This window comes from Lissotriton helveticus, chromosome 2_1 (genome assembly GCF_964261635.1).
Source record: "Lissotriton helveticus chromosome 2_1, aLisHel1.1, whole genome shotgun sequence".
Classification (NCBI taxonomy): Eukaryota; Metazoa; Chordata; class Amphibia; order Caudata; family Salamandridae; genus Lissotriton; species Lissotriton helveticus.
Genome location: NC_136059.1, coordinates 1,156,063,841 through 1,156,208,019, shown reverse-complemented (window position 1 = coordinate 1,156,208,019; position 144,179 = coordinate 1,156,063,841). Strand labels below are relative to the sequence as shown.

Below are 144,179 nucleotides of genomic sequence, written 5' to 3'. Positions count from 1 at the left end.
GAAATAACTAATCTTGATATGGTAAGACATTCATAAAACATGACCCCAGCGGTTATTACCAGGTTGTTGTGAATTGTGTGTATGGTCCTCGGTGAGTATATACTGTTGGATTACATGTTGCTGGTAACCCGCTTGATCAGTTTTCTGATAGCAGAGCTATGGTTATTATTGACTAGTTTGGTGGTTAGTATTGATTATTGATGCGGATTATTGATTTATGTTTAACAAAAAGAGTTTGTATTTTGTTTTATGTTATCCAGAATTCCCGGGAAATTGAATAGCGGGTGGCGAGAGAAACCACATTGCAGTGAGGTTACTCGTCTATTGGAATAGCACTGAAAAGCTAAGCAGGGCTGGCAGTGTTAAATTCATGACTATTTCGTAATAAAAGTGAGAGTGATTGATAGCAGAGAGTTCGCTGGTGAAACTTTGGTCTTATATCACCTAGTAAGGGTAACACCGAAGGAGTAGCAGGTTCTTCCGGGCTTGACTGAAGAGTAAACGGAAAGTTTTACTCGCAGTGTTGTAAAAGTAAACAGAAGGTCTTACTCAGAGAAGAGTGAGCAGAAGATTTCACTTGCAGTTGAAAGAATGAATCAATCCATTGAATTTAGTGGAACAGACAGAGTGGCGTATGTTTCTATGTTGTTACTAAAGGATTTTATTTTAAAGAAAATAGAAAAAGACGTTAATCGTATTACCTTGTAAAGGGAGGGTCAGTTGCCGGAATAGCATTGCAGTCACAGTGAGCGGCGCTGGGATAGGTGGAAACCATGGGTGTGTGTCTGACGCAAATTTGTAAAGGAGGGGTCAGTAGTAAGGAGCAAGACTGATGACATCTGAAAGGCCGCGCTACCATTGGGCAAACCACAAGTGTGACCTGAAGCTTGATTGGAAACTTGAGTGAAAAACTGAATTTGGATTGGCTAGAGGAAATTTGTGTACCGGATTCTTATTCGTCCCTTGGTACAAATTGCTGAAAACAGAAAGCTTTAAGTTTCGCTGATTTGAACTACCTATTGAGTGTCCAAAATGTACGTAGAAAGGAAGGAAATGTCATTTATAAAGAAAATAAAAAGTTTCTTTAGGAAAGATGAACCTGTTTTGACTAGAGAGGGAATTCCTATTCCACCACCAACAACGCCTGCTTCATTTATGATGATGGAGAGAGGTTATCATACATGTGTATGGATGGAAAATTGGATGGATTATACAAAGGATGATGGTGTTTTAGCTTTTCCAGAGCATGGTACCTTTAATGGAAGAATTTGATAGAATTTGAGAATATGGATGTATGAATTAGAACCAAGACCTCAGTATGAAGCATTAGAAGAATGGGAAACTGAGTCATTTGAGAGAGAGAAGGGTAGAAGAGGAACATTTCCAGGATTTTATACCAGAGGTATGAATGGGACATGTGAAGAACAGATTAAACAGTGGTGAAGAGCAATGGTATCAGAAGGATTGTATCCCATAATAATGACTGATGAACAAACAGGGAGTAAGTGTAAAGAAGAAATTGAAACACTTGAATGTCACAGGGTATGGAGAATCAGATGATGCATTTTTGGAGGATATTTTGACTAAAACCCCTCCATCATATCAAGAAGGACCAAATAAAATTGCCCCAGGTGCACCAGTATTAGGACCACCTTTAATTCCACAGGTATTACATGATCAGCCAGTTAATAGAGTATTATATGATAAAGAAAAAGAAGCATTGAACAAAAATAGAGAAGAACTAATATAGAAATTAACTCAGTGAAATGTAACCCTGAAGCATTGACAATGCCCTTAACTATAGGTCCTGTTGTCCCTTTGTATGAAGACAAGGTAAATTGTCCAAAGCCACAAGTTGCAGTGACTCCTTTGAACAATCACAGAAAATAAATTATAATTGCTGATGACCAAGCCAGTTAGTGTGATCCCGTAATTTCCTTAATGGATCTGCCATTAAGCGACCCAGTGGGTGAAACCCCAAAGAGAGGTATGCCTAGTAGTTCAAAACAAGGAAGGTCAGTGACATCTTCAGGAGTCAGTAGTGCCAGAGCGGTAACTCCAAAAGATTTAGAAAGATGGGCACAAGGGATAGAGAAGCAGAATTCACCAACTAAAATATTAGACATTTATAAATTAAAAGTGGAATTCGAAGAAAATATAGCTGGAAATGTGGGAATAGATAGATTGAACACCTACAATGGAGAAGGATTGTTGTTCATATGCAGAAGTATAATTAGAAATGTGAGATTATTTCATGAAAAGTTCACCGAACGTGCATCCGAGATGGGGATAGATATAGGGAAATCAAAAGTATTACAAAAGCCCCATCAAGTGGATTTTTCATACAAAGATTTAGAAAACATGAATGTGTCTGGAAGGAAGTTACAAGTGAAAGAATTAGAATTGTTGAGTATGTTGCAGAAATGGGGATACGTTTACAAATGGAGAGTAAGATGGTTGAAGAAAAAGGAGGCAGCACAGGCAAAGGAAGCATCCACTGCATATCTAATGAAAGAAAAAGGGAAAGTAGAAAGATTGTGTCTCATGAGAGAGGTGCCTGGAGGAGGATATGTTCATGTTCCATGGAGTCGACAAGATATTTTGTCATTTACAAATGATTTTCCAAAGCTGAGAGAAAAGCCAGTTGAATGGTACAAGCACGTTGAAAGGTTTGTGAAGGTTTCGAAAGTTCTGTTGAACGATTTAAATGGTTTGTTTGACATAGTAGTGCCTGCAGATTTGTGGACAGAACATAAAATCACAGTTGATTGGCCTAGCAATGAATATCCGAGAGATTCGAAAACAGGAGCACCTTCAGAGGAAGTAATGAAGAAATATCACCAAGTAATTACTTTCTTCAAAGAGAAAATTCCACCAAAAGAAACATATTGGGTAAAGATAGATAGAACAACACAAGAGTCAAATGAATCCGTTCATGCTTATTATGAATGATTGTTGCAGGTGTTTAAGCAGTACAGTGGATTTGAGAACATTGGAGACAAGGATATGGGCCATTTTGTGTATCGATTGGTTTATGGTATGAAACCTGACATTAGTCAAATGATTCAGCAATATATGCTTTGCTGGCAAAGCAAACGCATTGATGAAATATTGAAGTACGCCAAATATTGTGGCGATGATATTGAGGCTAGACATAAGAAATGAAGGAGAAGATGATGTGGGCACAAGTAAAATTGGCAGAACAGCAGGAAAATAAGTTAAATGGTCAAATGGAAGGTCAGGGAAAGGAACAGAATCAGAATGATAGTGTGGCAAGTGGTGGTAAACAGAAAGGACGGATGAGTAAAGGAGATGCAAAGAAAATGTTTCCTTGTCATGGATGCGGAAAGCTTGGACATTGGAAAAACGAGTATAAAATTATTCAGAATAATAATGGCCTAACTCAAAATGTAAATCCACAGACGCAGAATGAGGTGTTTGTGAATCAACCGTAGCAGGTAGGTAATCAGAAGTGTCAGTTGCCACCTCCCCCTATGCAAAATTTTGTGAGTCAGACACAGTAAAGTGCGGACGCTGGATTTCAAGGAAGTGGTAAGAAAAATTCTGTAGTTTTACAATATTTTTTGCAGAAAAGTAACCAAGAAAACATTTTTTTTTGCAGAGTTTTATATAGCGCGAACTAGACCCAAACCGAATTGGGTATCAGAGCGCTTTACATAGCACCAGTTACGTTACATGAGGACAGACACACATACATTTTAGGCACGGGGAGATTAAGTGATTTGCCCAGAATCACAGGAGGTTTTGGCATCGTTACCGAGACTCAAACACAGATCCCCAGGTCCGAGGTCGAGCACCCTAGCCGTTAGGCCAACTCATCTCCCCTATTTTAATGCAATGACGGTGCCTGAGGGGGAAGGAAGAGGAATGTGTACTTGGCGCATCCTTGCTGGTAGATCAATTAGGTCCATTTATTGATGGGAAAGTGGAAGGCAATGATATCACTTTACTTTTGAATACTGGTGCTACCTGTTCTACTGTGAGAACAGCAGACATCCCAAACCTACCCCTCTCGGGTTAAGCGATCCAAGTAGTTGGAGTTTCCAACCAGCAGATTAGAACCCCACTTACAAAACCTATGGAGGTACGGATAGGAACATTCAAAGATATGCATCAATTTAAAGTTTGTGATTCTAGCCCCATGAATTTATTAGGTAGAGACCTTTGATGCAAGATGAATTGCACAATTTACTGCACACCAGATGGTGTTGATATTCAGACCCCAGATAAAGATATGTTATACAAAATAATGTTAGCTAAACATGGCCTCGAAGTTAATGAAATGTTTTCTTTAATGACAAAGAATGATTTACCAGAAGAATTAAAAACAACAGTAAACCCAGAAGTGTGGGACTTTATTGGAAAAGTAATAGATCTAATGGCAGATGTAGACCCAGTGAAAGTAACCGCAAAAGAAGGTGCAGTTTACCTTAAAACCCGACAATACAAAATGAGTCCAGGGGTTAAAGCAGGAGTAGCTACTGAAATTGACCGAATGGTCAAACAAAGCATTTTAAAAGAAATAATGAGCAGCCCTTAATAGGACTTAAAAATCCTAGTGGAAAATATCGGATAGTCCAAGATCTAAGAAAGATTAATAAGATTGTAGTTCCATGTTGTCCTGTAGTATCGAATCCAGCAGTAATTCTTTATCAAATTCCTTGGAACGCTGGATGGTTTACTATAATTGATGTATATCAGGCCTTTTTTTCAATTCCTTTACACCCTGAGAGCCAGTATCTCTTTTCGTTTAAATTTGAGAACCATGTTTATGTATGGAATCGAGTCCCTCAAGGGTATACTGAAAGTCCTTCAATTTTCAATCATATTTTGAAAAAATGTCCAGAGAAGCTATTTATGCCCCGAAACTCTGTCCTAGTCCAGTATATAGATGATTTGCTTGTGGCTTCAAAATGTAGAGATGACTGTGTCACTGATTCAATTACATTGCTAAATCATTTGGCTGATGGAGGACACAAAGTATCTCCAGACAAATTTTGCCGAACAGGAGTAAAATATTTAGGTCATCAAATAGAGAGAGCTGTGAGAAGAGTGACCACTGAGAGAATCAGAATAATCCGGCAAATGCCATTGCCCCAAACGCAGAAAGAAATCAGAATGTTTCTTGGAGTTGTGGGATACTGTAGACAGTGGATTATTGGGTTCTCCTTACTGGCGAAGCCATTAATTCAGATGACTCGAAAAAGAGTAAAACATCCAAAAGTTTGGGACGATGAAAGTGTAGAAGCATTTGTAAAATTATGAAACTGTTTATGTGAGGCCCCAGTCTTAGGTATGCCTGACTATACGAAAGAATTTGCTCTATTCTCTTTGAAAGAGAAGGTTGTGCACTCTCAGTCTTAACACAAAGGTATGGACTGAGCCAGCGTCCAGTGGCATATTTTTCTGCAACTTTGGATCCTGGGGCTTTAGCATTACCTGGCTGCTTAAAAGCAGTAGCTGCCACTTGTATGAGCATGGAGCAAAGTAGGTCAATTATAATGGGACATCCAGTAAAAGTGTATGTTCCCCTTTCAGTTGATATTTTATTAACAAGGACTCGAACACAGCATCTTACCCCTAGTGGGATTACTAGGTATGAAATAATAATCCTGGGAGCAGAAAATGTGAATGTAATTTGGTGTACCGTGCTCAACCCAGCTACACTATTGCCAGCCTCAAGATGTGAAGTAGTGAGAGATGAGGTAGAACATGATTGCTTAGATGTGACCAGGATGTGCACTAAGCCCCGACCTGATATACAGGAAGAGCCCCTGAAAGAACCTGACCATGAACTATTTGTTGATGTTCGTGCCTTAGGAGTGAGGAAGGTGAATTAAGTGCAGCTTATGCTGTATGCAAATTGACTGGAGTCGTTGAAGCACCCTATTTACCTGGAGTCAAGTCTGCACAAGTAGCCGAATTGATAGCTTTAATTAAAGCATGCAAAATTGACATAAATTGGAGAGTAACCAAATTCACTGATAGCCAGTAAGGTTATGGGGTTGTGCATGACTATGGCCAACTTTGGCTGTAGAGAGGATTTATGACTTCATCAGGATCCCCTATAAGAAATGGGAAATTTGTAAAAGAACTGTTGGAAGCAATACAACTGCCAAAAGAAATAGCAGTGGTCAAGTGTGCTGCTCACCAGTCAGGAAATGATTATGTGACAGCTAGTAATAAATATGCTGACCAGGTTGCTCAATATTGTGCTAAGAACAGCATGTCAATAAACAGAAAAATGGAAACACGTGGAATCAGCTGCCAACTTATGTCATTTTCAGTTATGGAAACATAGGAAGAGGTGAGACAGTTGCAGGATGAAGTAGACGAGAGTGAAAGGGAACGTTGGATGAAACAAGGTTGTGAAAAGATGGCAGAAGATGAGATGTGGGTATACCATAATGGCAGACCAGTCATGCCAGATTGTTTGCTCTGACAAATGGCGAGAATGTATCATGGAGACACACATGTAAGCAGGGATGCAATGATACGACTTTTCAGACAAGATTGGTACAATCCAAGGTTCAGGGTAGTCGCAGAGAGTCTTTGCCAGCGATGCTTAACTTTACAGCAAATAAATCCAGGCAGAAAGACAGTGGTCAGTTGGGGAAAGATTGGAAAAGAAGAAGAACCTTTCATAAAGTTACAGCTAGACTTCATTGCATTGCCACTATGTAGGGGAATGAGATACATTCTTGCGACAGTATCCTAGGTAAGTATAACTTTATTTAGATATAAAATATCTATAAAAGTACAGGTCAGAAGATACCAGCGACAGTACAAATTATTTAAATAGCACAGCATAAAAACAGTAGGTACATTAAAACATTCGAATTCCATTTGCGGACTTCAGTAACGTTATGTGTTAAAAAAGGCAAAATACGCACAGCAACTGTAACCAGAATGGCGTTTGGGCAAAAAAGAAGTTTGAAGACTTAACAATAGCGGTGTTATTCTGATGGATACAGTCAGAAGACAACTACTAGCAGCTAGTTCTAGGAAAACGCAGTCAAGTATAACCAGTTATAGCAGCATTTAATAAAAGTGTGGTTTAGAGTAGACTGTATACCTTTAAAATAGAAACATTGACCAGCACTGCCCAATATTGAGTAAAATTGCGGTATGCGTAGCGTATAAGAGTTGTGAGGCCTATGTTTAAAACTGTGTTCTCTGGATTCAGGGCTGCAATTACTGCCTGCCTGCAGGTCCTGATTCCCAGCCTAGTCCACTCGACTGGGTGGAAGCATACCCTACCAGGAGAAATGACAATATGACAGATGCAAATTTGTTGTTGAGGGAACTAATTCCATGCTTTGGTTTTCTAGTAACTTTGGAATCAGATAGAGGACCTCATTTTAATAATGAAATAATTCGAATAATCTGTGAAGCATTCAACATTGAACAGAAACTGTATTGTGCATACCGCCCAGAGGCTTCTGGAGTTGTAGAAAAATTGAATGGCACAATCAAATAAATCGAGATTGGCTAAGTTGTGTGCATCCACCTCAATGTGTTGGGCAGATGCATTGCCTCTTTACTGATGGGGCTCAGAAGTGTCCCTGACAGAAACACAGGTCTGAGTCCCCATGAGATTATCATAGGAAGAGCAATGAGACAAGCATATATACCAGGACATAAATTGTTGAATATATCTGATGATCTGGTATTGGACTATTGCAAAAGGTTGGCTGACCTAGTGCGTTCTGTCTCTCACCAGGTTGGAGAAGACGCAGTGACCTGGCAGCTGGATCAAGCTCATGATTTGAATCCAGGAGATTGGATGGTAGTAAAGAATCCCACCCGAGAGTCGTGCCTGGCACCAAGGTGGGACAAACCAAAGCAAGTCATATTAGTCACCACCAGAGAAGTGAAGTGTGTAGGTATACCAAACTGGATTCATGCCAGACATACCAAAAGGGTGCCATCCCCTGATGAAGAAAGACCACAACTAACTCAAACAATTGGGGCAGCTGAAGGTTGTACAGCTGAAGAATCTATTGAACAAGATTCAAGGGAAACTCACAGAGAGCAACCAAGCACAAGTCAGGAGGACCAGTGGTTGACATACCGAAAGTGTTTATCAAAAAAGGAGCAGAACACGATTAGAACAGCAGGAGAATAGAGAGGACCAGTTAGGTATAGAAGAACACGCTCAGGAAAAAGAAGACCAAAAAAGTAACGATCCTGAGCAGGACCAGATAGGGACCAAAGAACAAACTCAGGTACACCAACCAGTTGGAGAACCTGAGCAGGGACAATCAGGCATAGAAGAAACGTTCAGGTGACAGAAGGTCAAATTGTGATAAGACCTGAACAGGACCAGACTGGAAAAGAAGAACAAGTTTGGGAAATAGAAAACCAGATTAAGAAAGTACCCGAACAGGAACAGTTAGGAAAAGGAGAACGAGTTCAAGCAGAAAAGGCCACACAAACAAGTCCTGAACAAGGAAAGGTATAGGGAACTCAGAAAACGAAGAAACCCAAGTTGTGCCACAACGTAACGAGAATAAGAGAGCTCATGAAAGAGACGAAGAAGGTGAAAGTGCAGTACAATTTAAGCCGGTCAGAAAAGGTGATAATTGGCCTGGAGGAGTCAAATGTTTGAAATATCGCCTGAGAAAAACAAATGAAGACCCAGAACAAGTGAATGAGGTTAGTAGTCAAACTCAGACTGAGCAGTCAGTTACTAGAAATTTTCTAAGAAGTCCGAGACTAAAAGTTCTGAATAGCAAATTGCAAAGACCTGAATGGACTCATGCGTTTCTTGAAAAATGTGAGAATCTGGATTTAGATGAAGAATCTGATGAAGAAGAAATAAATGCTGAACAGATTGATGAAAAGGAAGTGAGGCCTCCTTGAAGTACTGAAGGTTTCTAACTCGTAACAAAAGAAAGAATAGGAATCTTCTAGAGTCAAAATAGCTGAGAACAGAGTCAGAAAGACCAAAACTGAGTTGTATAAAGAAATGCTGTAGAGTTTGCATATGTAGTATATTATTAGTGATTTTAGTATGGCCATCCCTAACAACAGCGGTTCCTTATCCAATGATAATGGACATGAAGAATGACACAAACACTAATGAAAAGATTGCTAACCAGAAAGGAGATAGAGTAGAATTAGAAGCATCATATGAGACAGATTTACATGACACCGTAAAAGATAATGACACTTCATTAAATGTATTTACAAAGTTATTGTTTCAGTATGTAGACTCAATGGAGATTAGTGATTGTTATGTTTGTAGGAAATTACCTACTTCAGTAGCTGAGGGAGTGATGTATCACCATATACCTTTAACATATGGTATTTCATGTAGTATATTGTCAAGTTTATTTTATACAACAGGAAAACTGCAATATTAATATTCTAAAAAATGTAGTATTTACAGAAATTCCTATTCGTAAGAGTATGGAACCAGTACGCAGTAGTTTAGATGCACAACATATAGGTGAATTTTTCTTAACTATGAAGTTATTAGATATAGAAAATGCACATAAATACAATCTAACATGCTCATTATGCGAAGAAGAGAAAGTGTTTTTAAACTTAGTTGAAAAAAGGAGGCAGGATTTTCAAAGAAAAGCTGCTGAACAGGAACACCATATTCCACCATGGGCTGAGAGAGAGGGAACTTATACAGCTGGTAAGGCTCATGCTGCGATGTTCCTAGACTCTGTGAGATACAGGAAACGGATGTTGGCTGTAGCTGGGGTCGCTTGCAGATACTATTTTCGTTCGTCCGAAACTTAGGAAATGTTCGAAGCGCGCACCCCGACAACCTGCTGATACGTCCATGAAAGGAGCTGAAGAAGAGAGACAACTCTATGAACTTCAGCGTATGATAACAGACCTTCGGAACAAAAACGATTACCTGCAAAACAAGGTTGCTAATGCATGGGCATTTTAAAGATACATCGCACTTTAGAGATGATTGTGACATTCGCATAGCCAAGGAAAGATATTTAAAAAGGTGGCGTCCCCTTCACACCTTTATGAAGAACAAGTTAAATTTGGAGACTGCATTTGGTCGCCACCTGCCTGATTCTGACTTCTTATACATCTTACAGCACCCAGCTGGCCTTATCACTCTAACAATAAGTAATAGAAATCTGGCTCAATCGCTTTCGGTATAACACCAGATCGTGTGACAGGGCATTACAATCCTGTAGAAGTACCACTACATCCACGTTTGACTCTCAGAAAGATCAGCACTCCAGGTTTAGAGTTCCTATATCGCACTGTATCTGACTGGTCCTGAAGAAGGTGGTCCGTACTCCTGTTCTTTCCACCGAAACGCGTCGACCATCTCCCTTTTTTCAAATCTAATGACTTTGGTCACTAACTGGACATCAGACCCAATGCTATAGGATACATTTTGTGTTGTTTTTGTGATGGAATGGATGCTTAGGAAGAATGTATGTGTTGTGTGTGTGCGGCTCTTTACCTGTTTAGTGCATAATTCATTGATTAAATTTATTTATATGAATTTGAATAACTAAAGATATATTTGCATAGTTTCATTGTGGTGAGAAATATTCTTCCGAAGTCTCTGTGTGGAATGTATATATTTTTATAAGTGTTATATCTGTAAAATGATGACAAAAAGAAAAAAGATTTTTTTACTGAAAAATGAAATAAAATGAGAAAAATATACATTTGGTGTAGATATTGTTGGTGTATGCCCTGTGTTTGAGAGATATTCCTACCACAAAAGTATTTATAGGTCAAGAGGGAGCGTTTTTCATTTGTTTTCCTAGACTCTGTGAAGACAGGAAAAATATGTCATAGATTAAAGACAGATTATAATAACGTATTCATTGGTTCCAGTGAATGTGAATATAACTTCCTAATTTTGGGAGGTTGGGGACTGAGAGGGAGAAATGATCCAGTATTTCCTGGTGTTTACTACGTGTGTGGGAATAAAGCTTATTATAAGCTGCCTGCATGGTGGTACGTCAATTGCTATTTCGTAATAGTATTTCCGAAGATTTGTTACATGAAGAGAATCATTGGAAGCAATGAACACACTAATGAACTAACACGAAGAAAAAGAGCTAGTTTTTCAGAAATAATAGGTGATATATTTAGTGCATTGATACCTTCAGTGAGAGTGGTTCTAAATTCACATAGAATCTGTCAGTTGTCATTAGTAGTTGATTGTCTTTAGACTGATACTGCTGGAGGTTTCTTGATGGTTAATACAGAAATGGCTGCAATTGGATCAATGGTTTTGCAAATCGCCTTGCACTTGACATATTGGAAAAAGAGGGCGGTGTCTGTAAAATGATAAAAGTGCAACATTGTTGTACTTATATACCGGATAAAAGTACAGAAATTAAAGGATATATAAAGAATATTACGAAAATGCACGATGAATTAAAACCACTGGAGGTTGACAGTGTATGGGAAAGACTAACAAAAAGCATTTCTAAAGTAGGAACTTGGTTTACTAATGTAGGGGAAAGTTTCCTTGAACAAGTTGTATTTCCCTTAGTAGGTATAGAAATAATAGTTTTGTCAATAATAATATGGTGTAAGTGTTGCATCAATAAGTTGAGAAGGAGGAGATAAGAAATAAATGGAAAGGAAACCAAGAGAAAGTATGACAAGATACAATTGGAAGAAATGAAGGGAAAACTATATGACAGGATGAGAGAAATAAAGAATAAAAACAAAAATGAAAAAGGAATAGATAGTGACAATTGCTAAATTATCATCTGATTATGGATGGGTACTTTTGTGATGGCTTTAAAATGCCATCAGAGAGGGGATTGATGGAGCAAGGACTTGTAGAAAAGAGACTTGCTTGGACGCAATCTTCTCAACTAACCTTTAACCCGTATTAATCTCGTATTGTGAAAATTAATATGCACAACATTATATATACACAAGAAAGATAAACTTGCCTATGTGTTTTATTAACCAGCAACTCGAGTGTGATTCTAAAATGGCCGCTAACTGAAATTCTTTAGTGCCCATCCATCAACAGCATCTACGTAGTATGACGTACTTTTGCTTGGAGGGAAATTCTAGCACTTGCGCAGTTTCTTACAAGATGGCTGTTATGAAACTCACATGCTTGGCAGCTGCTTTGCTGAAAACTAAAACAAGTTATTTACTAATGCTAATGCGGGAAAAAGCATAAATAAGTAAACACACAACACAACAGCTTCAGCACTCAACCGACGCACGCCACGACCGAAGCACCGCCCCCCACCGCCACCCTCCGCGCCTGGACTCCAATCAGCACCGAAGACACCGTCCGCACAATGAACTCCATCCACTCCGGATCTCCAACCGACCCCTGCCCTCACCACGTCTTCAACAAGGCCGACGCTATCATCGCACCCCACCTACGGGACATTATCAACACCTCCTTCGACACCGCCACCTTCCCTGAGAGCTGGAAGCACGCCGAACTCAGCGCTCTACTCAAGAAACCTACAGCGGACCCCACCGAACTCAAGAACTACCGTCCCATCTCGCTCCTCCCGTTCCCGGCCAAAGTCATCGAAAAGACCGTCAACAAACAGCTGGCCGCCTTCCTCGAGACGAATGGATCCCTCGACCCCTCACAGTCTGGCTTCCGAGCTAACCACAGCACCGAGACCGCCCTCATCGCTGCCACCGATGACATCCGAGCCCTGATGGACAACGGAGACACAGCGGCCCTCATCCTCCTGGACCTCTCCGCGGCATTCGACACCGTCTGCCACCGCACCCTAGTGCAGCGCCTCGGCAACATCGGAATCCAGGAGAAGGCACTGGAATGGATCACATCCTTCCTCGACGGAAGAACACAGAGAGTCCGCCTACCACCGTACAAGTCAGAGGCCACCGAAGTCATCTGCGGCGTCCCTCAAGGATCCTCGCTGAGCCCCACCCTCTTCAACGTCTACATGAGCCCCCTCGCGGCCATCGCACGCCAACACAACCTCAACATAATCTCCTACGCCGACGACACCCAGCTGATCCTCTCCCTGACCAACGACCCCGCCGCCGCCAGAGCCAACCTGCACGAAGGGATGAGAGATGTAGCCGAGTGGATGACGACCAGCCGCCTGAAACTGAACTCAGACAAGACGGAGGTCCTCATCCTGGGCTCCTCGCCCTCCGCCTGGGACGACTCCTGGTGGCCCCCCGCCCTAGGCACCGCACCCAAACCGACGGACCACGCACGCAACCTGGGCTTCATCCTGGACTCCTCCCTCTCCATGACCAGACAAGTCAACGCCGTCTCCTCGTCGTGCTTCTACATCCTACGCATGCTACGGAAGATCTTCCGGTGGATCCCCACCGAGACCAGGAAGACTGTCACCCAGGCCCTCGTCACCAGCCGACTGGACTACGGCAACGCCCTCTACGCCGGAACCACCGCCAAGCTCCAGAAGAGACTCCAGCGGATCCAGAACGCCTCAGCCAGACTCATCCTCGACATCCCACGAAACAGCCACATCTCCGGACACCTGAGAAATCTGCACTGGCTCCCCGTCAACAAAAGAATCACCTTCCGTCTCCTCACCCACGCACACAAAGCCCTACACGACCAAGGCCCGAGCTACCTCAACAACCGAATCAACTTCTACGCTCCCAAACGCCACCTCAGATCGACCAACCACGCCCTCGCCGCCGTCCCCCGCATCCGAAGAGCGACAACAGGAGGAAGGTCCTTCTCCTACCTGGCCGCCAAGACCTGGAACTCCCTCCCGACCGACCTGCGCCTGACCCAAGACCACCTCTCCTTCAGGAAGAAGCTCAAGACCTGGCTGTTCGGGCAGTAACGGCACCCCCCCCCCCCTAGCGCCTTGAGACCCCACGGGTGAGTAGTGCGCTCTATAAATGTCTTGATTGATTGATTGATTGATTGGTTAGAACAGAGATAGGTGGTATACAGTGAAACCATTTATTCTTTAAAATATTTTTTTTTCTGACTTTATTATTAGTACATCTTTGGGCCTCCCAAGCTTGACAGAAGTAAGCAGAATCACATGTTTGAAAGACTTTTCTGCGCATGCCAGTTGAGAGTGAATCCGGAACGATGACTACAAACTTGAATACAAGCCAAGGCCACTGAGTCCTGGCCTGGGAACCAAGTGGTGAAGAGTTCAGCAGGATGGAAGAAACTGTGGAAGCTACTATGAAATGTTGCAAATGTAATGTGAATACGGGTGGGAAATAAAGTTTGAATAAAGAATTAAGGGCATGGGTTTATTAACAAAGGGCTAACTGAAAAAGAGTAATCTCGATGTACGGTGTGATGATCCCCTCACCTGGCCTGTCCAATCAGAGTTAGGAGTTTCACGATATTGAAACAATTTTGGGAGGTATGAGAACAATGTGGGGTATAATTGAGGTAATTCTTAGTTAGTTTATCTTTTTTTTATTTTATTTTATAATGTTTTATATAACGTAAACTTAGTTAGCATGAGACCGGGATTCTGTCTGAGAGACGTCGATGCTGAATGCTGCAGAGACCGAAATGCTGTCTGAGTGACAAGAGATGCTGAAGAAGAATCGAATTGCATAGCTATATATCTTAAGCTGATTCATTTAGAAGAAGATCACGGAAAAATCTCAAGGAGGAAGAGAGTGTCAGAGAGGGGTGCTGCGCAAGTGTCGGTGATAGAGAGGTCATCTGTCCAGTCCTGATTCCTTACCTGAAGCCTTTGGTCGCCAGATATTTCCTTGGGGACCCTTCCCAGCCCCTTGGCCAGGGGGTTGGTGTTTACACCATACTTGGTAACTATGAATATACGTTTGTTTATGTGCCTATGTCCTTTCTCTCTATCCTCTCCTTTCCATTCATTGCCATTGCATAGAATAATGAATGCACTTGATAATTGATTTATTGAACCTTCCTTCCATGAATAGACGGAGACTTTTCTATACTTTGTAAGTGACTCACATGAAAATAATCTCTTAGATAAAGATTTTAAAACACTTCCTGACTCTGTGATCATTTAGTATTTACAGATAAATTGATCTTTGTCATTTCACCATCAACTAGTTCAACTAATTTGGCCCATTGACCAGAGGAAAGAACTTTTTGATCATTGAAAGATTAGTTAGGAGCCAGAAATAACTAATCTTGATATGGTAAGACACTCATAAAACATGACCCCAGCGGTTATTAACAGGTTGTTGTGAATTGTGTGTATGGGCCCAGGTGAGTATACAGTGTTGGATTACCTGTTGCTGGTAACCTGCTGGATCAATGTAAGGTCGACTCCTCAATAACTAGAGCTACATTATGTGTATGAGACCCCATTGCCCACAGGAATGGCCTCACTACATTTCCATCACCCCTCATGCTGATAGTCCGCAACCCCAACTTCACACCGGGGATGGAGACGTGCGAGATCCAGATTTGGCAGAGGAAACACTTTAGACTCCAGGATTTGTACTTTTTTATATTGGGCGAACATCATCAATGCACAAATTCATAGCAGAAAGTGATGAAACTCACCAAAGTACAGTAAAAATATAATGATATTATAGATAATAATTGCAAAGTGCAATTTGTGTTATAAAGTGCATATAAGTTTCAAAGAAGAGTCAACATCCTATCCTCCTGAAAAGATGCCCCATGCACCTTTTTTTTATGCCTTTGGTGAGTTTTCTGTCCTCCTGGCCCGCTTACTCCACTTTTATCCCCCATTTTCTCCCAACATGTTTTTGTCCCCTGTGAGTCATGCGAATTCAACACACAAACAACCCACCACACAACCAATTCTCCCCCATCTTCTATGCCCGATCTTTGGGCCAGGACTTCAGCTAGGGAAAAGAGCTAGTGGTCATGTAGTTTGGAGATTTATGTTTCAATGTTTAGTTTTCAAGAATCCCCAGTTTCATATCAAAGTACAGACCGTTGGTCACACAGAGATATTGCTCAGGTATATCCATTCACAATTACAATCACCCTGACATTCATAATGAACGGTTACTGAGATATCTTTTTTCAGCTGCTGCCCGTGCAGGTAAGAGCGGTGGGGCGGTGGGGCCGGGTAGGGAGGGATTTCGACGGACGATGACGAGGGAAAATGTGTTATTAATTTAATTTTCCCTCGTCATCGTCCGTTGAAATCCCTCCCACCCGGCCCCACCACCCCACCACTCTTACCTGCATGGGCCGTGGCTGCTCTTTTCTTGTACAAATCCAATGCAGAATTCCTTGATCAACAGAAGTGATGAGGCAGAATAGTGGAGTCCTGTGGCCCTCTCTTCTGTCATTCCAGTTCACCGCTTCTACCACTGGATCTTATATTTCTGTGCATGTAATGGTGGGGCAGTGAGAGAAGGAAAAGAGCATCGCTCCCGTTTAATCCTGAGCCCAAATTTAGTGCAACCTCCAAGTCTGCACAGAATTAAGAATTCTACATAGTTATGCCTACCCGGTATGGTGTCACAGTGGACTAATGCGTCTACTGCAGGGGGCGGTGTTCGACCTCATGGTCACAGGTTCAAATACCGGCTGGTCCACTCAGCCTTTCATCCATCTGAGGTCGCTAAAACCATTATCATTGAGTTGGGTAACAACAAACATCTGTTATTCAGCGCCAAGATACCCTTAGTGGTGAATGTGCACTTTACAAATACACATGTTATGTTGTGATACTTGTGAAAGTATGTAGAAAGCCATACAAGCTTAAAATGTCTATGACAAGCTGTGGAATACACCAGTGTCACAGGTGTGTACTGGAAGGAATTAAGAAGCATGTACAATTAAATGTGTGCACAAACATGGAGGACACATAGAAGTAAATTATGAGATCCTCACATGGGTTATATAGTGTGCAACGTTCAATGGTGTGTAGTGCTCAATTTGCACTGCTATCAAAGTCCAATGGAAATTTCTTGTAATTTGCTGGACAATTTCCTGTGAAGGCAGAAATAATTTGAAGTTTAAGCGTGGTTGTGTTAGTTAAAGGTCATCACAAGGCCTTTAATTAACTAGCTGTCACTCTTCCTCTAGATCCTGTACAGACAAGATAATTATTTTCAAATTCATAATAAAGTAAATGAGCCCGGTTTCTTGATCGAAGTGCATTATTTGTGTTGTTAGTGTGGTGCTGTCGTGCAGCTTAGTAATGAGATGTTTCCTCTATTTTTACACGGCGAAGCCCTTGGAAGCAAGCCTCTGAGCCTCATTAGTCTGCCTTAGAGATTGATCCATTTTGTAGAGTTTGCCTGCGCCACTGTCTCTGACAAAGGATGTGAAGAGACGGGCTTTGCTTGTAACCTCTGTTTATGTGATGAACTCACACTAGAGTTCGGTAGACAGCGGGAGCAGAAAGGGCAGTGCAAGGATTGAGGTCCGGGCTACCTGAAACTGAAAGCAATCATATCTGTGAGCTGGGTGACTCTCCTGAGATGTGGCTCACTGTGAACGCACTAGCTTTGCCACTAACGGATTCAATATGAGTAGCTTCTTAATTCCGATGGGGCCATAAACCTCATTTACCAGCTCCATCAGAATTATGAAATCCGCAGAAACCCGCTTCTATGTGTATTTTCATGCCAACATTTCTGTGTGAATATCCAGGGAGCATTATCCTGGTAATTCCCCATTTCTAAGGGACCCCGCAGGGTCCATTTGTAATATATTTGTATTTCGAGCCCTCTGGAATTGCCCTGGTGTGGGAAGATCTGGGGGACTGTGGCTTTTTGAAGGTTTATTGATCACTAACAGGGATAGGGTGGATTTGGTCTTGAATCCCTCTAGGCCTCAAATGGTAACATCTAGAGGCTGGAAATTTTGGCTAGGCAGGGGTGGCCTGGTTGATAAAAACTGAAAATACCAAATGTTCCAACTAGAGATGCTTGGATGGGGGTAGAGTGCTGGAGGAGTGTGGAGTGATCATTGCTGGCTTGGACAGACCCATGAATGGTTATTTGATACCGGAGAACTTGTGCCTGCGCAGAATAGTGCTGCCTGCTCCTGAAAGGTACGCTTTATTCCCAAGTGCCTAGCCAAAACGTACAGTATGGCGGATTAATAGATGAGAAATTAGGAAACAGTGGGCATGGGTCTGACCCACCTGACAGGGAGCTGAAAAGGTTTATACTAGAAAGAGATGATTGACTTACTCTTTTACAATTACATCTATTAAAGGTAATGTAAGAAAACAATTAATTTTTGTTAGAATTTATTTTAGAATTTTCCGTACTGGTTTCCAGAACAGTAACACTACATGGCTATGAAACACATACATTTTGTTATCCATAAACCATACATACATATATATCTATATCTATCTATCAATCTCTATATATAGATATACATATATATGTGTATATATATACACTAAAAAAATTAAAAGGCTAAAATGACGTTAAATTTAGGTGGGATAAAAATTTCTGTTTTTTAAAAAAAACATTAGAAATTCACTGAAAACAACAAAGGTTAAAGTAACATTATAGTTAGGCGAAAATGTCACAAACAACATTGACGTTTTGAACAAAAAAATAAAAGAAATTTACCAGTTAACGTTAGCAAAGCTAACCATAACTTTCCCCCCCGCCATGCACTGCTTACGGCCTCACATATTACGTTGCTCATGAAATTTTCTATGACATTATTTATGACATCACTGATGACTATCAAATGACATCATTGATGACATCACTGATCACATCATCCCATGAGTGTGCTAATTAGCTTTATAGTTTACATAGTGGCTAGCAGCTACCATAGTACTTTACTACCTAATGTTTTACAGCCTGGGTCCAGGTAATTGGTGTAAGTGTTCACAAAACACGTGATTCTAATGCATCATAGGTATGTAGAGGTATTGAACATGTTATAAATCTTTGTATTGAAGAGTAACTCTGTATGTAGGTGACAGTTGATGATTTGTGTTTACTATGTTCCACACAAGTTTTTGTGGTACTACAGAAAAAGTTTCCAGCAGGGCAAAGATTCTACGTACTACATACTAAGTATTGTAAGCAGCCTTGAGTTATTAGACAGAATCATCTCAGCATGACAATATCTACTTAACATAGAAGACTGTGTCCAACAGGCATAAAGCTATGTACGTGTGCTTGTTTTGCTTCCAAAGATGGGCTGTCTGTAACGTTTTTACCACAGTATGAATGCAGCAGGTAGTATAATCTTTAGCACCTTCAGTTGTTGCTTATCTTAAGCGCCAAGTGTCTTTTTTGCCAAGTGTTGCATAGAGTGTACACTGTTCTTAGTAGATCCTTTTAATACTCTGCACTGTATTTTTCTTGAGAGTTTCGCTGTCTGCAAACAGTCTGGTACCAGATAAACTCTCTCCATTCAGTCAATACTATTTACAGTACCCACATCTAAACTCGTATCACCTTCATTTCTCAATGTAGGTTCGGTGACTGTGAGGGGATTGACACAGATAAAAGCTGTCCATAGTAGGGCATTCTTTTTTGAACAGGCGCTCAGTATTTTTAGGATCTTGGCTTTTTCTGAACAGTTGAACATCATATGCAATGAGGGTTTCCCATATATCTGTGGTTGATTGCTACTGTGAACTATGCTACCCGTGACGTGTATGAAATAGGGTGTCAATGTGGCACATAACCCATGCTTTCTACACCTAAGGGAGTTGTTTCAGTGATGGCATCAATGATGCCTCATATTCTTCTGAGCTATTTTGTATCATATTTAGAGCTCTAATGATATACCTGTTTATAAAGCAATGTGTACAAAAGAAGCTTAAATTACATCATCAGTGATGTCATCAATGATGTAATTTGGGATGTCACTAGAGGTATAAATAACAAACCATGAAGAGAGGGTCCGAGAAATGTTTAAAGACCAGCCCAGGTTAGATTCCTCCTAACTCATATGTATATAACTGAAAAACCTGGGTGTCTAGAAAAGGAAGTATTATTAACAACCGTTATGTTTTTATCTGGAAGTCTAGAATAGTACAACCAGATACAGCCAAGACTAATTAGTTCCGGCTCAGGATAAGGAATATCAGGCAGGTGGGCCACCAATGATTGTAAAGGAAACACATTTATTTAGGATTCCCATCAAACAATTGTATGATCAATATTATCACTTGGTAATCTTATTAGGGTTGTAAGTCTCTAGATCATTGAGACTGGGATCGTACCTTTTCTCCGAAAATGGGATTCCAACCCACAATCATTTTAGAACCATGTGACTCTGATCTTGAGGGAATCAAGTGCAGTGCAAAAAAATTATGAAAGTGGTGAGATTAAAATAGGATAGGGAACCGCAAGAGAAATTATTTTTTATTTAAGAAAGAAGCGGCCTCTTCCTGTGAAAAAACAAGAACAGTGCAGTAATAAATATTTTTTGCAGTTTTAACCAAATAGCTGCAAGGGGGCCAGCATGTTTCAGCCTAATGGGAAAGATGCCCTAGGCTTTCTTCAAGGCCTCTGTTCTAACTTATAAATGCTACTGCAAGTGAAAACTAATGTGCTAAATTAGTTCAATAAAGTGTTAAAAAAAAGGATATTATTTTCCATCATCTGTTTTACTTCGCCGTGTCACCTGGTGTCAACAGACATCCAGTGTGTCAGGGGAACAGACCTCACCTCTCCTGGACCTGGCTCGGGAATAGTGAGACCCCGCTCTGTCCGTCGTTGCCTCGGACTGATCCTGAGTCTGACACGGCAAATCCTAAATAAATGTGTTTCCTTTACAATCATTGGTGGCCCACCTGCCTGATATTCCTTATCCTGAGCCGGAACTAATGAGTCTTGGCTGTATCTGGTTGTACTATTCTAGACTTCCAGGTAAAAACATAAAGGTTGTTAATAATACTTCCTTTTCTAGACCCCCAGGTTTTTCAGTTATATACATGTCACTAGAGATGTCATAAATTATGTCAATAGAGCATGCCATGAATGATGTAATCGGTGAGGTCAAAAGCAGTGCATGCGGGTGCACAAGTTATGGTTGGATCTGCTAATTACAAATGGTGAATTTCTGTGTTTTTTTAGTTCAAAATATTAATGATGTTACTTACATATTCACCTAACTATTACGTCACTTTAACTTTTGCTGTTTTTCAGTGAATTTCTATGGCTGATAAAAATGAAAATATAAATCTTTTTACCACACCTAACTATAAAGTTGCTTTAACTTTTTTTTTCAGTGAATTTTTAGTTTTTTTTAACATAAGATAGCGGTGTTCCTTGCCCCAGCGGTGTTCCTTGTTGGATTACTAACCCCAGCGGTGTTCCTTGTTGGATATCTAAACTTTTGTAAGCCAGCTATCAAAGGCCATAGAGGACGTGCAAAGGGTGGTCTGACCACCTGGGTTCGACAGTATCAGGGTATAAGAGCTGAGGAGATACAAATTTATAGCCCCGATATACTGATAGTTAGAATAAGATCCACTAAAGGTATTGATATCCTGCTGATTAACATTTATGCCAGGAGCATCCAGGGCGGAAGGGTTGCCCCAAGCCTCCATAATCTGGATACTTTTCTTTCTGGCTCAAATGTAAAAGGTTTTATGGTTGTAATGGGGGACCTTAATTCCTGTTTTGAACCCCTGAGTGTAGGCGATGACTTACTCACTGAGGCTGAGAATATGACCTGGGGGATTCCCCAGCTTGAGCTAGCCCCGATTAGGAAATGGACGCAATCTGCGATATTTATTAAAGGGTTTTGTCTGGATAAAGGTCTGCGAGCACTCAATGGTAGGGTGCGATCCGATAGGATAGGTAGACACACCTTTTTTAATGGCAGATTTAGTAGTAGGATTGACTATATTTTGGTTTTTGTTAAGATGTGGGCTATAGTGGAAGATATGGCGGTCATAACTCGTCCTGAAAGGGACCACGACCCATTGGTGATGGACTTAAGGGAATATAGCTTTCAGGGGAAACAGAGTAACAACAGCCTGAATGTCGTACAGAATGAAGTTGTGGTTAGTAACGACATGAGAAGGGTTCGGTGGCCAAAAGTCTCCGTAAACGTAGATGCACGTGAGGTGATTAGAAGCTTGGTTTCAAGCTCATTGGAAGAAATTTTGGGTTGTAAGTCCAAAGATGATATTACTGTAAAAAGCACTGATATCCACAACAATTTATTTATAGAGCTTAAAAAACTCTTTGTTAAAACCATATCCAATCAGGGTAGGAGAGGAGAACAGAAAACCATATCCTGGTTTGACGAAGATTGTCGTCGAACTCACGGGGATTTGTTTAACTCAATAAAGCAAAAAAATCTTAGCTTAATAAGGGACTGTAGGAAAGCATACAAAAAAGCAAGGGATAAAGCTAAGTCCAACTGGGATGATGAACGATGGGCAATGCTAACCGAAGCATGTAGCCTCCGTAATATGTGTCAATTCTGGCACCTGTTAAAATGGGGCAAATCGCAGGAAGATCGCCCAAGTTCTGCTTCGGTTGGCCAAAACCAGTGGGTATGTTACTTTGAAGATCAATTTAAGAATCGTAGCAACACACAGGTTGATATTCCGTGCTCTATTGCCAGTCCACCCCTTAAATTCACAAGCATCGAAGTTAAACATATTCTGCAGTCTATCCCAAGTGGCAAGGCACCAGGCCCGGACTGTATTCCCGCCGACCTATTCCAACAGGACCAGGACCTTTGGGTCCCCTATCTAGTCCATTTGGTTAACGCTTTAGCCTCAGGTGCTAAAGTCCCCGACTCTTGGTTTGGGGCAGAAATCCTGCCAATCTACAAAAAGGTGATCGGTCGGTTCCCTCCAACTACCGGCCATTCAGCCTAATTGATGCGGTGCAAAAAATCATTGCCCGCCTTGTTCTTGGCAGGATTCAAGAATGGATTGAAGAGTCTAATACTCTTACTCCCCTCCAGGCCGGTTTTCGGGCACACGTGAGCACCCTAGATCAGGCTCTTCGGTTTACTCTTCTCGATTGGAAGACTGTCACTCTAGGCAAAGGTAATCTCTATGCAGCCTTTGTGGACGTAAGGTATGCTTTTGACCTTGTCCCAAGGGCTAAGCTGTGGGATTGTCTAGCGAAGCTGGGTATGCCATCTCCGCTTCTACGCCTATTGGTTAATCTCCACGCCCATACATATGCACAAGTACGCTGGGGTAAACCTGGTGAGGTAACTGATAAATTTCCAGTTGCCAAAGGTGTAAGGCAAGGGTGCGTTTTAGCACCCACCCTGTTTTCTCTATATATAAATGGGGTAATGCAGTATTTTATAAACCAGCCCACCGATGCCCCGTCCCTGGTCGGAATGAAAATCCCTCTGCTCATGTTCGCAGACAATACTCTTTTAATATCCAAGACCAGACAGGGCCTTCAACTAGCCCTGTCAAGGTTTGAACTATTCTGCTGCGAACATGGGCTAGAGGTAAATGTGTCCAAGACTAAATTTATGGTCTTAAGAGGACATTCCTCGACCACAGCCAGGGTTAACATGGGAGGTATACCTCTGGAACAAACTAAGTTGTTTACCTACCTTGGAGTTACGTTTAGTGAGACCCTTGGTTGGTCCCAACAGGTCGACCTTCTGGCACTGAAGCATTCGCAGATAGGAGGAGCACTGCTTAAAGAACATAAAAGCTCCTTTTCAAGGCCTATGCTGCCCTTAATTAAAATCTATGGCTTGAAAGTTTTACCATCTGTCCTATATGGAGCTGAGCTTTGGGGCTATAGCAACCTTGAACCTCTGAAGGCTGCCCAAAATAAATGTTTAAGGTTAGCCACAGGCCTCCCACAGTCCACTCCGCGGCTTCCGCTCCTGTATGATCTTGGGTGTCAGCCGGTGAAGGATATGGCCAGATTGCGTCCACTGGCGTTTTGGCGGCGCCTTTGGACTACGCCGGAGCTTCAGTTGTACGCAAGAGCATGTTTAGAGGTTAGAAATCTCCCTGGCTCTTCTAACATTGGCGGGTTTAAGGCCTTAGGAACCACCCTGTGTGACATGGGTCACGGGGAACTTTGGTCAAATCCTGCCAATGTAACCTTTCCCTCAAAAAAGGATCTAAAGCTGCAATATTGGGAATGGGTGGCGAGCAAAAGACACACTGGACTAATACACATTAACCTTACTAGCACTTTTCTCGCATTGAAAGATGTCCCCAGATTCGAAAACTACTGGGATGTAATAACAAAGCCCTTAGACCGTAAACTTTTTCATCAATATAGGTGCGGTTCCCTGCCCCTAAGGGATTATACCAAAAAATGGGGTAAGGGTTGTCCGGGACATTGCCCAAGCTGCCAAGGACAGGACGAGAATATTCATCACTTTCTTTTTGTCTGTCCGTTGTATATTGCCCCCAGAGTAAAGTGGCTAAGCCCAGTTTGTAGGAACCTGGGAACACGCTCAGCGACAATTGCTAGCAGGTTACTAAAGTCTGATTTGTCACCCCTAATTGTAATAGGAGTAGCTAAATATATTGGGTGGGCATGGATTCTTAGAGCCAGGTTTATTAAAATGTTATAGACTGTTGTTTTTACTTCTAGAATTGTTACTGGTTATGTGTAATTGTGGATCTGCTAACTGTCCTAGGTTTATTACCGAAGTCATCTGACTAAGGACTTATTGTAAACCTTTTTTTTTTTTAAATTAACTTCAAAGTAGTCTTGTATTAATGATTTAATCTGGTCTTTGACTGTTTTATACTTACTCTCCTATTTTATGGAATGTACATGTATTTTAGAGATTTGTTTTTTGTGTTACATGTCTTTTATGATTTAATTATCGAATAAAGACTTTTTGAAATGATAATATTTAATTACCATACATAAATGCAAACCCCTTCCTTGGCCTTGTGCGGCAGGGGGTTGGCTGCAGGGCCTGGCCACACCTCACATGCATGTTCCCATGTGGCACAGGGTCAGACTGATTTGCATATGGCCATGTCTGAACTGGGGTGGCGGAGTGAGCTAAAGAACGGTGATGGATTAAACCCAGATCAGTTGACTGGGGGTAAGTGTTTGTATTGTCAACGCTCCGTCCATCATCACCTTTTGTTTTTCTTTGTTGGCCCTAAGTTGCCAGGGTATGCTCAGACGTGAGTCCCTTGCTCACTTTGCCACTGGAGTCAAGCAAGCCCGGCTGTAATGCCAGAAACCGGTCCTGGGAAGCTTGATTTCGGTCCAGGGAAGACATGGCTTGGCAGTTCGGGCTGGACTGTTCCCATGTGGCACAGGGTCAGACTGATTTGCATATGGCCATGTCTGAACTGGGGTGGCGGAGTGAGCTAAAGAACGGTGATGGATTAAACCCAGATCAGTTGACTGGGGGTGAGTGTTTGTATTGTCAACGCTCCGTCCATCATCACCTTTGGTTTTTCTTTGTTCGCCCTAAGTTGGCAGGGTGTGCTCAGACGTGAGTCCCTTGCTCACTTTGCCACTGGAGTCAAGCAAGCTTGGCTGAAGACGGCTGTAATGCCAGAAACCGGTCCTGGGAAGCTTGATTCCGGTCCAGGGAAGACATGGCTTGGCAGTTCGGGCTGGACTGTTCCCATGTGGCACAGGGTCATACTGATTTGCATATGGCCATGTCTGAACTGGGGTGGCGGAGTGAGCTAAAGAACGGTGATGGATTAAACCCAGATCAGTTGACTGGGGGTGAGTGTTTGTATTGTCAACGCTCCGTCCATCATCATCTTTGGTTTTTCTTTGTTCGCCGTAAGTTGGCAGGGTATGCTCAGACGTCAGTCCCTTGCTCACTTTGCCACTGGAGTCAAGCAAGCCCGGCTGAAGACGGTTGTAATGCCAGAAACCGGTCCTGGGAAGCTTGATTCCATTCCAGGGAAGACATGGCTTGGCAGTTCGGGCTGGACAGTTCCCATGTGGCACAGGGTCAGACTGATTTGCATATGGCCATGTCTGAACTGGGGTGGCGGAGTGAGCTAAAGAACGGTGATGGATTAAACCCAGATCAGTTGACTGGGGGTGAGTGTTTGTATTGTCAACGCTCCGTCCATCATCACCTTTGGTTTTTCTTTTTTCTTTGTTCGCCCTAAGTTGGCAGGGTGTGCTCAGACGTGAGTCCCTTGCTCACTTTGCCACTGGAGTCAAGCAAGCTTGGCTGAAGACGGCTGTAATGCCAGAAACCGGTCCTGGGAAGCTTGATTCCGGTCCAGGGAAGACATGGCTTGGCAGTTCGGGCTGGACTGTTCCCATGTGGCACAGGGTCATACTGATTTGCATATGGCCATGTCTGAACTGGGGTGGCGGAGTGAGCTAAAGAACGGTGATGGTTTAAACCCAGATCAGTTGACTGGGGGTGAGTGTTTGTATTGTCAACGCTCCGTCCATCATCACCTTTGGTTTTTCTTTGTTCGCCCTAAGTTGGCAGGGTATGCTCAGACGTGAGTCCCTTGCTCACTTTGCCACTGGAGTCAAGCAAGCCCGGCTGAAGACGGCTGTAATGCCAGAAACCGGTCCTGGGAAGCTTGATTTCGGTCCAGGGAAGACATGGCTTGGCAGTTCGGGCTGGACTGTTCCCATGTGGCACAGGGTCAGACTGATTTGCATATGGCCATGTCTGAACTGGGGTGGCGGAGTGAGCTAAAGAACGGTTTACTGGGGGGGAGTGTTTGTATTGTCAACGCTCCGTCCATCATTACCTTTGGTTTTTCTTCACACCTCACATGCAGCCAACCGCACCCTGCGCACAGCATTTGGCCTTGTGCAATGGCGTGTTTGACACCCACTAGCCAACCTCTATATAGGCAACCAACCCCACACTGCACTGGGCCTTCAGTCGTGCACGGCAGGGGGTTGGCCACAAAGCCTAGCCAGCTCCCAGACCCTGCAGACATACTCCTGCATGCAGCAAACCCCATAATACGCACTGTTTTTGGCCATTCCCGGTGGGGTTGTGACCACAAGGCCCGGGCTGCAGCCACGCTCTGAGGCCAATACCTCCAAGGGTAGAGAACCCCAAACGCGCTTTGGCCATGCGCAGGGAAGGGTTGGCCATAGGGCCTGGTCATGGGGACCCCATACCCAGGACCTTTTTATTTATTAAACGGGAAGCCCCCACTACCCAAGCCTCTTTAGACCCTGGGGGCTCCATCCCCCAGGTCCATACATATATGTTATGTTATTCCTTACATTTGAAATTTACATTTACTGCTGTAGTGTGAGAATGCATTTCATGAAAAGGAATATAAAGTTGGGTTGCCAAAACAAAAATGCCAGCCATGTGTTGTTTAAAGACCCTGAAAGACCTCGTCTTGACACTAAATAGGGTTATAAATAAAAATGTATATATTCATTTGTAATGTGCCTTTTCTGTCTTTGTTGCCTTTAATTATTAGAGATAAGTGCTGAAAATATGGCTTTAAGTGATGCTTATTTTTGTCCTGTAGGGGCATCATAATAATGAGCTGGCAACCCTAATCATAAGACTGGACATTTGTTGCACGATTAGCGCATTATTTCCTACACTCTCTATTCCTATTAATGGCAGAATAACAATAGTTTAACTTATACCTGAAACCCTACGCCGCCGTCAATAACATGCTGAGCTACTTCAAGTGTTTGGGAATGCACCCTGCATTCAGACAACTCACTCCTCATTCTCGCCCTTCACTTTTACTCTTACCCTGCACTCACAGCATTCACAATGCACTCACACTGACCACCATGCACTCTCACCATTCACCCGCTCACGCTGCACTCAGTCATCACTCTGCACTCGCAGTGCACTTGTGACTTGCGCTGTTCACCTTGTACCACACTTCACTCACCTGTCCCCCTCACTGCTCAATCTCACTCAAATAAGCCCATCACTAACAATGCATTCTTTTATCCAACTCTGCACTTACATATGGTCACCTCACTCCCCCTGCAGTCGCTCCTCTTACCCTACTCTCACGCGGTTTCATCACTCACTGTGCACTCTTTAATCTATGCCTACTCCGGCTCATTAACTTTAAACAGTAGGCACAGTATTTTCAGAATGGACGACTCTGTGCAGTAATCACCAAGGTGGCCTTTGAACAAAATAAATACCATAAAGGGACCTGCATAGAGATGAAAAACAAAATGGTGTGCATATCTCTCACCTCGTAATCCATTGCTAAGCGCTGCATTCTATTGAACAATAACCTGCATGCACCCCAGTCAGAGGTCCTCATGCACAACATAAAATGGAAACACTTCAACATAGCATCAAAACAAATACAACGCCCTTCCAACCACACACCCTACACATATTGGAGCTTGCTACTCATGTACGCAAGCGCTTGAGTGCTCCACATCGGGGTAATACGCCCTCTACAAATACAAAACAATACAATACATTCAAGACCGCTCCAGCCCCAGTCTTCTTGGCTCTGTCCTTGAGCTCCTGCCTCCTTGCCTAGATTTCTTGGTGGTATGGCACAGTGGTAGGTGGTGATCCGAGCCACGGGGGGCCCTCCATGTGCTTTGCAGGGGGGGCCCTCTCAAGTTTCGTTACGCCACTGGCCACAGGGAGACCCCCAAGCCCCCTATGGCCCCAGACAGCTCCCCACATGCAGCTGGGCCGGCATTGCTTCCACCTGGAAAGAGCAGCTCCTAATGCTGGTCCCTCTGTTCACGAGAAATCTTTGGACCTGTTTCACTACCCGCTTAAGTGTGGACAGGGAAACAGGTCAAAAGTTCACTCCCAGGAGGCAGGAGCATTTTTGGAGCCCCGACCCGCTGATAGTGGAAGTGATGTTTGCTCCTGCTTGACAGGAAATTAAAAAATACTCTCCTCAAGTGAGAGCAAACATATTTTTCCATGCCTGCGCAGGTGGAGGCAGGGAAACTGCTATGTCCTGGGGTGGGCTCCCACGGACATAGCTGCTGAGCTGGCCCTTGGGATGGGGTTCCTAGGGCCATTTTGGCCCAAGGGATGGTTAAAGGGACGTTATAGTTAAGTGAAAATGTCCGTTAAAACATTCTTTTTTAAACAAAGAAAAGCTCTTAAATTCCCCAGTTATAGTTATCTCAAGTAACTATAACTCGCACCCTTGCTTTGCACTGCTTCTCCCATTTTATATTACATTACTCATGGCATGTTCAATAACTGCATTGATAACATCCTAATAACATTTGACTTGACATCATTTATAACAACACTGTGCATGGTGGAGGCCTGAGTTTTATAAGGAATAAAGTAGCCCCTGCAGTACAGTATAAGGATTTTGCAAGTCACCAAGGAGTTTCATTAACCACATGGAGGAAGAAGGCAGAAGGCTGAGTTCCTTCATAACATTATGGAATTCTGAGGTGACCTGTAATATATTAATCATGTACTCCAGTGGGTACTTTATCCCATATAATATATGGTCACACTATCTTCTTTCTCACAAACCACTTGAAACATTTGTGCATAGCTCTTTTCATAGGAAAGAGTGAGCATGTTTGAAACAAGAAAAATACAAATAAAATCTCTAGAGCAAAATTAAATTCATCAAAAACCTGTTAGATATTTGTTGCAAACAGATATTAGAAACAATTCAATACCGTATTAAAAAAAAAAGCTGTAGTAGCTCGGAATGTGTAGAAACAAGCAGAAAGATACTAACTTTTCTCTATCTAAGGAGTGCACAAAAAATTATATATTTTCTCTGCTTGTCATTGTAGTCTATTAAATTAGAGCCGAAGAAAGAAAAGCAATGTTCATTTTCAAGCTGCTTTAATTATGCTCCATGACCTGCCCTGCCCTTCAGCTCGGCTTCTGGCTCTGGCAGCAGGCTTTGTGACGTCAGAATTTGACTATAATAACTTATGATAGTCAAGTTCTGAAGTGTTTTCTTTATAAACGGCTACTGGGTGCATTGATAGTCAATGATTATAAAGAAATTAGAGACTGACGTTTATACAGGGATTACAGAATCCTATGTATTATAGTTACTTTAGGGTACAAGTTATAGTTACTTGAGATAACTATGAATTTCAGAATTTCAGTGGTTTAGTGAGTTTTAAACGGTATGCTTTAACTGACATTTTCACCTAGCTATAACGTCCCTTTAATCTTTGGTGTGCATATATATATCAAGCTCCGCCTGCGGAGCGAAACGCGTCAGGGAGGGCACTTGCTCTTGCACTTGTGCTGAAATAAATATGGATTGCTGGCACTGGAATTAGTGTGATGGCTCATTTGGTGTTTTAAATTTGACAAAACATCGAGTATTGGAGTGGAGGTCTGCGCCTGTTGTAACCGCTACCAGTGGCGGTCAGGACCCTTCGTTTCATATATATATATATATATATATATATATATATATATGAATCATGAATTAAGTAATCATGGTTCTTCACTTTTTTACAGATCGCCTGACTGGAATAAGAGATTGCCTGCACCACGGTTAGAAAATACGAGTACGGAGAAACTGGTGTTTGTTCCTGCAATCACTCTCTCCCTATAAAGTGATACATAGGTAATCTGGCTTCTATTGTTTTTCCTCACCAAAGGGTACTATACCCCTGTGAGGGACACAACATAACTAAGCGGCAAACCATAAGTCATGGCAAACCAATTAATTCACATGGGTACTTTACCCATTATTTCACAGGATCTATAATTAAATGTATACACAAGAGACAGGTGCAACTTAATATTTTAGAACTGTCCAGGTAATCCTAATATAGGAACACCGTATTATCTCTTACTATGCTTTAGAACTGACCACACTATAACACTGCATTATCCCTTAACTGACCCCTAAGTCTGTCACAGCAAACCTATACATGGAACAAACAGATGTTTGTCATACTCTATTTAATTTTGCCCTGATGCATTGTACCTATGACCGTTTGCCAAATAAATGCATATTAATTTGTTTGGTTGATACTGAAGGAACTTTCTTTATCAAAATAATTGTCCTTTTATTTCAAACGTAATTTATACATGCACTAAATGTATTTTGTTTTTGGAATTTTACCCTTCTGGAGATACACTGTGTTGTATATTTATTTTTTCGACATTTTGCATTGATGGTTTAATGCATAGTCTTTTCTTTATGTTAAGCGTTGTGTGGGACGCATAATCTATAAAAAATTTGAACTCCGAACTGTGGTCATGTGACCAAGAGCTTATGTGCTCGAAATGCATCTGTTTTGCCCAGAGAATAAATCGTAAATGAATCGAACTTGGATCTGTGTGGCTCGTGCTTCCTGAATTTGGGTAAGCGTGGTGGTGGATATATATATATATATCAGCGCACTTGCCTATTGATCTCCATTTCAGCTTGAAGAAGGCAAGAGCAGACCCAGATTCTTTCCAAGTGATCTTATTTTGCTATCACCTTGTCGCCATTAATATATATATATATATATATATATATATATATATATATATATATATATATATATATATATATATATATATATATATATATATATATATATATATATATATATATATATATATATATATAACCTATTGGCGGTCGCCAGTAGGTAGTTATAGTTAGGACCTGTGTTTCCATAGGAACAGCATTTTATGTTTTGCTTATAACTTTGGCGTCGTTTGATGAGTCTTCATGACATTTTCCAAATTAATTCTTTGTTCATATCAGCTCCTATGTTGAAAGTTTGGGGGTGATTTGTCAAGGGGGGCCGAGATATATGGGGGTCCCAAAATTTGTTTTCTCCATGTTAATTTCCATAGGAAACTTTAGGCAAGGCTACAGGTCGAACGAGTGAAAGGAATTACCCCAAATTTGGCAGAGAGATGGGTCTTGGTCTAGAAAGCACGCTTTTGTTTATTTGGTGTAAATTCGTTCAGTAGTTTTGGAGGAATATCGAAATTTACAGATATCGCTATTTGGGAATTCTGACATCTGATTGGCTGGGGCGTTACGAGCAAAAACTTGCTGCTTATTGGCTGCTAGCGGTGCGAGCTGTTGCAACTAGGAAGTGCTGGCCACCATTTTGTGATTCCATTAAGCGAGTAAGGGGAAAAAAGGGCGACAAGAGTAGGAAACAGGAGGATAGGAGCACTGTAAGCTCTGAAGGGGAGTGCAAAGCGAAGTAGTCATAGCTACCGATCTGAAGGTGCGGTGTTGCTCAGAGTAACATGGCGCTGAGATGAGATGTTGCTACACTCAGGTATGAAACCGAGAGCCTAAACCGTAAGCTCATTGCTGTAAAGTGATGTGCTCTGGTCTTTGTAGCATACGTGTTCAAGTAGTGTTATTTATTTATTTAAGAAGTTTTGTATAGCGCTAGCCTGACCGGATGGTATCAGAGCGCTTCACAGCAATTGTATGGCAAGACATGCGAGAGCATAACATAATACAATAAGCGAGCGAAGGGAGCAAACAAATAGCAAAACAGTGCGACAGTCCGGGTGTGAGTCGGAGTAAAGAGGATGATGGTGGTCCATTACAAGGACTTGTTATCTCACAGCTGGGGGGTACAGTGTCCTTTTCAGCATTCCGGTGGATCCTATCTGATCGCCGGAGATCGATCGAGGAAAATGATTTTGAGCTATCTTTTGAATTTGGTGAAGGAGGGATTAGTTCTGATGTGGGGGGGTAAAGTTCCATATTTTGGGCATGTTGCCGGCGAAGGATCTGGCTGCGGTTTTCTGTTTTCGAGGTTTTAGCGGGATAAGCAGTAAGGTATTGTAGTTTCTGAGGTTTCTGTTCTGACCTGCTTTTTTGAGTTTGGACCCCAGATAATGGGGTTTGCCTGTGTGGAGGGCTTTGTGGGTGAGGCAGGCCATTCTGAAGTTTGCCCGCATTTCTATGGGTAGCCACTTGAGTTGTTTGAGGGGAGGAGAGATGTGGTCGATTTTCTTCAATCTCGTTACCATTCTAGCCGCCGTATTGAGGGTTGTTTTTAGCGGAGCAAGGTGTGTTTTCGCAATTCCAGAGAGGACTGCGTTTCCATAGTCCAGCCTTGAGAGTACCAATGCTTGAGTGGCTTGTTTGAGGTCGTTAATAGGCATGAAAGGTTTTATTTTGTTTAGTAGCTTTAGATTAAGGAAGGCGCTCTTGGCCGAAATCCTAATGTGTTTGGTCATGTCCAGTTTTTTTTTTTTTTTTTTTAAAGTTTCAAAAACCTTTATTGTGTCATCATCATACATATAGAATCAGTTAGTCATAGCATGAGCAAATGCAATCAAGCAGGTAGGTCATGTCCAGTTTTGAGTCTAGCGTGATGCCTAGTGATTTGACAGAACCGGTGTGAAGACTCGGGGATCAAACTGAGCTGATTGCTGTAAAGTGATGGGCTCTGGGTGCTATAGTATAACTGTGTAAGTGGTGTTAGTATGTGTTTATACTATACAGGGAGTGCGAAGCGAGCTACTCATCCCTACTGGTCTGAAGATTAAGGGATTATACCGTGAGCCCATTACTGTTAAGTGATGTGATCTGGGCGGTGCAGCCTACCTGTGGAAGTAGTGTTGGTTTGCGTTTATACAATACAGGGAGTGGCAAGCGAACTACTCACGCCTACCAGTCTCAAGACTCGTGGATGAAACCATGAGCTCATTGTTGTAAAGTCATGTGTTTTGTGTAGTATTCTAATGCAAGTCATAGTAGAATGTTAGTATGTAATGTTGCTTTGCTGTCTGCTCCTGTAGGTGGCTGTTTTAGCTGTCATGTTTTCTTGCAATACATGTACTTTTCAGATCCACTGCTGGCTGCCTCTTCAGTACATACATTTGGTGACGAGTGGGAGTAGTTAAAAAATAAGGCGGCACTCACCAACATTTTGAGCTTGCTTGCGTTGTGCTGAAGACCCGTTTTCTTCGTGAAGCTGTCTTTACTCATCCCAGGGTTGTTGGCTCATTGAACTTTGTCATGTGACCTCTGGTAGGATTTATATTTTTAGATTTTGGGCTTCCTCTGCCTTTTCAGTACACTCTGGTCGCTGTACTACACGTGAGCAAGTAGTCTTAGTATGCGTTTATACTAATTTTGTCGTTATGCAGTAACCAACGCATCATGGTCCTAGGAAGCGCCACCTCCCAGGCGCAGCTCATACGATGTCCCAGGGTATGCATCCACCGGACAATTATGTTTGCTATCAGAGGGCGGGTGCATGGATCCACCCTGTGATAGCCAATCCTTGTTTGTCTCTTTGAGACGAGAGGAAGAAAACTTTGTATCGCTTTAATAGAGCGGATTCGGATGGTAAACATGGAGAAAAAAAATTAAGTGGGGTCTCACCTGCTCATTTCAATGAGCCCCCTGGTGGGTAATGTTCCGAGGCCAATCCTATTATTATATTGCAGGGTCTCTGCAGGACTGGGGACCTTAATCTCACATGTAAATTAGGCGCGGGAGGGCATAGAGACCTTTTGCAGTCTAGGGGATCGCCACCCTCCCGGGTATTGTTTACTAATTGTTTGGGGGGCTTCGAGGCCAACTGAAGTCCGGTGATCGTCACCCTACGGGTCTTTACTTAAATATGCAGGGTGGGCTTCGCCAGTCCCTGAAGCGTCGGTGGTCCTAGGCAGTGCCTTATTGGTTCTGTAATCACACAGGCAGTACTCTTGGTGTTATTAAGCGATACACTCATAGAACCCTTGCAGTTGTAGAATTACCCAGGCTTCATTTATGTAATAGTCTGTTGGTTTATTTTTGGTAGGTGCACCGCAAAATTACAAATGTTTTCCCTTATAACCTCCTATAAACAGAAGATTTTCACAATAAACTACAGACAAGTGTTGTCAGAAAAAGAAGACGTATACACTCACTTATTTATAGGTAAAAAAAATAACCTTTATTAAAACAACACAAATAAATGGAAACGCAACTTTATTACAACAAACAATACTATAACATGAAATTAGTGGGTGGGACTCCTCCGGAAGCAGCGTACAAAACCTGCAAGACAAAAAAGAAACATAAGTATGTGTGCCATGTCCAAGAGAAAAAGAAAGGTAGTCAGAATGAGAGATAGATAGTGAGAATGGGACAGAGAGGGAGTGGGTGGAAGGGAGAAGGGGAGGGAGAGTCAAAAGAACAGAGGCCTACTGCACCCAGCCCTCACCGTTCACCTCCCATCACCTGGGTGTCTGGGATGCTAGGGTCCACGAGAAAGAGTGCGGTACAGCAAGTCTTTAAAATGAAACAGATATAAAGGAGGCCAGAGATTACATTATTATCTACGGCAACATCCTTGCCTGCACCTGTGCACCCAGGGTGCTGCACCCCATCCCCTTCCCCCACACTGTGCTCAATTGCAGCTCCTGCGCACCGAGTCTTCACTGCTCACCTGCCACCACTGGTGTGTCCAACGACGTCCCGGTGCAAGCTCCAAGTCCGGGGTGCCTCTCAGGGTGGCACAGCAGGTCTCACATTGGGGACGGTGTCTTGATACCACAATGGAAGGCGTCAGAATGCCCAGGGCATCATCACGGGGTGAGCACCCACTCCACCCATTTTGCCACAACCAATTCAGTGTCTGAAAGGGTGAAAAAATATAATGGTGGAAACGTCTGGATGTTAAATGAATGTTTATTTGAAGCTTAATAGAGAACACCAGTTGAGTGCATCCTTCCTTCTTGAAGTACGATCTACCAACTGTTAGTGGTAATCGTGGTTCAAAGAGGAGTTGGAGTGCACGAGAATACACAAGGTTAATTAATAATATGTTATGGCAACATTCACATACAAAGGAACAGATTGCATGTTAGAAGCATAATGTGCGTGTGTAATGCAGTAGTGCAAGCCTGTGTGCATGTACACTTAGTAATCAGCTCACTACAGTGCCCCAAAACCCAACGCCATGTGTCTGTAGGGCAGCGCTGCCCGCTGGCTCAGACCTACAGTACGGTCCAGCAGGTCCTTAAAATGAGACAGAGATGGGACTGAATCAGGTCTGAGATCACAACATTACACAGGCCAACATCGCTTGTTTTTACCTGCGCATCCAGGCTGATGCACCCCACCCCTCCCCGCACACTGCGCTCAACAACACGTGTCTGTAGGGCAGCACTACCCGCTGGCTCAGGCCTACTGTATGGTCCAGCCGGTCCTTAAAATGAGACAGAGATGTGACTAAATGAGGTCAGAAATCACATCATGACACAGGCCAACATCGCTTGTTTGTACCTGCGCACCCAGGCTGATGCACCCCACCCCTTCCGCAGCACTGCGCTCAACAACACGTGTCTGTAGGGCAGCGCTAACCGCCGGCTCAGGCCTACAGTATGGTCCAGCAGGTCCTTAAAATGAGACAGAGATGTGACTGAATGAGGTCAGAGATCACATCATTACACACTGCAACATCGCTTGTTTGTACCTGCGCACCCAGGCTGATGCACCCCACCCCTCCCGCAGCCCTGCGCTGAACACGTTTCTGTAGGGCAGCGCTGCTCGCTGGCTCAGGCCTACAGTACGGTCCAGCAGTTCCTTAAAATGAGACAGAGATGTGACTGAATGAGGTCAGAGATCACATCATTACGCACTTCAGCATCGCTTGTTCGCACCTGCGCAGCCAGGCTGATGCCTCCCACCCGCATGCAGCAACGTGCTCAATTGCAGCTCTTATGCACCCAGGCCCCACTGCTCACCTGCTGTCATTATTGTGTGTCCAAACACGGCGGGCAGCAGTGATCACAATTCAGATGCAGTGTTGATTGCAGGATGGTGTACACCTCAAGGATCCCTTTCAAAACACGACATCCAGTAGGTTTCAAAATTCATATTCAGTGTTGATTGTCAGGATGGTGTACACCTCATGAATCCCTTTTTTTTTTTTAAACATTTTTATTGAGTAAGCATAGAACGTGGAACATACATTGTAGCAGTCATGACAACAAGGGCACAACATCAATCTGGTCAATCAGGTAGTGTGTTGCCGCTACAGCTGAGCAATAAATCATAAATTGTCAGATTAGATATAGAAATGCACAGGTAAGTAAATATAACAGTCATTGGTTCAGGCAATTAGGCCTCGCCTTACACATATAGCTCGATCAAACATTTCTAGTTCTGGTGCGGAGAGTTAAGCACCGTTACCCCATCCCACCCCGACTCATTCCTCGATTTCTTCCTCATCTGAGTCCGATTGAGCGTCTTCCTGCAATGGTTCACAAATCTCCCCCCTGAACACATTCCACAGGGTCCAGATCTTGTTCCACCTACGTGAGCTCGCTCTTGCCTCATAGACCGCCCTCTCTATGATCATTATCATATCCATATTCTTACACCATTGCGCTCACGTGGGAAGATCTGCTGCGCCCCACTTTTGAGCTAAATCTCTTTTTGCTACAAGCATGCCTACTGTAGCCCAAATTCGACCGTATCTGGTGAGATCATTAGGCTCCCATATGTTTAATAGACATTTGCGTGCTTCAGGCAGTACAGATATTTCCAGTGTCTGGGAGATGGTACGCATTACTTGCCGCCAATACTCGACTATATAGGGACATTCCCACATAGTATGCAGAAACGTTCCCTCCTCCCCGCACCCACGGAGGCAGTAGGGGTGTTGAGCCTGGTGTATCTTGCGTAGGGTGGTTCTCTTGTAGTACACCCGGTGCAAAATTTTGAGCTGCACTAGGCGGAACCTAGCCGAGATGCCCACCTCCTTCGGGGAAGCCAGTGCCTCATTCCACTCTGAATCATTCATGTCCCCTATTTCAGCACCCCATTTCTCTCTCAATTGTAAGGTAGGGTCAGGCAGGTTATTTATCAATTTGCGATATGTGAGGGATGTAGTGCGCTGTGTCATGTAGTCTGTAAGAAGGCGGTCCTCAGGGACTTCGGAGTCCTCTGGTATGGCTGCAAGCAGGGCATGCCTAATTTTCACATATCTATATGTTTCTGTCGCCCCTAAGTCATATTGTTGAACTATCGAACAGGTCTTTAGGCTCCTGTTACTATACTGGAAGGTGGTGGTACTGGGCAAAGGCAGTCTTTATTTGGCCTTCATTGACCTGAAGACTGCCTTTGACCTGGTACCTAGGGAGGAACTTTGGAGGGTGCTTCACGGTTTAGGGATGCCCCCGTATATACTAAACCTCCTTATCAACCTGCACACCAACACCTATGCCCAGGTTAGATGGGGGCTGAACGGGGAAAAGACCGATAAGATCAGGGTCGAGAGGGGAGTAAGGCAGGGTTGTGTCCTGGCCCCTACCCTATTCTCCCTCTATATTAACGGGGTGGTAGATCATCTACTCGGCGAACCAGCAGACGCTCCCACCTTGGGAGGAGTAAAAATTCCAACTTTGCTGTTCGCCGACGACACCCTCCTCATCTCTAAAACCCCCCAAGGTCTCCAGACACTTCTGAACCGCTTTCAGGACTTTTGTACCACTAAGGGCCTTGTCATCAACGTGGATAAGACTAAGTACCTAGTTATGCATCCACCACGCAAACTTGGTCGCCCTCCCATTCTGAACTCCATACCCCTAGAAAGAGTGGCGGAATTCGATTACCTGGGAATTCGACTTAACGACGCGATGAGTTGGACCGCCCACATCAATAAAATGACAATGGCCCACAAAAGGGTGGGGGGGGCCCTTCTCAAGGAGTTCAACAACTCATCAAAACATTGTGTTGCCCCTCTACTAGATATATACAAAGCACGTGCGGTCCCTGCGTCACTTTATGGAGCCGAACTGTGGGGCTTGGGCAAAGTGGACTCACTGAGCAAGGCCGAAAATAAATTCATCAAAGATCTCCTTGCCATTCCATCGAGTAGCCCGGCCATCCCAGTGCTCATGGACACTGGCTGCAAAACTATAAGGGACCAGGCTCGGCTTCGACCCCTCTTGCTTTGGGCACGTTTGTGGAGGGTCCCGGAGCTAAAATCTTATGCCAATGGTCTAGCTGAGGTGATGCACTCCGACGGTTGGCATAGCATCAAATGGCTGAAGGACATTAAACATCTTCTAGGGGACTTAGGCCTGGACTCCTGCTGGCATAGCCACTCCGCTCCTCCGAAGGAGACCTTAAAAAAACTTTTTTGGGAGTGGGTTTGTGTGAAGCGCTTGAGAAGCCAGCAGCACTGCAAAACCACCGCAGCTTTTCTGCTGTTAAAAGACGTTGCCATCTACGAGCCGTACATGGACATAATATCAGTTGCCATGGATAGGTCCTTGTACATCAAATTTCGGTTAGGAACCCTACCCTTGGCCGACTTTTGCTCCAGGTGGAATAAATCCCAGCCCACATCATGCTTCTGTGCTCTTTGTCGTGATAAACCAGAGACGGTGCCACACTTTCTTTTTGAATGCCCGGACTATGGTCGCCCCAGATCACGTTGGCTTGGTCCTATCTGCAGAGAACTGGGTACCCGTCAGCACTCCGTTGCACTCCGGATTCTTTTAACCAACACAGCCCCTCCTATCGTTTGTGCTGTTGCTAAGTTTTTAAAATGGGCTTGGTTGATTAGACTTAGAAGACTGTCCATATCAATTTAATTCTTTTTTTAATTAATTTATGCTGATCTAACGTGTTTTATTCTTATACTATTGTACAGTCATACTTTTTTTCGACATGCTGTTTTTATCTTTTGTACTGCTTTTATGATATGTGCATATCGAAATAAAGCATCAATCAATCAATCATATTGTTGCTGCAGCTGGGCAAAGGGAACAACCGTTCCCTTGTCCCATAGGTCTCCTACTGTTGAGATACCGATGTTATCCCATTGTGTGAAACCCTTACTGTGTCTTAATCGCCCCAAGGCTCTAGTGTCCCAAAGTGGGGTGAGTTTCGTGATTTTGCCTTTCCATCCTAATTTGGCCTGTGCCGCATGCCACAATGTTCCCGTGAGTTTAGTGGGTCCCACCAACTTCGTTGCTAATCTTTTCTCATATAGGGCTGCGAGCATACTATTGGTACCCAACTGTGCCCTGTCCGCCCTGTACGCTGGGTCCTCATGGGGTGCATGAATCCATTGGTTAATGGTTTTCAGCTGCGCCGCCCAATAATACAACTGTAAATTCGGCAGTGCAATCCCCCCTTCGTACCAGCTCCTGTTCATTTTTGCGTGTGCAATGTGTGCTGGGCGATTATTCCATAGTAGATTGGACACCAGTGCGGCCACCTGCCTAAAATATCTCTGAGGTATCGGGTAAGGTGCATTGTCGAAAGAGGAAAGAAATCTCGGCAAGGCCATCATTTTATAAAGTGCCGCTCTGCCCAGCAGCGTCAATGGTAACGTCGCTCAATGTTGTACATCGTGTCTCAAGCGGTCTAATGGCGGTTTCAAATTTTTCTCGAAAAATTCAGCCAGGCCCCCTGTGACATGTATGCCAAGGTACTTAAAGGAGGTCCCGGCAAGTCGTAGAGGGCAGTCAGTACCAAGAACGGGAGCCGGTCCCCGCAGGACATATAGCTCCGATTTTAACCAGTTAATGGTATAGCCAGAGGTCTTCCCCTGCCTATCACACAGTGTTAGGAGTTCCGGTATGCTGTGTTCTAGGTCCGTCAAGTATACGAGCATATCGTCTGCATAGAGGGAAAGACGATCCTCCCATCCCTCCGTCCACGTGATCCCTTTCAGTAAGGGGGTAGCACGTATCAGTGTAGCTAGGGGTTCTAGCACTAACGCGAAGAGTAGCGGCGACAAGGGGCATCCCTGACGCGTCCCTCGTGACAATGGGAACGTATGGGATATGTGGCCGTTCGCCACGACCTGGGCAACTGGGTTGGTGTATAACAAATGAACCCATGCTATAAAATTCAGACCAAATCCCATGTGTGCCAAGACTTTGAAGAGATACTGCCATTCCACCATATCGAAGGCCATTTTCGCATTGAGTGCCAAGATGACCGCTGAAGCAGAGTATGACGGTGCTCTGGCAAGCACACCATGCACTCGCCTTAGGATGAGCGCAGTGTTTCTATGGGGCATAAAGCCCGACTGATCTGGATGGATCAGTTGCGGGAGGTGGGAGATCAGCCTGTTGGCTAGGAGTTTTGCCAAAATTTTGGCTTCCGCGTTGAGAAGAGAGATTGGGCGATAGGACGTACAGTCCGTCGGTGGTTTTCCGGGTTTTGGGATCATCACAATCATAGCGGTCCATTGGTCTAGCGGGAGCTCGGCCTTAGTCCGACTTTCAATGTACATTGCCAGTAAGGGTCCACTGAGTTTTTCGGACATAATTTTATACCATTCTATTGGGATGCCGTTGGGACCCAGTGCTTTCCCTGACCGAATCGCGTGTATAGCATGGTGTATCTCCTCCTCAGTAATATCCCACCTCCAGCTCCGCGGCCGCCTCCGGTGTTAATGTTCTCGTTTCGATGTGGCTAAGTGAGGTTCGTGCTGCGTCTGCCGTCACTTCCCTATCTGGGGTGTAAACCTCCTCATAGTGTTCTGCGAGGGTTTGCACTATCTCTTCCGGGCGTGTGTGGGCAGTCCCCTCCTTAGTGTGTAACTGTTGTATTCCCCTGGTGCTACCCCCTCTTTTGTCCAACCAGGCCAGCATCTTACCTGCCTTGTCTCCTACGTCATATATCTTATGTGTGGTTGCTGTAATATTTTCAACTGTCTGCTGTTTTAGATGCTCCCTGTACTGCTGCTGACGCGCATGTAGGGTGTGGGCCGTGTCTGGTGTAGGATCCGCCGTATGGGCCGCAGTTGCTGCCTTCAACGCCAGTTCTAACTCAGTGAGCTCATGTTGTCGCTCGCGCTTGTGTCCCGTAATGGATGTTATGCCCTGTCCCCTGAGTACAGTCTTGTATGCTTCCCAGAGAATAGTGGGGGAGTCCACCGACGTCTTGTTTTTGGCGAAGTAGTGTTTGGTCATGTTTCTGAGTTCCTTTTTAATTTTAGGGACCTGAGGTAGGTTGCGTGGATGGGATAAATCCTTCTACGTGACTTCTCCTGGGTGGAGAGCGTTAGTAGTATTGGGGAGTGATCAGATATCCCCCGGGGGTGGATTTCTACCCTGTCGACCTGTTGTAGGCCATTCCCTAACGTTAGGAAGTAGTCTATCCACGATAGACTGTTGTGCACTGTGGAGTGGTAAGTGTATTGGCGCACGGTGGGGTGCGTGTGTCTCCATATGTCTATTAGCCCCAAAGCCTCCATGAAGCTCTGGAAATGGGAGGGTCCAGGTGCTTGGGCCCGTACCGGGAATCTGTCCACTGAGGCATCCGCCGTTGCGTTGAAGTCACCTCCAATGATGACATCGCCCGGCGGCAGAGTCAGGAGAAATTCCCCCAGTGCTGGCAGCGTTACCGAGTGGAGTGTCGGCAGGATATATACTGATACCATGGATAAAGGCCTCCCTTCCCACTGCCCCTGAATCGCTGCGAAACAACCCTGCTCATCGATTTTAGTATGGAGGATGAGGAACGGGAGGATTTTTTGACCAGGATACCCGTCCCCCTGGATCCCGAAGTGAATTCTGAATGTACCGCCATTTTGTAACCCCTCCTATCTAAAGCCCTGCACGCCCCTCCTGTGAGGTGTGTTTCTTGGAGAAAGACTAATACGGGTCCCTGCCTCTTCACAGCCTGTATTACCAATCCCCTCTTAATCTTGTCCCCTAACCCTCTCACGTTCCAAGTCATCATTCGGAGGGGTGCATCCGGTGCTCTCAGCGGCACACCATCATGTGCAGTAGATTGTGAGGTGGACATTGCTGCGTTCACGAGCGTTGCTGTGCCAGGATTGTCCCCAGTGCATTGTAGGCTGTGCGCCCCAACAGCCCGAACAGTGTGTGCGTCTAGTGTCATGTCCCGCTACTACACGCAAAACCAAAAAAACAAGAACAACCCCTCCTCTCTCCCCCCTCCATGCTTCCCTGCTCAACGGGCTTCGAACCGCCCGCCCCCCCAACTTAGCAGAGTGCTTTACCCATCCCTCATTTTCTTACTTGCTCAGAACAGCCAGACCCCTGACTCATGGCACAAGGCCACTATTGTAGTCTTTAGAAAAAAAGAAAAAACAGAGCTCAGCCCTTCTTCCTATCACCCGATTTCTCTAATCTGTGCTGATAGCAACATTTATGCTAAAATCATTGCACTCAGGCTAGGAAAGGTCATTGTCTCCCTGGTTTCTACCCGCCAGAATGGATTTATACCCGGCCGCGACACATCTGACCATGTTAGGTGGGGAATAGCACTATTCGATTGGGCCCAGGTCTGCAGACAACCTTTGGTAATGATCCTGTTGGACGCCGAAAAGGCGTTCAACAGGGTCTCCTGGGGCTTTCTATGGCTGTTGCTAAAAATGAAGGGATTCCCATGGGAGTTCATTACAGCCATTCAAGCCTTATATATCTCTCCAGAGGCCTCGGTCCGTATCTCCGGTCAAGAGTCATGCTCCTTCTCTATCAGCTATATATATTGAACAATATCCCAACTGGTATGATTAGAGGACAAATAGTAAGGATATGAAAACATTATCCATGGAGACACAAGGAGACTCTATGCATTCATTGTAAGTGCTAAAAGCATCAATTTAATCCAATTTTCTTTTTGGGGGATAGGACAGAGAAAATTATTACAGTTAATATCAGCACTGCAATTGTGGATACAAAATTTTACATTGACCCAAGTATGTACAAGGTGCACGAGTGAAAAGGTGAGTGACACTACGGCGACGCAAGTGACAAAAAAGAGATCAGCGGGGATGGCGCAAAAGTGTTCAGTGCAACAATATTTACAGTGACTTCGGACATAGGGGTTTCTAAACACTTTCAAAAATTGATTTTGTTTGTCATTTTCACAGAAAACCGCTATGCAGGAAGCGCCTAAAATCAGGCTGAAGGGTCGACGGCGTTTCGATCCGTACAGTTTAGGATCATCTTCAGGACTAGATGTAAGGCTGGGGCGTTGGGTCATTAAATTACCAGCAATAAATTTCTATGTGCGTGTGAGGAGTCCCGGTCTCATATGATCCAAGGGCCAAGCCGATAGGGAAATGGTTGGCGGGTACGGGAACCGGTCCAGAAGTGATCGGATCTGTGGTAGGAATAAATCTCAAGTCAAGCAGCAGGTCGAGCGAGTGAATCGCGGAACCCGTCAAGGGTGCCCCTCCTATCAGCTCCTATTCTCAATTTATATTGACCCTTAACTTGGACAACGATTTACGGATTCAGGCTGTGGCGTGGCTTATAAAACACTAGCCTACACAGATGATGTTGCCATCTTCACTAAGGATATCTGCTCTGCTCTCCCAGCAGTCTATGTTTTAGCCAAGCAATTTGGTGCAGTCTCGGGATCTAGGCTTAATGTCGATAAAACCCAAGTTATACATTCAGGCTACTTAAAACCAGAAGGGTTCCCAATAGCCCCAGTAGCAACCTATCTCGGGGTGAAGATCACATCATCTGTAGAGCACATACCAGAAATCAATATGCTACCAATGATTAAAGATGTGAATCAGACCCTGGAGAGACTTGCATCTCTCACTCCACGGACGCTCTAACGTCATACAAATTTCTTTATTTCCTAAATTTGTATACCTATTTAGGACTATCCCCATTGTATTCCCAGTGCACTGTATTTCTAGTGCAGAAAGGGTTTGTACGAGATTCTTGTGGGGTTATCATAAAGCCAGAAGGGCATGTAAATGGCTAATACTACTTGGGGAAGATGCTCGCAACTGTTTAGTTAGGAATGTTGAACCAAGCTACTATAAGAAGAATCTTTGAAACTCCACTTGGGGAAGATGCTCGCAACTGTTTAGTTAGGAATGTTGAACCAAGCTACTATAAGAAGATTACATTTAAAGTCATTCAATCCGCCTATTCAGACTGGAAAAAAATTGACGGCGATTCGGCATATCGAATATTAATGTTCACACCCCCCTGCTGTCATATGGTCTTTTGCCTCCAATTTTTTAAGACTCGATAACTTTCAGCTGGGTTAGTTTAGGAATTAAGGTACTCTGCGATTTCTTTTCTGAGGGCCAAATTTCTTCTTTTTTCTGACCTTCAAGATAAATATGGGCTACCTACCAGGCATTTTTTGAAGTTCTTACAAATCAGGAGCTACTGGGTTAAGCATGTAACACTAGGAGTGGACACGTTTGTGAAAATTCCTTTGGTGGGGATTATTGAGAAAAGATCTCTTATTGGGCTAATATATCAGACACTAATCTCTGGCCTGCCCGATGACTTAACCATCCAAAATGATAGGTGGGACAGGAAATTTAGAAAAGAGGGTACTGATTTGGCAGTTTCATTGGAACTGGCCAATCAGACTTTAATAACTGGTAGTTTGAGGGCCCAACATTACAAGTCAACTTTTGATTTATATTATACCCCTGATAAAATCTGGAGATGGTCTAGTAGCCGAGGTAACTCATGTAGCAGATGTGGTACCTTGGCGGCTGACACAATCCATATGTTTTTCTCTTGCTCCAAACTGGCCAAATACCTACAAGATATTGAATCATTTCTTGTCCAGATTAGTGGTAAAATATTGACGCTAACACCCACCTTAGTGATCTTGGGGGTCGATCAGTCGCAAAATGTGGTAGTTCAGAATAAAGCTGAAGTTGGCTTCTTGTTTATTGCTTATTGCTATGTCCATCCTTAGAGCGGTTATCACTTCTCAATGGATCAGTCCTGACTCCCCCACATTTATAAATTGGAGGGCTTGGCTGCTGGCCATGTACAATATGGAATCAGCCTTGTATAAATTAGAAGGACGTAGAAGATGTGAAATGGGTGTGAAAATCTGGGCCCCAATCACGGATTGGATGAATCTTCTTTCTTCTTTCTTTTTGGTTTGTTTGCTCTTTTTCTTTCTCTCTATTACATTTCGAGACAGCCCTCTCTCTATATTCTTCGCTTCAGTTCCTGCTTCTTTTTTATCTTTTTTTGGGCCATTTTGTCTTAAATGTTTTGTTAGCTTCAACCTGTTTTGCCATAACTTCTGCATGTAAGACGCTTTGAATAATCTTTTTAATAAAAAATGAAAAAAAAGGAAACTTGAGACAAAGCTACAGGTCGAACGGGTGAACGGAATTACCCCAAATTTGGCAGGGAGAAAGGTCTTGGTCTACAAAGCACGCTTTTGTTTATTTGGTGTAAATACGTTCAGTAGTTTTTGAGAAATATCGAAATTTACAAATATCGATATTTGGGAATTCTGCCATCTGATTGGCTGAGGCGTTACGAGCAAAAGCTTGCTGCTGATTGGCTGTGAGCGGTGTGAGCGGTTGCAACTAGGAAGTGTTGGTCACCATTTTGTGATTCCGTTGAAGCGAGTAAGGGGAAAAAAGGGAGAAAAAAGTGGGAAAGCGGAGTGTAGGAGCGCTGTGAGGTTTGTAGGATGGTAGGGTGTGATATAGAGGGAGTGTGAAGAGAAGTATTTACCCCTACTGGTGTGAAAGTGCTGTTTTGCCCACTGTGAGATTGTGCTGAGGTGAGGTGCCAGTACACTCTGGGATGAAACCGTGCGCTTAAATTGTGAGCTGAGTGGCTTGTAGCATACTGGCCGAAGTTAAGTATTTACCCATACCGATGTGAAAGTGCTGTTTTGCCCACTGTGAGATGGTGCGGAGGTGAGGTGCCGGTACACTCGGGGATGAAAGAGTGTGCCTAAGCTGTGAGTTGAGTGCTCAATAGTATACTGGCAGAAGCAAAGTATTTACCCTTACCGGTGTGAACGTGCTGTTTTGTCTAGAGTGAGATGGTGCAGTGGTGAGGTTCCGCTAAACTCGGGGATGAAACCGTGCATCTAAACTGTGAGCTGAGTGCTGTATAGTGATGTGCTCTGGGCGCCTTAGCATAGTGGGCACTGTAGCATATCTGTGCAGGTGGTGTTAGTATTCATATAGCGGTAGTGGGAAGCAAAGTACTTAGTGGTACCGGTATGAAGACTTGGGGATGAAACTGTGAGTGTAAATCATGAGTTTATTGCTGTGAAATGATGTGCTGTGGGCGCTGTAGAATACTGGCCGCTGTAGCATACCTGTGTAAGTAGTGTTAGTGTGCGTTTATTCTATAGAGGAAGTGGGAAACAAACTACTTCCATATTGGTCTGAAGAGTCGAATGTAGTGTTTTAGGAAGCAGGAATAAAGGATTAATCTTGAAGAATATAATGCAGAATGTTGCAATGCCAGAGAAGGAAAATGGTAAAATGAGTTGTGTCTAAGAAAGTGGTTGTGTTTAATAAAGGGATGGAGTTTGAAAATTATGTAGAAAGTGTCTTTATTTAAGTGCCATAACTTGACCCACTGGTGCAAGAGCTAAGGTATCCAGCTGATGCAAAGTTGAACCACTTCTGCTGTATTCAAACGTAAACTCCGGCATCGGTGAATTGTATATTACATGTTACACTTGCATGTGAAATAAACAGTAGCTATTACACTTGAATGACTCTACATTCTATAAGGAAAATAAAGGTAGGATACGATTTCCACATGTATTGTTTAAGAAAAGAAAGAAATAAAAAAGAAATTGCAAAATGTAGTCATCAAACTTTTTAGGTACCTTGGCAGTGCTTTTTTGTAACAGAAAATGATCATCAGTAGAATAGTTAGCAATCAGTTGTACAGAAGAATCAATGTGGTGCGTGTCAGAATTGGTACTAGTTCTACCCACATTGGAACTTTGAGGATGAATACAAACATTTCGCTTCTGAGAAGCACATTCGGTACCTTTGTAATCAAACCATACATTATTGTCTTCAGCTGTTTCAAAAAAACATTCTTGTGTAGAGAGCTAAGGCATCGAGCTGAGACAAACTCCAACTGCTTCTGCTGTAGTCAAATCGAAGCTCCTGCATCAGTGAATTGCACATTATATGTTACAGTTCTATGTGACCTACAGAATAGCTATAAGACATGAATAAGTAAATTGTAGAATGAAACTAAAGGTAGTTTACGATTACCACACTGTGCCAACCAGCTCCTAAACAAAGTCGTCTTTTTATATTTTTATCATGAGGTTCTGAGCAGAGGCTGACTTTGAGTAAAATTGTGTGAAAGGGCTTTGTGAATAACAAGCAGGTAGAGAGCTGTGTGCACAAAGAATAGTCATGGTATCTAAATGGGTGTCGGGTTGTGGTTAATTTTGGAAGTAAATAGCGTATTTGCATAGGCCGTACATCACCGATTCCTGGTTAGAGTGGAGACGTAAGGGGCAATAATGAAGTTAGAGTTCAAATGTCTGAGTATACTTCGAAAGTTATAATATCAAAGTAGTAAGATTGAAGTGTATTATAAAAAATTTAAAGGAAAAAGTCAAAAAAGATGGAAAAAAATCCATTCAAGAATAATGTGAGTTTCTTACAAGTCTTGGAGATTCCAGTCCAGAAGTTCTTCAGAGGCTTGAGATGGGTAATGTTCCAATAGGCTATTGTTGCCATCGTGTGAGAAAAGCGAAGCGATCCAATTCATATCCTCGAAGGGACAGTAATGTTCCTCGAATGTTGGCGCTGTAATTTGGATGAGCAGGCAATCTGCGATGTTGTTAAAGGGTGCACATTGCAGGAGAACTTTCGCGGCTGCGCAGAAATCCCATTCCGCTGCGATTCCTTTTTGCATTGCATTCGCCATTTCTCCACTGCCAGAACAATCACGTTCATGGTTTTCAAGATACTCCATTACCTGTTGGATATCAGGAGCGATTGTTGAGATATTGGCAAGGCATACATCCATTCGCCAGTCTAATGGGCAAGTTTTGCAATCAAACAATGGTTGAATGCATATTGCATAAGTGTAGATAATTGTTATGTTGTAGCTAGTTCCGATAATAGATAGAGGCAGGTAGCCGAAAAGTTTTTCCGTTTTTTTACAGTATTGTTGTAGCTTGGCGTAGAGGCGTATTCTGTCTGACATAGTTGTTACCATAGAGAGCGTAGCCATTTCTTGAAGTAGAATTAGTAGTAGGATGGCCGCAAAGAGGGCGAGAATTATGGGCACTGTTCCTGTTATTCCAGAGATGATCGAATGAATGTCTGAATGTAGTCTGGTATTAAAAGAAGAACAGTTTGAAAGCGTGTTAGAAGGCTGTAGGAGACCGCGTTAAAAAGTGTGCCAGACCTTGAGTGTGACATGTGTTGAAAATTGTGTAACAATTCGCGAAGTGTAATTGGCGGATTTTATTTAAAAGAGAGTGTATTTTATTTGAAGTTCATGGTATCTGCAGTCGATACATTTGTTTTGCAGAAGTGAGGGAGACTTCTGTTCTGAACAAAGGTGCTTTTAGTTTGGTTTGTTTCTTGAAATGTGTTTTCAAACTAGGAATTGAAGGCCAAGTTGAAGTTTGGGAGTTAGTTTGTGTGGGGGGGAATAAATATTGCAACAGGAAGTTACTGTGTTTGAAACAGTAAGGACATGCGGTATGCCATCTCACATTCCATTGGAGTGTATGTTATTGAGAAGCAGATAACTGTCGTTAGAAAGCTGTGTGAATGCTGGTGTGATTGTGGGTGTTGGCGTCCTTTTAAGAAAGGATGCAAAATTGGAGGCTGTAAGCTTAGAAGTGCTGTGTAGTTGGACATTCTTGGATAGTAATGAATGACTGCCATTGTGGTCGCACTATTCACCTGTGAGAAAAACTTCTGCATGCTCTTTAAGACAGCGATATGTAAATGAGATAAACCACTGCTCGTGAATAAACGCGCTACCTTATGTAATGACATTCAACATGACAAACAACATGTGCACGTAGCAGACACAATGACACTACATACTGTGGGAACCGTGGCTGGCCATGTATACAAACTAAACATGGCATGGTACCTCTGCCTCACAATGCTGAATGCGGGGAGAGATGGGAGCAACGTATGTGCGAAGGTGACAAGTAATTCTCGATTATAAAAGTATATAATGCAAAGTCTTGAGGGGATGTGCCAGACAGAATTGAGTATGCAGAGCACAGACATGTACATGTCAACATACACTGATGGTCTATTGAGTGAAGTGGACAGTGGACACAAACATTGTAGTACAGTCAGTAGGGAAGATTATGGAATAGTAGCGCGTACATGCCTCCTCCCTCCCCCTGCAAATTTTTAGGGACGTGGGCTGGCTCGGCGTTCGCAAGGCCAGCGTAGGGGTATGAATAATAGGCATGTTTCTTTGTGTGTGGTTCTGTTCCGGATTGGCGAACGTGTCTGCCAGGTCTGCGCAGCTTACACCGCCACGCGTCTGACCCTGTGAGCAAAGCTGGGTGCGTGTATGATGCTCTCAGCCTGCTGGTACTCAGAAACCGTCATGGCCGCTGTGACGCATATATGCCCCACAGTTCACCTTTTGACACCGCTGTACGTGAAAGAGGGCCTACCACGTGCTGGTGGAAGCTCCTGGGCCAAGGTCTGCGAGCTCGGAAGGCTCCTGAGATTAACGCGGGCTACCGCGACACAGGCACACAGCGCCCAGTCTGAGGCCCAGGAGTGTGGAGTGCTCTGTATACTACTAACATAGTAGTCTGACAGGTACCGACAGTGGAACGGTGTTTTGATACCATAGTGGGCGATGCTAGAACTATATCTGAGGGTGGAGATGAAGGTACTCTTTTCGACCAGGTGCAAACAACTCTGGGTCCCAACAGTGGAACGGTGTCTTGATCCCATAATGGATGATGTCCGATATTACCTGCTGCTGCTTTTCAAAGAACTCCCTCCGTTGAGGTGCATCACACTCTGTGCTTACGTGACTAACTGCTGTACAGGATTATTGGGCTTTGTTGACTGTAGTTTCTGGACTATAATGCAGTACAGCAGGTCTGAACAATGAAACGGGGTCTTGATTCTATAATTGAGGATGTCAGAAGGTAAAGTCTGTGATGATTTCGGTGTACCCCCTCCGATCAGGTGCAACCAACTCTAGGTTCGAACAGTGGAATGATGTATTGATCCACAATGGACTATGTTAGAACTGCATCTGAGAGTGGAGATGGAGATACTCCCTTTGACCAGCTGCAACGAACTCTGGGACCCTACAGTGGAACGGTGTCTTGATCCCATAATGGATGATGTTAGAACTGCATCTGAGAGTGGATATGAAGGTACTCCCTTTTACCAGGTGGAACCAACTCTAGGTTCCAACAGCGGAACGGTGTCTTGATTCCACAATGTAAGATGTCCAATATTACATTCTGCTTGATTTTTACAGAACTCCTTCCGTTGAGGTGGATTAGACTCTGTGCTTCTGTAGTTAACTGCTGCACATGATTATTAGGCATGGTTTATTGCAGTTGCTAGAGTACTCAGTGGTACAGCATGTTCGAACAGTGACACAAGGTCTTAATTCTATGATTAATGATGTCAAAAGTTAAAGTGCTTGATGATTTTTGTGTATAGCTTCTGATGAAGCGCAACCAATTCTAAAGTTACCAACAGTGGAATGGTGTCTTGATCCCTCAATGGACGATGTTAGAAGTGGATCTGAGAGTGGAGATGAAGGTACTCTCTTCGAGTAGGTGTAAGAAACTCTAGGTCCCAACAGAGGCACGGTGTCTTGATCACACAATGGACGATGTCCGATATTACCTGTTGCTGGTTTTTCACAGAACTCCCTCTGTTGAGGTGCATCAGATTCTGTGCTTCTGTATTTAAGTGCTTTACGTGGTTATTGGGCTTAGTTGACTGGCATCGCTGGAATACACCGCGGTAGAGCAGGTCCAAACACTGAAATGGGGTCTTAATTATATGATTGAGGATGTTAGAAGTTACAGGTTGTGATGATTTTTGTGTACCCCCTCCGATGAAGTGCAAGAAACTCTAGGTCCCAACAGTGGAATGGTGTCTTGATCCCACAATGGATAATGTTAGAACTGTATCTGAGAGTGGAGATGGAGGTATTCCCTTCTACCAGCTGCAACCAACTCTAGGTTCCAAAAGTAGAACGGTGTGTTGACTCCAAAATGGACGATGTTAGAACTGCATTGGAGAGTGGAGATTAAGGTACTCTCTTCGATCAGGTGCATCCAACTCTAAGTCCCAACTGTGGAACAGTGTCTTGATCCCACAATGGATGATGTCCGATATTACCTGCTGCTTGCTTTTCTCGGAAGTTCGTGTGTTGAGGTGCATCACAGTCTGTGCTTCTGTAGGTAACTGCTGCACATGATTATTGGGATTGGTTGATACTAGTCGGTGGAGTATACTGTGGTACAGGAGGTGCGAACAGTGAAATGGGGTCTTGATTTTATGATTGAGGATGTCATATGTTAAAGTCTGTGATGATATCTGTGTACCACCTCTGATCAGGTGCAACCAACTCACTGCTTTCGAATCCAACAGTATAAGGCTGTGAGTTGTGAATGACCACTGGATTTGGTCTAGACTGCGGTTGGCAGGGTTCACAATTTAGATTGAGTGGGGATTGTTTAACTACAGAATCCAGTAGTTAAGTAATTAAAACATCTATTGAAACATACACAATAATGTTTTAGTATACTTGCTTCAAGAAGTTTTTTTATATCAGTTATAGGTTTAGTAAAATGACCAAATTCATCTTGCAAGTCCAAAAGAACAGTGAATAGTTTAGACTGTGGAGAGATGAAATCCCAATTCAAATTGTTTTGATTTATTCATTGTAGAGTTCTCTATAATTTATGTTGTTTTATTTTGTAAAGAGGGAGTGAGAAAAAGTATTGATGGTTGTGTGTGTGAGTACTGCCTTTAATTAACAATGCAGACAGTAGTGTTCACAATTCAGATCAAGTTGCTATTGTAGATAATGCAGTCCTGTAAGAGAAGAGATTGCTGTAGTGTGTTCTGTCTGCACCACTTATACGCATCATTGCAGGCTCCCCACACATTTTCTTTGCTTCGCATATTGCAAACTGTAGAGCTCAAGTCAATGTTACGTGACTGTGGGTCCTTGCTGAACTCTCTCTCTGGCCTATACTGCAGACTTCATGTCCACATTTGACATCGAGTCGATATTGTAGATGATGCAGTCCTGTAGGAAAAGACATTGCCCCAGTGCCCTTTGTCTGCACCTCTCATATGCATCATTGCAGGCCCTGCACACGTTTTTTTTGCTTCATGTATTGCAAACTGTAGAGCTCAAGCAAATGCCAGGTGGCTGTGGGCTCTTGCTGACTGCTCTCTCTGTCCTACACTGCAGACAGCAGTGTTCACAATTGAGATCGAGTAGCTATTGTAGATGAAGTAGTCCTATTGGAAAAGACATTCCTCCAGTGCGTACTGTCTGCACCACTCACATGTATCATTGCAGGCTGTGCACACGTTTTGTTTGCTTTGCGTATTGCAAACTGTAGAGCTTAAGTCAATGCCACGTGGCCATGGGCCCTTGCTGAACGTTCTCTCTGGCCTATACTGCAGACTTCAGTGTTCACATTTGACATTGAGTCGGTATTGTGGATGATGCAGTCCTGTCGAAAAGACATTGCTCCAGTGTGCTTTGTTTGCACCACTCATACACATCATTGGAGTCTCTGCACATGTTTTCTTTGCTTTGCGTATTGCAAACTGTAGAGCTCAAGTCAATGCCACGTGGCTGTGGGCTCTTGCTGACCACTCTCTCTGGCCTACACTGCAGACAGCAGTGTTCACAATTGAGATCGAGTCGCTATTGTAGATGAGGTAGTCCTGTAGGAAAACATATTGCTCCAGTGTGTACTGTCTGCACCATGCATATGTATCATTGCAGGCTTTGCACACGCTTTTTTGTTGCTTCGCTGAAGACAAACTGGGTAGGTGAAGTCACCTTATGTACCTGTGGGTCCTTGCTGACCGTTCTCTGTGGCCTCCACTGCAGACAGCAGTGTTCATAACTCAGATTGAGTTGCTATTGAAGATGATGCAGTGTTGATGGCAACAGATATTGCTCCTAGTACGGCCTGTCCACAGCACGCATTATCGGTGGCTGTGCACATGCTGAATGCTTTTGATGTGGTTATGTGAGTGCTCTAGAACTGATGGAGCGTTTATGATATAATCTTTTTGTGTATTATTTCAGATATATTGATTGTGTGTCAGTATACCACAAGTTGTTGTTCTTTTATGATGGAATTATTTCTGTATTATTTCACATCTACTGTCCCTACCTTACTGCAGCATAAAATATTGATTCTTTTAATATTGAATCTCTTTGTGTGATCCAATGATTACTGTTGTAGTTGATGCTAGCAGCAACCATTCCCTGAAGGCTGGTTTACACTTACCGCACACACATCCAGCACAGACGTCACTGGATATGTCACCATGGTAATAAAAAGGAGTCGAGCGTAAGTGCCCGTATCCACTTCCACTATTTATCCCTGTCCGTGAGTTCATTATCTGTGCATGATACTGTCTCTGGGCCGTACTATATTACGTTGTGTTGTGTACAGCGTATGCAACCATGTTACCCGTAATGTAACTGTTAGGTGTATGGCTATCATAGGTGGGTGGCTACTTTACAGAGCATGAATATTGATGAAAATGATGGTTGCATGTTGTGTGTAGTGTAAGATATGTGTATATTGCAAAAAGGTTAGAACAAAGCTCTCTAAGCAGAAGAGGTGTGTCTCATGAAATGCAGAACAGATATTGACTAAAATGGGTGGCGTTTTCGAACTGTTACAATGGGAACTGTTATGAACTAATGAAATGCTTTATTTTATGGTCACATGGCAATCGCACAGCCAGTGCGCAATGAGACCGCACCATGTCATGAGTGATGTAATATGTGACGTCATCAGCAGTGCATTGCAGGCGCACAAGTTATAGTTAGCTCAACTAACTATAACAGGCGAATTTCTCTGGTTTTATATGAGTCAAATGTCCAACTAACTATAACGTCCCTGAAACCTATGTTTTTTTCAGTGTTTATATATATATATATACATATATATATATATATCAATGTAGCTCCTCCTCGATTCTCTAGGTGTCTCGAGCCACAGCCTCGCACACCAGCAAACAAGGGAGACGGACCACAAACGAATCAGCATAGATTGTTTATTCACAGAGATCAGCTACGCGTTTCAGGCAAGTTTTGCCCTTGATCACGCTGCAACATAGAAAAAGACGAAATGCTTTTTATGTGCATATGCAGTGTTAAAGAAACACCCCCTCACAATGACATCATGTATCATGTGATAGATAAACAGTGAAAAGATACTACCACTGAATGTTATAGCATTGTAAACAGCACATATTAATATTACTGGATAAATCCAAATGTTCTTTAAAAAACATAAGAAGGTATTTAAAATATAAACACACATCATAAGGCAAAAAAAGGGGGGGGAAAGGGGAGGGGAGAGAGAGATAAAATAACTGTATAAATACATTAAATCTCTTCTACAAAATGCCCTTGATGTTAAAGATGTGTCATTCAATATAGTCACCTTCTGATACACCTATGTCAATTCATAAGTTAACAATATGTGCAAAACATGCTCGAAGCAGCGATAGATAATAAAGTGCTAAGTGAGAGTGAAATATGTGCAAACAATGCGAGGAAAAAAGTGCAATACCATCTATCATATAAGAGATGAAAACATCACTATATAAGGAACTTCTCAGATCCCTGAGATCAGTAGACTGTATATAATCCATGAGTACAATTCATCTCTTAAAATTAAAATAGTCTAAAATTGTTTTCAAAAACTTCAAAAATCTTTATAAATTTTTTTTAAATCTTTAAAAACCCTTTTATTACAAGCCCAATAAATACACCTATACCGTAATGGAAAAAATGTATATACATACATATACAATCAATTATATACATATATACATCAGGATAATACTAAATAAATAGTCAAGAATTCATCCCATCAGTGAATACACAGTCAATACAAAAATATCCAGGAATAGACAAGAACCATGATCAGATATCTCATTTCATATTAAGATATGTACCTGTATAAAAACATATAATAAATATATATGAATATACATACACATATACACATATTTGTAAATACACCTAGAAATGCACACAAAAAAGATGAAAGATAAAAGATAAAAGATAAAAGATAGAAGCACAGGAAATATTATATGTATAGTATGTACATGAAGTGGGAGGACAAAAATGATGAATACACAGATAAGCCAGACACTAACCCTAACCTCGAAATAGGGAACCTAACTAAGAGGGAGTGAATAAACAATGGAGTGTACTGGTATATTCTGAGGAAAGAATAACAGAGTATGATTGATTCTTATAAGAAGTGATGCATTTCCTCAATGTTATTCAGTCCATTGAGCCAACGACTATCTAATTCAAGAATCATTTTGGTTTCAAGCTGTCTTAATAACAATTCCCGGTCCCCACCTCTTTTGAGATGGGGTATGGCACCAACCACATAATATTTGAGACAAGAGAGATCGTTGTTATGGATTCTCTTGAAATGGCGGGCAACCGGGTAGGCCGGATCATTGTGCAAGATAGCACGTAAATGCTGAAGGATCCTGACGTGCACCTGGAGCTTGGTGCTGGCCACATATCTTAGCCCACAGGTGCACGTCAGGACATAAACAGCATGGTCAGTCTTGCAATTAAAGTTACCATAGATCGGCCTTGGCTCCGCAGCAAAAGGAGTAGAGTAGTGCGAAGTGTTAATGCCGAATTTGCAAGCACGGCAGCTTGAACACTTGAAAAAGCCCCTAGACGGTTTTAACCAAGGAATTTTAGATTTAAATTCAGGGGCGGCTTTGTCCAAAGCAGCACACATATTTCTGGCTCGTCTAAAAGTGATGACAGGGTTGGCCGGTAACCTATTGTTCAGAACATGATCACTTAGAACAATAGGTCAATTCTTTTTTAATATGGCTTTCAGTTTTCTGTCCTCACTACTAAAAGCAGTAATCATACGTGGACAATCATCTTGAAGTCCAGTGCTAATTTTTAGATCTGACTCAGACGGAGTCTTGGGAAAGAGACTCCGTCTGGTTCTAAGTTTGGACTTCTCAACTGCCAGGTTCAAGATGACGTCAGAATAACCCCTGATCTTCAAACGTGCCAATAAGTCCTTCAGGCAAGACTCATAGTCAGAGGGAGAACTGCATATTCTTTTTAGCCTGAGAATCTCCCCATACGGTATCCCTGCAATGGTATGCTTAGGGTGCATACTTGCCGCATGGAGAGTGGCATTCCTGGCTGTAAGTTTCCTGTGCAAAGTAGTATTTAACTTGGAATTAGCAATATATACTTGCACATCCAAGAACTCTATATATTGTTTGTCAATGTGTGCTGTGAAGTTGAGGTTCATAGAGTTATCATTGATACTTTCAATAAATAGTAGGGCCTCTTCTTTGCTACCTTTCCATGCAATAAAGATATCGTCAATATATCTTAGATAACATTTTACATGGTTGTTCATCCAAGTCGCATGTTGATCGGTGAGGACCTGCTCCTCCCACCAGCCAACGTGCAAGCAGGCATAGCTGGGGGAGAAACAGGCCCCCATCGCTACTCCTCTCAATTGTCTATAGATGCCTTTCCCAAAAGTAAAATAGTTATTGTACAAACACCACTCAATGAGTCCCAAAATAACTTTGTTATGCTCATAATAAGCTATAGGTCTCTTGGCTAAATAGTGTTTGATAGCATTCAGGCCTTGGACATGATCAATACTAGTGTATAGTGCTACAACATTCAAAGAAATAAGCCACATATTTTCTTCCCATTCAATGTGTGCAATTTTGGACAAAAAAATCGCTGGTGTCACGCACATAACTATATATATATATATATATATATATATATATATATATATATATATATATATATATATGTATATATATATATATATATATATATATTTATATATATATATATATATATATATATATTTTTTTTTTTTTTTCGAGACACTGACGAAGCCTTGAGCGAAACGCGTCTGTCGGGGGTGCTGGGGGGTTTGGAAATAAATATTGATAAGATCACGACACCTGTGTGCTGGCCGTTCTTTCTGGACACTATGGTTTAGGAGCGTGTGACGATATATATATATATATATATGTATATATATATATATATATATATATATATATATATATATATATATATATATATATATATATATATATGTATATATATATATATATATATATATATATATCTATGCCGACAATCCATGTCAGACAGTTTCAATGAATCATCTTTTATCACTGCTGGGTATATTGTTTACACTTCAGTGAACGTAAGGGCTGCACACTGGCTGGTTTCACAGTTTTCCTGTCACCATGTATTAAGTGTGAATGAGGAAATGCCCACTTGTAAGGTTCTCTATAAAATTGCTTGGTTTTTTTGCGTTACAACAATTGCAAGAATTAGGTCCGAGAAGAATATTTGTAACAGCTCGCAGATAATGTTTCTTATAGTCACAGTTTTCTGTGAACTTAATTGCAATGGAAAACAATTCATTCCAATGGCGACGAGACAGTGGTCAATAGATGAAATATCAACTATATCAATCATCCTGACAGAAGCAATGTGGTCTTTAATAAAATCATAAACAGTGTGTTCAGATAATCTATAAGTGTACTGGGCTCTCTCGTTTCCCTCAAATATCTGTATAGCCTGGCCCCAGAGGTTGAAAAAATAGGCTTATTCCAGTTATTGACAAATCAACTATAAAAGAAGCATGTGATCTAGGGGATGCAGTAGAGTAGTACATCTGAAGGTATACAGCAGTTTGTCACCTGCTACAAACAGGCTCCCGTACCTCTCAGTCAGATACCGATTTGTACAGGTCACTGAGTGGGTCATTGAGTGGGTCATTGAGTCCCTGACGGGATGCCCATTGGTGCACTGGCTCGCCCGTTCAGCAGAAACTATTGCCTCCATTCCCTTGTCAGAAATCCGTCCACAATATTTAAAGATCCCAGTCAGTCAGCTTCACTGGAGGAAGTGAAACATTGCTGAGCCAGCGCCATGTTTAATGTGCCCGCTCTGCAATGTTTTTTGTTTTACAAAAGTAAAATTGCAAAGCAGGAGTTTGTTGCGGAAAAAAAATAATGTCCCCTATGCCCTGGGGGTTTTCATTTTTCTGGTGTCCTTTTGGGACTGCCAGGCATTATTTGATAGTTCAAAACAGGAAAAAAGTACCTCAGAACGACTACCCTAATTAGGACATATGTTTTGCTGTACTTTAATCAACAGCCCTTTGGTTGATAAGCTGTTGGTCAAAGGTGTCTGAGGGCAGAGCCAGCTGAAGCTCTGCATACAAAAACTTGATTGTTATACTTGCCCTTTCTGCAGGGTCACCTCAGTTTTTTTAATTCCTTTGCTGAATCTTATTTTTGTTGGCTTTCAGGACTCGGCACTTTTTCCCAAGCAGTGGTAAACTGCTTGTGCTCTCTCCTTAAAACATGGTAAAATTGGCTTACACCAAACTGGCACATTTGATTTGCTTGTACGTCTCTACTAAATGGTACTACATGTTCCCCGGGCCTGTACATTAAATGCTACCAGTGGGCTGCAGCACTCATTGTGCCACCCAGTGAAGTAAACTTTAAAAAACATGTCTCAGGCCTGCCAGCGCATCCAGTATTTCAGTTTTAAACTACATTTTGACCTGGCAAAATAAACCTTTTGCCAGGACTAAAACTTCCTTTTCAATATTATAAGTCACCCCCTATAGGCGGCCCTAAAGATTTATAGGGCAGGGTGTATGGTATTTGAAAAGTAGGACATGTGTTTTTGAGTTTTACACGTACTGCCAGTGAAAAACTCCTTAAGTGGTTTTTCACTGTTGTAAGGTCTATGTCTCCCATACACTCACACTAAGGTACGGAATTACATTTATTAAGTGCTAACCTCTGATTCAGATCGAAAAATTATGTGTTACATCAAATGCATTGTAATTTAAAATCCTCTTTACTGGTAAAGTTGGAATGAAGTTACTATTCTGAAAATGCCACTTTTACAAAGGGTTCATCTTTGCAGTCTGAATTAGATAACGAGAGGGCCACGTCCATGCAAAGTCATTTAGCACTGTGACCGCAATTTCCTCGAGTATTCTAAGGCCGTCCTGTACTGGATTCAATAGTACTGAAATCAATTATCCAGATGGAAATCACACATGGAGAACAAGTACACCGCTTTAACTGAGTAAGGACCTTACCTGAATAATTACAATCAGGCTCTATCCAAGAGCTGGACGAGTTCATTTCATTAATTGGCTGTCTATATACTTTGCCGCCAGTCCTGATGAAGACCCTCTGTGATGTCTTTACAGTAACACATACATCCTGGGCCGAAACATCGACGTACAGCTACTTCATGTCTTTAGCCACTCCCCCTATCTAAAACAATTGTGAAAGCAGAATAGGGTGGTAGTTGAGCCACACTGGAATCTGAAAAGACGGAACACTGATTTTTGTGAAACTTTTTATGTTGTTGTGAAATGGTATCATTTTGCACATGTCTGTCACTATTTATGTCGCAAATAATTTTCTTTGGTTTGTCTAAAAAGTATTTTTCAATGTTTGTTGTTATGAATTTGATTGTATAGCAGCCATATTTCTGACAAGAAGGTCACATAATATATATATATGTTACTATAAGTATATTGTGTGGTGTACCTTTGATTCATTTTGTTGGATGGAATTGAATACAAATTACGGTTGTAACAAAGTAATTGCGAACCCAATAGAACCAATTGTAGCATGAATCTGCTATACCCAGCTTCTGAGGGACACAGGGTTGCCCAATTGTATGTAATGACTTTTACAAAGTTGGCATTTTCATAGCCAAACCAACTGTGTCTTTCACCAGGGTCCTGAGTGTCATAACTGTGACTGGCTCTGCTTTTAGGGTTTGTTTATTGATTCCAAACAGTGAGACCAAGGAAGCCTCTGTGTGAAAGGAAAGGGTCATCCTGACAGGATGGCGGGGAGAAGTTGTACCCTGCCAGAGTACATTTCAAAATGCCCTGCCTGAAGCACACGTAAAGGAGCCTGACACCTGACCTAATTTTGTCTTTGTTGCCCTTGACAGTCGGTAGCCAGCACCAGTGGAAGGGGAAGTACTGACCAGAAGCAGATTTGGGGGTATGTCAGGGAATTCCACCACAAAAAGGCTGGAGATAGGTATAATAGTGGGACTTTCAGAAGCTCACTTCCTGTGGAAGATTCAAAATAAGTACTGTAAAGTCAAATCCTGGGTACACGTAAAGTGGTATTGCAATAAAGGTATAGTTCAATTCAAGTGGATTCTGAAAGGAATGTCAATGTTCATCTTATGTAAATTAATTATTTGTCTTTATTTTTTCATAAAGTGAGCAAGGGAAAACCAGCCAACACGTGTTTCGTCGGTACAAAAGGGGGTGGTGATGGACGGAGCATCTGAACCAATCAAACACTCACACCCAGTCAAAAGATCTGGGTTTGATCCAACACGTGTTTCGTCGGCAATGGAAATAATCCTGCAACTTGCTCACGGCTGACGATGAAGGTGAGATTTCATATAAATCGCTCAGAATAAGTACTGCCCTGCTGCCAGAAGGAAGAGTTGACCCGCTTTCCTTGATACCAGGCTATCGAGGGTGAGTCTAAGGGTCAGTTGGATGGCCTCCTGTGTGAGCAACAGGGACCGAACAAGCTTTCAGAGGCCTCCCTTTATCTGCGCAGCTGACCAACACCAACTGGACGTGCCTGAGACCTGCTCTTGGCATCTGCAGGAGTGATTCTTGATGCCCAAGATGTGCTCCCCAGATCTTGGGCCCTTGGCTGTATCATTAAGGATTCCTCCTCAAGAAAAGGGAAAGTCCTGAAGTTTGGGGTCCACCTGACCGAAAATTGATCTTTGCGTGTTGAGAATTGACTGCCCACGACAACTGGCAATGAGATTCTCCAGTAGATCCTGCTCTTCGCACCGCCAGTGGTCATCTGTGACGACTGGCAATGTGAAACCAGCACTTCACACCAGCAATGACATCCTCGATGAGCAACTAATGTGAAACTCCTGCAACGACCGGCTCTTCATGCTACAGTAACGACCGTCTGTAACGCTCGGCCTGCTCTTAGCACTGAAAGCTTCCCCCTCCCACCCAAGTGGGACTCTTTGCACCAGACTTAAGAAGATAACTCTTCAGTGGGACTACCCTGGTGCCTGTATCTGACCTGCGCTTCTTCGTGGTCAGCCTGAACTTTTGACTTTTCCCCAGTCTAGCATGAAAAGATAACCGCAAGTGGCACTATCTGCTTCTTGGTCCTATTTTCACCTAAATCTTTAAAAATCAATATCTCCAGTACTGTTGATCGGATTTTTTATGTTCTGGTATCATTTTATTTATTACATCACAATAGGAATTCCCCAAGGTACAAAACAACCCCCCTCTCTCCCATATGGACTGTGCAAAAACCTGTTACACTGCAAACACAAATTTAAACTATATGTCATTTGTTGAATAAAAGGATTAATAACACATATCGAGACACAAAAACATATACATTACATATATCAATTTTTTTACCATACAGATATGATCGTAGGAGAATTGTCTAACAATACAAAATATCAATGTTAATTTATATTCCTAAGAATACATCTTTAGATATCAGATCAATTATAGGAATTGCAATTAAATTAGCATTGATTTTTAAAAAATTGTCATAAAATTCTTCCTCCTATCATATTTGTATGGTGTTTAAATTGATATATGTATGTCTCTGTGTCAGGATATGTGTTGTTAAACTTATATTTATGAAATTACATATATTTTTGTATTTTTGGTGTAACATGGGTGGGGGTTGTATTGTACCTCGAGGAATTCTTATTGTTCATTTGACTCTTTGGCCCTATCCCTGTGGTTTTTGAGTTTTTTCTCTATCTTTGGGGCTTATTATGATGTTGGGCAGACTTTAATCTACTTGGAAACATTATGGAATGGAACCGCCTGACCTTAGGTCAACGGTTTCGACCACAAGATTGCGATGTGACTGCCCCATGGGGCGGTCGAAAACATCCATTTGTCAATGGAAGCTTGTGCGGTGGGCGGAAAAGGCCCGCAGCACAAGCTTACATTGACAAATGGATGTTTGTAGACATCCCTACACTGTGTGCCTGCCCCACGGTGCAGAGATGTTAAGGGGGGCCCTAAGGAGCCCCCCAGGTCCATTAGTGGAGGGCCAGGGGAGGAAGGGGCCCTGCTAGGGGTCCCCCAAAGACACTTTCTGACAGCCTTTCCATGTCAGAAAGGCTGTCATGAAAAGGCTGTTGGAAAGGGCCATCATAGTCCTGATGGTGGAGTCGAGCTTGGCGCCATATGGGGATTATGATGGGTTCCGATGCACCGACGGGCTCCTTGAGCTGTGGACGGTCCCTTGACCCGATGCCTCCACCCGCCGCCTTATACATTGGCGGCCAGACCACAATGTGTGACCCACTGACATCATAATAAGCATGAGCAAATAGCAGATTTGGGTCTTAACAGCACACAGAACTACGGTAAGACACAATTCTGTTTAAAGACTTTGGCAGCAGTTAGAATTCACATACTGAGTGCGCATTAACCAAAACTAACAGCGCTCATTGTTGCCTTAAGTGCCAGATGCCAGGCAACATGCTGCATTAAATTAGAACTGAATAGGATGATCCATTTTTTATTTCTTATATTAGAGTCACAGGTACAAAGACTCGTTGCTCAGAAACATTAATCATTTATGTTGTACTGCAAGTACAAAGACGCTTGTTTCATAGACATTAATCATTCATATTGTTCATGTTTCTGCAGAACTCTAAACCTCAGTACTGCAATGCTATTATGGCTCAAGTTTATGATTACTAAGCTCAGACTTAATCAAGAGACACTAATCGCATGAGAGAATGCATTGTGAAGATTACTTTGATAGAGATGCATCATCTAATCGTGCAGTATAAAACCACTTGTGTTATTGTTTCCATAGATAAGATCCAAGAGATTTACAGTGTGTTAAAGCCTTGTTTGTGATAGCTATGATACAGTGAGATAGCTACGAGCTCTGATGGTCTAATCTGGATTCCCATCTTGTTCCAGGTCTCACTCCCCGCAGTATACTCCTAAAACGCCCCCCCCCCCCTCGTCTGGCTACTCCAAACGTCTGGTGTACAACTGGTGAATGGAATGTGGGCACATCGAGGGTACTGCTCCTGAAGAACTACTGGCCTTTACAAATGGAGACAGAAGGGTCAACATTTCCAAAGACCTATGAGGCAGCCCTGTGCATGCCTAGGGTCCTAGAAGAGTTTTGGGGTGCTAGTCTGTGAAGTCACATGCCATCTTTTGTGAGGGATAAGTTGTTTGTTTTAGAAGTGGCTGGCCAGATGTCCTATGCCTCCCTGGAAAACAGTCCTTATCACAAAGTTTAGCCTACTCCAGAAGAGTACAGCTTAAAGTTTAGGAACCGTCACAAACTGTCTGACCAGTTCCGGGTAGACTTCTTGTGATACTCTGGGAAGGAACTGAATAGTTGTATGATGTTTATGCGTGGTATAAATTGATTTTAAGTGAGCATATGCTCAGTAGCTGCTTTACAGATTTGCACCAACACCTGATAGGCAGCAAGCAGTGTGGAGGTTCTAGAGGGAGGTGGCTCAACTTTGGTGCTTTGTTTGTTCCCAGTTAGAACACAAGAAAGGGGACTCTGTCTGTTCTAGAAACCAGCCACTGGTGGAAACTCAACAGGAGTGACCAGTGTGGCCTTAGGGAAGAGTAGTCTCCAAGAGCAGAGGATCAAACCTGCCCTAGTCTCCCTTAGTTGGGTGATATATTGAGAGAGTAGGCTTGTGATCCCTGAGGGTGGGAGCCGTCACTTCCACCAGATCACATCAAATGGGATCCCTGTCACTGCTCTGAGGGATACCGGTGCCAGCCAGATCATGGTGGTGAAAGATTGTTTCCCCCAGATCAGTACACCAGACAGGTGTGTAGCACAACATAAGCCCAGGGGCCAGACTTTGTCCTCTTATGGCCACTGACTGCATCCTAGGAAATGTGTTACCACCCGTGTTAGGAGAGCTGAGAGCAGAGGGCGACTGGGGTGCCCTGAAAGCTCAGGTTTCTGGGGGTATAACTCCTGCAGGAAGAATATAGAGGCCTAGATGGAAGGGTAGGAGGTGGAGATATTCCACAGTGGGAGGACCAGAGAACAAGGGGTTGCAGCTTTTAAAGAAGAGTACTCCAAGACTAACTGTGGTGAGGCCACTTCTGACCTAGAGGTGCTGCCTGCTCTGTTACAGAGAGAGAGGTCAGGAGACCTGAACAAGGAAGACTCCTGCATGACACAGACAGTGTGTCGCTTATGACGGGGATTGTGGTTTCCCCCGGAAGTCCTTGCTTGCCAGGCACCTGTTCAACCTCAGGGTACAGACCCTGGACTGTTAGGCCAGCTTCAGCATACCATCACTGAGCTGGTCGGAAAGAGAGTGGCAATAGGGTGGGTAGGCTGTTGCCCTGCTCTCTGCCCTAAGGCTAGACGTGAGGCCTGCACATGGCCCCCACTTGGAGCTTCCACCCGATAGTGCATGTTCCGGGCCTGGCTCTTGATATAGACAGCTGTCATTGACCTGTGTTGGGTTTTGCCCTCATACGTATTGTTTGTCTTGGGTCAGGACAGAAGTCTGATCCAAGGGGTGGAATGGGCGGCATCACCTAGTTGACCATGGTGGGATGGTTTGTCTAATAGGTTGCCTCTGCGAGAAATCTAAGGTTAGGGGTAAGGACCTTCTGTGTGAGCTACAGGGACACATGAAGCTTCCAGAGGCCTCCCTGAAAATGTTCAGCTGGCAAGCACCAACTGGCCCTGCCTAGCCCTACATGAGCCCTGCTGCTGGCCTCTGCTTAAGTGAGTCCTGCTCCCCAAGAGGTGCCTCGTAGGCCTGGAACCTTGGCTGTCATCAGTGAGAACTCCTTCTCAAGAAAAGGTGAAACGCCTGACGTTTTGGGCTACTCGCAACAGCAAAGTGACCTCTTTGCACCAAGATTTGACTGCCCACGATGATTGCCAACAGGAAGCTACAGCGTCATCTGGCTCTTCGCACTGCAGAAATTACAGTCTGTGATCTTTAATTTCCTCTTAGTGCTGAAAGCCTACCCATTGTGGATCCCTCCAACTTGAACTGACTCGTCACTCTGTACTTGAGAAGGTAACCCTTCCTCGGGACTTTCCTGGTACCTGTATCTGACTCATGCTCCATTATGGTGTGCCTGAACCTGTGACTTTTCCTAGTTCTAGCATGACCAGATAACCGCAAGTGACACTTTCTGCTACTCTGCACTATTTTGACTTAAAACATGGAAAATCGATATCTCCAGTTCCACTGGTTGGAGTTTTGTCATTCTGGTGTATTTTATTGATTAAAATGTACTCTATTTTTCTAAATTGGTTTGTGATTTTTCTTGCATTGTGTTTTCCCTTCATTACTGTTTGAGTGATGCATAAATAAATACTTTACACATTGCCTCTAAGTTAAGCCTGCCTTCTTTTATGCAAAGCTAACAGGATTGAGCACAGGTTAATTTAGTGACTTTTGTGGTTCACCCTGACAAGGATTGTATTTATTATTTAAGTAAGGCTTCCAACCCTCTGAACGATAACCCACATTTCCCCCAACTGTAAATAGAGTGTGGAAGTTGCAAGGTTGGCAGAGCAGGAGCCCTGCCAATTTATCAGAGGTGTACCTATTCCTCCAAATTTTAAATGAGTCTTCAGGTCAATAATGCGTAAAAGTGCTGTGGCAACCCCGTGCTTGCAACACCATTCTTCTACATTTTTTGGTCAAGGTCAGGGATGCTTTGGGCTGGCGTGGCTTGCACGCCAACATGAGAGGACGGCTTCTCCGTGAGCTCCTCTTCGGACTCGACCCGCGGATGCCGTAAGAGCCCCTTTTGCCGTTCGTTGAACGGCTGTACTTGCTGCAATCATCGTCGGAAGGTGCAGAGACCCCGAGGACACTGTTATGGGAAGTCTTGGTACAGCATGCCTTCATTAATTATCAGCGGTAATTTTCTTCTCTCCTGAGACGCGGGCGGCCGCCATTTTGGCCGCTGAGCCCGCGTTTGTGTTTATACGGTCATTTCTTTTACCGCCTCAGCTGTAATGTTTCTCACACTGCTTGGCATGTTTGCGCTGCTTGCTTCAATGACTCTTCAACTATATCCTTGATGTGCTTTGCAGGGTGCTTCGTGCCTTTGAGTGTGCAACGTTTTCCATATACTTTCTGTGAGGAAAATCGGCTGCCATTTTAGGAATGCCGGTTTTGAAGAGGCTGTTTTATTTCTATCATGCCTTTAATATCACGGTGATCTGCCAAGTGAAATGTGCCTTATAATCTCACAATTTACTGCTGTTGGATCAAGCTGGTGTTTCCTATGAGGTTTTCGGACTTTTCCATGTGCACCTCTACGTCATTTACTTATGGTCTCTCAGCATAGTGCTCAGTCAGTCATTCAAGAGCTTTTTGGTCATCTACTTTAGCTCCTTTTGTCACACTTGTTCCCTTGGCGCAATACTTATTTCTGCTTGAGCACCTTTGAGTTGTGACGTCTCGTCAAGGTTATTGGCAGTCTCTGTGGTGCACGTCTTGCCCTGCTTTTAGCACACCTCTACGTCTCCACTATGGCTAATGACCCACATACTCCAAAACTATCGCACACTGGTACCAAACCTAAGAGACCTAAAAATGACCCGCCTTCGCCCATTCCATCTTTCTCGAACCCTGTCCTGGATTCCATTCTTGAGGAGGTTCGTGGTCTCCAACCATTCATGACCGCTACCAATGAAAAACTTAAGCAAATTGAGGAACGTTGGGTGATAATGGAGGGCAAGGTTTTGAATCTGGAGCAAAGTGTAGGAGTTATTCAAGATGCCTCAGCTAAAATCCCATTACTGGAGCAAGAAATCCACAAACTCAAACTACACACAGAGGATTTGGAAAATCGTAATCGAAGAAATAATCTACGCGTTTATGGTATTCCGGAAAATTTGGAGGGTCCAGACATGGTGTCTTTCATTCGTAAATTCCTACAGGAACTTTTGGATCTTCAACCTGCATCTCACCCTCTTAATATACAGAGAGCTCACCGTCTAGGCCGTATAAACGCCAACTCCTCCAAACCTCGTGGCATCATCTTGCTTTTTTTAGAGTTCACAGAGTTAATGTCTGTTTTGAAAGCCGCCAGACTCAAGCGACGTCTCCAGTGGTCCGGCCATAACATCTTTATCTCACAAGATCTTTCGACTGCCACGAACGCCCGACGCAAGGAATTCCTACTTCGCCCTTTAATGAGGCAGCTGAACATTCAATATGGCATACTACATCCGTGCTTTTGCAAAATCACGCATAATGGCCGCACCAGATCCTTTGATGATCCACAAACGCTTCGCACTTACCTACAGAGTGTCTCTCCTTCCAATATGGACACTGCTGCCTAATGTTTCTCTCTCTCTGGCTCTTCGTTGTGATTCTTCTTGATGTCATTTTGGCCTCCCTTGGTCTTTTTTCTCCTACTCTCTGTTCTTCTTTTCGTGATTCCACTCTTACTTACTTTTCTTTTTTCTTTCTTCCTGTTTATGTCCCTTCTTTGGCAGCTCATGGGGTTGTGTCCCCTCTCTGGTGTATCCTCGCTCCAGATGTCTTGGTTGTTCTTCTCTTCTCCGATCAGGCTCCTTTGCCTTGATCTGTCTACTTTTTCATTTCTTTTCTTTATCTCTTACCCTTTTTTCTCTCCTGTCTTCCTTTCTTCTTTTACCTGGCCTTTTTGCCCTTTCTCTCTCTTTCTCTTCTATTCCATTCCTAAGTGGTCTCTTCTTCTCATTTCTTTCTTCATGTTGTTATTTTTTTTCACTTCAGGTATATTTTACATCCGTAATATGAGTGTGTTGGGAGTTCCCTTCTCATGTAACATATTTGTCTGTTATTTCCCTTTTTGTAGTTATCCCATTGCCATGTGTCCACTCCATGTGTCGTCCATCCTTCCTTCCTGCCATCATGTGTAACTTTGTTTTGTGGAATGTTCAAGGTCTTGGTCACCCTGTCAAGCGTCAAAAGATATTGTCTCATTTGTCTAAACTTAATTCTCAGGTTGTTTTTCTTCAAGAAACGCATTGTTCTGATGCTGAATCTATTAAGCTGAAAAGGCAGTGGGTTGGTCAGGTTGTGTTTTCTCCTGCTGTTCATAAAAAAGGGGGTTTGCTATTTTATTTCATAAAGCTTTAAATGTTTAGATTGTTTCCTCTCAGAATGACGATGAAGGGCGTTGGGCTTTGGCTAAGGTTGTCATCCACAATAAGACAATGGTATTACTAAACGTTTATGGCCCGGTCCGCCCTGATCCAAAATTTTGGGAAGGTATCAAAGTCCTGATTTCGTCCATAGACTGTCCTGACTTTGTCATTGCTGGTGACTTCAACCAATGGTTAGATCCATTTTCAGATAGATTATCCTCCAGTAAATTTCAACCTGATAAATCTCACAAGAGTTTCCAATCTGCCATTGCCTCACGTCCTTTATTCGACTCATGGAAAATGTGTAATCCTGATTTGTTAGAATATACATTTGTCTCGAATGTACATCATACTCGCTCGAGGATTGATTATATTATGGTTAGTAAATCTTTACTCCCTTCCCTTCAAAAATCTGTAATTGGTTCTATTTTTATTTCCGACCATGCCCCTGTTTCCACTGCACTTGACCTATCCCTCTGCCCATCTAAATTTAGTCGTTGGAAATGTAATTCCTTTCTTTTGTCTGACACTGTTTTTATGAAGGAAAGTATGGAGTTTTTTAACGAATTTTTCTCCTTTAATAATCCCTCTGACACCTCCATTCCCAATAACTGGGATGCTTTTAAGGCTGCTTTTTGTGCGTGTACTATATCCTATGTCTCTAAGAAAAAGAAACTCAATAGGAAAAAATATGAAGATCAACTTCAGGAAATTAAACGTTACTATATCCTATGTCTCTAAGAAAAAGAAACTCAATAGGAAAAAATATGAAGATCAACTTCAGGAAATTAAGCGTCTTGAACACTCTTATTTTTCCTCTAAATTCTCTTCTGCCCTACAAGACCTAATTCTAGCCAAAACGAATCTAAACAAAATTGTCACTAATGAAGCCTGCAACACTCTCCTTAAAATAAAATTGAAATACCATGGTGGCCAGAATAAAGCGGGGAAAATGCTGGCAAATTATTTAAAAATCAAATCGGAACGTAAAAATGTAGGTCCTATCTTTAATGACTCTAGTAATAAGCTTGTTTCGTCCGATGAAGATATTGCTGAAGTATTTCATAATTATTATCAGTCCTTATACACTGATGATACGCACCCTTCAGACTTAAACTTAGCGTCCTTTTTTTGATGGTCTTCCTCCTCCCCCTTCCCTTCCAGATGACTTTGCTTCATTAGAAGGAGATATTACCCTTCAGGAAGTTACTCGGGCCATTTCTTCTCTCAAAAAATCAAAGGCCCCCGGCCCGGATGGGCTTCCTGTTGAGTTTTACTCTTCCTTTCATACTTTTTTTGCACCAAAACTCCTACAATTATTTAATTCTTTTATTTCAGTTGCCAAGGCCTCTGGGTCCTTTTTGGATGCTCTAATCATAATAATACCCAAACCCGACAAAGATCATTCACAATGTAAAAATTATCGCCCTATATCTTTAATTAATTATGATTGCAAAATTTTTGCTAAAATCCTGGCCTCACGTCTTGATTCCATTATTCCTCAACTAATCAGAACGGACCAAGTGGGGTTTGTGAAAGGTAGATTTGCTGCTGACAATGCTCGCTTATTTTCCCATGTCATTGCTCATAGTAAAAATCTTAAAGTGCCGTTGGCAGCTCTATCCCTAGATGCTGAAAAAGCTTTTGACCGTATTAACTGGCAGTTCATGTTTCATACCCTAAAATGGTTTGGATTTGGTCCCTCCTTTATCTCCTTGGTTAAACTCCTTTACTCGTCACCCCGTGCCAGTATTTTTGTTAACAATCAATTCTCCAAATCTTTTTCTTTATCCAGAGGCACGCGTCAGGGATGTCCCCTCTCCCCATTATTATTTATTTTATGTCTGGAGCCTTTTTTAGAGAGAATTCGTTCAAACCCTCGAATTACTGGCTTTAAACTCTCTTCTGTTGAGACTAAGTTGTCTGCTTATGCGGATGATGTATTTGTTTATATGTCTAATCCTGAATCTTCCCTTCCACATTTCCTGGATGAGGTTCGGTTGTATTCCTCTATATCGGGATATAAACTCAATCTATCCAAAACGTAAGTTCTGCCCCTAAATTCGATTTGTTATCAATACATGTTCAATAATACTGACTTTGCTTGGTGTCCCTCCAAAATTAAATACCTTGGAATATGGTTTTCATCATCCCTTGTTGATACCCTTAAATTTACTTTTGATTCCCTTTTAAAGAAACTCCAGTCCCTCCTTTAACTTTGGTCCCCCTTATTTCTTTCCTGGTGGGGTAGATTAGACACGATTAAAATGATGTGTAACCCTCACGTTCTTTATACTGTCTCCATGCTCCCCTTTAAAATTCCCAATTCATATTTTTCCAGCATAAATTCTATTTGTACTAAATTCTTGTGGAATAACAAGCATCCCCGAATAGCCTTGCATAAGCTGACTCGTCCCAAAACTGAAGGTGGTGTTCGATTTCTCAATTTTAAAATATACCACTCCGCCTTCCTGATTAAACAATCCTTTTCCCTGGCATATGACTTTACAAATAACCCCATTCCGAAATGGGTTCTCCTTGAACGCTCTCTCTTGAAAGATTTCTCATTTCAACATACTGTTTTTATGTCAAATTGTTCTTTTCTAACTAAGTACCCTATCATAAAATACTCCCAAACAGTATTACATAATGTTTTCTCTTCTACTCTTTCCCCTTTACAATGTTTTTTATCATCTGTTGTGTGGTATAACAAATTTCTTAGATACAAGGGCAAATCGTTTTACTTTAAACATTGGAAAGAAAAGGATATTTTGTTTGTTCACCAGTTTTTTGTTGATGGTTCTATCATTCCGTTTCAAGTAATGCAAAATGTATTTCATTTGCCTTCATCATTTACCAATGAATATACCATTATAATGTCTGCCATTCAATCTTATTTATCTTCTCTCTCATTGCCTGATATTTTTCCCTCTTTCATCCCTACTACTCCACTCTACCCTCTATTTTCCTCTCATCAACCTAAGGCTGCTCTTGTTTATACAATTTTGTTATCAACTGTTAAAGATCGTCCTAAATCAACTATTGAGACTGCTTGGGAAACTGACCTTGATGTTTCCCTCCCCGTTTCGTTGTGGGATCGTTTATGGTCCAAATTGTTTAAAGTATCTATTGCTGCTCATATTACTCAATCTTTATTTTTCATATATCATAGAGTTATTATTACCCCTGTTAGTATTCATAAGTTTTCCCATACTTCCTCTCCACTTTGTTGGTCATGCTCTACAGAAACTGGGACACCTAAACATCAATTATATGAGTGTTCCCCTGTTTTGTCATTTTGGAATGAAGTTTGGAATATATGCATGCCAATGTTTTGTTGCTCAGCTTCATTATCTATACAGAATGTTTTTTTAGGTTCTTTGTCTACTGATATTGATATTGTATCTTCTTCTGCAAGATTATTGGACCTGTTTATTGTTCTTGCATTTAAAGTTATTTTATCGTGTTGGAAAGATAACTCTAAGCTTTCTGTTCATACTTGGTGGAACTATATTTGTGATGAACACAGGATTGCTATCGCTTCATCCTCTTCTATTCCCCTAAAAATCAAATCCGATCTCCTCTGGCTCCCCTTCACCACTTATCTTTCTTCCAACTCTACTATTTGACTTCCATATCTTATTCCCACTTGCTCCTCCTGTTCTCTCTTTCTTTTCCTTCCCTCCTTTTATTTCATCCTTTCTTTTTTCTTCTATCTTTTCTATCCCCCCTCTATCTCCCTTTTTCCTTTCTCTTTTCCTTTCTCAATCTTTATTTATTTCTCGATACAGCTGTTTTTATAATACTTATTAATATGTGCTTTTTCCCAATATTTATGATTTATGTATCGTTTCCTATTTCAAAATGATTAATAAAAATTTCTTAAACAAAAAAAAGGTCAGGGATGCTTTTGCTCTAATCTTCTCGAACCTTTCCTCAGGACCTACTGCAAAAAGTTCTGCATTGTCCCACAGCCTCTCATCATGAATACCAAATAGAGCCTTGTCAACCGTTCACATGAGGCAATGTTCACATTGATTGTAAATAGCTGTATTGGATCACTTTGAAACTGGAGTTCTAGATACTTAATTGGGCGCAGAGCTATCCATTCCCAATTGTCATCTGTGATGACTATATAGAGATCAGTGCATATCCCTGATTTCGTGGTGGACCAGTACATTTTCTTCCAGTAGTACCTTATCTAATGTGAATATGCATTTGCTAACTTCACCCACTCCCTTTATAACACGCAGGGCAATCAATATATTGAGTTCAGTCACTGTTGTTCCCCAGGCAATGGGTCTACTGCATTTTCTGTTTAATCTTCCATGCCGGAGGCTATGATTTCCTCCTTAGTTTCTTATCCCACTTGTATAATGACTATATTCATATCTTCTCCTTCACTTGTTTAACAGACCATATTGACAATTATATTCACCTGCCCCATGACCATCAATTGCTCTCAATTTCCCCTGCAAGTGCGCGCCCACCTTCCTGCAGAGTGAAACAACCTCCCTTTCCGTTTCCTGCCACTACTGTCTGTCAGTCACTCAGCAGAGCCAAAGATATCCCGGAGCTGTCTTCTTTCCTTCTCCTTCCACTGCAAGTACCCAGCCTCTTCCTAGCAGAGTTAAGACTCCCTCCAGGACATTCTCGCCCAGGATTCCACAGCAAAAGGCATATAGACACATCTGTTTGGGCATGATAGGGAATATGGCTGGACCTTCCCTCTACAGCTATAGCAACACCCACCTTCCAACTAAGTCAGCAGCATGTGTCTAACGCCCCATCCAGTAATGCCCATCCCCCAATACAATAACATCCGGATACCACAAACACACAGTCCAAGTATGCACAGCAAACAGCAGAAAGGCAATGGGAGCACAATACTTGTTAGATAATAGCAAAATTAACAAACAAAATATATGTTCTTTCATTATTTTAATGTTTTCAGGTCTAAGTTTTAGTGATTCGGTGACCCCCTTAGCAATAGAAGAGGTAACACGCAGCTGCCTGCCAACAATGTGTTCTTCAGGGCTGAAATTGCACATTGGTAAAATACATATTTCTTTCTAAATGGTATGTGCACAATTTCAGCTGTTTAGGATGACAAAGCTTTGAACACACCGCCCATCTCTACCCACCCCCGCTAACATCAGATACCAGACAGTCCACCTAAGCTCAGCAAACATCTCGAGTCCAACCAAAAAGGGGTGCTTTACAGTGTAGAGGAGTACATTCATTCTCACACAGCACACACCACAAACAAATGTATTTACAAATGTGCACAAACACACACACATCTACATAGACTACAAACCTTCACACAGAAAACACAGACACCATCAACACAGACCACGTCGGGTAAGCCAGGAATATTTTCTTTGGTAAACAACGTGTTATAGCACAAGTATTTGAACTACTTTTACTGACAAGAATATTTGTTGTTGTTTTCAACACAGACAGGAAGATATTAATAGCTGTAAAGAAAAGCCAGGAGTAACTCCAAGTGAAAGCTGCACCCCTTTCCTGGGATTAAAGTTGTCTGTTGAGGTAGGCTGGGCCGGTCTTGTGGAGTGCATTGTGTGCGCGGATGAGGAACTTGAAGGATATCCTCTTGTTAACAGGGAGCCAGTGCAGGTTTCCCAGGTGGCCGTGATGTGGCCGTGGCGTGGTATGTCGAGGATCAGTGGTGCCGAGGCGTTTTGGATGCCTTGTAGCCGTTTGATGAGCTTGGTGGCAGCTCCTGGTACAGGCCGTTTCTGTAGTCGAGGCGGCTGCTGACGAGAGCCTGGGTGACTGTCTTTCTTGTATCTGTCGGGATACATCTGTAGATCTTGCGGAGCATGAGGAGGGTGTTGAAGCAGGAGGAGGAGGCGGTTTTGACTTGCTTGGTCATTGAGAGCATTGAATCGAGGATGATTCCCAGGTTGCGTGCGTGGTCGGTGGGTGTCGGGGCTGCCCCCAGTGCAGTCGGCTACCAGGAGTCGTCCCAGGCTGAAGGGTTGGAGCCGAGGATGAGGACCTCTGTCTTGTCTGAGTTCAGCTTCAGACTGCTGATCTTTATCCAATAGGCAACGGCCTTCATTCCTTCATGGAGGTTGGCTTTGGCGGTGATGGGGTCCTTGGTGAGGGAGAGGATCAGTTGAGTGTCGTCGTGGTAGAAGATTATGTTGAGGTCGTGCTGTCGGGCGACGTCTGCGAGCGGGGCCATGTAAATGTTGAACAGTGTCGAGCTGAGGGAGTCCTGCAGGGTCCTGATGTCGTTGGTGGCGGCAATGAGGGCGGTCTCGGTGCTGTGGTTGCTGCAGAACCCTGACTCGGAAGGGTCCAGGATTCTGTTTTCTTCGAGGTATTGGGTTAGCTGTCTGTTGATGATCTTCTCGATGACCTTGGCCGGGAACTGGAGCAGAGAGATGGGCCGGAAGTTCTTGAGGTCTCTTGGGTCTGCCTTGGTTTTTTTGAGTAGGGCTTTTATCTCGGTGTGTTTCCAGCTCTCTGGGAAGGTCGCGTTCTTGAGGGAGAGGTTGATGACATTGCGCAGGTGGGGTGTGATGGAGCTGCTTGCTTTGTTGAAGATGTGGTGCGGGAGTGGGTTTGACGGAGAGCCGGAGTGGATTGTGCTCCTGGTCTTGATGGTGTCATCGGTGCTCACGCTGGCCGAGGTTAGAAGGGGGTCTGTCTGGGTGTTGAAGCTGTCGTGGCTGTCTGCTATCTTGCGGTGGAAGAAAGTGGCGAGGGAGTCGCACAGGGCTTTCGATAGCGGTATGTCTTTGGTGTTAGAGCTGGGGTTGGAGAGTTCCTTCACGATGTTGAAGAACTCCTTGCTATTGTGTGCGCTGTTGTCAAGTCGGTCTTTGATGGAGTTCCTCTTGGCAGCCCTGATGAGGTGGTGGTGGTTGCGGATGGCGTCCTTGTGTGCTGCGTGGCTGTCCGGGGTCTGTTCACTGTGCCATTTCTTCTCTAGTTTCCAGCAAGCTTGCTTGGAGGCTAGGAGTTCTGGGGTGTACCAGCTGGCCCTCTTGCTGGTGTCTCTGTGGGGGGGGGTTTCTTTAACGGGCGAGGGTGTTGGCGCAGTCCTCGATCCAGCGTCTCGGGCTGTGGGCAGCATCGTCAGTGTTGGAGGGTACGGTGGGTGGGCTGAGATCAAGGTTTGCATGTTGATTTTGCTTCAGCAGCGGCGGGGGATCTGTTGGGTGCGGTGGTGTGTGGTGGGTTTCTGGAAGGTGAAGTGGATGCAACAGTGATCGGTCCAGAGAAGTTCGGTGGTGTGGTTGAAGGAGATGTGCGGGCCAGAGGAGAAGACGGGGTCGAGCGAGTGGCCGGCGGAGTGGGTGGGCGTTGTGATGAGTTGTCTCGGTCCGAGGTTGGCGAGGTTATCGATTAGGGTTGTGGAGTTGCTGTCGTTGTTGTTCTCAAGGTGAAAGTTCAGGTCTCCGTGGAGGATGTAGTCGGTGGAGGTGGAGGTCAGGGCGTGCGTGCTGATGAAGTCGGCGATGGAGTAGCTGAACTGGGGGTGGGGTCCGGGCGGTCGGTAGACAAGGGTGCCTCTGAGGGTGGAGTTGGGGTCTGTGTGGATCTGGAAATGCATGTGTTTGGCAGTGCTGAGAGTGTCGTCGGTGCTAGTCAAGACCCTGATGCTGTTCTTGTGGACGATGGCAATTCCTCCTCTGACTCAGTTGGTGCGGTCTCTGCAGGTGATCCTGTAGCCGTCTGGGATGGCTATGGCGATGTCAGGTGTGGAGGAGTCGTTCATCCACTTCTCTGTCAGGAAGGCGACATCTGGGGCTGTTGTGTCGAGCAGGTCCCAGAGCTTGACGGAATGTTTGCGTGCGGAGCGGGTGTTTAGTAGGATGCATCGGAGGTAGTTGAGGTCTTTCTTGGCGGGTGGTTCGTCGGGTCTGAGGTTGGTGTAGCTGCAGTTCCGGAAGGTGAAGGGGCTGTGTGTGCATTTTGGGGTGGCCTTGAAGCAGGTGTGGGTCCGTCTGGAGTTGAGGGGGCGCAGAGTGCTGGCATTGTAGTGGCGGCGTTCCTTGTGGCGGGTGCAGGGACCAGGGGTTCTGGTGCTGGGCGCGGTCCAGGCAAGGACGGGTGCAGACGGGCTTGCCTTAGGCGCGCCGAAGGCGCACCAGCAGCGCGGTTGCACAGCAGCCGGCATATATGAGGAGGTGGGAGGGAGGAGCAGCTGGGAGGCGGGGTCAGTGAATGGGCAGTCAGGGGGTGGGCCGCAAGGGACGATGCAGCAGGAGTGATGCGGGGCTACTAAGGGAACAGAAGGCAAAATAGCACAAAAATAGAGGGGCAACGAGTGGAACAGAAGGCAAAAGGGCACAGAATTGCAGGGGCAACAAATGGAACAGAAGGCAAAAATGGGCACAGCATTACAGGGGCAGCTTAAGGATCAAAAGGCAAAGACGGGCAGAGAGACAAAGAGACAGCGAGGGGTACAGAAGGAAAAACCGGGCAGAGAGACACGGGGACAGTGAGGGGAACAGAGGGAAAAAAACAGCACAGATCAAGTACCGGCAGCGAGGGAACACAGAGAACAGCAGTCACGGGCACAACAATGACAATAACGGCAATACAGGCAATACAATGAATACAATACACTACAAACCAATAAATAGCGGAAAAATAGCGGAGATGAACAAACCTAAGGCCTACCACTGGCCACCAGGGATGAGGCGCAGGTGGTAGCCTGCGGGTGGAGGAGGGCCTTGAACTTCCTCAGCAGCTGCGGCTGGGGCAGGGACACACAGGCGGTGCTGTGCGGAGGGGGAGCGACCTACCAGGTAGGGTCAAAGGTCGATCTCCTCACCACGCAGCGGCCGGCATATATGGGGAGGTGGGAGGGAGAAGCAGCGGGGAGGCGGGGGCAGCGAATGGGCAGTCAGGGGTCTGGTACCAGAGTGCAATGTAAAGGGAACTCACAAGCGCCATTATCTGCAAACTTATTAATAGAGACCCATGCTTTCAAAAGGCTTTGAGGGAATATTTGAGATATTAGAAACAATTCACATTTCAAATAGACCGAGCTCACTTGAATCAGTGTGGAATGGAACTAAACAAGACTCCCTCATTCTGTGGCCAGGAAGTGGCTTCCTGTGTTCAGGTAGCAAGCCTGTCCCCCCTCAAGCAGAGCTAACCCACTCTCTGCTTTACAACTCACACTCTGCTTTAAACTACACCCTCTTCTGCTCTAGCCACATCTTCTACTCCTTCTTCATTCAGGCCTCACTTGTTGCAAGGCTGTGGTGGAGTTTTTGTTATCTTTACTCCTGGAAGTGAGGGGGAAATATTGACAGAGACCACATGGCAAAATGCCTTCTTGGTCTTCAGCATTTGCCTGTTTTTCTAGATCAGATAGATCAGTGACTCCGGCAAAGATTCAGAAGTCTCTTCGTATTCTACAGGTGAACAAAACAAATACAATCATGTCCACCTCAGTCAGTCATCCTTCAGGCATTGAGACAATCACTGGCATCAAATTAGGCAACATTAATTCCTGATATGGTGCTATGAAATTGAAACACAGTGGTAGGGAGGTATGGGACATGTGCAAAATTTAGGAATTGCAATTCCTAATTGCTACGCTTACCTAATCGCAATTAGGAAATTACAATTCGTAATACAAGAAAACGTTAATATTTTTAATATCGATTCCTAATGGGGTGCAAATCGACCTACCTCATTAATATTAATGAGATAGGGTGTCATTTGCGACCCATTAGGAATGATAGCCATCACTGGGATGGCAGTCTAATGGGGTCAGCACACCACCATGCCTGTGATTGCTTTTGAATAGAGCAACTTTTTTTTAAAAATGCAACCCGTTTTCCTTAGAGGAAAATGAAATGAGTTTAAAAAGAAAAATTCAACTTTGAAGTTTCATTTTTGTTAAGAGTAGAAGTATTGTGGGACCCCCTTCCCATTTGCGAATGGTTACCATTGCCATATGGTAGTCAGTACGAAATGAATGTTTCACGACTGTAATTCGGTTGCAAAACATTCATACATAGCACTGCAATTTTGGTATTTGGAAAAGACACCTTAAACACACCCCTTCCAAATACCCAATTGCTAAGCCAAATTTGTCATGAATAAATCTGAAAAAGCATTTGTGAGGTCAGAAACGGCCTTAATGTGAAGTTCCCGACCGCAATGCAAAAGTGTTTTGAATATATGGCCATTGGTTTAAAAAATGTGTCTCTATTAAAAATTAAGGACTTTTGATAGCTTTAATGTGCTGCCTTGTTTGCAAGTACACCAGATAGTTATGGCTGTGTTTTATATTGCAACACAACCCCCTTTGTGCATCAAAGTAAGGCAGGCCATCACTTTTCCCAAACTGTATCACGATATGCCGTATGAAATGTCACATTTTGCCAAACGTTACCATGCTGAACTATTGCCAACGCTTATTTTATTTAGGACCCATCAATCATCTTGATTGGATAGATTTATGACGACCAACACGCCATGCAATTCACATTGGAATTCACATAAACATTTCTTACATAATCTTTTCCCATAAGGAATCTTTTAATTGCATTAGAGCCTTTTTCACATAGTATCAGACATCACTATCATATTACCATGTTAGTCCTCATTGTGTATTATGATTCTACAGCTAAAATTAAATGCTATATAAGTCAATATATATTTGATCTTTGTCATACAATGTGAAACATGAGATTTTGGAACATGTTTATCCATGTTATGAAAAGAAATGGAAGATAAAGCTTGTGTGTGAATTTGTATAAGTAGCCCTTAATGTAAATGTCCTGTCTCAGTGGTAATTAGTAGGTGGGTGGGTCTAATAGGTGGATGCCTTGGTTTATTTAGTGCTTTACCAGGCACCAGTATGCTGAGATTTATTTTGTATTTTTTAGCTAATACTAACTACTTCTATAGAATGCCAAAATACTGGAGGCTCTATGACCTTAGCTTATCTCAAGAAAGAACTCAACTGTGGGATTAGAAAATATAGATTTTAAATGCTTTTAAAGCTCTAGAATGTTCTTGCCTTAGGTTCATGGCGGGAGACTATTTTTGCTTTGTCCACTAGGGATGAGAAGAATCTTCCCTCTGGGAGAACAGGCTAAAGTATGGCACAACCAGGAAAGGGCGGGCCAGCCTATCAGAGTATTGGTCTGTGACCCCCTATCCCTTTGCTATGTCAAGAAACAAACCTACCCCCTGGACCACACTGAGGGGCTTATTTATGACCCATTGCAATACTTTTGCGCCGCCATTGCATCTCTTTTTGTAACACAGCGGTGGCATAAATAATGCACCACATCGCGCCATATTTACAAAGTAACGTACCTAGGCAGATGTGTCACGTTGTAAACCTCTGCGCCACATTATACCTGCATCAGGTATAATGTATGCAGGGTGGGCTTTCCCCCGCAAGAAAGCCTCGAAGAAGTGGCGCAGTGAAATCTATCAGATTTCACTGGGCCACCTCCAGGACGCCACTCCATCAAAACCTTATGCCTTCCTCATAGCAGGCATAAGGGTGATGCAGTGCAATATGTATAGGCCTCCCCATGCATTACAGGATTCCTGGCGCATCTGTCAATCCTTGCAACATGGAGCGCCGTACAGTAAATATGGCACACCCATGGTGTCGCAAAGAGGGCGCAGTGAAAAGTGTTGCATCGCTGTTTGAACGCAGCAATGCAACACTTTTCATAAATGAGGCCCTGAGCATCAACCTCTAAAGACAGACTCAAACTGCCGCCCCCCTCCCCCCCCCCCCTTCTGAAGCAGCAACACGACACAGTGAGGAGAGAGGCAGCAGGGAAGAATCCTGTCCCTAGATTGTTGTGGGAAACACTGAGATTCCTTCTAAAGGAAACAAAACCTTAAACAACGCCCCATTATAAAACATGCATTTGCAATGCAATGGCTCTCGCATTCACGCAAGTTTGAGCTATTGGCATTGTAAATGACAATACCTTTCATTTATGTTTTGGGTTTTAAAACATAAATAAAAGGCATTGTCATTTACAATACTAATAGCTTAAACTCTCGCAAATGCGAGACCTATTTCATTGCTTTAAAGGGCCTTCTCAACCGCTTGTTAGATTGTAAATATCAGAGGAAGAGACTGGCCTGCGACGTCTTCAAAGTAGTGATAAATAGTGCAGTGAAGAAGATGTGTAAGTGTAAATTACACAGACACAAAATGTGAAGTAAGAGTTATATACGAATCGAGCTATAAACACTAAGAAGGCGCTCCAACACCTTTTGCTCAGTAATTATACTGTCGCGGCTCAGGAGGAAGAGCGGGAGGGGAGGCTATTTCCTGCCCTCTCCATGATTTGAATGTGAAGTGTGGCATTGCGTAATGTCATTGCTACCGTTGGCCTAATAAAAAATACTCAAGCTGTAATAGGGCACTGGCTTCACCTTCTGGTACAGTGCGGGCTGTGCTTTATGGCAGGCTTGGAGGCAGGGATGTTCTTGGCTGCAGCTCCGGCCTCGTACAGTGCCCCTGCTATTACTAGTGAGTGAGAGATGCACTGAGGTGGTGGTATTTGTGGTATTGGTAGCGGTGGTATTGGTGGTGATGGTATTGGTGGTGGTGATATTGGTGGTGCTGGTATTGGTGGTATTGATGGTGGTGGTATTGGTATTGGTGGTGGTGGTATTGGTATTGGTGGTGGTGGTACTGGTATTGGTGGTGGTGGTGGTGCTATTGGTAATGGTGGTGCTATTGGTATTGGTGGTGGTTGTACTGGTATTGGTGGTGGTATTGGTATTGGTGGTGGTGGTATTGTTGGTGGTGGTGGTATTGGTATTGGTGGTGGTAATGGTATTGGAATTGGTGGTATTGGTGATATTAGTGGTGGTGGTATTGGTGGTTGTGGTATTGGTGGTGGTGGTATTGGTGGTGGTTGTGGTATTGGGGTATTGGTGGTGGTGGTATTGGTGGTGGTGGCAGTGGTATTGGTGGTGGCGGTATTGGTGGTGGTGATATTGGTGATGGTGGTATTGGTGGTGCTGGCATTGGTGGTGGTGGTATTAGTGGTGGTATTGGTGGTGGTGGTATTGGTGGTGGTATTGTTGGTATTGGTGGTGGTATTGGGGTTGGTGGTTTTGGTGGTGGTATTGGAGGTGGTACTGGTGGTGGTGGTATTGGTGTTGGTGGTATTGATGGTGGTACTGGTGGTGGTGCTGGTGGTGGTGGTATTGATGGTGGTGGTATTGGTGGTGGTGGTGGTATTGGTGATGGCAGTGGTATTGGTGGTGGTGGTATTGGTGGTGGTGGTGGGGTTGGTGGTGTTGGTGTTGGTGGTGCTGGTGGTGGTGGTATTGGTGATGGTGGTATTGGTGATGGTGGTATTGGTAGTGGTGGTAGTATTGGTGGTGGTGGTATTGGTGCTGGTGGTGGTGATATTGGTGGTGGTGGTATTGGTGGTGGTATTAGTGGTGGTATTGGTGGTGGTATTGGTGGTGGTAGTAGTATTGGTGGTGGTAGTATTGGTGGTGATGGTAAGGGTGGTGGTGTTGGTATTGGTGGCGGTGGTCTTAGTGGTGGTGGTATTAGTGGTGGTGGTGGTATTGGTGGTGGTGGTATTGTTATTGGTGGTCTTGGCATTGGTGGTGGTATAGGTAGTGGTATTGGTGGTGGTGGTATTGGTGGTGTTGGTAATGACGGTGTTGGTATTGGTGGTGGTATTTGGTGGTATTGTTGGTGGTGTTGGTGTTGGTTGTTGTTGTATTGGTGGTGGTGGAGGTGGTGGTATTGATGGTGGTGGTGGTAATGGTGGTGGTGGTATCGGTGGTTGTGGTACTCGTGGTGGTATTGGTGGTGGTGGTTGTAGTGGTATTGGTGGTGGTATTGGTGGTGTTGATGGTGGTGGTATTGGTGGTGGTGGTATTGGTGGTGGTATTGGGGGTTGTATTTGTAGTGGTTTTAGTGGAGGTGGTATTGGTGGTGGCGGTATTGGTGGTGGTGGAGGTGGTATTGCTGGTGGTGGTATTGGTGGTGATATTGGTGGTTATGGTATTGGTGAGGGTGGTATTGGTGGTGGGGTATTGGCGGTGGCGTTGGTGGTGTTGGTGGTATTGGTGGTAGTATTGTTGATGTTGGTGGTGGTGGTATTGGTGGTGATGGAATTGGCGGTGGTGGTGGTATTGGTGGTGTATTGGAGGTGGTATTGGTGATGGTATTGGTGTGGTGGTTGTGGTGGTGTTGATGGTGGTGTTGGAGTTGTTGTTAATAAAACAGGCTTTTGAAAACACCCCATCAGGTGGCTTTAGTATAGATTACATGTAACACAGATGTGCTGTTGTCAGCTTCAGCCCATTACCACAAGATTATGTGCTACCTAGAATTCACACAACTTAATTCGCTAATCATTTCTAAATCCATTTTACTTGGGGGGGGGGGGGGTTTGAAACAACGCAAGATAATGCTCGGTTAAAGTGATTGAAAGCAGGCGCCTGTGTTACAGGGCGGCCGTGCTGTTTAAAAAAACACAAGCGGTTTCAGCTGAAGCAGCGCATGTCCGGCCTGCAGTAAGAGAAACTCAATAAAGTAAATAGTGCTTACAGACTAAATAACAGGTCCCGTATAACAACTGAAGTAAAAGGGCCAGTCGCCATGGGAGAGAACAAATGAAGACAAGGCCCTACTAAGGAGGGACTAATAAGCCTATTAACAAATCTGAAGGCAGCATATACGAAAGACAATGACACAAGTCAATGAAAAATATAGGAGGAGAATGGGCACAGCTTTTCTCCCATACTCTACTACAGCAATCTCACAGAGCGAGCAGTGCATGCGCGCTGCCGCTAGGCTCGATCTAAAAAAAGATAAAAGTGTGGTTGCTATGATCCTAAGTAATTGTTTGGAACATAATGTAATATGTATCATAAAGATACCAGGCAGAAAGTAATGCAAAAGCGATTCATGATTCGAAATTAAGGGAGATCATGTGTAAAAATGATATTAGCATATGGGAAACATTGAGCTTCATCACTGTTGAAGTATGTGTGCTACATCACACTGACAAGCATCAAACAGGGTGAAACCGAGCTGTGGTTGTTGAACATCTCAGACTGATGTCTGCATATGGTTGACAGTCGTGTTTAAAGTGGAGCTGCCTTTAGATTGTGATAATATTTTGAAGTTTTAATGGTGATCGTTAAAGGCAGATAAAATATATTTTGCACTTAGCGTATGTTTTCTGTTTTTTTAAACTTTTCAATGAGATCGATTTCTTTCAATCACAAATATATAAATAACTCCATTTCTAAAAGCCGTTGAGACGCTTACATTACATTTTTGATTAGACATATACACCTTGTGCTGTGCATCAACATATTGAATCCCTTTCTGATCAAAACATACCTAAATACATGGACTATGGTTTAGAACTTTTTTCAACACTACACTGTTAATTTCTCCTGTACTGCTTCCACCCCCCGCACCCCTCCCCCCCCCCCCCACCCGAAAACCCACTGTGCACTGCTGCACGAATGTCGCCATCAGCATTTCCTGCTTTGTGGTCTGTTGTTCCTGAAACAAACATTGTTGTTCTATTGTGCACCTCACAACTGCTCTGTTTATAGAGATGTGCTCTTGCGTGGAAAGTTTGTTATTTTGAAATCAATTTATTAAAACGTTCCAGTTTCGTTTAAGAACGTTAGAACTTTATAAAAAATATTTCACAAATTTTGCAATGAGGAAAAAACACAGGACAAATTAATGTACACTATTTTTGCTCTATTGTGTGAGGCGTGGTAGCTGAAAAAAATGTTGCTTTAGTTCAGAGTGCAAAATGTTTTGTGCCGGCCTGAAAATGAAGGAAACAGATTGTGCAAATCACATGTAACATATGTATCGTTTAAAATCTATAAAGTAAGAAGTTTAGCAAAAACAACGTGGTCAATGAATAACCTTTTTCGTGAAAAAAGTGAATAAACCCATTTGGCGCTATTTACACTACTTGGTCAATGAAAACACACAAAAAATCACTTAGCCACAAACACAGACCATGTTTCATATTTCAAAAGTGAAGAACTTGTAGAACTGGTTTATTAATCAATGAATCCTAAAATACCGTGAAATGTGACTGTGCTACATCAGTTCTGGTTCCTTTCAAACAAGCAGCAAAAATGTAGCAAGTACACCTTAGGGTTTCTTTTTTTCCCAAGTCTGTTTATTGTGTTTTTTTTTACAACAATTGACAAGGAACAACACGAAGTAGAAACTTATGGCGGTTGAACGAGCATACAGGCATAACATAACACCTAAGGGTTTTCTTAAATTTCAAGCCAGCAAATCTACAGATCAATTTGGAGATCGATGAATTTTTAACAGCGTGTGGAATTTTGTGAAGTTACTCTCAAAAGGTAAACCTTTTACACCTATGCCAGGTTTGGGAAGGGTGGCTCAGGGAGAGGGGGGGGGGGGTGGCAGAAAAGACAACGATCTTCCCCAAAGCCTGTAATGATGAAAATGAAGATTCATCAGCATATTTGTCAGAGAAACTAGAGGATCGATGTAAATATCAATTTCCTACTCTGGAACTCCAGACAAACTACACAAGTACCAGTTTGCCCCAGTTGTAATGACTTGAAATTGACGTTTCCTTCGAGCAGATTTAAAGACCACACACTCAAACTTGTGAGTACCTATCACAAGGGCAACAAGTGCATTTTCAATTAACTGAAGCTGCTTCATGAGACATCCCTTGGACAAAGTCAAAAATCCTCGCAGCATTCAACCCTGGACTCTACCAGAGCTCGGTTAGGTGCAATTCTGGCAATCCTTGGTCAATGCAGGAAATATTTTACTCATAATTCTGAACCGAAGAAAGCAGGCTGCTGACTTAACCTTAACTGGTGGGGATTGGGTGGAAAAAGTAGGGCAGCTTTGCAATTAAAACTTAGGGGTATATTCACAAGAACGTGTGATAACTACCGCAAGAGGAGCGTAATGCAACTTTCAACATCTCAGCCCATCGCGGGAAAACAAGCCTGTGTCAAAGTGGAATTCACAACAAGGCGGTAGCATGCAATAGACACCAGATAATGTGGAGAATGTCTGCGTGAAAATCAACGCCGCGTCGCAAAAATGCGGAACGCAAGTGCAAAAAAACACGCTATGAGTCCAACCGTGGGACACAAAGTAGCGAAAACCAGCCACAGGCCTGCTAATCCCACGTGTCTGGTGGGACAATGCATCATAAAAACAACAGAAAAAATGCACCAGAAACAAGCCAAAGCACGTAGCAACATGGAGGCAACCTGACCCAGTGCTGAGGCCTACTCGAACCCCACAACCCCACAAACCACCTGCAATGAATGACGGGGTCGGGAAAGGCCAAGGAGAAGAGGGAGAGGAAGATGGGGTGCAGACAGCAGGAAAACAAGACCATCGTCACGGAGGTGACAGAACCCTACCAGCAACTGACCCACAAGCACAGGAATCCAGCGTCCCCCAAACAGTCACAATGTACACCGCCATACAGTCTGAATGCAAACTAGCACAATGCACCAACATATATGCCAACACAAAGGCAACACACACCTCCCCTTCACATCGCAGAGGGGTACACAATGCCTGTAGTAGAGCACATAATACAACGCCTGAGTGATGCCGGAGAAGCCCACCACACCATTGACACCGACGTCCAACAACAGTCCATGGATATCCCATGCAACCCCCCACCAGGACCCGGACAGCCTAGATGCCCAGAGGAGAACACCGAGCTTGCAACAGACCACACAGCAGGAAGCACCCGCAGGCTCAGGTGGCTCACAACACTTCACCCACCCACACAAGGCACCCCAATGGCATGTGTCAGCATGCCAAAAGGAGGTGGCCCAACAGGTGTGGGAGGGGACCGAACCCATGGAATGTGAACCAGGACACATACGTAAGGGTCTATCACCCTACAGGGCCCACCCACACCCCACAAAGGAAACCCACGCTGCCATAGAGACACATGCAGATGCACATCCACAGCACAGAATCACGCCTAGGAGTGCGCAATTAGCAGTCACACACCAATGTTGGCTGTGCGTACGACGCCCTGGCCACTCCCCTCATGAATGGAGTGGGTGACAACAAAGCTACATGTCCAAGCCCCAACCCACTGCCTCCGGTGACATGTCTGCACCCGTGGTACACAGCATAATGTAAAGTCGTAGGGCCCAGGGACCAGATGCATAGTACAAGAGCACATGGACACATGCAGAGATCATGCTGAACTGGCTACGGGCACATGCGCCCGGCCCCTTTATTGGCAGGGCCACATGTACAGTGACGCCTGTGCTGGATGTGTGTGGGGTGAGTGTAAGCCTTCCGCACAGAATGTCTGGTGTTGGCAACCACTTGGACATTGGACACTAGTGCAACACAAATAGAAAACACATGCAGTACAGAGTCAACTGATTAGCAACATGGGGTGATCCGGATAAAGTCCAGAGGACAGCCAAGATGCAAACAGAAGTGTCTGTGAGTCGCAGTGCTCTGGGCTGTGGACACTAGAGATGAGAGTGCTCATGTGCAGAAAAAGTCTTGGATTGTGTCCCTACGATATATTCCTGATGCAGATGCAGTGGGGTGTGTCAGACCTGCATCATCTTCACCATCAACGTCTCAGGGCCCCCACAGTTTGAGGTGACATACCTGCGTAACTGCTCCACATCACAAAACACAATCAGCTACGGACAATAACCTGCGGTACACTGAGTCACTGGCACCGATACAACTCTGGCAGATGGCGTTTGGAGGTGGTCCTTGCGGTGGTGGCATGTGACTCCTGCAGTGATGTGTCTTCCGAGCCTGTCTGGACTCGCTTTGGTGTGTGAGCCCTGTTGGGAGGCATTTGGGCCCAGAGGCTGCATACAGCGCAAGGCCACAGAGTCATGGCATTGATGAGCCCAAAGCCCACGCCTCAGGGGCCAGTCTATGTCTCCGGAGAAGGGGTCCCGGACTTGACCAGCACAGAGTTAGTGGCCCTGGATGCACTGCGGCCGGCACAGGCACCCAGCCACGGGATGGTGACTTCCGGTGCAGTTAGATGGCCCATGCGACCTGAGCGGGTAACCATCATTGTCCGAGGTGTATGTTTCGGAGTGTTTCGGGGGACAGTGGAAGGTGTCCGCCAGGGCAAGCCGCCGAAAGGTTTGATTCTATCAGGAAGCAGCAAATGGAGGAGTGGAATGCGACAGCCCGTTGCCACCACCAATTCTGTGTCAGCTACATGGGGGTGAAAACTGCCCCTAGTCCATAGGCTCAGACGCCAACACTGTTCGACCAGAGAGTGTCCATCAATGTCGGGGAACAGACTTAGTGGCACCAGGGCTGAGTGGGGATGCAGATTGCGATGATGCCGGTACACTGATATGGACTCTGCCATTGCTGAATCATGACTATGTGACCTACTGGACCGCAGTGAAGGCTGTAGGCAGCGGTCAGCAGTGGTCCACAGCCACGTGTCTTTGGCTCCTGATGCACAGCACTAGTGACACCAGGGCAGTTGTTGGTAGTGTACGAACACCTCCGTAACGATGATCCTTTTCTCTCTGCCAAGTTGCAAGACAACATCCTCTTTAGGCCTCTCCTTGAGTGCGATGATGTGTAATCAGCCTTAGCATACTCGAAGTTCAGTTCCAAATCTGTGACCTACTCGAGCACAGCCTAGACCGAGAGCAGTGTAGGCCGGAGGCAGCGGATAGCACGGGCCAGTCACTGAGTGTCGCCGGCATAGGTTGGTGGCCCCACCGGCCCGCGTAGTTCAGGTTCAGTGGCACCACGTGTTCGTCACCTCCGTGACTGTGACCCAGCTTCTGTCCGGACTGGGCCGCACCTTCCTCTTACTCTTCTCCGTGCTTCCACTGGTGTGGACTCAGCCATTCGTGATTCGCAACTAGGTGCTGGATGTGAGACCTACTGGTCCGCAGGGTTGTCCTAGTTCTTCATCCACGGTTCACAAGATGGCGTTGGACAGGGTTTGTGGCAGCACGGCTGACCAGATGGTGTTGGACAGGGTTTGTGGCAGGATGTATCGCAAGAAAGGCATATGGTACTATGTTTCACTGATCGAAGGGAGTCTCAGGCTTGGAGCTTACACTGGCACGTGGTGGACCGTCCATGACACATGCCGGTTTCGGATGCTAATTAGTGTGGCCTGGCTGCGTAGGGTCGGGCCTGATGGGTTTGTTGTCCAGCGGGCCGGGGTATGTCAGGCACCCAGGATCTCAGGCAACTCTGCTAATGAGGACAGCGTCGGCCTAGTGGCGGGGTGGGAGGCGCCGCCCGGGTAGAGACGTTGGGCTTTCCAGAAGAGGACAACGCCCAGGGCTATGTGCTTTTTATTCACACCCCCACGCTGGCCTGGCGTACACCGGCCCATCCCACTCTGCTCATGCTTACAGGTGGGGTGTAACAGGCAACATTTCCGCAAGGACCTCCACTGGCTAGGGTAACATGGTTGTGTCCACTGTCCACTACACTCCATTCACCAGAGGTGTATGTCGCCGTGGATATGGGTGTGTTCTGCATACTGCGGTTTGTCCAGTACTTCACTGCCACTCTTGGTATTGTGTACTTTCTCAATCATGGTTCGACTGCATCCTTCACATATGCCTGGTTGCCACCTCTCCCACATTCAGCTGTTATGTGGCTGAGGTGCCATGCCGATGATTGCTCATGTTCACGGCTTGCCCAGGTTACCATTGTAAGTTGTTCTGTCGTGTCTGGTGGGTGGGCATGTTGTTGAGCATGTTGGTTGTGATTTTGTGATGTGTGCATTGCCAGAGTTGTGAATTGCATGGTTGTGGAGTTGAGGTGAGTGGGGTGTTAATTGGGAAGTTGCCAAGAGGCTGTGCATTTCCCTTTGTGCCATCTTGGGACGGCTGGTTGCTGTTGGACTGTCGGAGGGTGAAGGGATCATCCACACTGGCTGTGTATTTGGAGGCGACATTGGTGAAGATCCCACGGTGTTAGGATGTTGCCTGCACATTGATGTGTGACATTTGCTTCCTGTTGCGCTGATTGTGTGCTGTGTCACCAGGGGGCACAGGTGGGACATATGTGCAGTGTATTGCCCCCTACACGCGCGTGCATCCAGCTATGGCGTATGGTCCTTGCTTGGTCTCCAGCAGTTCCTGCGCATTGTGTTGGCCGTACAGGGACTGGGGTGCCAGGATGATGGTGATGTCCAGGAAAGGCGTGGTGGTCTTGGATGTGGCTGGCTGTGAGACTCTGCCGACTCTGGCGGGTGTTGTTTGGGGTGTGACAGGGGCCAACAGGTGGTGCACAGCCAGCAGCTTGGTGTGGGAGGATGTTGGTTGTCCACTGTGTTGGTGTCGTAGGCCTGTTAGGTGCTGATGGCCAGGATGTGTAGGATGGTTGTCCCTTTCAGGCTGTAGTAGACCGTGACATTGTCAGATGTTGTGCCTGTGAGGCAGGTGCGTTTCCTGGGGGGCCGCTGTAATTGTCTGCGCTGCCTCTGTGGTGGTCCGGGGGGTGCCGGTGGGTGTTGTGGCCCTCCTGGGTGTCCGTGCTGCATGTTCAGTTGCTCCACGGCATCTGTTGCCCTTCCTATGATGCCCTGGGCTTGCTGCGAGGCTTGGTAGTTCCCATCCGGCTCTTGCACAGCGGCTGGCCTTTTGTGGCTGGTGTGCCGGCCTCCTGGTTGCTGCTGCTGGGAGTACATAAGCAGAACTTGCACAGCATTCTGCCTGAAATACCAAGCCACCAACAGGAAGACTGGCCATCCGGGAGGGAGGGCGGGGTGTAATGAAGGGGACGAGGACAATGGAACCTGGAGTAATAACGATTACCAGCAAGTAATAGACCATCCCCCAAGTCCCACCTGTCCTCGTCCCATTCATGACAAAGTGGAGAATACCAAAGCAGAAACCTGGCCTTCCAAAACCCTCAAGTACACCCAGGGAACCAAACCAAAGGCAGCAACCAAAGGGAAGCAAAAGGGAGAACTGCAAGAAAAAACAGGCAGAGCAGACAGACAGGAAAGCACCCCCCCCCAAAGCAGGGTCGCACCCACCAAAAACAAATGGGAAACGACCAAGACGAAGAGGAGGACAACCCACAGAGGGCATACAGTACACACCAGGAGCCCCTCCCCGAGCGAACAAGGAAGGGAACACGCCAAAGAAAAACCAACAAAAACCACCAACAACAAAAGGACAGCGAGGAGGCCACACAAGGAAGAAGACCCCCAGCGGCCAAACTGTCCAGCCAGAAACAGACCAGAAGGGACAAAACCAAGGATCAGAAACCGGGACCATGGAAAACAGAAGGCAACAGCAAGGAGGCAGCCAACCAGAGAAATGAGAAACAGAGCACCCAGCCCCCAACAAAAGGGAAACCCCAAACCGCCAAGTGGAAGCAAGCACACCACAAAGGCGACCAGGCCCAAAAAACGAAGCCGAAAAGGAGGCACCCCAAATAGACCTCAAAGTCGAAGCCCCAGAAGGGAAACAGGGGTCAAAGCAACCAACAACCTGAAACCCAGCAAACCAGAGAAGACAAAGGCCCAACAGGACATGAAAACCCCCCATGGGCGCCCACCAGAAGAAAGGTTGATAATCCCAGCACCACCAGGCAGCCACACAGGACCAGGCAGCAGCATATACACAGAGCGAGCCCCAGCAAAAACAAAAGGGAAGCCCAGACAGCCAACGGACACACAAGGAACCCCAAAAAGACAAGGGAAGAAAGGAATGCCCCAGAACCCCTGAAACAACCAGGCACGAAGGGCGAAAGGGGCCAACCATAGGACAAACTCCAACACCACCAGGCAGTCCCCACCAGAGACAAACCCAAAAAGGAAAGAGAACAAGGCCAGCCAACAGGGGCAAAGGCACAAACCCAAAGGACCAACCAAAGGCTGGACCACCCAGACCAGACTAGGAAGGAGCGAAGCACCGGCCAGGCACCAGGCACCAGCCCCCCCCCAACCAGAACTACACGGGCCCCAGAGAACACAGAGGACAAAGCCACCGAAACCCCACAGAAGAGGACCAGGCCCCAGGAAAGAAGGCCAGCACCAACCACCAGAGCCAACATACGACCACCCCCAATTACCCAGCCCAGAAGGTGCAGCCAGAGCCCAGGGACAGGCCAAGAGGCAAAGGGCAAGGCCCACACAAGAACACCGGGAAGCACAAACACAACCCCCGGAACGCAGCCCCACCAGGCCCCAAGAGCCAGAAGGGAGCAGCTGAGCACCCAAAAGAAAACCAGCCTCTAAAAAATGGAAAGACCAACCAGGAGCACCAGACAACCTGACCCCAATCCCAACAGAACCAGAAAAGACAGGGGAAGAGCCAGATACCATAACCCCAGGAGGTCAAACACCCCAGATGGAACAAGGGCCCAAAGCGAACCAGGACCTGACACCAAATTCCAGAGCAGCAGGTGCAGGAGAGCCTACCCCCCGGGACACTGAGACCAGGGCAAACCAAAGAACAAGGGGAATAAGAGGGAGACTCTGCCCCAAACAACAGAGCCCCAGCAGAACACCCCAACTGTACACCCGTGGGTGACCAGTGCTTGAAACCACAGCCCCGTTGAAGGTACACACACCGACAACCGGAGAAGAGGCGCAACGGGTCCCCCAACCAAACAGCCAGCCGACCAAGCAGCCCAGAGAACCCAGGACCACAGCAAGGGAAACCCCAAGCCAGCCCCAACACCAGCAGCAGACAAGCAAAGACCAGCAAAGGCCAAAAGAACAAGCCTGCCAGAAATGCCCCAAAAGAGACAAGGCAGGCGCCGACCAAACAACAGACAGGCCAGCAAAGACCGGGGGGCAACAATACAGAACCCACAGAGGCCTGGAAGGGGCGTGACAGGGTCAAAAGCAATAACCCCAAAACCCCAACCATCTAGCAGAGGGAAAGAACTCCCAAAACCAGCCAAGCCACAGGGGCAACAGAAGCCAGGGCGGAAGCCAAGCAGACCGCACAGGCACACAAAACTCCATGGCCCAGCATGCACCAAGGGAGGGCAGGAGCAGGGGAGAACCCGCCAGGGCAGAACGAAGGCAATAGAGGGTAAAAGCAGCCGGGAAGCCAGGGCTGAAGCCAAGCAACACTTCGAACAGAAGGACGCAGCAGCCCAACCCACAACCGGGGAAGACCCAAAGCAGAAAAGGCCCCAGCAGAGCACAGACAAAAGCAAAGGCCAGGGAGGGCAGCAGAGACCCCAGCACAGAACCGCTGGACCACGCAGGACTGAAACCCAAACAAGGCAACAACCCAAAGGCCTGGACCAGCCAGGGCCGAGAGCACAACAGCCAGGCCCAAAACAAAACAGAGGCAGCAGCCAAAGCCCCAGAACCAGACTAGGAGCCCAGCACCCCTGGAGGACACATGCCCCCACCTCCCCACACATGAACAGAGACTGGCACAGGCCAAAGTAGAGAAAGAGCCTCAAGCAGGCCAACCAGTCTCAACCAGAAGGCGGACAGCAAGTGGACCCGGGGACAACACAACAGCGGAGAACCAGCAGCCAGGCAGACAGGCAGCTGCAGAGGCAAGACAAACACCACAAGACCGCGCCCATAACAGGGAGTGGGGGAGAGGCACACCAACCAACCAACACCCCTAGAGGCAACAGGCCCACAAGAGGGCAAGCAGGTGCGGGCAGACAGGCAAAGACCGACCAAGCCAGAACCACGGGCGGAGGCCAACGGCAGGAACACCCCACACCTGCAAGGACCGAGACCCGACTGCAGAGGGACCAGCCACCCGCCAGGTTGAGACTACGCAACCAAGAGACCACAGGACACCCCCTGGCCGTACCAGAGAAAAAAAGGAGGGGGTGCAAGGGAGAACACACTCCAGAGCTGGCACTAATCCCACAACATAGCCAGACCCAAACACAGCCCCACCAGGCAGCCCAGGAGCGCCCCAAGTGAGCGCCCAGGAAACATAGGCAGAAAAGAGCAGGCAGCACCAAGGAGACACGACCGGAAGCCACGTCAAACCAACCGCTCACCAAGGGCAACCGGAGAACAGCCCCCGGACTGCCAACCACACAAGGTACAAAAGAAAGAAGTACCCCCACAGAGTGACAGGGTGAGCCAAACCAGGCAAAGGAGGGGCCAAAGACCCCAAAAGCCGCAGGATAGTGCCCCAGAGCAACAGCCCCAGGCAGCCAAAGCACCCTGCACCAAGCACTCCCAGGCGGGCCCCCACACAGGCACGGGCAAACAGGGCAGCAGGGCGCAGGCCACAAAGAAGGCCAAGGAAGTAGGAGCACCCGGGCTAGGGGGAAAAGACACCACCACCCCCGCCAGGAACCAACCAGGCCCGAACCTGTTGAACACCATTAAGCAGACGAGAGCAGGTGCAGCCAGGGGGGACGGCCGCAGCCCAACACCTGGAAAGAACAACCCAGCAACACAGGGCAGGCACAGGCAGACACCCAATCAGGGACGCCAAGCCAACAGCACCTGGTACACCCAGGCCCCCCCCCCAAAGAACAAACCATGCCAGACCATGCACATCCAGAGACAGCAGACAAGGCCAGGAGCATGCTAACATATGCCACAGCACCAGGCTCCCAGGATGACTCCCAAACAGGGAGAACCGCAGAGAACAGAAGAGACCACGCGCCAACAGCCCGTCCTACGGGACACAGACTCCTGGATATCGGAGGGACACAGCAGGGGACACCAAGCTGTGTGAGAAGAAATGTAGCAATACTCATAAACCCAACAGGAGTGGAAAGGCTGACATGCAACAGGATGCAGCAGGTGACAAGAGTTTCCAAGGACACAGCACAGAGCCTCACTGCGCGCCAACAGGCGAGAGGGTCTGGTGCACCCAAACCCTTGATGAGAGGAAGGAAAAAAAGACACCGCTTCGCAGTACTCTCCTGGGGGGGAGGAGACAGGAACAAGGCGCCCCCTCCAGCCAGCCCAAGGTGCACCACCAGGATCCACACCAGGGCAGGGTAGGCCAGGTAACAAGCGATCGCGGCGCGTCTTCCACCAGGCCAGGCCACAGGAAGACTCGCCCAGCAAACCGGGCAGCAACCGGGGGGCTGGTGCACCAGCCGCAAAGAGCCGGCCGCTGTGCAAGAACTGGCTGGGAACAACCAGGCCTCCAAGCAAGCCCGGCAGGCTGGGTGGCAGACCAGGAAGCCGGACGGGGAGTCGAATGAAGAAACAGCACTCCAGCCCAGCAGGAGCAGCACCAGTAGCTCGTCCCATTCCTGTCGACAGATAAAAAAAAGAACAGGCGGAATGCTGGGTAAGTTCTACTTATTTACTCCCAGTGGGAGGGTTTGGGGTTAGGGTCTCAGCATTTCTCTGTTCTTTTTTCTGTCGGGAGATGATTATCTCCACTTTGTCATGAATGGGAGGAGGACAGGAGGGACCTGAGGGTAATGGCAGTGCGCTACCATACCATGCATACTCCACATTCCCCAACTCCACTCTACTCTGCACCACTCCATGTCACTGCTCTGTACTCTGCACCACTCCACACTTTGCCACTCCTCTCCACACTGCGTCACCGCACTCCTGTCTGCACCACTCCATTCTACACTTGTCTACTCTACACCACTCCACTCTACTCTATGCCAATGCACTCTACACCACACTACTCTACTATGCACCACTGCTTTCTTCACCACTGCACTCTACACCATGCCACTCCCACTCTATGCTACACTACTCTACAATACTGCACTCTATGCGACTGCGCTCTATGTCAATACACTCTACTCTGTACCACTCCACCGAAAGCTAGTGCACTCTATGCCAATCCCCTCTCCGCCCCTCTGCACCACTCTACACCAGCGCACTCTATGTCAATGGACTCTACACCACTTTACTCAAAAACCAATGCACTCTCCACCAATGTACTCTGCACCACTGCACTCTATGCCACTATACTGTACACCACTGCACTCTAAGCCACCTGTTCTACTCTGCATCACTGTACTCTATGCCACTGCACTCCACACCAATACACTTTATGCTACACCACTCTTCTATACACCACTGCACACTACAACAGTATACTCTTGCAACACTGCACTCTTTGCCACTCTATCCTATGCCACTGCATTCTATGCCACTGACCTCTACACCACTCTACTCTGCATCGCTCCACTCTACGCCACTTCACTCTGCTCTGAAACAATCTACTCTATGCCACTGCACTCTATAACACTGCCGTCTATACTATTGTACTCCACTCTGCACCACTCCACTGTATGCCACTGTACTCTACGCTGCACTACTCTATTCCACTGCACTCTATGCTACGCCACTCTACTCTAAACCACTGCACTGTCCGACAATTCACCCTACACAACTGTACTCAAAACCAATGCACCCTACATCATTAGACCTAAGCCAACTACTTTGGGCACAGCATGCTGCGTCACTCGACATCATTACGCTCTACATCAGTGCAGTCTATTCTAACCTGTACCACTGTATTCCACGTCACTGCACTCGGCACCACTCTCATCTGCACCACTATACACCAGTGCACTTTATGCCACTGCACTTTATGTCACTGCTCTCTACACCACTACTCTCCATGACACTGATCTCTATGCCACTGCACTCTAAACCACTGCACTCTTCACCACTGCACTCTGACACTCTACTCTTCATGTCTAAACTCTATGCCACTGCAATCTACTCTTCACCCCTCAAACCTGTGCCACTATACTACAGTCTACACCACTACATTCTTTGTCACTGCACTTTGCGCCACTGCACTCTACTTTGCCGCAATCTACTCTACGTTAAAGCGCTCTATGCCACTCTACTTTGCATCACTACCTTCTATGACACTTCACTCCACCCTGCACCACTCCACTCTGCAACACTACTCTCTCTGCCATTAAACTCTACTCCACTATACTCTGCATTGCTCCACTCTATGCCACTGAACTCTACACCAATCCACTCTAAGCCACTCTAACCTACTCTGCACCACTGCATTCTTTGACACTCTGCTCTATACCACTGCACTCTACCAGTAGTGGCTTGTCGCCCCACTGCTTTTCAGCAGTGTAAAGAAAAAGAAAATGAAAATAACTCAATGTGACTATCATTTTATTTTTTGTGGCGTGCGAGGCAGTTTTGACAGGTGGGACGTGACTGCTCTGCTGACAGAGTAGGGGAGGAGTGGCTTTCATTCCCTAAGTGCGCATGAATGTTTGGCCAGCCAACTCGGGCCAGCCAAACATTCATGCACACTTAGCATGTTCTCCGCCCAGGCTGCATTACAGTCTGGGTGGAGAACATGCCCAGTTCCCATTCCCCATCTGAACCCCGAACCACAGGGCTCAGACCAATTGGCTCAGGGGAACCTGGGTGCTTTCTGGGTGCTTCCTGTTTGGTGTTTCTGGCTGAGGAGGAAAGACACAAGGAGGAGGGCGCGAGGACGCGGCGAGGAGGAAAGTTACATTTCATTGTTTATTTACCCCCTCCCCCGATCTGTGCCGGCCACCACTGCGCTCTAGGCCATTTCACTCTACTCTGAAACAATCAACTCTAGGCCCCTGCAGTCTACGCCACCCTATTCTACTATGCGCCACTATATTCCGCACCACTCTACACTGTGCCACTCTATACTACTCCGCTGCACTCTACAACACTGCACTCTATGCCACTGCACTCCACATCAATGCTTTCTACATCGTTTTACTCAAAACCAATACATTCTATGCCACTGCACTCTATGCCAATCTACTCTTCACCACTGCACTGTAAGCTAATATACTCACTCCCCAACATTGCACTCTGTCACTTTACTCTGCACCACTCTACGCCACTGCACTTTACACCATTGCACTCTAAGCCACTCTACTCTACACCATTGTATCTACGACACTCCATTCTGAAGCAATGCAGTCTATGCCACTCTACTCTATGCAACTCTACCTTGAACCACTTTACTCTATGCCACTGCACTCTACTGTGCACCACTCTACACCACTCTACTGCACTCTAAGTCAATGCATGCTATGCCACTGCACTCTATGCTACTCTGATTTACTGTGCACCACTGCACTCTATGACACTGTACTCTATGTCACTTCACTCTATGTCTCTCTACTCTACTCTAGTCTGCACCACTCTGATATATTCCATGCATCCCTGCACCCTGCACCACTCTGCTATATTCCATGCATCCCTGCACACTTAGTCACTGCACTCTACACCACTCCAGTCTAGGTCACTCCAGTCTGCACCACTCCACTCACCGCCACTCCACTCTGCAATGCTGCACTCTATGCCAATGCACTCTATGCCACTACACTATACCACAGCACTCTTCCCTGCACCACTCCACTCTAGGCCACTTTGCTCTACTCTGAAACAATATACTCAGAGTCACTTTACTTTACCCCACTCTACTCCACACTGTACCACTCCATTCTACGCCACTGTACTCTATGCCACTCTATTCTATGTCACTGCACTCTATGCCTCTCTACTCTGCACCACGCTACTATATTCCAGTGCACTCTACCCCTCTACGATTCACTGCTTCACTCTACCCTGCACCACTCTACCCTGCACCACTCCACTCTAGACCACTTCACTCTACTCTGAAACAATCAAATCTATGCCACTGCAGTCTACGATTCACTACTCCACTCTACCCTGCAGCCCTCTACCTTGCACCACTCCACTCTAGACCACTTTACTCTACTCTGAAACAATCTACTCTATGCCACTGCACTTTATGCCACTCTGCTCCACGCTGCACCACTCCACTCTATGCCACTGCAATCAGTGCTGTGCCACTCGACTCTACGCCTCTCCACTCGATGCCACTGTACTCTACGCCAATCATCTATGCCCCTCCATTCTACTCTACCCTGCACAACTCTAATCCACTCTCCTCTGAAACAATCTACTTTATGCCAGTGCACACTATGCCACCGAACTCTACTCCACTCTATGCCACTGTACTCTACGCTGCACCACACTATGCCTCTGCAGTCTATGCTCTGTCACTGTACTCTAAACGACTGAACTCTAAGTCAATGCACTCCGCACTGCTCAAAATGAATGCACCCTATGCCATTTGACCTACTCCATCTACTTTGCACCACTGGACTTTACGCCACTATACTCTGCAGCATTCTACTCGGTGCCACTGCTCTCTATGCCACTGAACACTATGTCACTTTACACCATTGCACTCTATGTCACTGCACTCTAGGCCACTTTTTTCTACTCTGCACCACTGAACTCTATGTCACTGCTCTCCATACCACACTACTTTGCACCACTATCTATATGCCCCTGCACCCTACGCCCCTGAACTCTACTCTGCATCACTCCACTTTACTTCACTCTACTACACTCTACAGCACTGCACTCTTTGCCACAACACTTTAGCCACTACATTCTGCATCCCTCCACTCTATTCCACTGCACTCCACACCACTCTACTTTACGCCACTCTACTTTACACCACTCTACTTTACACCTCTGCACTCTACCCTGCACTACTCCACTGTACCATGCACCACTCCACTTTATGCCATCTCACTTTATGCCACTTTACTACACTCTGCACCACCCTAGTCTATGCCATTGAACTCTTTACCACTGCAATCTACTCTGCACTGCTCTACTCTATAGTACTGCACTCTATGTGGCGCAGCTAAGGCAAGCCTGTCTGCGCCCGTCCGTGCCTGTTCCGTGGCCAGCGGAAGCCATGCTGCCGGTTGCCCCCCCCGGGAGCACGTATGTGTTGGTTCAGGTCCCAATTATTGACAATTAGAAATAAAGGGTGCAACACCCCGTCGCTTTGCAAACTTTCAGGGTCTTTCAATGACCATTTTAGCTGTGGCTCTTTCCCATTTTCTCTTAAACTAGGTCCTGCTGCACCATCTAGTTGAGCCCTCTGGCCCCTCCTCTTTCATCAAGGCGTGCCTGCTTAACTGTAGATCGCTACCCCGTCACTCAGGAGATATCTGGCTCCCCCTTACAACTCATTCCTGGGACTTAATGTTCCTAACAGAGACATGGGTAAAAGATTCCTCTAATCCTGACCCTAATCTTGCCATTCCCCCTGACTATCGTTTTGTGGGGATTGATTGTACTAGCACCAAGGCAGGTGGGGGGATTGCTGCGATCTTACGCTCAGGCTGGAAGATTGTCTCTAGAAAACTCTCTAACATTGGCCCTCTAGAAGCCATGTATTTTAGCATCTCGGAAGCCGCAAATTCAATCCTGGCAGGTATTCTTGTATACAGACCTCCTGGTTCTTCCCCTCAATCTCTCACTGATTTATACACCACGGCCGCCGACCTATCGCTTAAGCACTCTCATTTTACTATTTTAGGAGATTGTAACTTGCATGTGGATGATACCTCGTGCACCAAAGCAGGACTGCTCCTGGACACCATGGAGGGCCTCAATGTTACCCAGCGGGTTAGTGGCCCCACGCATCGGGCCGGCCATACGCTGGACCTATTGTTCACCAATCATCCAAATCTGACCACTACGTCTCCCTTGCCTCTTACCTGTCAAACCATTATCTAATCCCATTTAGTCTGGCTACTATCCTTCACTCTGACATTTCAGTTAAGGCCAGAGACTATGGTAGGAAATGGTTCAAAATCACTTGTGCCTTGCTAGCCTCCGCACTTTCTAGTTCTGCTTGGTAGTCAGTAGGGGACCTAGAAACTGATGTCTCTAAATTTAATGCCCAGTTATCTTCAGCCATTGATGCTATTGTCCCTATGCGACCGATAGCCTCCTCTAAGTTAAAACCTTCAGCACCCTGGTTCTCCCCTGCCTTGCGTGCTGAGAAGAGCAATTGTAAAAAGCTTGAGCGGAGCTGGAGACAATCCTATGATTCAGACATTAAAGCCACCTATAAAGCCGCCATTAAAAAATGCCACAAATTGAAATGTACCGTAATAAAAGAGTACTTTATAGAAAAAAATTGTTCTGCAGAAAACTCCTCCAAAACTCTGTTCAAAATAGTGAAAAAGTTTTCCAAACCTACTACATTATCCAGTTCGACCTGCCCTAGCCAAAGCCTCTGTGACGGCTTATCTAACTTTTTTCACAAAAAAATTATAAATATTTTTGCTACGTTCAATCAGCCCCTGTCAATGCCGATTCTTGACTCCAGGGTACCCAAGGAGGAGGCTTTTACGTCTTTTAACACTATCTCGACTGAAACCTCCTTGAAAAAGAATGTTGGCGTGCAAATCTGGCTCCCCTTTAGATCCATGTCTGGCTCAATTATTCAGCTCACTTGCCCCTCTCATCATTTCTCCGCTGATTTCAATCTGGAACACCTCATTACAAACTGGGCATTTCCCTTCGTTGTGGAAACAGCCTATGCTGATCCCAATTTTGAAAAAACCTGAAGCCGACCCATCAGTGTTCAGTAACTACCGGCTCATCTCTCTTTTACCTAAACTAGCAAAAATACTAGAGAAAGTAGTGCAAGAACAACTTTCTAACTACCTCGAGTCCGGACAACTTCTTCATGATTTGCATTCCGGATTTAGGTCTGGTTACAGTACCGAGACTGCACTCCTGGAGGTGACTGAGACTATTCGCGAATGTGTGGACGCAGGCGAGGCGGCTATGCTTGTGCTCCTCGACCTGGCGTCAAGAATGATATGTAACATCCCTTATCTTCACTCAATTTCTCCTCACCTAAAAAAGTTACACTAGCTGCCTGTGACTAGCCGCATACAGTTCAAATCTCTGGTCCTGGCATTTAGAGCAATAAAGAGTTAAGGGCCTGCTTATCTCAGAGCCAGACTTAAGCTTGCCCAGTCTAATCGATCACTTAGGTCGAAACATCTGTGCCTCTTACGCTCTCCCTGATTTCGTCGCTCCAGAATGGGGAGCAGAGCCATCGCAGTTATTACTGTTCAATCATGGAAAAGCCTGCCATTATCTCTTTGTATAATTGAATCTGAATGCCTGATTAGACGGAATTCAAAAAACCTGGCTGTTTTCCAACCCTTGGCCACGGCGAGATACTCACTGCTACCTACCGTCCGTAGCGCCGGGACACCCCCGTTGAGGGTAGCTGCTCACTTTGTAAGCCTAAAAAATAAATAAATATGTCACTGCTACGCCAATGCACTCTCATCACTTTACTTAAAAACAATGCAGTCTATGCCACTGCACTCTATGCAATCTACTCTGCACCGCTGTACTTTATGCCACTTCAATCTACGCCACTCTACTCAACTCTACTATACTCCACTCTATGACATTCCACAATACTCCACTCTATGATGCTCTACTTGATTAAACTCTGCTAGACTGACACTCTACTCCACCCTGTGTCACTCCACTCTACTTTTATACAAGGACAAGGGAACCCAAAGGTAATTCGGTAGGGACCTTGGGTAGCATCATGTTATAAAGAACAGTGGTCCCTATTCTAAAAGAATAAACAAGGGGAGATAATCATACGCTAAATAGAAAGTACGACTTTTTGTCCAGCCAGACAAGAATTTATTTTCATAATATTTTTCAATCGCATTATTGTGGTAGTGGTGAGACTTTCGTGTATCCCGAGAGACTGGCTCTCGGGATACACGGAAGTAGATGAAGCAATCTGGCTCACCACTACCACAATAATGCGATTGTGCATTTCCCACTGGCTGGTGTCCAACACACGCGATTGCGCAGGGATGGTCTGAGATTTATTAATTGGAACTGAGATACCCTGACTGCTGGCCGAACAACCCTTACTAACTCAATTGTGAAGGCCTGCGTGCCTCACAAAACTACGTGAGACTCGTTTATATCTCCCACCATTAGTAATGCAAAAAGGCGCAGCATATTACTGTCAAGACTACAATGTATAATTCTATTGTCCTGAAGATGATGCCTGGTATTTAATAGTTCAGAAAAGGGGGTGGTGATGAACAGAGTGCCTGAATTAAGCAGACCACTCTTACCCAGTCCAAAGATCAGGGCTTGATCCATCACCGTTTTTTAGCTCACTGCACCATCCCAGCTCAGAACTTGGCTATATGCAAATTAGTCTGTTCCTGTCCCAGTGCATGATGGGAACAGGGCAAACCAAACTACCAAGCCAATTCTTGTACTGGGAAGGAAACAAGCTTCCGGGGACCGGTTTCTGCCATTTCAGGCATCGTCGGCCCGGCTTGCTTGAATCCTGATGGTGCAATGAGCAAGGGACTCACATCTGAGTATACCCTTCCACGCTTATGGTGGACAAAATGATTCAGAAAAGGGGGTGGTGATGAACAGAGTGCCTGAATTAAGCAGACCACTCTTACCCAGTCCAAAGATCAGGGCTTGATCCATCACCGTTTTTTAGCTCACTGCACCATCCCAGCTCAGAACTTGGCTATATGCAAATTAGTCTGTTCCTGTCCCAGTGCATGATGGGAACAGGGCAAACCAAACTACCAAGCCAATTCTTGTACTGGGAAGGAAACAAGCTTCCGGGGACCGGTTTCTGCCATTTCAGGCATCGTCGGCCCGGCTTGCTTGAATCCTGATGGTGCAATGAGCAAGGGACTCACATCTGAGTATACCCTTCCACGCTTATGGTGGACAAAATGATTCAGAAAAGGGGGTGGTGATGAACAGAGTGCCTGAATTAAGCAGACCACTCTTACCCAGTCCAAAGATCAGGGCTTGATCCATCACCGTTTTTTAGCTCACTGCACCATCCCAGCTCAGAACTTGGCTATATGCAAATTAGTCTGTTTCTGTCCCAGTGCATGATGGGAACAGGGCAAACCAAACTACCAAGCCAATTCTTGTACTGGGAAGGAAACAAGCTTCCGGGGACCGGTTTCTGCCATTTCAGGCATCGTCGGCCCGGCTTGCTTGAATCCTGATGGTGCAATGAGCAAGGGACTCACATCTGAGTATACCCTTCCACGCTTATGGTGGACAAAATGATTCAGAAAAGGGGGTGGTGATGAACAGAGTGCCTGAATTAAGCAGACCACTCTTACCCAGTCCAAAGATCAGGGCTTGATCCATCACCGTTTTTTAGCTCACTGCACCATCCCAGCTCAGAACTTGGCTATATGCAAATTAGTCTGTTCCTGTCCCAGTGCATGATGGGAACAGGGCAAACCAAACTACCAAGCCAATTCTTGTACTGGGAAGGAAACAAGCTTCCGGGGACCGGTTTCTGCCATTTCAGGCATTGTCGGCCCGGCTTGCTTGAATCCTGATGGTGCAATGAGCAAGGGACTCACATCTGAGTATACCCTTCCACGCTTATGGTGGACAAAATGATTCAGAAAAGGGGGTGGTGATGAACAGAGTGCCTGAATTAAGCAGACCACTCTTACCCAGTCCAAAGATCAGGGCTTGATCCATCACCGTTTTTTAGCTCACTGCACCATCCCAGCTCAGAACTTGGCTATATGCAAATTAGTCTGTTCCTGTCCCAGTGCATGATAGGAACAGGGCAAACCAAACTACCAAGCCAATTCTTGTACTGGGAAGGAAACAAGCTTCCGGGGACCGGTTTCTGCCATTTCAGGCATCGTCGGCCCGGCTTGCTTGAATCCTGATGGTGCAATGAGCAAGGGACTCACATCTGAGTATACCCTTCCACGCTTATGGTGGACAAAATGATTCGGAAAAGGGGGTGGTGATGAACAGAGTGCCTGAATTAAGCAGACCACTCTTACCCAGTCCAAAGATCAGGGCTTGATCCATCACCGTTTTTTAGCTCACTGCACCATCCCAGCTCAGAACTTGGCTATATGCAAATTAGTCTGTTCCTGTCCCAGTGCATGATGGGAACAGGGCAAACCAAACTACCAAGCCAATTCTTGTACTGGGAAGGAAACAAGCTTCCGGGGACCGGATTCTGCCATTTCAGGCATCGTCGGCCCGGCTTGCTTGAATCCTGTTGGTGCAATGAGCAAGGGACTCACATCTGAGTATACCCTTCCACGCTGTTCATCACCACCCCCTTTTCCGAATCGTTTTTGGCCACTATAGGTGTGGCAGGGTATACTCAGACATGAGTCCCTTTCTCACTGCTCCATCAGGATTCAAGCAAGCCGGGCCGAAGAGGCTGAAATGCCAGAAACCGGTCCCCGGTAGCTTGTCTCCTTTCTGGTGAAGAATTGGCTTGGTAGTTTGGTCTGCCCTGTTCCCATGATGCACTGGGCCAGGGACAGACTAATTTGCATATAGCCAGGTTCTGAGCTGGGATGGGGCAGTGAGATAAATAACGGTGATGGATCAAGCCCTGATCTTTGGACTGGGTAAGAGTGGTCTGCTTAATTCAGACACTCTGTTCATCACCACCCCCTTTTCTGAATGGTATTTAATAGTGGCATCGAAACGTCGTCGACACTGATACACCTTATGCACCAAGATTAAGCTGTATTAGAATGTGCAATGGTGTTTAAAAGTTGATATATGTGTGTTTAAACTGAGTACAAGTATACAGACCCATTTTGGCTTGCCTTTTGGCCAATCCCTCTCGTTGTTTGTCTTGTGTTTTGTGGGTCACGGCTGTGCCCACTTGTTATTGATTGTTTCTTAAACGCTACTTATTGAAAAATATTATGAAAATAAATTCTTGTCCGGCTGGACAAAAAGTCATACTTTCTATTTAGCGTATGATCACTCCACTCTACAGCACTCTCCTCCACTCTATGGCATTCTAGGACACTACTCTACTCTACCACATTCTGCGCAACTCCCTCTATGCCATTCCATGGCACTTTACTCCATTCTATTTTATGACACATTACCCCACTCTATGCCACTCCACTCTGACACTGTATTCCACTCTGCAACACCCTATGCCACTCCACTCGACCCCACTCAACTCTAAAACACTCTATGACAATCTACTCCGCTCTGCACCACTCTACAGCACTCTATGCAACACCTTTTACGCTACTCCATTCTGCTCTACACCACTCTACTCTATGCTACTCCACTATATGACACTCTACTGAATTCTGAGAGTGTACTTCACTCTGTGCCCCTCAACTCTACACCCTTACACTCTACGACACTACAACACTGTTTGATACTCCATGACACTTCACTTCACCCCTCTCCAAGCCACTCAACTCTATTGTATGCCACTCTACTCCACACCACTCTACTCCACTCCACTCCACGTTCCTTTACCCACTCTGATGTACAACTTGGCTGAAACATATTGGCAAAGCCAATAGTACTTGCATAGACGAGACCAATTGGTTTTCCCAGTGCTTGTTTTTGTTCTCATCAGAAATTTTCGAAAGCCACTGCAATGGGGTATTATGTTAGAGTATGGTCAAAAACACGACTAGTTCTTGTTAAAGCTAACTCTAACACTGAATGTTTTTTAACACAAGTTTTCTGTTTTTCAAGAATGATCTTTGGTGGTGGCGGCTCCTGCTCATTTCCTTTTCTAATGGTGTACGTGAATGGCTCCCTGTGGAACATTTCAACAAATGAATTAAACCTGCCTTGAATGAGCTTAGGTGGCCACATTGTCTGGTTTTGGATAATTGCATCATTTCGCTGTATCCCAGTGGCCTCTGCAAATGCAAGTGTCTGTCTCCTTGACAGCAATTACTTCTGTTCTCCCAGGGGACAGGACACGCTATTCTCGGCCAGATGAGACACCTGGCAGCATGAGACTCACCAGGCCACAGCAGAACAAACGCAGGGGAAAAACACACGACATCCCTCAAAAAGCATCACTACTAGCCCCTTCCTTTGAAAAAAAGGCAGTTTTCATTCCTAAAAGTGTATAAGAGATCATCACACACCTGCCTTCTAGAGCCTTTTTGTCTATGTGTATGTTGTGCAGGGATGGGCGACGTTGCATTGCTTCTTTTTCGCACTCGACACTCTCAGGACCACATTTACAAAGATTTTGTGTAGGGTTTGCATTACTTTTTTAATACACACGACGCAAAATCCAGGTTGTTATTTACAAATCGATGCAAACGCATTTGTTTGCAGTCGAGCATAACGCAGAACGGCGCAATACGCTGCCTTGTGTTACTTTGCGTCAAGGGGGTGTTCCATGGGTAATCCATTGAATCCATTCATGGATTTTGCCGCAAACTCATTTTGACAAAGTACTGTAGACATCGATTTGCCCCACAATTTTCTCTTTGGATGTTTGCTGCATTCTAGAGTACATATAAAAAGTGGAAATTGCCTTTCAGCATGTGCAGGATGGCACCCCCAAGAGCAAAATCTATGCTGACCACGACACAGACAGCCTGGCACTATTGCGCAAAGGCGCCTGCATTGGAGCATGGCTGTAGCAAGTGCTCCAGTGCCAGGTAAGAGCAGAACTGCCCCACTTCTTTGTGGATATGACACAGCTCTGCTCTCTGCAGTTGACGCAATGCAGCACAGAAACTTTGCTTGCTGCCCCGTGTTGGGTCAAAGCTTTGTAAATCTGGGCTCAGTTTTTCCAAAGATCTATGGGGCATATTATCAAGCCTGGGCGATAAAATTATTGCCGCTTTATCGGCAGGAAACTGCGGATAAAGTGGCGATAATGGGCTTGATAATATGCCTTATGGAATTCCAATTGAAGCTCATATTAGATGTCCTTCACATTTAACATGAGCTTCGATTGGAATTACATAGAGCATATTATCAAGCCCATTATCGCCACTTTATCGGCAGTTTCCTGCCGATAAAACTGCAATAATTGTATCGCCCAGGATTGATAATATGCCCCTATGTGATTAGTGGGAGCTTTCATGAAAATCAGGACTTTCACAATAGTTTTGATTGTGGGACTCCCATTTTCACCTAGTGTTCACTAGAATAAATTGCTTTGCTACCTCTTCTTCTTGACTGGCCCTTGTCACAAGCTATTCCTACTTGAACCAATTCTCCTATATGAGAAAGCGACACGGTCGTAGAATAGGGGACATTATGCACACCTAACTGTCTCTTTATTTTTGTTCAAGATAACTAATTAACCTATTTGCGTGCTATGCTTGCCATATGCCTGCCTAGCATGTACTCATACGTGTTATTGTGGCCAGGTTTATATGACCTGGACTCAAGCGCACGGTCGCCATAAGCAGAACTAAGAGAGGAAATTATGCTAGCTTCATGCATCTCAATAATAGGGATTTAAGGTTGTGTCTAAAAATTACACGGAGGCCTAATGGTAATGTGAAATAGCATTATTGCCACGCTTGTGCACCTAACATCTCTTTGTAGAGAGGTTTCTGCCTCAGGAAAAGGCAGAATCAAATGGAGGGTCAAAGAATTCAAGAGGGAATGAACCAGGACAGAAAAGCTACCTAGACACGCTCTCCTGAATTTAGTGCAGGCGTCAGGGGGTTGATGATGATAAACTGGGTAACCGGTAGTTATTTTATGGTACAAATGTTTTTATTTCGTTTTGACATTACGAGGCATATTTATGAAGGTTTTGCGTTGCCCTTGCACCACACAAGGGGAAACTGGGCGATGCAAAACCTAAGTCGATTTTATCAAGCCACGCAAGGCTACCTTGTGTGGCCCTGCATTGCTTGATAAATCCAGAGTAACGCACTGCAGCACAAATCGCTGTGTTGCATTCCTCTGGCCCAGGGAGGCGTTCTGTAGTTGGTGCATGGGTGTTCCCATTACTGATAGGCCTGGGAATGAGTCAAAGTGATACGCATCCCCAGGAGAGACATAACAAGGAGAAATATCTTTATTTCTCCTCGATACTTCTTCTTTCTCTGTGTGCTGCATTTTTCGGGCACGCACAAAAACGAGGAAAATGCCTCTCATGATTGTTTTTGTGCTTGACTGAGCTAGACACAGCAGCAGGTCTCAAGCGACTCCCCCCACCCTTCCTTGCTTTGTGTTGTCCCCCTTTTGTTGTGCCCTATGTTCCCAGTTTGGTTTAATTTGCACTATATCTATGCTGTCTGCATGCAAACCTTCCGGCGCTGAAACACTTCGACATTGATATGTCTTGTCCATGGACACCGCACGGCGGCCCATCGTGGCCACTAGGATATACCCATCTGTCCCCTTTTGTATCATTAGGTACTGGGTACCTTACAGTTGGTAACCACTGTTCTCTTTTGGCTGTATAAACACTGTTGTGTCTATATGCTTAAAATGTGCAAAATGTTAATAAAAAAAAAAAGATTTAAACAAAACAAAAAAATAAAATGACTGTTTTTGTGCTGGAAGATGCCCCGTCCTGGACAAACATAATCCTGCTTTCAATGCAGGCCTGCTTGGCGTTAGGCAGCCAAAATTGCACCAGTGCAAGGAAAGGAAAGGAATGTGCTGTATTATGTTAAATACGGTGCGTTTCACCCAGCGCAGCAAGGTGACTTCCTGCACTGCTCTGCATGAAAGCTACATAAATATGCCCCTACATATGTTGCCTACACCTTGTGGATGGCAAAGACCAGCCAAACTTAACAAGTCCACCCATTAACTCAAACGCCCCCATTCCCATCCTTCTGACACCTGGATTCAGGACTAACCTTTAGTAAAAATCACAATGATACACTGTGTCTGTTTGACTGTTTGTTTTTGCCGTGCCAGACCTGTACATTGCTTGTCTCTGTAGCAGTTGCCTTTGGTTTTGCTTTATGCAAGGAATTGGGTACATGGAACTTTATGAATTATATGGAAAAGAGGTCCAAAAAAGGTACCCCTTCAGTCTTGTAATCTTGCACCCTACCTGAAATGCTATATGAAATTGTTTTCATACCCTTATGGTCCCATATCATCTATATTCAACCAATCTCTAAACTCAGGAGCCCTTTCTTTCTCCCATTGTGATGTGATAGACTTCTCCATGCATAATCCCATTGCCATCTATTTGCCTCTGCGAGAACAAGGTTACGTTAGTTTGTTCTCTATGCCCGGTATGGTGTATGACGGGACCCTTGACATGGTAGTATTAAATATGCTATCTACAGTACCCACAAATTCCCTCAATATGTTTGAAGCTTTGGATATTTCTAAAGTAGGTGGCATAATGTTCCTTTCTCTCCGCAGCCCCACAAGAAAAGCTCCAATCTATCACTGATGTGTGGTACCAGTAGGTAGCTACTTTGATCAGCACCCTCTTTATCCCCCCCTTGCCCTGTTCTGTACTCTTAAGGGGACATCCAGTTTTCATCTCCCACCTTCTCTGTTCTGGGGCTCTCAAGGCTGTGGAGTTCTGCAGCAGCATCTTATAAATGCTCAAAACTAGCACCTCATTATTGCTTTTCATTACAAGCCAACAATCAAATACTGTTAGAGGGCGACTGGACCAGGGTCTAACCGTATGGTGCATTCCTCAGTGTCACATTTGAGTTTAATTGAAACATTCAGATTCTGGCAGATCATGGGCCCTCTTCAGCACTTCAAATGTTATCATGCCTTGCTTATCAGAAAGCCCCCCTATGCTCTTGAATTCTTGGGTCTGCCACATTGAAAAGGCATATTTCTCAGCTGCTGGAGTGAAATCAGGTTTTCTAATAAAGGGAGCCACAGTGATGGAAATCCCATATCTCTAAGGTGGCCCCGGTGATTGGGGAGGAATAGAAGACTTGGGAAATGTTTAGCTTCATGGTAACTCCCAATGCGTTTATCTGCGATCAAGTGGTCCAAAAAACATCATTGTTTTTCTGAGGCATACCTAACCCATCAAGAAGTGAGCGGTGCTGCCTGATAGTACCATGCTACAACTGGGGTTCCTAGTGCCCCTACTTAGGTGGCATTTACATTAATGACCTATCTAAGCAGGGTTACTGGCTCATATGAAAGGATCAAATGTACTCTGCATTGTACGTAGCATTGATGTGGGTACCAGCAACAGGAGGTTCATGAACAGGAGCAATATTTGAGGCAGGTGCGTCATATTAACAGCATAATTCGCCACACCATGTCAGCCACATTGAGTGTCATGACTGGATTTCCTGATTTGTCTTGAATTGACCTAAAAATGAAAAAGAGATTTATAAAGCGCAATACAATTATCTGAAGGTGTCAAGGCGCTAACTCATCACGTAAACATAAGCCGTAAGATCTCAACTCAGAGTCAAATGTTAAACAGCCAATTCTTTAGCGCTTTCCTGAAGTTCAACATGTGAGTTTCGTCCTTTAACCTTTGGGGAAGAGAGTTCCAAAGTCTGGTCGACCGACCAGAAAGGTTCTGCCACCCCAGGATCTTTTCTTAAACCTAGGAACCACCAAAATGTGGCACTGAGCTAAGCGTAGATGGCATGTGGGAACGTTCAGGCGAAGGTGTTGCTTGAAAAAGGCTGGCCCTATGTCATGGGTTGCTTTAAATACTATGCAAAGGGCTTTGAACTCAATACATCACTTCACTGGTAACCAATGTAATTCTTTTAAGACGGCAGTGGCAAATTTGTGCTTGGGAATGTTCATCAAGATACATGCAGCAGCATTTTGCACAATCAAGCATTAAGATCTGAGGTGGAAAAAAGGACTGTTGCAGTAATCGGCTCTGGATAAAACCAGCAAAACCAAAGGAAACCAGAGCAGAGATCACCAGCTAGCGTAGATTAATAGGAATGAAGGGGAGGATTTTTCTAAGTAGTTTTAGAGTACAAAAGGATGCAGAGGTAATCTGGTTCATATGACCTTCGAAGGTGATCTTGGCATCAAAGGTGACTCCTAGATGTTTTACTTTATTTGAGGGGGTGGGCAGGGGGCCCAGTTCCGATGGCCAGAGGGATGGGGACCAGTAAGCGGTGTTGCTGCCAATGAGTAGAGTTTTGTTGGAATTTAACTTCAGACAGTTGGTGGCCATCCAGTCCCCAACTTGGCGGAGGCAGGTATAGAACTGAGATGCTGTGTCCGATAGTGAGCCTGTCACTGATACCACAATTTGGGTATCGTGGGCATATGAGATTGATGAGAAGCCCAGAGATCTAATCATCGGCGCCAATGGAGCGACGTAAACGTTAAAAAGAGAGGGACTCAATGACTAGCCCTGGGGTACCCCACAAGGTAGTGGGAAATTGTGTGACTTGAATTCAGAGAGTGCTACAAATTGTTCTCGGTTAGACAGAAAAGATCTGAGTAGAACAAGAGCTTTTCCTTTTATACCTATTCTCTCAAGGCAGTCCAATCGTTTTGAATGACTAACAGTGTTGAATGCAGCAGAGAGGTCAAGCAGCACTAATGCTGCATTGCCCCCTGCATCGACTGTCTGCCTAATCTGTTCTGATGCCGTGATCAATGCCAGTTCCATGCTATGGTGTTTTCTGAAGCCGAACTGGGTGGCATCCAGGAAGGCATTCTTCTCCATATATTCAGATAGTACTACATTCATGGCCTTTTCAACAATTTTAGCGGGCAAGGGGAGTTTTGAAATTGTCTGGCAATTAATAGGATCTGCCTGTCTAGATTTGCTTTCTTTAGAAGGGGAAGGACTGATGCAAGTTTCCATTTGGTAGGAAAGATGCCTGAGGAAAACATTTGGTTAAAAATGGGGGAGAGATGCAAAGCAATTATTCCTGCTAAAAGATGAAAAATCTTGGGGGGGGCAAGGGTCTAAGGGGGATGCCGATTTGGTAGATAGAAGTAATTTTATAACCTTGTAAGTTGTCAAGGATGAAAAATAAGGTAATTCTGGAGGCTCAATACTTTTTGAAGTTGTTGAAACAACCTCCTCTTTCATGTTAGGAGTGACCAATGTACATTGGGGGAAGGCTGCGCTTTGAGACAGAAGTGCCGAGAAGTCACTTTAGACTGATTTAACTTTATCCTGAAAGAAGGTCGCCAGAGAGTTGCACAATTTTGGCTTACTGGTGAGTTGACTATTTCGGGGGGTTTGGCTAGCTTTTTTTCTGTGCCAAATAATTCTTTAGATGGATTCTTAGCTGCTTTTATGGCTATGGAGAAATAGTGAATCTTCTCATCATGCATTAGTTTTTTTAGTCTAGCAATGATTGTTTATAAACAATTCTGTCATTCATATCATAACAGGATCTCCACTTCCTTTCCAGATGGCGACAGTTTTCCAGACCGTCTTGCTCCTTGATTGGTGGTGGATTTTTCAGGTAAAAGATGGCCAACTGAGTTGGGAATCCAATGCTCGAAGGCAGCTGCTGCTGTCTGGGTCATTGTTAGCCTTAGGGGGATTCAGGGTGAGAGAGCTTTCAGGGGAAACAGGTTCTATTTTATTCCATGGTTGTAAACGTCTCGGGTGTTTATTTCTTACGTTTTGACATCCTAGTTCATGAAGAGAAAGGGTAAACATGACAGCTTTATGATCGGACCAAGTAAGTGGGAGCGACAGGAAACATTGTAGAACCCTATTAATGGAAAAAAATACCATCTAACAAGTGCCCTGCAGAGTGTGTGCTGCCCATTATTTGCTGAGTAAGTCCTAGGCTATTCATTATATCGATAAAATGTACAGCATCCCTATCTAACGGGTCCTCAAGGTGTAAATTGAGGTCATTTAAAAGTGTAAAATCAGGTGACTGGGATATCACATCCAAAGACAGACCCACAGTATTTAGAAAGTCTGCCCTGGGGCCAGGAGGAAGATAAAGTAGTAGGCCATTAAAAGTATAACTGTTCTCTATTAAGATTTTAAACAGTAAAGATCCTAAGCTTGACAGTTTATTTTGAATATTGAATGTACCTTTCCAGCTACTTCGATGTATTATGGGCAGCCCACCACCCTTTTTTCCAAACCTATCTTGCTTGAAAATTATGTACCCAATTGGGACTGCAATGTCTAGGTCTAGGTCTGATGAGGCGTCGGCCCATGTTTCGGTGATGAAGGCTAAGTCAATGGGATGAGTATCCATAAACATGGCAAATTCAGAAGCATGTTTACATAAGGAGCATGCATTGATCAAGTGTCAAGGCCCATATTTAGCTCGAATCATTCTCTTCAGTGTTGTTGAAAGTTGTACTACCACGTACATGATAGAGTATTTTGCCCACTTTACTCAACATTTCTATTGCAGGCGTTTCACCCCCTCTGTGGAAAGATTTAGAAATTGTAATTTATTGTAATTTATTTTGTAACCCATAAGTCCAGATTAGTCTGATAGGGTCATTAAAGCTCAGTTAGACGCCTCTGGGTCTGAAAACAACCCCATTATGTCATAGCTAATTTGTGTGTGTGCCTCCTGCCCTGTATTCCTTTTAGATCTGCATTTCCTTGGATCTTCTCTGCCAGGATTTCCATCATGAGATTGAAAAGTGGAGGCACCAGGGGATAATGATATCTGCACTGATGTGCAGTCATTTACAGTGACCTCAGCGCGTGGATTCCCATAGCAGCTAAGAACCCAAATCTTGTACCAAGTACCCAACCCAAAAGCTGGAAGTGTGAGCTCTAGGAACTTCTAGTCAACCAGATCAAAGGCATTTCTACTCTTAAGGTTGTTATCTATGAGGTGCAATAACTTTTTTGTATTATCTACAAAGCCTCTCTTTAGAATTCAACCTTAGTGAGCTACGTTCACCAAACTTGGCCATACTCTTCCTGGCCTACCAGCCAGATAGCTCTTCAAGAACCTAACATCAAGGTTCAATAATGATATCGGCCTATCAATAGAGAAGAGTGGTTCAGCTTTACCCTACTTTTGGATCATTGTGACGATTGCTTGCACCATCAATTCTGTCATGCTTGTTATTACCGAGAAGGAATTAGAAATATTTGTTAAAACTGGGGCCTAATGTCAACAGAACATTTTATACAAAAGTGCTGTGAAGCCATCTAGACACAGGGATATTTGGGTTTAACTTTTGATATGCCAGGGACGACTTCATCTATTATATAGGTTTATCTAATTCTTTGTTTTGGTCTTCTGTGAGTTTCTGCTCTATTATGCCCTCAAAGTAATTCATTACTTCACTAGGGGATCCCACCTTTGGTGTCTACCGTGTCTTACAGAATTCCCAAAATGCTGATACAGTGCTGCAGTCATCATCATGGAGGTGGCCTGCTTTGTTCCTGACTACTGCTACCCCCTCCGGGACCATATTTGCTATCAATCTACACACCAACAATTTGCTGGTGTTATTATCCCTTTCATATATTTCTGCTTTACTTGCAACAATGCCTTATCCATGACTAGCATTTGAACTTGGGACCTAATTGATGATAATTTGCACAATATTTTTATCAAGCCTGTTCATTTCTACACACTTTCTAAAATTCTTGCAACTAGGATTCCAGCCAGGCCAGTATTTCCCTCCTGTCTTTGTACTGTCTAGCTGAGTGCACAATAAGGAATGCCCGCACCACTGTTTTAAGAGCATCACACAGGACACTGTCTGAGACCTGCCCTCCTTGCTGTTGGCCAAGTATTGAGCTTAATTGTTCAAATGCATAGCAGCCTTTTCCTCAGTCTCTATCTGTGGTCGCAGGTGCCCTCCATCGGAGCCTGTAACCCTATTATGATAGGTGCCTGGTCAAAGAGAGCAATATGCCCCATGTCTGAATCAGAGATTCTCAAGTCACTTACCAAAGACACTATAAAGTCGTCAAACCTAGAGTAACCCCCACTTATCTGAAAAGAGACCATGTGTCTTAAAAGTCCATACTATCTAGTGAAGGTCTGGATCAGTCGGTAGCTATGGTGAAAGGAGATAAGAGGATACTGTTTAAAAGGATATTGGAGATAATCCTACTGTCTTTCCTTAGTGATGCTCTATCTTCAATCTGCTTCTTTGGTTGTAGGATTGGGGTCACATTTTGCATCTGACTCATGGCTGGTGATTTTCTAAGCTCAGTACTGGTGCACGTGTCCTATCAGGCCCTCTGCCTGTGCATTCACCAGAGAAATAGAGCATGGTTGCTATGTTCAAGAGTCTCAATTTCTGTAAGGAGCTCTGAAGGGTTAATGCACTCTTAGTTTGGAGTGTCCTTTATATCTCAGGGATGTTGAAGTATGGTGGCAACTGTTGTGATTGCTTTCTCATATAGGAATGCAAAAGCAATGATCGGACCAGTCAGAGAATGTCTCCTTTCTGAATTTACTGCAATTACTCTAAGAAAATTGTAACATGCATTGAAGATGAGAAAGTCCGCTTAACTTGCACAGTATATATTCTTTGAGATGATTGGTGGTGTTGGAAATACCCAGAATCCACCCTATGAAAGAGAAACGTTATACTGCATAAGTACCAACTTTACTGTGTTCAGTTTGGATAGCTGTTGTTAACAGAGAGAGAGAGAGAGAGAGAGAGGGTCAATTTTCTTCCGAATGATCATGGTTTTGTTGTCTCTGCCCTGTCCTTGTGCTTTACCCAGCACAATGGCTCTAAGAAAGCTACCTGCATGGTGTGCATGTTTCTGTTAATACCACAACATGCCTCTTGAGAGATGATTTTACACATCTGAAGTGATTGCATTAGATCAGGCCTTCTACTGCTAGAAGTACCAGCACCACCAGCCGAAGCTAGACCAGCTTCAACTCTATTAGGAAGAGGAGACTATTGAGTGCTTGGCTTGAGGGCGAGCCTTGCATCCATCATCTCCGTGGGCAACATGGAGAGGTTATCACTGGTATTCTTTTGCCTCTGCTTGACTAAATACTGGGATAATGTTTTCTCAAACTTGGGGAGGTGAACACATTTTCGCCACAACCTAATTGCCAATTCAATTCAATTCAATTCATGATCTTTATTTGATTTTATAAATAAAATCATAAAAGCCAAGTCATAAAAATTACATACAATTTGTCATTGCCAAACTCATTCTTATTTTAACACCCCCCCATCAAAAAGCATACTAGAGAAAAGCAAATAAAAGGACTGTTTAACAGCTGTAAAAGCAATAAGGCTGGCCTAACTTGCTTAAAATTCATTAGTTTTAAAATTTGGCATAAATATTTGTGTCTGATTATTATATTTTGGACAAAACATAACAGCATACAATGTGTCATTCATCGATGTATTGTCACAATTACACAGGGGCAAGTCCGATTTCCTAAAACATCTATGATTAAAAAGGATTAAGCAAGGGAATAAATTCAACCTGAAATAAGTCAATATACGGTGTTGGTGTAGTGTCATATTCCAGGTCAAATAAGGTTCAGTGTTACTGAGAGTTTTCACTAATATTGCATGTCGCATGGAATGTTTCATTAGCGCTAAATCCTCACGTTCTGATGCCAGCTTATCCCTAAAGGCATTTTCAATCCATTTACTATCAGAGCGAGTTATGGCAGAAGGGTTATCATACTGATCACACCTCCCCAAGGCCCGGAGGTTATGCTCCATGTATGCCAGCCATGGTATCCGGGAGGATTTGTCTAGTTTTATGCAATCCTGCAAAATCAACTTAATTGTCATTGTGCTAGAGATCTGCCAATATCCCTGTAATTGGAGTACTATTGATACTGTGTCAGGTATAGGAGGCTCATTCTTCAAAATTAAGAATTTCCTCCAGAGGACGCCCTGAGAGTCATTTTTCAATATTACACCCAGCCAGCAATGGAGAGGTTATCAGAACACCGCCAGGACTGATTCACCATCCGCTTTCCGAGCTTCCTTTCTTCCCATCTTTTTTGCCTTGGTCAACACAGCTCCATGCTGCTGGTTAGGGTTACCTGTGCATATCAGGTTTGTGGGTGACTGTCTGTCACCTTGGTTGATTACACAATACATCTATCTGAGTTCCCAAATTCACATATTCTTCTTGAGTTTAACTTTTTCTTCAAACACACTTTTTTATTAACTGTTTTAAACTTGCATGAAAGGAAAGGCATTTTTTGGTTTGTGTTGATTCCTGTCCCACAGTCATGTTATTGGTGGTCTGGACCCATTTTCTGTGGCCCAGGGTGAGTCCTGGACTCTCCAAACATCTCATCCAGAGGTGCTCAGTGGCGTAACAGTAGTTCCCGCAACCCCGGCGGTGTGGGGTGCCCGAGTTACGGGGGCCCCTTCAGCACTGTACAGTGGGACCAAAGTGGTTGGTGGTGGGCTGGGGAACAGGAGAATCAATACTTCAAATGCAAAAATGGACAGCGACGAAGGATGGTGGACCCTGCTCCCCTGATATGTTCACATCATTGCAAGATATCTCGAGTCCACCAGACGCGGTAATAATCGCTGTGGGATTAATCACAAGGTAATCAATGGGTATATTGCAAAATAAAGGACGAATGAAATTCCCTTCTCTAGAATTTTGGTTTGTGTGGGTGTAATGGCAGTTTTTAGAGATAATAATCACTAGATTCAATGGCTTCTTGTCGATTTTGCCACAGGTTGTTGTGAGTTTTGAGTAGAGGGACCTCCTGGGTCGCCGATTGGATCGGGACCTGATCCTAAAAAAGGAGCCGGTGTGATAATAGCTGATTTGGAAGTTGAGGGTACACTCTCCTGTTGTGAAGTGGTGTGTTGTTGTGGACCTCTTTGTCCCGATTTCCGAGACGAATCATCCGAGGAGGAAGTTTCTCCATCTGTAGATCTGTTGGTGTAAGGGCGTTGTTGTCTCCTAGCTGCGTATATTTCGGCCCAATTATAAACTTCGCCGAGTTTATAATCGACCGTGTTCCTTTTAAACTTCCTCAATTTCCTTTCGTTGATTTCCTTTGTGTATTTTTCAAGTTGAGAGTTGACATCCTCCAATGTTTTGTTAAGCTCCTCAGATGTGAGTTTGCTACTCAATTCTTGTTTTAATTGGGTAACTTCGCCTTCCAATTCTTCGAGGAGTTTTGAGAGTTCTTCTACTATTAAAAGGATCAAGTCAAGCGAACATTTGTTTAAGATTCCGTACCATTTTTCTGTGAAACGTGGATTGTTTTTGCAAATAGTTGATTTTAGTGGGATACGTAGACCCCTGGGTATACGCTGGACTTTATGATATCTGATTAAAGTGCTTGCATGCAACCGCTGGTTTATTTCCCTCTTGGCTGCAAAAAGTGACTTTGTTCACCCCGCAAGGTTTAAACCTCAGCACCTTGTTCTAGTTCGTAGACCCTCATTTTGCACATCTTTATACTCTTGAGACCTTTTTGCTCCTGTACAGTGATACATACTCTGTTATTTTTGATTTTCTCATAGAAATGTCCCCTTGACGAAGAGCATTTGCTCGAAATGCATTGGGGATGTATTTTGTGACTGAATTTACGGATATACCTTGTTGGATATTCATGCTTGATACTACTCACCTTGAATACATCATGTATAAACTTTGAATCATTCAGCATATGACGTAATATGACTAGAAGATTAGTTTACAATAAACTCCTTTATTTTGGAACTAGCAGCCCGTCCCGACGTTGTCCGGGTATGAAATAGAATGTGTGTAATGTGTGTATTCAGATACAGTCATTCGCGTGTTCCCGCGCTTGAGGCCCAGCTGCAGCCCTGGTTGATGTTAGCAGGCGCGTGTCCCCCTGCTTGAGGCCCAGCTTCAGCCCTGGTTCATGTTAGCAGGCGCATGTAATTAGTGTAGTGATCCGCCGCCTGAGCCCGGCTACAGCCCTGGCTGATGTTAGCAGGCGCGTGTAATTTAGTTTAATGTGATAGTTCAGTAACAGCGCGCATGAGAGGCTGCAGTAATTGTCCCCGCAGACACGCTCAGTCGCGTGTGCCCCCGCTTGAGGGCCAGCGGCGACCATCTAACAATTAGAATTTAGTGAGCCTTGAATGATTGTTTCCCGCTGTTCTTATTTTTTTATGACCCACAACGACGCTCTTCGGCCCGAGTGCTTTTTAGACGCACACAGGCCAAGCCACACACTGCGTTCGGCCCTTTCAGATGCACCCAGGCCAAGGCACACACTGCATTCGGCACCCCCAGTATGTGTGAGACAACGGGCAGTCCCCCATGGGAGTCTTGCGAATGGTTACTTACCACGTTTCGAGGTGAACGCCTTTGTGACGCCTCCAGAACACGGCCACAGCAGACGATCTGATTAATGTACGACCCAGATGGCATGAAGTGCGGAATGTAGCACACCCCCCAGCGTTTGTCACGCTCCCAGCGTGCCGCTTGATGCGGCGCAGTTGCGTAATTGGCGCTTCACATGGCATGAAGGGCGGACACACGCCCACAGAGCGGACACACGCCCACAGCGTTTGTCACGGCCCCAGCATGTCACGCCCCCAGCGTGCCCCTTGGTGCGGCGCAATTACGACTCACATGTCATGAAGGGCAGAACATACCACACGCCCCCAGCGTTTGTCACGCCCCCAGCACACACCCACAGCAGAACGCAGACACGCCCACAAGAGACTACTTTGCTGGCATGGTTCTTTTACCTTTTAAATGTATATGGTGGCCGTCTGCATAGCCTATGTCCTTCTGCTGCAACTGCCCTTTCCAACGCTGTATTGGGTGTTGTGATTGGTGCTGTGGTTACTGAGATTACCCGCCTCAAAGGTTTGGGCTCTCTCTTGATAATATTAGTATATTAGTATGGATATATATATATATATATATATATATATATATATATATATATATATATATATATATATATATATATATATATATATATATATATATTGATACCCCTCTGTTCCTTTTCGACAGAATTTGCAGCGCTCTCTCGCCGGTTCGTAAATCCCCGCGGCAGAACCACGCCGCATTTAAATCCACAACCAATTCCCCCAGCTGGGAGAAAAACTGGACGAACTCACGTTTGTCTTCACTTATGTGCTTTTTTATTTAATCCTCACAGCATGGAGTTTCTCAAGCAGGCAGGCACAAATCTACGCGTTTCTGGATAGCATATCCCTTGTTCACGATCAATTTGGCTCCAGGCTCTCAGTCTCAATATAGTGAGTCACATTATTACATCATTCCCTGTTTGATGTTATTTTGGCCCTCGGCCTTCTGGATGATGTAGTTTTTTGCAATTTTTTTAATACATTTTTTTATCCGTCTGCATAGCCTATGTCCTTCTGCTGCAACTGCCCTTTCCAACGCTGCATTGGGTGTTGTGATTGGTGCTGTGGTTACTGAGATTACCCGCCTCAAAGGTTTGGGCTCTCTCTTTATAATATTAGTATGGATATACCCATCGATTACCTCGTGATTAATCCCACAGCGATTCTTACCGCATCTGGTACATCCTATATAGGAGTTTTATTTACTTATTTGCTTGCGTAAGCTGGATGACAGTGGGAAAGGGAAAAGATTTCTGTTTTGGGGGACTCCTAAGGATAAGAGAGACATGCAGAGAGAGGGGTGGAAATATTTGCGAAGGAGACTGAAAATGTGTGGTCTATTTACAAGAATGTCATGCAGTGCAGTGCAGCAAGTCACTTTGCTGCGCTGCACTGCGTGATAGTGAAAGGACTGGAATGCTCCCTATTTAAGGCAATACAGTGGATTCCTGCCTTTTCCCCTGTGCTGGCACCTTTTTGGCAGCCTTGCACCAATGCAGGCACCCTGCCACATGGTGCCCTGTGATGCATGGAGGGTTGTTTTTGTGCAGGAAGGGACGCCTTTCTGCACAGAAACAATCCTCAGAGGCATATTCCTCTTTGTACATGTGCTGCAAAATGCAGCACACATAGAGAGAGGAAGTAACAAGGAGAAATACAAATATTTCTCCTAATTACGCCTAACCTGAGATGGCATATTTTTTTGGGCGCATTCCCAAGTCTACCAGTTCTGGTAAATCTGCAAATGTGTCAAAAACCATGTGAGATGCATGGCAACACCCACACAACAACCATGGAATGCCTTGCCAGGGCAGAGTGAGGCAACACAGTGATTTGTGCTGTGTTGCCTTACTCCAGCTTTATCGAGCCACTCAGGACCAAACAAAGTGGCCTTGCGTGACTTCATAAATCACATGTAAGGTTTGCGTCGCACTTGTACCATGTTGCGTGGTACAAGAGTGATGCAAACGGCTCATAAATAGGCCCCCTGTGTTTTTCACATGATGAGGAATAAATATATTCCTGGACAGAACTAACAGAGGATGAAACCCTGGGGGAAGCCTCAGAATGAATATTGCTAGTTACCCATACTCTGCATGAAAACCTGGGAGGTGATGAGTGTGAGGGGGCAGTCGTCTATACCATACATACCGTAAGGCATAGGTCTTCAAACTGTGGGGCCCGCCCCCCTGGGGGGGCGCAGCATCCCTTCAGGGGGCTCGCGCTCTTCATCCCACCACTTCAACTTCGCGCGTGTGTCTCAGTCTGGGCTGCTGCAGCTCCAGCTGCTGGGGTCTCGGCCGAGAGTGTCTGGAGTCACAGGTCAGAGGACTGATGCGCAACAGGGGACTAATTCTTCATTCAATAGGAAGAGTAGACATTCAGGGGCTCTAAGAAGGGGTGAAAAAAACAAAGCCTCGTTAATGGGAAATGGTCTTTTAAAGACCTGTGAAGTACTCGGGTGCGGCTGTTTTAAAGTGCTAAATTCAATTGAGCAGACTGTGTTATATTATTACAGTAACTCGATCCTGGTGTATTTGGAATCAAGTGCTTCATGGTGAAGTAGGTTGCAGTTGATATTTGTGTAGGTGGAATTGAAGTAAGGTCGAAACTTGGGTATCATACTTCGGAGTTTATTTTTCGTGAATAATGCTTTTGCCGTTTATGTTTCCGCATGCTACGAAGACCACTCCTCTCTGATTAGGCCATTCAGCAATCTAGGTTCTGGCCCACCTTTGGATCATGACTTTAAATCCCAGTCACAAAGGTAGAGCAGAATTTAATAGCAGAGTAAAACTTTGCTTTCATGCTTTTAACAGACTGTCTCAAGATGAGGGGCACCATGACGGATAAGGATGGAAGAAGACCGGAATAATTAGCACAGGTAGATGTTGGGTACAGAATTTATTGAAATTGAGACTTTTAAATTATTTGCTTAGCTTGAGTAGATGGCTTTCTGTCTGACCTTGGGTCAGTCTTACTATAGGACCCTGTTCTTCACAAAGTGTGTGATATCAGTACATGCATGTGCCTTAGCAGGGTACAGCAAGATCTAAACAGCCTGTGCAAAATTTGTATAAACGCCGCTGTAATTTTATACAACTTGAGTTATCAAGTGCATATTATCTAATTTCAGTTTTTCCTACGCTTACACTGATCTCGCAATTTACAATAGTAGGATACTTGTTTTGAGCAGAAAATTTCTTGCGAGAAGTGTGCAGCTGCATGTCTGCTGCGTCCGCATGTTCTGTGCTGGTAATGTTTACAATGTGAATTTAAAATCTATACAGAAAATACATTAAGCAGGTTTCGCGGATGACTTTTGTACCAAATTACATACCTCTGGGCATATTTATAAAATTAGTGGTGCAGGGCAATGCAGCAAGCCACCTTGCTGCGCTGCCCTGTGTCACTGGGAAAGTGCAGGAATGTACAGTATTTATCCAGCATGGTGAATTTTTATCCTTTTCTGTGGTGCTGGTGACAATTTGTCAACCTAGTGCCAATACAGGTACCCATGTAAGGATTGTTTTTGTGTAGGAAGGGGCACCTTCCTGCACAAAAACAATACTGAGAGGCTTTTTCCTTTTTCAATATGTGCTGCAGAATTCAGCACATATAGAAAGAGGTCTCATCATTACGCCTCTCTGTGGGAGCATATTTTTTAATCATTACCATGTTTAGAAATCCTTGTAAATCTGGGAATGTGTCAAAAAACATGGGAGCTGTGTGGGAACACTCACCGCAATGCCTATAGAACTTAGGTCTTCAAACTGTGGGGCACCCCCCTGGGGGGGGCAGCATCCCTTCTGGGGGGTGCGCACTTCACCCCTCCACTTCACCTTCGCGAGCTGGGCTTGGCTGAGAGTGTCTGGAGTCACAGGTCAGAGGCCAGAGGCGCAACAGTTAGGGAGGGGGGCTAATTCGGCCAGCAATAGGAAGAGTAGACATTCAGGGGCTCTAAGAAGGGTTAAAAAAAAGCAAAGACTTGTTAGCGCGAAATGGTCTTTTAAAGACCTGTGAAGTACTCAGGTGCGGCTGGTAGCTCCAAAACTCTCTGTGTGTGTGCCCGGGGAAGCTGTCTCATACCGGGCTGACACACATGACAATGCCCTTTGAGCCCTTTGGGCGTTGCACACCTGATGTAAAGGCATTTGTATCCCCCAGGTCTTAGTCAGAAGCCCCTTATGGGCGGCACCCTTATCTGGTCAATATTAACCACTGGCCCCAGCAGCTACCTCATCCCTCTGGTCTTCACAACTGAAACTTGTCAAAAGAGTATGCCTTTGTTCCGGATTTCTCTTATCTCTGATCGACACTTTGGGGACCCTACTGCACCCACAGGGTGTGTCCGAACTGCGACCCTTTGCAAGTCGAAACTGGTCAGACAGGAGGTTCAGTATGTTTTTTAAGGCCTTTGACATGGCTGCCACCACCGATTGAGATACTGTCAATTCTCTGATAAAATCTGTGTCCATAACATATTTCACTGTTGTGACCTGCCTCATGTACCCATGCTCTTCAGCCATGTCTGCGTGGAGGTGAGTGACAAAGGGGGACTACGGATTATCAGTGTTTAGCAATGCAATCAGACCCCACTGCCCTAGCTGCTGTTGGAACTTGCAGGGAGGGCAGAGATTAAAATGGGACAGCTCACAGGGGAGACTGCCCACTAGAGCTCTCCTCAAGCCATGTGACGTCTAAAACCGGAAGCATGGCAACACCTGGCCGTACACCACATAATCAATTTTTCAATTGTGTCAGAAAGCATGTTATGTGGAACTTCTTTTTCTGATATCTTGTTTAGGGGCAAGGATGTGGCACAACAGCCAGAGATGATAACTGTAGAGCTGGGAAACCAGGTTCAATTCTTGATGTCTGCTCAACATCCTGTGATTCTGGGCAAATCACTTAATTTCCCTGTGCTTACAAAAAATGAATGTGTGCTTGTGTAATGTAAAAGATGCTCCTGTAAAGTGCTCCAATACCTTTGGGTCATGTTTGCACTATATAAAACTGCAAAAAATATATTAAAAAATGTTGTGAGCACTCCTGTTTCAAGGCACTGCTCAAGAGTGGAGCTCAACCTAAGTATAGCAGAAGCAAGAATCCATCCACACATTGTCTCTGTGGAGAACAACATGCACTCCCACACCTGTGTTTTGGGATGTTTTTGCTAATCTATCCTAAATTTTGTGTTTTATGTGAAATAGAAAGCACCAATGTAATTTTTTGTGCTAATTATTTTCTTGGAGTCTTTTCATTTGAACTTTAAAATAAGTACATGGACTACCAAAACTTCAGTTTACTAAACACTCTACCTTTATTTAATATTATTTGCCCAATACGACCTGTGTTCTACAGGAGGGAATGGCTATCAATGATGCAGAGTGCCAGCTTTCAGAACTTTTTTGTCACATGGTGGTAGTGGTGGGGGGGCTCGACTTGTAAAAAGGTTTAGATGGGGTGGCTCGGCCGACAAAAGTTTGATGACCTCTGCCGTAAGGTATAAAGAGGTGCTGCTCTAGTCATACTATTTCCCAGAGCTCTCTACCTATACCCTTGTAGAGGAAAGAGAATGCAGGCCGCTCACTCTGTGCTGAAAAGGAAACTGATCAAGTACAGAAGAGATGCCTGTTCTATTATTTTATTTGAGAATGGGCTGTGAGAGCTAAAAATTGACCACCAACTCAGGCACAGATGCACTGAAGAACTGGTGTGAGGTGACCCTGCTTCCATCAACAGAGAATATAAGAGACTACTAGACCCCAGTGCTGGGGCAGGCAAAAGTGTTGATAGCTAGGAAATTCTTTGCCACAATACTTGTTCCCATCATTGAAACAGAGGAAATGAAACAGAAATTGGCGAGGATATGTAAAGGATATTCCGCTGCAAAAAGCTATAACAAAAAGATTTGGGTCAAACCCCAACTATAAGTTGAATCTGAACTCGTGAAGACAGCAGGGAACTGAAAGTGTGAGTATTTAGTAATGAGGTCCTACTTGTTATTGCAATAGGAGGTGGGCCAAGAGAGTTTGTTTGTCTCTGGTTTTCTTAAGGTATTTTGTAGAAGGTTTAGAATTAGCGTATGTCATCTGATTGATGTTTAGTGCATCAATGGCACAGGTTATGTCTGATGTGGAGCTCAATGGGTCCTTTTGGAAGAGCCAGGTCAAATAGATCCTACTCTGATAACAGTTGTAGGCACTAAATCACCATACAGCCTGTAGATATCGGGGGTACATACTAATGCAACTAAATCAAGAGCACAAGTGGTTGTCAGTGAGACTCACAAAAGAAATAATAATGGATTCCCATCAAATGTCTTACGATGATCTATATTCTCATCTGGTCATCCAAAAACATTGGGTGGTATGTCCCTCGATCATTGGGACCATGTCCTCACCCAGTTGCTAGAAAAGTCTCAGTGAGTCAAACCCACACACACTGTGTTGACCATGAGATAGATGACAAAGTATGGGAATATGTGAAGTGCAAAGAATAGTGATTATGTGGTGAGATAAAATAGAGTGGTGAAAGCAAAGGTCAAAAATGTTTTATTCAGATGGTTGTTTCACCCTCTAATTAAAACCAAGAACAGTGCAAATGACAAGGCAGACTTAAACAAATATCGACTGCCATAAAAAGGCCAACATGTTTCAGCCACTAGGAAAAAGAGGTTCCACAGGCTTTCTTCAGGGCCTCTGTTCTCAAAAGTTTGCTACTGCTAATGTGAATATACCTTAAATCAAAATAAGTGAAAACAGAAAAAGGATATAACTGGACATATTAGTCCATAGTCAGCTCGCTACGTGTCAAAAACTGGAGTAGTCTCACATCTAGAGAAAAAGGGGGGACAAACACAAGGCTCTCAGTCCAAAATGCATAGTATTAGTACCCTTCTATTTTGAAGAAGCATTTCAAAAATTCATCACTCACCCAGATTGACCGGGGGCTACGCCTCACCTCTCCTGGACCCTGCTCAGGTAGACGGAGGCCCCGCTCTATGAGAGAGAAGTGTAAGGTGTCTTGAGTAAAACATTTCGCTCCTAGAGCATACCCTGTTTCTTACCAAATCCACACTTAATTTTAACTCCTCTCTCATTAGTGCTCATTCGGTGGCACCCTAGCTCACTCTCAATTGACTTTGTCACACAAGGGAATCTTAAAATGCATGCAAACAGCCGTAGCAGAGGTCCATGCTGGTTAAAAGACCCACTGCTCCGGACTGTCCTCCTATTCGAATGTCGTATGGGACTGTGCTCGAATATCATGTGGGACTTGTGCTTTACGTGGTTATATACAGGGACCCACCGATCATTCAAACACTAATTTGTCAAACAACCGCTAGTCAGACCCCCATACGAGTCAACCTGCCACTTGTTCTAACATGTGGCTGGGACTATGAGATCTCTAACACAGAGCTGCAATCCCTGACTGAAATATATTTAGTAAACACACAAGCTGGCAACTAAGTCAGAATCATGCAAACATTCCTCATTCGGCAGACTGACCTGTCCGTCGTTGCCTCGTTGTAGGCTCTGAGTCAGGGGGAAGGCATCCAACTGTTGGAGTAGAAAGTATTTAAACACTATCTTGGTCAAGGGCGGAGTCCCGTTACCCGGGGTCCGCCCACTTCACAATCCATTTGTTTGTTGTTATCTAACAAAAGTACTTCATTATAGTTTCAATCTTCATCTTATGATTGATTTCGAGTTCGCATGCGCTTACCCGGTATAAGCAGATTTGGTAGTCACTGTTTAGATTACATCCGGGGAGCGCGACTCGAATCTCGCGAGCGGATCCGGAACTACAAAATGACATCATCAAGTGACGAAATGTAGTCCGGTAGACAAACCGCGTGTTTCAAAGGAATAGAATTATCGAGTGCTGTTTACGGGGCAATATAAGAACAATGGACACAGTGTATATCAGAATGACATCCCCTTACAGGCTAGCCCATGGAACACAAGAGTGCATTCAGATGTAGAAAGACCATAACCAAACTTACAAGACATTTTGTTGAATTCAAACATACAGAAGAGGAATTCACTTGGACAGTTCTAGAAAAGCCCTTCATACCATCACATACTGGGGATGTTACGAAGTTTTTATTCACCAAAGAACAACGTTGGATATATGAACTTTCTACAGATTCCCTGGGATTAAATGATGAGATTCCATGGGCTAGCCTGTAAGGGGATGTCATTCTGATATACACTGTGTCCATTGTTCTTATATTGCCCCGTAAACAGCACTCGATATATCTATTTCTTTGAAACACGCGGTTTGTCTACCGGACTACATTTCGTCACTTGATGATGTCATTTTGTAGTTCCGGATCTGCTCGCGAGATTCGAGTCGCGCTCCCCGGATGTAATCTAAACAATGACTACCCAATCTGTTTATACCGGGTAAGCGCGCGCGAACTCGAAATCAATCATATGATGAAGATTGAAACTATAATGAAGTACATTTGTTAGATAACAACAAACAAATGGATTGTGAAGTGGGCAGACCCCGGGTAACGGGACTCCGCCCTTGACCAAGATAGTGTTTAAATACTTTCTACTCCAACAGTCGGATGCCTTCCCCCTGACTCAAAGCCTACAACAAGGCAACGACGGACAGGTCAGTCTGCCGAATGAGGAATGTTTGCATGATTCTAACTTAGTTGCCAGCTTGTGTGTTTACTAAATATATTTCAGTCAGGGATTGCAGCTCTGTGTTAGAGATCTCATAGTCCCAGCCACATGTTAGAAGAAGTGGCAGGTTGACTCCTATGGGGGTCTGACTAGCGGTTGTTTGACAAATTAGTGTTTGAACGATCGATGGGTCCCTGTATATAAGCACGTAAAGCACAAGTCCCACATGATATTCGAGCACAGCCCCATACGACATTCGAATAGGAGGACAGTCCGGAGCAGTGGGTCTTTTAACCAGCATGGACCTCTGCTACGGCTGTTTGCATGCATTTTAAGATTCCTTTGTGTGACAAAGTCAATTGAGAGTGAGCTAGGGTGCCACCGAATGAGCACTAATGAGAGAGGAGTTAAAATTAAGTGTGGATTTGTTGAGAAACAGGGTATGCTCTAGGAGCGAAATCGGGGCCTCCGTCTTCCTGAGCAGGGTCCAGGAGAGGTGAGGCGTAGCCCCCGGTCAATGTGGGTGAGTGATGAATTTTTGAAATGCTTCTTCAAAATAGAAGGGTACTAATACTATGCATTTTGGACTGAGAGCCTTGTGTTTGTCCCCCCTTTTTCTCTAGATGTGAGACTACTCCAGTTTTTGACACAGAGCTAGCTGACTATGGACTAATATGTCCAGTTATGTCCTTTTTCTGTTTTCACTTATTTTGATTTAAGGTATATTCACATTAGCGGTAGCAAACTTTTGAGAACAGAGACCCTGAAGAAAGCCTGTGGAACCTCTTTTTCCTAGTGGCTGAAACATGTTCGCCTTTTTATGGCAGTCGATATTTGTTTAAGTCTGCCTTGTCATTTGCACTCTTCTTGGTTTTAATTAGAGGGTGAAACAACCATCTGAATAAAACATTTTTGACCTTTGCTTTCACCACTCTATTTTATCTCACCACATCATCAATATTCTTTGCACTGCACATATTCCCATACTTTGTCATCTATCTCATGGTCAACACAGTGTGTGTGGGTTTGACTCACTGAGACTTTTCTAGCGACTGGGTGTGGACATGGTCCCAATGATCGAGGGACCACCCCATGTTTTTGGATGACCAGATGAGAATATAGATCATCGTAAGACATTTGATGGGAATCCATTATTATTTCTTTTGTGAGTCTCACTGACGACCACTTTGGCTCTTGACTTAGTTGCATTAGTATGTACCCCCGATATCTACAGGCTGTATGGTGATTTAGTGCCTACAACTGTTATCAGAGTAGGATCTATTTGACCTGGCTCTTCCAATAAGACCCCTTGTTCTCTGTCTGTTGTATAATTTGCTGTTGGGGGATATGAACTATGGCAGGTCTTTAAATATCCCTCGGACCCTTCTCTTCCTCTGTGGTGTTATTGTGATGTGGAGCTCACACAGATAGAAATAGAGTCGGCGAAGAAGGAGAGAAATGCTTCTTCATCTTCGAAGGGGGGCTTTGGTAACATAACATGTGTATTTGTAAAGCGCACGGTTACCCAAGGGTATCTTGGCGCTGAATAACAGATGTTTATTGTTACCCAACTCAGTGGTACTCCTTTTATGTTAGTTGTGGCAGGCAGACTGGTGGGACATAAGGTTGCTATACATTGTCTGTGATAGAGTAGAGTGAAAAACAATGGCAGTGATAAGCAGGGAGAAAATGCCTAATGGGTCAGAGCCTTTCCATTCTTTTTTTTCTCAAAGTCCTGCTTTGGAAGTTATCTTGAGAGAAACTGGAAAGAAAGCGGGGGCCCGAATTTTGCACCTGCCGCATTTTCATTGCTTGTGCCAGGTGCACCTCAAACAATGAAAATGCGCCACATTATGGTGAATGCGCTGCTCTAAGGGCAGTCATGACCTTGCGCTGCCCTGGGGGCAACGCATTTCTGTGAACAATGAAGCAGCTGCTTTGAAGCCACTCTCTGTTTTCACAGTTGCAGGCGGCAACCCGCTTGTACTTTGAAGTGGGAACAGAGATCCCCTTGCAGGCAGGTGCAGTGAATGTCTGCATGTGCCTGCAAGGGGGTGTCTGAGGGACTCATTTTCCACCTCCAGAGGGCTGCCATCATGGAGGACACTGACAGTGCGCCTCCTGACGGCTTCTTTCCCTCTGTGCCCGCATCTGTAATATGGCGTAGGCGCAGAGGTGAAGGGATTCCCTCATTTGCATGTGGCCATGCCCCAGTGTAAATGACGGTACGCCCCCTTTAACCCCTTCCACGCTGATGACGAGCTGGGCTCGTCATGAGGTAGCCTCCTGGCACGCTGATGACGAGCCCAGCTCGTCACGTAACATGCGCTTTAAAAAATCCCAGCGGACGAGCGGAATTCCGCCCGCACGCATGCGGTTAAGATAGCGCTGGAACTTTATGTTCACTAGCGCTATTGGTATTACAGAAGGGGACGCACTAGCGTCTGCAGCCCCTTCTGTAAATCCAAGGTGCCCCGGGGCGCGCATAGTGAGTACAAATGCCCGTTGCACCTCTAAGGCACTTGTATAATATGCAAAGAGATTCTATCAATGTGTAGTGATATATTTGTATTATTTGTTTTTTGTGGGTGGTGAAAATATAGTGAAAATACTCTCTCTTAGGGTAGTAAAGATGAGAGCGCAATGTGCTTTTTAAAATACCCCTCACACACTAAAAAAATCCAGTAGTGTCATGCTTCATCATTGGGGTCTTCCCGTCCCTCTACGGGGCGGGGCGTGCTACGACCTGACCGACTACGCGGGAGCACTAATATGGTGACAGGACTATGTGACAGTGCAAGGTGGGTGATGTCAGTGAAGTGTAGGGAACTAACTATGTGTGGGAATAAAAAAGGTTAAAAATCCTCTGGCTAGTGGAAAAAAACAATTTATTCACTTCCCTAGCTGGGGACGTTAAGAAGGGGGTTTTGGGGTTGAGCTAATCGCTACAACCTGGTCTACATGTTTCGTAGGCAGTCCCCTACTGCCTACTCATCAGGACCTTCTAATGGTCCCTACTAGAACAAAGCTCAGTTGCTAAGTGTTGTCAGCCTGTCGTCCTAAAAACTAGCAGTAAAAATCCACTGTTAGTTTAAGCTTCAGGGCATGAGCTGGCCCCAGGGAAGCAAAAATATCTAAAAATGATGACCTGAATGCGGTCTCTGTAAAGAAAATAGGAAAAAAGAGGGAGAAAAACACAGATATTTACATTTGTAGCTGTGGTTTTATCTCTGCGCTTTCATTATTGTTTGCGCCACAATTCCACTCATCACATTCATTTACCCATTGCATAAAGAATAAACTCAAGACTTTATGGACAGAGTGATGGTTCAATCTGCCATCCCCTGATTGTTCGTGAATATCGCCGAACATAGGAGAAAAACACAGATGTTTACATTTGTAGCTGTGGTTTATCTCTGCGCTTTCGTTATTGTTTGCGCCACAATTCCACTCATCATATTCATTTGCCCATTACATAAAGCCTAAACTCAAGACTTTATGGACAGAGTGATGGTTCAATCTGCCATCCCCTGACTGTTCGTGAAAAAATCGCCGAACATTGTGGTGCCCCTTGTAATTAGGGCTGTTTCAATCTCCACACACACACACTCTCATAACTCAATGCATACAGCGACACCCCACAGGGTTAAAAACGAGGAACCCGATTTCTTTAACTGGTCTTAGAATTAGTCATTGAATCAATAAAAATCCCCAAAACGGGGCACACCCCAACTTTTGAATGGTTAACGATACATACTGCTGTGGCGAGCGTGATATGCCCCATGAGCTGACAATCGGTAGGTATTCACCGCGGCGCTCTGAAAAAAAGGAAACCACGCCCTTAGCGTCATAAACAAACATACTCTGCGAGGAGTGAAGCCCATATCTCGAAAACCAAATGTTTTGAGAACTAAACAAAACATTGAATGACTTTGAAATATCTCTCAAAGACAGTAAATATGAAAAACTTCAGAAAGATACAAGTAGGTGGAGTAAAGAAAAGATCTACCCCTACATAAAGGAGAATTATAAACCATCAAGCGACAATGCTTCTAATGACGGTTCATCGGACGCCGGATCTAACAGCTCCAACTCGAGTGGCAACAAAAGCCCCAGATACCAGGGCACACGAAGGAATTTCCGACGACCCAACAATCGGGGCATGAGGGGATGGAACAGCTATCCCCAGCCAATGATGTACCCCCCACAACAGTTCGGTCCGCCACCCTTCCAACATCCAAATGCCCCTTTTCCACCATGGGGATTCCAACAAGACTACGGATACTTTGACAACTCGGGTCCTTTTTTAGGGGCGCGCCGAGGACAGACCAAGGGAAGGAATCGGAGAGGCAACTCGGTACACTGGAGCAACGAAGAAGAAGGAACTCCAAGAGTATCAACCAGGAGCATGCCAGGGGCATCGAAGAACCAGAAATGAGCCTGGTTGTAAATCTAATGGGCAACGAACTATCTGAGCCACAGAAAAGAATACTGGAGAAAGGCTTAGGATATGTCCCTACTGCCAACATGGACAAATTCCACCTCTGCAAGGAAATACAGGAATTCATAAGGAGACTTAAGTTACAGGTCTTTTTCAAAGATAAGATGGACACACAAGAAAAAGGAGACACTGGACTCAAGCCACGATCCACCTTTACTCCGTTGAACAACACTCTCCCTGTAGAACTCCTGACCTTCGAGAAAGCAGTCATGAAAGATCTGGAAGCTCTCGACCCAATGCAGAAACGAGTCTTCCAAAATGTTTCCAACGAAGAACGACAAGCGCTCCGTGAATTAAGTAACAACAAACAATTGGTCATAAAACCAGCGGACAAAGGGGGTGCAACTGTACTAATGAATAGAGAACAATATGACAAGGAGTGCACCAGGCTGTTACAAGACAAAAGGAACTATGAAATCCTTCCATCGGATCCAACTGAGAGAATAACAATCAAAATCAAGACAATGGTAGAGGAGGCACTGTCGCACAACTGGATTACCAATAAAGAAGGGGAATTTCTGTGTCAAAAGAACCCAAGGACCCCTTACTTGTACATCTTACCCAAGATCCACAAGGACCTTGAGAACCCACCGGGCAGACCGATCGTATCGGGGATTGGGTCAGTCCTTGAACCAGCCTCTAGGTTTGCGGACGCATTCCTAAGACCCATGGTACAAAGAACATCAACCTACCTCAGAGACACAAAGGATGTGTTAAATCTACTCGAGGAGGTGTCATTTGACCCTAACACACAGCTGTTAATCAGCTGCGATGTGGAAAGCTTATATACGAGCTTGCCCCACAACGAAACCCTGGCAATAATTGAAGATGTCCTCTTCGCAGACGATTGGGAGTACCAAACCCCACGAAACGTGGTGATGGAATGCTGCTCTTTGGCACTTAAGGAGAATTGTTTTGAGCACAATGGCACCCTGTACCTCCAAAAACATGGGACCAGCATGGGAAGCACATTTGCTCCAAGCATAGCTGGTCTCTATGTTCACCACCTTGAGGAAACCAAGATACTGAGTACCAGTAACCCATTCCGGCAAAGGATCTTGACCTGGAAGAGGTACATTGATGACATCCTTATCATCTGGGATGGAGATGATAAGACCGCCCAACAGTTCCTGACATGGCTCAACTACCAAGATGAATTCCTCAAATTCACCAGTGTCACGACAAAAACAAATCTGATATTTCTGGATCTGAACATCTTCCCCAAGAATGGCAGACTGATGACAACAACCCATTTTAAGAGCACCTCTAAGAACTGTCTCTTGATGTACCAGAGCTTTCATCCGAGACATCTGAGGGACAATCTACCCTACGGTCAGTTCTTGCGACTCCGTAGGAACTGCACGGAAGTTGCCAATTTCAAATCACAGTCAGACGATCTACGGAAAAAGTTGCAAATGAGGAATTACCCTCTAAAGATCATCGACCAAGCCTATAAAAGAGTAAGGAACAATTGTAGAGAGAGCCTCCTGGAAGAAAAAGTAAAAAAAGTGGAAGTGCAGAGACCAATATGTGTCACCACGTATAACACCAACTCAGATCAAGTGAGTAAAATCATAAACAAGAATTGGAAGATTCTAAATAGCGGGGGTCTGGAAATTCCAAAACCTATGTTTTCACATAAAAGAGCACAGAGTGTCAGAGATATATTGGTACATACCAGACCCAAGGACAACAAGGTCAATAACCAAGGCAATCCAAACTTTGTACAAGGGCACTACCCGTGCGGCGGATGCAAGGTATGCTGTCTGACCAGAAAAAGCAAGAAACTGACCTTCAACAACGGGACAACATGGGAACAAAGAACATTCAGCAACTGTAACAGTTCCAATGTCGTATATCTCATCACCTGTCCCTGCAAGCTCGAATATATTGGCATGACGAGCAGGGCGGTGAAGTTGAGAATAGGCGAGCACAAAAGCACAATCAAGTGTAAGAAGTCCAGCACTAAACTAACAAACCACTTCTTAGAAAGTGGCCATAAACCTGAAGACATAATGTGGACTATAATTGAACAGATTGACAACGAAAAACATCTCCTGGAAAAGGAACAGAGATGGGTTTTTCGTGTCCAGTCCAACAAACATGGATTGAACGATGAAATTCTATGGGGTCAGTTATAGCATACCTGTACCTACTCCCCTCTCAGAGGCACCCCCCTATCCGTGGCTAATTTAAAGACCTATGTCCCTACCACGATCCAAGAATTATTTGCATGCGGAGAAAACACCCTTCTTAAAACAGTGTGACTGTGGTGTAACTACTGTGCACAAAAACCTCATAGTGGTCAAACCTTACACCCCAATAAACTATGTCTACCGAAGCCTATGTAATTAGCTAGCCCCGCTGTCCAGCCTATATGTCCAACATTGTTTTTTCTAAATTCGGGAGCAAACCTGTAACACAAACAGGGCAGAGGTCCAATTACTTCGAACATCTGTTCCCCTAATTTGGCAATCCAACCTACAACGCAGTCCAGGTCTTCTTTTCCTAGAGGTTCTAAAATCCTCAGTAACGACCTTTTCACATAAGAAATTATCTTCCCTTAATTTTAAGGAAATAGAAATAAAATTATCACTGATGGATTAATAGCCGATTTATAGAGATCCCATCTCCGATAATCAATTCCTTTCTAATCTCCGATGGGCTAGCAACTGTTGAACATTAATAGACATGGAAGTAAGACTTCCGCAGTAGCACACCCGCGTTCCATCGCAGGCGGCCATTTTGGGTTAGCGCGCTAGTGTTGTAAAGGAGACTTCCAACGTGACACCAGCGCGTAGTACAGCTTAAATGATCACCGCTCCCCACACGCGAGCATTCTACAGAGCGGCAACACGGGTAGAAGTAAGGCTTAGGGACTATGCGGACAATGTAAGTCAAAGACTTTTACCAAAGGTCTCAAAACATTTGGTTTTCGAGATATGGGCTTCACTCCTCGCAGAGTGTGTTTGTTTATGACGCTAAGGGCGTGGTTTCCTTTTTTTCAGAGCGCCGCGGTGAATACCTACCGATTGTCAGCTCATGGGGCATATCACGCTCGCCACAGCAGTATGTATCGTTAAGTAACAACAAACAATTGGTCATAAAACCAGCGGACAAAGGGGGTGCAACTGTACTAATGAATAGAGAACAATATGACAAGGAGTGCACCAGGCTGTTACAAGACAAAAGGAACTATGAAATCCTTCCATCGGATCCAACTGAGAGAATAACAATCAAAATCAAGACAATGGTAGAGAAGGCACTGTCGCACAACTGGATTACCAATAAAGAAGGGGAATTTCTGTGTCAAAAGAACCCAAGGACCCCTTACTTGTACATCTTACCCAAGATCCACAAGGACCTTGAGAACCCACCGGGCAGACCGATCGTATCGGGGATTGGGTCAGTCCTTGAACCAGCCTCTAGGTTTGCGGACGCATTCCTGAGACCCATGGTACAAAGAACATCAACCTACCTCAGAGACACAAAGGATGTGTTAAATCTACTCGAGGAGGTGTCATTTGACCCTAACACACAGCTGTTAATCAGCTGCGATGTGGAAAGCTTATATACGAGCTTGCCCCACAACGAAACCCTGGCAATAATTGAAGATGTCCTCTTCGCAGACGATTGGGAGTACCAAACCCCACGAAACGTGGTGATGGAATGCTGCTCTTTGGCACTTAAGGAGAATTTTTTTGAGCACAATGGCACCCTGTACCTCCAAAAACATGGGACCAGCATGGGAAGCACATTTGCTCCAAGCATAGCTGGTCTCTATGTTCACCACCTTGAGGAAACCAAGATACTGAGTACCAGTAACCCATTCCGGCAAAGGATCTTGACCTGGAAGAGGTACATTGATGACATCCTTATCATCTGGGATGGAGATGATAAGACCGCCCAACAGTTCCTGACATGGCTCAACTACCAAGATGAATTCCTCAAATTCACCAGTGTCACGACAAAAACAAATCTGATATTTCTGGATCTGAACATCTTCCCCAAGAATGGCAGACTGATGACAACAACCCATTTTAAGAGCACCTCTAAGAACTGTCTCTTGATGTACCAGAGCTTTCATCCGAGACATCTGAGGGACAATCTACCCTACGGTCAGTTCTTGCGACTCCGTAGGAACTGCACGGAAGTTGCCAATTTCAAATCACAGTCAGACGATCTACGGAAAAAGTTGCAAATGAGGAATTACCCTCTAAAGATCATCGACCAAGCCTATAAAAGAGCAAGTAACAATTGTAGAGAGAGCCTCCTGGAAGAAAAAGTAAAAAAAGTGGAAGTGCAGAGACCAATATGTGTCACCACGTATAACACCAACTCAGATCAAGTGAGTAAAATCATAAACAAGAATTGGAAGATTCTAAATAGCGGGGGTCTGGAAATTCCAAAACCTATGTTTTCACATAAAAGAGCTGAAGGACTGGACTTTTAACAGTACCAGCGGTGCCAGGGAACAACACCTATAACCTTCATGGGATACCTGTTTCGGCGCACAAATTACAGAGACACGGGATACTTCCTTCGGCGTCAAAGATCAGCGTTTATTACTGCAGGGAGGCAAAAGTCACAAGAAGTACAACAGTGTGTAGGTTCTGAGAGTCTGCTTCAAATTGTGTTAGTAGGTCGCTCTCTTTTATACAGAATGTTGCCATTGCATAACATGTGGACAAAAGATTACAATCCGGTTCCCACAGTAAACTTCAAAGAGGTCGCTTTCATGTGTTCAGAATCCCGGAACATAATTACAATAGCAATGCCGGTTCCCAACTGTAAAAGTACATCTTCCCACCATTAGGCATACCTATTTAGAGTTGTAAATGACAAAGAAGAAGAGACAAGAGCAGCTGCAAGGAAGTCAGACACGTGTAGAGAAAAGAGTGTGGGGGTAATATCGGAAGCATGATCGTAGGATCAAAGAGTTGGATCCATCGCCTGCAAGGCTGTCACAATAAGCCGGCACGACCAGATTACCCTCAAGCTGAGCCATTTGCCTTTGCTGTGTCATTCCTCCGGCCATAAAGACGCATGAAAGGAATATACGTCTTCCGCAAGGTTTGGGAACTAGAGGGTCAGGGGGCGAACAGTTATCTGCTCGCTGACTACGTGAGGGCAAGAAACAAAATGGATGCCGTATCTAAAATGGAACCCGAGGGTTCAGATGAAGAACGCGTAATATTAGACGAACCCTGGCAGGTAGTGTAGCGAAAACACACACACTTGCCGAACTCGCCATTTACGGTTCATAGATACCAAACTCGTCCATATTCGGCAATGCTCAGAACATCGTAATAATTTTTACGGAACCTCAGACGGTCCTTTTGCCCTCATGTAGGCAAGCACTAGTCGGAATCATAATCGATTTCGATACTCATCAGATCATCCAGATGTTGTTGATACATTATTCTATCCTTCAATGCCTCTTTGGTGACAACGGGCTGTCTTATACACGTTGTAGCACAAAGGCCACATAAGGCAGGACCACATTGCACACAAAGACAACATGAGAACAGAAATGTCACAACAACCCCTATGATCATCAGAATCTTCCAACCCCAAGTTGATATCAGACCCCAAAACCATCCCAGAAGCGTCCAATTTCCTTCGTCCACGTGTATGGACTCCGAAATTTTGTGCAACTTAGAGATGGCTTGATAAACCGTTGGAGCGTTATCAGGTATGAATACGCAGCAGCTCGAATGGATGACTTTACAAACCCCACCTCTATCTGCTAGAACGATATCTAGAACTATACGGTTCTGCAACGTCATTAGTCTATCCGCCTGGAGTTCGGCTGTCAAATTACCAAGGGCATTTGCAGTTATGTTGGCAGTTGATTCTACTACACGAGTTAACTGCCTCAAGTTCCTGCTATTAACCATCGGTCCCCAGAACGGTAGGAAACCCTTAAAGAAGTCTCCCGCTTCTTGTCCGGAAGTATCTTCTTTGCTAACCACACCTCTCACAATTCTATTTCTGTGATAATCAGAGGCCACAGTGAAAGTGGGAGGCAAAAGATTCGCAATATAGCAGGTACCCGAGAAGTCATGAGGTAACCACGTATAGGCTCGATCATAACATACAAAGTAAGTACCCTTGGCAGGCAGGAAGACAGGGGAGGAGAGCGTCGGTAAGACATACGTCTCGGTACAAGCACTCTCCCCAAACTGAGCTCTCGGATTTCGACCAAGACCTTTCAAGCAGAAATTACCAAGGTGAGGTACAATCCATATCGGTGGCGAGCTTTTAAGCTGCCTCTCACCCACTGATAAGCTGTACTCAGCCTCACTTAGTTCCTTATATGCTCGCACCTCTTCCTCTGGGATGAGCGATGCGTCAAAAATATCTCTATCTAAGTCTGCAATAGCTCTCGCCAGAGTCTTGTGGTACGGGCCAGGACCAGAGTTTGCTGAGCATGGTTCTCGATGGGGGTAGGAATCTAGTGCGCTACGGAACATAGTTTGTAATGCTCGAGCTGACCCTTGTGCACTATAAGGCAGAACTAAGTACGGAATACCCTTATCCATGGTATGTGGCATTAACCCACACACCCAACAGTTGGTAGTGTTTACCACTAACTGATGCTGATGCAAGAGTTGAATAAAAGAGTTGTTTCTGAATTCCGCACGTCTGACTTGTTCGTGTTGAGGCAGAAGATAAAAGGAATGTGGAGAGACAGTAGAAACGAAATATAAATCACGAGATGGGAGAGTAGATGTAGCAGAAGACAATAAGAATTGGGACCCGTAATATACTCCCCCCACCAGCAACATAGATATAGTCAGGAACAGTATGACCACCTGTAAGAAAAACCATTTCGTATGAAACATTTTATGCAATGCAGATCTTTGCGCCAAAATTTCCTCTCTTTTCGACAGCTCAGACAATGATGATTCCATCCCCTAACGACCGTCCGCGACGTTCTTGACGCACTTCGTTCTGAGTAGTGGTTATCAATTCAATTTCAATTTCAATTTCAAAAGCTTTTATTCGATTTGTACATCAAATCATACAAGCAGAAAGATACATAATTAAAAAGATTTAAAATCACCATGCTAACACTTAATAAAAGGGAGTAGAGAGATGTGCAAAGGCTGGGGCGCAACAATTGAAAAATACTCTTGCCATTTTAAATCAGCATACTGTTAAAAATGCAAGACATTCATATATGAACAGACAAGAAAACAGTAGGATTTACTCAATAGGCCTTTCCTGGCAACTGTACATAACAATTTAAATAATCATTTTATACTGTGGACATCAACCAATAAAATAATACCTTAATGACAACAATTGATAGAAAACTTAAATGCATATATATATACAGACAGGAATGTAGGGGATAATGGCAACATAATACAATTCCTGGCAGCTGTATAACATAGGTACAGACAGGTAAGTATATAAAAATATTATAGTACGATACTTTTCCTGGCAGCTGTACACTTCAAAATAAAAGTAGCCAGAAAAAAGCAAATTTCCTCATTCTCTAATGAAGATAAAAGTGTCAGTGCAGTTTCTGTAGTACGAACATTATACTTAATAAAAATCGGTTTAAGGTATTTTAGTCTAAAAAAATGAAAAAATTTACAGAAGAGTAAAAAATGGCAACTACTCTGGCGAGAAATACTGTCACACGGACAGAGTATCTCTGGACTGGCTCTTGTGTTTGGGAATACAACCAGATGGTGAGCAATACCCAATCTGACACGCGTTAAGACATACTGATGGGAGGGACGGGTCACATACATAAGATAGGGTTGGAACCCCGAAATCAAGTTCAGATTTTTATAAAATTTCACAGTAATTAGATTGCTATAAACTTTATCTCGCTCTGCCTTTCGGAAGTTTAAAAACGTTGTCTTAATTTCCTTTTTTGAGATGGAGACAACTTCTTCCGGCTCACGGAACACATCGATGTTAAAAAGGAGGAGATACCAATGGTGGATGTATCTCAACCACTGAATGCGTAAAGAGTGGTCCAAGCCTATACAATCAAGAATAATATCCTGAGTAAATCGAGTCTCTGGCTTAGCCCAAATAGAACGCCACAATAAGAGTGGCCGGATTGCTGCTAAGTCAGATATAAACTCGACCCCAACCTCTTCATGAATCAGTTGTATGGAAGCAGAAGGGGGAACACACAACAACCTCCTTAGGAACTTATTCTGCTCCTTCTGCAGGGAAATACCCTCGCTGTGGCCCCATACACCTGCCCCATACAATGCAGAAGAGACACAGCAAACATTGTATATGTTCATCATATCTAAAATGCTTCGCGAGCCAAGTTTGGAGGCAAAGCGAAAAATACTGCTAGTGGACCGCAGCATTTTTAATCTAATAGAATCAAATTCCGAGGTCCAAGACCCGCTATTGTTGTAAGTGATTCCTAAATAACAAAAGGACTTAACATGAGTCAACTTTTCTTTATCGAGGAAGAAGGTATGTTTGGACTGCTTAGCTGCCCGTCCGCATGACATAACATATGTCTTGGTTTTATTCACACGGAGCTGCCTAGCTTGAATAAACTGCATAAAATTATCAATTAGGCGCTGTAGGCCAATCTGTGTTCGGGATAAAAGAACAGCGTCATCCGCGTAAAGTAACAGCGGGACTGGTTTACCACCAATCAGGGGGGCGTCTGCTGGGATGTCAACCAAGAAACGGTCGACATCGTTGATAAAAAGGGAAAATAAAAGCGGGGCCAAAACACATCCCTGGCGTATGCCCCGGGACACTTTAAAAAACGGGGTGCATTCGCCAAGGGTGCCATAGCGGACTTTACAGGAGAGTTTTTCATAAAGTCTGGCTAAGAAATGAACAATTTCCCTCGGAGCCCCTGCATCGAGCAGAACCTCCCAAAGAATAGCGTGGTTAACCAAATCAAAAGCGCTGCTCAAATCAGCGAAACATAAAAAGAGGTTGCCATTTTTAGCCACAGTAAATTTGTTGATTAAAAGATCCAGATTGACACATTGATCCAATGTTCCCATGCCTTTCCGGAAGCCATACTGGACTCTAGTTAAAATATTAAAATCAGTTGCCCAGTCTTCCAGCCTCTTGAGCAAAATCCTACTCATTACCTTTACAGAGGAATCCAATAATGAAATTGGCCGATAGTTAGAAGCCTCTGATTTGTTGCCTTTCTTATGTAAAGGGATAATAACCGATTGACCCCAAGTAAGCGGGAAATTAGTTTCTGCCGCACAATTAAATATCCTTACCAGAATGGGGGCCCACAAAGCTGGTTCGTCTTTATATAGATCCAGCGGGACCCCATCAGGGCCAGGGGCCTTGCCTCCTTTGCTATTAGAAATTGCTTCATGGCTTTCTTCTAATGTTATTCCCAGCGGGAGGGGAAGCCAGGAGGTAGACTCGGGTGGCAATGACTCAAGGGTTAACCCTTCTGGATTAAAATTTTTAGAAAAATGACTAACCCAATCATTGCACGCCACATGAGATGTGAGTTCTGGAACAACTTCTTTATTGAGAAAAGGGCTGTTAATTGTTTCCCAATAAAGTTTGCAGTTTTTGGTCTCGGCTGCTTCCTTCAGCTTGTCCCACGCCTCAGTCTGTAAAACCTTTTTCCTATTATTAATTGCGATTTTATATCTAGCCCTAAAATGTTGTACCTCCGTCTTATCACGTGGTTTGGTACCTAAAGCTTTTTTTAGTTCTCGGAGGGCGACTATACAGGTCTTATCAAACCACCCCTGCTTCGGAACACTATTAGATGACGGGGCCTTCGTAAAAATACCATCAATAATACTGTTCATGGAAACAAAATGAGCTACCAAACAGCCAGGGTCGCAGTCAGTATCTAGACAAAAACCAATTTGATGCTCGCAACTAATCAGAACCTCCTTCTGTTTAACCTTAGAATTAAATCCAGTCCATTTAATCCTAAGACCCTTCGGTCTTGTAGGTACTAGGTCTGTTGTGCATTTTTCGCCTGAAACTGTCGAAGTACCATGCCCTAAGAGGGTAACACGGATGCTGTTATGGTCACTGAGACTTTCTTCATTTATATACAAATCAGTAAAGTCTCCGCTGCTAGACAAAAGAATATGATCTATAAATGAACCTGCATCTCTGCCTGTAAAAGTAGGACACATTATTGCCTGGTTGTTTATGTTACAGTTTAACAGGGTCATATCTAGTGTAGCTAGCATGTTATTTAGTATAGAACCATAACTGCAATGTTGGAAATGAGGAGAATCCTCCCTCACTCCCAAACCCCCCCATTGGCTACTCATAGCTGCTCCAAAACCGCAAATATTCCCATTAGACAAATGGCAAGGCAGCAAGTTAAAATCCCCTGCCCAAACAACCTCAGCCTTTCTTTTGGATTTACCCAAGGCCTTGATAATTTCCCTTTCCAGGGGCGGTAAAATATCTCCTCTACTAGCATCAAAAATATTGTTGTAGAAATTTACTACAACTAAATCAATGCCATTCCTGCACTCCACCCTTAAGACTTGACTATGGGTCCCAACTGTCGTGCTACTTTTAACTGTACAATCACACAACTTAGTGGATAAAAGCATCAAGAGGCCCCCCTTAGCCCTACCCGAGCTAGATTTGGTGGCTTTAAGGCAGTAAGATGCGTACCCTTCGATATAAATGGGGTCCGGACACCATGTTTCCTGCAACAGGATCAGGTCCAGTCCCTCCCCCATAAATCTAGTCCAGAAGGGTGTACCTAATTTGCTGGCAAGGCCAGCAATATTCCAAGAAACGAGGGAAAGTCCTACTAGTTTACCTGAATCGCTAACAATAGTCGACTCTGGCTGAATTACACATATTGGGGTAGGACCACCTTCCCGGGGATTGATATCCGGGCTTAATCTGGGAGTAACAGTAGGAGTGCATGCATCAAGGCTGTCCCTGTTCCCTGTATAAAAAAGGGGTATTAACGATGACACCATTGGCACTTCAGGAGACACGGGTAAAGGGGTGACTGGAGGAACACTCTCCATATCTAAATTGGGCATAGTAGTATTTAAGTCCAAAACATCAGTAAAACTGAGTCAATCTACCGCGTCTAACGCGGCATACCTGTTCGGATGGGCAAATTGTGAATACTGGGGCTCTTGAGAAAGGGGCAGATCCTGCCATATTTGTTGCCGTTGAGATTTAACTGGTTGTAAGGGCTGAAAAGGTTGCTGCCACTGATGGGCAGGCTGAAATAAAGGTGGTAAAAAATGGGGAGGTTGTTGCCATTGGGGATTAACTTGGTGCGGGAGAAAAGATAAAGCATGCGGTGGCTGCTGCTGA

General features: G+C 44.5%; 1 long non-coding RNA gene across 1 annotated transcript; it reads right to left on the bottom strand.

Moving 5' to 3' along the window:
- Positions 1 to 34,683: 34,683 nt before the first annotated feature.
- Positions 34,684 to 127,459, bottom strand: LOC144819633 (uncharacterized). Its single transcript, XR_013607487.1, has 3 exons — positions 127,253 to 127,459; positions 35,158 to 35,346; positions 34,684 to 34,766 (listed from the first exon to the last, which is right to left on the bottom strand). It is a non-coding gene; the product is annotated as an uncharacterized LOC144819633 (long non-coding RNA).
- Positions 127,460 to 144,179: the final 16,720 nt, after the last annotated feature.